This window comes from Lingula anatina, chromosome 5 (genome assembly GCF_051362555.1).
Source record: "Lingula anatina isolate TDL-2025a chromosome 5, LinAna3.0, whole genome shotgun sequence".
Classification (NCBI taxonomy): Eukaryota; Metazoa; Brachiopoda; class Lingulata; order Lingulida; family Lingulidae; genus Lingula; species Lingula anatina.
This window is the reverse complement of record NC_141771.1, coordinates 8,171,151-8,276,745: the sequence shown is the minus strand read 5'-3', so window position 1 is coordinate 8,276,745 and position 105,595 is coordinate 8,171,151. Positions and strand designations below refer to the sequence as shown.

Sequence of the window (105,595 nt, the reverse complement as noted above, 5' to 3'; positions counted from 1 at the left end):
TAATTATTTCGAAATTAGGTAGGCATGTTGGTTTACATAGTCCTCCATGGAGCTGATTTTGACAAGAGAACTGTACACGATGGCTGTTTAAGGAAAAGTAAAACTTACTCCAGACCAACCTTGCATTTTAAGGAATCCTCAGCCGATATTATAGGAAATCTTTGAGCAAAGACAGATTCTAGAAATGACCGATTCCTTTGCTAAGGAAGATTGTTAAGTGATTCCTTTCAAGTGAGATAAAGAAAGGTCTTGGAATACAAATTTCGTATAAGGTCGACTTTAAGGCTTCGTTCACATGCAAAGTCTATTTTCTAAATTTTATTTTCTATTCGCGGTATGTCTTATGATCACGGTCTGTGCCCTGAATATCCCGCGGCGTAATTACTGGCAGCGCGAGCCAGTTACTATAAGTTACTTTAAGTAACTGGCTCGCGCTGCCAATAATTACGCCGCGGGATATTCAGGGCACAGACCGTGATCATAAGATACAGCGAATAGAAAATAGATTTTTAGAAAATAGACTTTCCATGTGAACGAAGCCTAAGTCTCCCTTAACGCTAAAGGGAGATTCTGGAATAGGTGCCTTAGTCTTTTTCATGCCCACCCTTCTTGGGCCCCTGCTTATTAAGACTATTCATATGATCATACAGTGCCTGGGGCAACTCCACAGTCGACTTTTCAAATGGCATAGATTATTGAAAACTTAAACCGCTATTAAAGTATGAACCGCATTGGCTCTCATCGTGCTCTATAACTAAAATCTCAGTAATCTCTCAGTTATTTCAGTGTAAAACAAAATGAAGGTAAAATTATCTGAAGTCATCTAACTAGGAACCTTCCGGGCGGACTTTTGGGTGCCTTGGGACCTGTGAAAGGGAGTAGCCCCTCCCCTTGGACGAATAACCTGTTAGAACCCGGTTAAATGGCACGGCAAACAGTGGCGGAATTAGTTGGGTGTCAGGGGGTTCTGACCACCTTCGATTTCTGAAAAAATCACACCAAAGCCACCCTCTTGAAATCAGAATTTTGATTTTGCCTAGCTGAATCTTAGTTATAAACCGTACCAAATGCCCTCTAAAATACCAAAATTTTCTGGTCCCTTCGGCGGGCCCCGGGCCCCACGCCAAGGGCGGGGGGGGGGGGCGGCTTCGCTACCGCGGACCCCTCAACCCCATCAAATAATCCCCATCATATAATCCATATATAATGCTTATTTAGAAATCAGGCCTGTCAGGTATTCTCTTGACATCGACGTACATGTCAGTTCATTTGATATCACCCCAGTCCATTTTAATAAGATTTAAGCCTGATGTATAGCATCTATTTTATGGCAATTTGAGGGTGCGAGTGGGACCTAGATTATGACACCCGACTTTCATGATAACCATATAGGCCCTATTCAAATAGTTTTGCAATCTTTGTAAGCATATTGATTTGCTCATTTGTTTGTTTGTTTGTTGTTGTTTTTTTTTTTTTTTTTTGTGTGTGATTTTTGTGCTGTGAAAAAAATATCTGAAATATTAACATGGGGAAAGGCCATTGTCATGTCGTGTTGAAAAATTGACTAGCAAAGAATAAGTTTCATTGCATTTGACATTTTAACCATGTACCGGTAGAGATTGGTTTCAAATTACCATTGCTTTCATTTCGAAAATAACACCAAATTTATGCAGCAATACAGGTATATTGTAAAAAATTTAATCAGTAAAGTGTTGTTATTGTTCTCTTAGAAGTTTATAAATGTTTTCTTCTAATATTTCATTTTTTAATTCTATCTATCCATAGTTTGCGGTTTAGGCATAAATCGGGACAAGGTGTTCACAATTAAACTTTGCAGTATTTGGAGAAAAAAAAAAGGGCATTACTTTTAACAGAACTTTTGAAGTTATATAATAGTTCTATCATGGGGCATCAGATGTTTTGACACCCCCCCAAAAACACACACACACGTGCGCGCGCACACACACACACACACACACTAAATAAAAACACCTACTCCCCTTTTAACAAATGGGAGTTCCCCAGTTAGCACTGTTACAAGTAGTGACGTGGAACCAACGAGAGCGAACGCGTCACAGTATAAAAGCTGATCTCTCTGCGTTGATCTTCAATCGTCTTGGACAGCTGGACGGAAGCCGGACCAAATCGGAGAGTGAAGAACACGAGAGAGAGAAGACACGCCCTACCAGCAAGGTAAATGGGACTTTTCCTCACTAAGACAATGCTGAATATATATTTTTTATTTAGTCCCTAATAATTATGTTGATACGTTTACTTATCTTAGAAAATTGCCATTTTTGTGCCCTAAGTAAGATGGCATTTATAAGTATACCAAACGCTATGTCTGCCTTGAATAAGGGTCGGGACGCCATGCCTCATTGGTAGGAAAACGTAGTCTCTTTAAATCCACTTTATTGTATTTATTTCTCTATTAGGCGTCATATATAGGTGTTTTTATTAATATCTTTACAGGCCTTTTTTTAACATATTAGATATCCCGCACTGAAAAATGATGGTTCAATTTTTTTCATTTTACACTAGGTTCAACATGAAGTTGGTATTGCTCGTTCTGTCTTGTGCACTGGCACTGTCATCAGTTAAGGGTAAGATAAACAGCTCTTTTCTGATATTCAAGTGTTTAAGTTATAAAAATATCCAGTATTTTTTTTCTCCCAGTGTATATTTGCAAAGTTACATTGCAAAGTAAATATTTGAAAATGATCTGGCGCAGAAAGAGGCGATGACTAAAATCAAAAAAGACTTGCTGATGTTGACACCAGAGATTCCACTTGTCTACATTTTTTAAAAACTCGATGATTGTACTCTTGATTTTCCTTTGAAATATAGACTACAAGACACATTTCAACTCATGTTTGACATCATTTCCAGGTCATTTTTGGAGCCCTTGGTACGACCGGGATAACCCTTCAGGCCTTGGAGATTATGAAAACTTGCATGCGCAGAAGGTAAGAAATAATTGCACTGAGATTTGAAGAGTCAGAATGTGATAATGGTACATAATACGAACATAAGATAATATAGATATTATACAAGGGCTGTAAGTACAAAAATATCCTAATGAAAATGAGTGGTTAACAATAACGTTTGATATCATTTTTCTTAGAAACGAGGCTACGTGTGTGGCGGATGTAAACCTATAGCAGCACAGTGTCGCGTGAAGGGGACAACTAATGTGTTTACACGCTGGTCTGGTACGGCTCCCAATAAGTTAGCGATTCACTGTTCACCCACCAAAGGACTGGCGTGCGTTAACTCCCAGCAGAGCGGAGGATCCTGCAAAGACTATGAGATAAGATACTTGTGCCCTACTACAAGTAAGTACTCCTCACAGCTCTTTGGGTCACAAATCTGGTTAAATTGTTTCATTAAATAGACTACTACCAATATGTTGTCTGTCAAAATGTTCTAAAACTTTATATCAATTTAAAGCTTTTTTTTTTTTTGTAACAAAAGTGCCAACGCCTTTATATACATTGTGTTAGTTGTGCACGTTTCACTGGGTGAGCTTGCGCTGTCTCATGATTGGTTCGGGGCAGTGAATCAAATGATGTACAGTCGAAAGAAAGGGTAAATATATACCTTTAATTTGAACGTTTTCTTTCAAAGATCCGGTTAATGTAATTTACTGGTGAGCTTATCTTTTCTTTTCCGGAGTGAAACAGCACAATTTATCCGTCGAATTTAATTTCATCTCCCTTTGTTTGTCAATATATGCATTTTAATGGTCGCTCCATTTGTGTACAGGTGGGTCTTGGACATCCTTCCTGGACAGAGATGACCCTAGTGGTACGGGTGACTGGGAGAGCACACGCGCCTTTCGGGTAAGCGTCCCCATGTGGTTATTACGTAATATTCATACCGTTGGTCTTTCCTTAAATTATTTATTGTATAGCTTTAAATGAATAGCGGTTGCATTAAAGGTACATACGAAACGAGCATCAGTTGAGCGTGGATTCCCAGTAACACATGTAAACCACTTCCACTAGTTTCTTATAAGACTCAAATAAATTAGACATGCCAAGGGGTAAACTGAATAGATCACTCGATCAGCCATAAAAGAGCTTTAGACTGTTCCTTTCTTTGAAATTTTGGTCGGAAATTTAACCTACTTTCGTGACCCACTTTTCTGCCCCATTGACATACAGCATAGAAGGCTAGCATAAAAATTCGTTCAAACATCATTTTCGGGTAAAATTAAACAATGCCTTTTGGTAATTCTTAGTTATACTACTTCAAACTATATGCAGGCATTTGGTCGGTTTTTGTGACAAAAATGACTTTGTATGCATCTTTAAGGTATGTGTTATTAAAATTGATGCAAGGTTTTAAAACAAAGATAACAATTATAATTGAAGGCTACTTTTATATTGAGGATCATTTAAAAAACGTAAGAGAAGGAAAATAAGACCATGGGATTATAGAATATTTGATGTCATTTAAAGATAGGCAAGTCCATCTTTGACTTACATACGGTTTGTTCACATTTTTAGCGTTGTTCTCTACTTTATTTTTCCAGAGGTATACCAAAAATAACCTTTGCGGTGGTCGTCGCACAATGTGCTCCCAATGTCGTGCTAAAGGCTCCCACTACCCTTATTATAAAACAGGTGACAGGTACAACGCTTACCACGACTGCAACTGGGAGAATGGGTTGGTCTGCACTACATCGGTCAACAAGAAGATCTGCAAGGACTACGAGGTCAGGTTCAAGTGCCCTACAATAGGTGAGTGGTGGTTGGGCAGATTCAGGGAATCGGACATTAAACATTGATAGGCCAACTTGGCATCTGTTGTTTCCACAGGCAGTCAGCAGTATGTCTGTGTACGGTATGTCTCTGTACGAGCAAATTATTTAAAAAAATATGCAATTCTATCAAGGAACCGTGTATGTTCATTTGACAATGTACATGCAGACACGAGAGAATGTGCCTCACCTTATATAATGGGACCAAAGGCATTAAAGCCAATATTTTGCGTGTGAAACGTATCAGGAATGGAAAACTACGTAAAAATGTCACCAATATGCAAATACTGTACGTGCATATATTGTATTAGTCAATATGGCGAAACATATTTGTGATATCTGGCACTAATTTCCAACATCTTTTAGATATTTAGGAATGGAAAATGTTAAATTTGCCTTGCATATGTTCATATTTCTCGAAGTCATGCATATATATCAAAATGCCTTACAGCTGCAGGTAACAGTAACTGTAGCCGGTGCGCCAAGTGGACGTCCTGGAGGGACAGGGACAACGGTAGCGGTAGTGGAGACTTTGAATACGTGGGGAAACGAGGACATAACCCGGTACGTACTGGTGCCATATACATGTACCGAGACTTAATTTTAAATAATTAGTGTATGTATATTTACTACTGTAGTATATTACATCGCCCCTTTTTTTGCATTAAATTTTGGTCACATATTCGTCAACTAGTTAACCTCAAGACAGTTAAGGTGCATATTTGCCGAGGCTAAGCACTTATTTAATTTCGGTTAAATATATTGCTAAAGCGTTTAACTCTACTATGAATCCAGTCTTGGTCGTCTCTTTGGTAAGTGAATGGAGGCAATACCGACGCTGGTTTTTTCTTATCTAGCCCACTGCGACATATTATGATACCCTTTTTTAATCCGCTGTGACGAATATTGCTGATTTTATTTTAGTGCTCCGGTCGTGAACCACTTGATATCCAATGTCGCGTCAAAGCAACCAAGCAGTGGTGGTATACGGCGGGCCAGAAGATCAGAGCCAAGTGCACGCCCTCTGGCGGGCTGGTTTGCTTGAACAGAGATCAACCAAATAGGCAATTGTGCAAAGACTACGAAGTCCGATTTCTGTGTCCCTGACTCGATCTTGTTTAGGTCAGTAGCCTTACTTCAATGTGGGGGATGTATTGATTGCAGATGTCATATGGGTGTTAAGTCTTTACAGCTGAAATAAAGTAAAATTTGTCATATTATTGTGCTGATACCGGAGTAACAATGCAGTATTAAGTCTCTACAACTGTTTGTATCAAAAAGAATGTGGCTTTTAAAGACCTGCATTTCAAAGCATTTACATTTAATTAAAACCACCATGTTATAGAAGGAACAGTAAAAAGGTCGAAATGAAATAATCATATATTCTCCATCAGGGTAAAAGAAGTATTTTTTGATTATGGTTATTGATGTGCTAAGTTTTGTTTCTCTTAACGTCGTAACGTCGTGAAGATTATTAATATACTGTTAAAATGTAACAGTAGATGAAATGTGTTATTGAAACTGCCCTTATACGGTTACGAGAACTTTTGTATATCTTGTTTTTGTTACCCAAATAAATTACTTTTCCAGCAGATGTTGATTAAACCGTATGTTTTGACAACAGGTAATAATAATAATAATAATAATAATAATAATATATATATATATATATATATATATATATATATATATATATATATATATATATATATTAAAATTATTTAGAACGTCTATTTTTTCATTTATGTAAAGTTGGGCGAAGTTTCGGCGAAATCTCCAAAAGCACGAATTGAAAAATCTTTTCATGTAGACTTAACATACAGTGTGTGAATACTTTAAAAAAGCACCTTATAACCCGTTACAGTATCTCTTTAAAGCCCTCGCTGTTTCACTAGATTGAAACCATTCTGTTCTCGCCTGGATCAGAGTAGTCTAAACCACGACGTCTTCGATCTTTTCAAGCTTATAAAAAGGTTGACTTATTGATTTGTGAACAGCACCTATGAAACAAACCAAAAACATTCCCAGTGGGTCTATTTGGCGTGGAAATCCAATCCTAATGGAAACTTTGGATCGACGCACCTTTTTCGCAGCTAGACTACCTACAATTACCTAAATTAACTTGAATTCCCCACATGTACTGCATCTGAAAAATGGGAAAGTCGATTTAAGAGCCATTATCTCCTCACGAGTAGCATGTTTCAAGGAAATCGGTCGTCGGTTTAACTTCAAATCAATATCTCTGCGGTTATTAATCACCAGTTTTAATGCAGTAGTTTGATTTTTTCTTTGCAATCAATAGCTCAAATACTTGTCCTCTTTTGACTTACAGGTAGTTTACAAAGACACCGTTAAAGAGCATATGGATTTAAAGTTTTGGTTTACAGAGAAATGAAGGTCATAATTAATATCTTAAACAGACCTATTAAGAAACTAGAAAAGCACTCCGAGAGCGCAGACCTCCGCCAAGGCAGCGATTTATTATTATTATTGATTAATGATTGATTATTGATCCGGATCCCCACCAAAAACTAATCATCTCCTTTTTGACCCACTTCTGACAGTTCCTGAAAATTTGATCAAAATTGGTTCATAACTGTTTGAGTTATGTTGATGACAAACAAACAAACAGACAAACAGGGGTGAAAACATAACCTCCTTGGCGGAGGTAATTAAAAATGAAGCCTACTACAAATGCCATAACTTCTCTCATAACGTAATGCAAAAATGCTACAAATTTAAGCTATTCGCGAAGCTACAGTTTATTATCATTATAAACGGGTCAAGTTGGCAAGAGAGGAAGTGAAATAATAATGTTGTTGGTATTGGCCTGCCGTTTTCATAGGTGAAAATGCGTGGACTGGCGCCTACTCGTCCAACCCCATCCCTCTCCATAAAGACCAAGTGCAGATTATTTCTTGAAAGACTCTAATTACCATATAGTTTTCAAACTTTCTTGCTACTGCAAGTGAAGGGGGGGGGAATTATAGTGTCTTGCTGAATCATCTAGTGGCTGTGCAATTTTTTATTTCTCTTTTTCTGATATTCATTTTCTATTTCACTTCGATATTCTCTTCATTTTTGTTCTTGATCGAAGCTTAATTTGTTCTTTGATATAGCACTTGAAATTAGCATCATAGGACGCCAGTCGCTTGTTTCCTGCTGATATTTGTCTTCAGAACCCAACGAACGGATGCTCATCTAACCTTGGCCTTACCGCTGTTTAAAACTGTGCACATTGAAAAAATAAATCACTTTAAAAGAGATGTAGATCAAGCAGAGTTTACATGTTTATGTCAGAGTTGATGTCTGTACTGAATCACCACAGTGTCGTCTAGTTATCATTTAACGGGTGTATGGTGGGAGTTATAGAGCAAATTGCTGGGAATGCACTGAAATTAAGTTCGGAAGTTGCGTCTTATACAGTACCTCGCGTAGACTGCTGCATTTTCACTTGCTAACGTAGGCATCATCTACATGTACGTATATGTAGTCAGCTGGAGTACATGCAACAGCGATTCTACGGTACTTCACCGACGAAGGCATATTTTGTTCATGTTCTCTTAGAATTTCCCCTGACTCTCCAGATAGCTGAACGTGTTTGTGACTGAAGTGCAGCACAGGGCATTTTTTCACTTCGTTCAATGCGGCGGAGGGTTTCCTGTTCCTATGTGTGTCACTAGTGTACGTGTTCCCTTTGAGTTCACAACCACTTGAGGTACTCTGCACAACTCTGGACTTCAGCATCGATCTATCACGCTTCCCCTATTTTTCTCGGCGACTTACTCCAGCACAGAACAGTCAACGGGCACACTGACAATGGCATGGTGCTGTCTCACAGTCGTCTCCTGCGTTCTTATCGGTTTACTCCTGCTGAACTGGATCGCACGGAAGCTCACCATCGGGGCCAAAGTCTGCAGGGAGAAATACATTGCCATTACTGGGTGTGATTCAGGTTTTGGGTGTCTTGCGGCAAAGAGGCTGCATCGAATGGGGTTTAACGTGTTCGCTGCATGCCTTACAGAGAGTGGAGCCGAAGCACTGCGGAATGAAGTGAGTGGTACAAGGCATTGCTAAGTGTTACTTATACAAACCTCTGATTGAACGCGATTTATTTAAGTCGGGGAATAAGTCTTAACTTTGATTTGAGTCAGCGAGATAACATTTACGTTTGTTGGCACAATGCTTGCTTTTTAAACCTCCAATTGCCAGTGTTTATGCTTGAAAGCTAGTGGCTCCAATGCAAACTAAATACTTTTCTTGAACTATTTGAGTAAACTTAAAATATCGTTGATTAGATGGGCGCGTGGCCATGGCACCAACACAAAGATTCAACACTACTCGAAAATACTTGCACATTCTGTATTTAGTGCGGCAAATAATTGCCTATCCTGTACGTCCTCTTTAAAATGAAAGGAGGGGACTGCAATATTATTGAGCTACTTGGATTTTTTTTCATTCATTAAGAACTGATGTGAGGTATTTTTTAAAAAGTTTTTCAGTGATGTAAGACGAATGCTCTGTTTTCCCATTCATTCTTCATATCATACTGTTCATTGCTCATTGCACGTAATGTGAGAACGCAGAAGAGATATTATGTGTCTTTGCAGGAAGCTCATGGGCCATTTATCAAGCCATTCATCATGGACATTGCTAGTTCTGAAAGCATAAAGAACGGTTTCGAGTTCGTGAAGGCCCACGTTCCCGGGGATATAGGTAATACGCGTATATTTATTCTTAAAAGACAGTTTATATCACTGAGACAAGCATAACGAAGTAGTGCATAGACTTGGTGGATCTCTACACACAACCAGTATAATGTTCAGTAAATGCATTCAATTCAACCAGCATGTAGAGCCATCATGAATTTATAGATCGCTTATTTACATTGCGTTGGCCTTTATGTTTTAAGCTGAATAAGTGTGACATTTTAATTGTGTTCTGGGGACGGTGCTTGTATTGCTTTCTAGGCATATATGCGACGTGTGTGCCTGTAAAATGCACTAGTGTGATCACGTTATTGTATCGTATTTATTGCAGTATTAATGTCAAATACAATATAGATATTAATGATTATTTAATAAAGCATTGACAATAAAGATATACCGATATTTATGGTGTACATTCTTTGCAAAGTAGGTCTGCTCATATTGATAATTCTGTATTATTCACTCACATCAGGTCTGTGGGGATTGATAAATAATGCTGGAATAGAGGGCAAGTATGGCCCCCTGGAGTGGCTGACCAGAGATGACTATCGCCATTGCATGGAAATCAACTTTCTAGGGATGGCAGAAGTTAGTATAACACCCGTAAGCCCTAACTGAACGATTTGTCAACGTGTTTTGTACTAAACGTACTATTTACCACGTTCATAATGTCTTATGGGACATAATTGTCAGTTATTTGCCGTTCAGATAACTATTGCAAAATATTTAACCGGAAATAAATCAATCACCACTAAAGTAATGTGTATGTAAAGTAATCCGAATTTTATTGGAGAAATTTGTTGTATAACCTATCACCTAGGTAACTACAGTGTTCCTGCCCTTGCTGAAGAAAGGTCAAGGTCGATTAGTAAACACCAGCAGTCAGCTGGCTCGTCTACCTATTGGAGACTTCCCGTGCTACGTCGCCTCCAAGTGTGCAGTCGAGGGTTTCTCTGACGCTGCCAGGTCAGTTTACACGTAGGCCTACGCATGAACGAAGACACCAAAGGTCGATAAGTTAACGCAAACAGAAATTGTGCTGGCAATGCCAAATGAGGCATGTGCTTGCTAATCAATGCATTGCAAATTGAAGCTAGGAACAAGAATGGATGAGATGCATATAAATGATACAGCAGGTAGAGTTAAGTCAATTTTCAAATCCCACGGCTGTATAGGCCCAGATAATTGATGGTAATACAGTCCCACCAGTGGTTGCATGATGTTTGGGTAAATCATCCCGGATATTAAAGGTATAATGTAGGCGTCTAAAATTTCCCCAAACCCGTATTTTCTAAGTCTACATATTCTGCAACACTAGCTGTCTAAAAACTACCTTAAAATTTATTAAACCCCTCAAATAAAAGTATGTTTACCCAACGCCGATACTTTCTTCTGAAATGTACCAGAAGATAAACATCGAATTCAAGAGCAGGGCCGGTACGTGAATGGAATGGATGTCCTAGGAATGGAAGTCCGGGCTCTCATATCAGGGGTGCATCCAGGATTATTTGAAGGAGGGGGTGTCTGCAGTGGCGAAGCCGACCCTCCCCCCACCCCCACTTGGCGTGGGGTTGGTGTTCCGCTGAAGGGCCCCGAAAAAATGGTATTATAGAGGGCGAATTACGGTGCCATTTGGTACGGTTTAGAACTATGATTCAGCTAGTCAAAATTCTAATTTCAAGAGGGGTCTAGAAATCGAAGGGGGAGGGGGGGGGATCAGGGCCCCTTGACCCCCCCCCTCTAAATCCACCACTTCATATGACTAATACAGGTTAGGGTTAGTTGGAGTATTGGGGTTAGTATATGAGACGAATGTCTCCTGTACAAAGTAATGGGAAGTGGACAAGGGATCCAAGGGGTCTTTCCTTCCTGTTATAACGTGTTGTCAATAATTCGTATGTATGTAAGCAGGTCAAAAATTGCTGTTTCATTAGGAAAATACATTATGGCGGGTAAATCCCGTATGTAGTCCCTACATGTACAAAGAAACGCCGGGGGAAGGGGCAATACGCTTTTGAATAACCCCTTGCAAAATTCTAGGATGAGTTGTGTTATACATGTTTTTTCTTATTTTTACTTTTCAGACAACAGCTGAAGTGCTCGAACATCAGCGTTCATTTGGTGGAACCTGGTTGGTTTAAGACTAATATCACCAGTGAGGAGAACTACTCCCACTTCATCCAGGCCGCCTTTGATGGAGCACCGCCAGAGGCGCAACAGGAATATAATAAAGATTTCATGCAGGACGGTAGGCATTTCGGACCGAGCTTGTGTCACTTAACTTTTGTCAGTACTTGTAAAAAAACTCTCTCTCTCTCTCTCTCTCTCTCACACACACACACACTAGTAACCCATTTTTGTCTTTGGCATGTAAGTTGTTGCGTTTACTAGTGCTTGTTATTATAAATACATCCATATGCACAATTACTGATATCGAATTGCTTTGCAGCAACTGCTCTCATACCCAAGATTAATCAAAACTAAAAAGAATTATAAAATGCGCTGTATGTACTGTAAATTGACGTTTAATATGCGTCTATGATTTTATTTTTTAGTGAAAACCCGTCTGTTCGAAGCGAGAGACGCCCATGCCTGCATTAACGTCGACTGGGTTGTCAACGACTACATTCACGCAATGACGTCATGGTATCCCTACGCACGATACGGACCGAATGGTGCTTTTGCTACTGCGGTGTCCTATCTTCCTGCACCCCTGTCAGATTATATCGTAATAAACACAATGAACCCAGCTATCATTCACGCCAAAATGGATATGATTAGGAAACGCAACCTACCAAAGGAGTCTGAGAATGAAAAGAAGGAGGAGTGAAGTATACGGATATGACTTGCAGCGTTCCATGATGTACGCAGCATTTGTATTCAAAAGAATTGATGCGCTTGTAACATAGACGTAGTTCATACTTGCAATTCCACCTGTACAATTTTATTAATATTGAATTTTGGAAGAAAACAAGATAAGGCTAAAATAGAAAGATTTAATTTGGAAAAGGTATGCATCCATAAAGATGAATTGCACAATTTATCTTCCATTCCGTTTATCGCCTCGCTTCCCCTTCATCCCAAACGTATTTTATCTCTAGGCAGTTTTACATTGCAGTAGAGCGATTTTGCTTCACCATAATACATTTATTCACCAGAATCAAAATGCGTTGAAAGAGTGATTATGAGGTACTTCCATAATTCTGGAGGTGGAAAAAACCGCGGGGAGGGGTGTGTGTGTGAAATAAAAGAATGGAAGTGAGGAGACAATTGAAGGGAATAATAGATTTATTTTTAATCCATGATGAAATCCGTTTTTGCGTTGTCGTTTGCAATACATATATTTAAGAGAGTTATCATGAATGAGATATGATAACCTGTATAGAAGTAGTGCATGCAGTACATTTCTTTTATTGGTGTACATATATATGTGTATGCATTTACTATAAAATAACGAGCACAGCAGTGGGATATTCTTTATATGAAACAAAAATTTACAATTTACCTGCAAAATATTAAACTGATTCACTTTTCTCAAAACATTTTATATTTATCCACAAACGTCGACTGAAGTTTCTGAAAATAAGCCCCTGGCTGTAGTTTCTACAATATCAGGATGGTCATAGAGGGTGAATGATACGTATGACAAAGGATGGCAGTCCTTCATTTTCATGGTTTTCATCAGCTAACAATGTAAAGGTTCTCCTTGTTTCTTTAAAACAAAAATGACAACAATAAATCAGCTTTTTGTACCATAAGTTTCCCATTTCTCTCATTTTACACACACACACACACACACACACATATTTGCATATATCTGGATCGGTTTTGCCAGTTTCATGTTTTAAGAACTTGAACAATTGGATGTTATATAAATCCCCATACTTATACGTACAGGATCAATAGCCACTGTCTTGAACGCAAATGCATGTACATGTACTATTAAGTCGGAATGTATATGCGGAATTGGCAATTAAAAGAATTATAAATACGCCCTGTGTAAAAAAAATTGCTGATATACTGATTGACTCTACTATAAATCTAAAATCCCTTATAAACCTTTTAACTTTCCCGGAATAAGCTAATATCAGCAGCTCAATTCGCAGCTGAGTTGACGAAGCGTCACAATATTAATCCCCTCATTTTTGTTTGCAGTCACTACACCACGATACCAGTGATTTAAAATCCTCATTTAACATCAATTATTCAACCTGAAAAAATATATGAAGAAAAGCACGCCAAATCATGACGTTGCAAAGGTTTCATTTGTAGAGCATGTGAGAGATGTATTTATGTAAACAGCTGCTAGGAAATCAATTAAATAAAGACTCAAGCACTACTATTTACTGTTTAAAGCATGAGTACACCGTAGAAACAGAACAACTCTAGTAGTCAATACAGGTGTCATGGTGTGAGGCAACACACAAAGAAATAAATAATGCCGGAGCCGTAACATGAAGAGTTGGGGAAATAATAACTATATAATCGTATTTGCTCCTTACACAGAGCATTTTCCGTGACTGGCTGGCGCAGTGAATGACTTGTTAGAAACGGAAGGTAAGGGGCATTTTCACTAATGATGTAGTAACTTGTTGATTTTAGTGATATTCACACGCTTATAGACTTTTTTCAATTGACTTGATGATAATGATGTGATCGCTCGTATACAGCACATACTTTGCGGAGATGTGGCTCGTTTGTGAACTTGGTGGGAAAATGCGTACCAGTTCTAGAAAAAAATGAAAAAAGAAAAAAAACATAATGGGTTGAAATTTTGTCTGAGAAACAAAACTTTTCCTCCTATAATTTGTGGATAGCCTGTAGTATTAACATCATTCTTACATTTGCCTGTTACATATATTCCATTCGTATTGTATACATCGACCATGTAAGAGGTGTATTTTCTTACACTTAATACATATTTGCACGTTGGACTTCACAGATCGCCACTGTTAGACCTACGGTAAGATAATTAATGCTGTGAATAACCTCCGTTTGAAAACAATATTGCTTGCAAAAAGAAATGTACTCTTAGTTCTTTTAGATTCATTATGAAGTACTTATTCATAGAATTAAAGGTTAATTGCTATGGACCGGAACCTGTGGCGTATAGTTCTGTGTTTAGAACCATTATTTTGTTGTGCATTGTGTTTTGTTTCATTAAAACCTATTTTATAACTTACATTTAATTGTTCTTTTACGATACTAAAGACTGGATTGTGAGTGGTTAATATACAAGTATGCTAACGGATTTCAATGAGGTATATTATACAAAGCGGTATTTCTGTATAACATTTCTAAATCAGCGTAACCAACAACATTTATATATATTTATTTTATCAGCGTCTCACCTCTCAAGTGCATTTAAACATACAGTATATGCACTGAAAGTGAGTTAAGAGAGGTATTCTAAAAAGTAAATTACAATACGCATATACCATATTTTAAAAAAAATATTTCCAAAGGAAAAAATAACTAGACATTGATATATACGTCTAGGCTGCATAAAAAACAGTTGATGATCTGACATAATGTAAAAATTTTGCACTTCAGTTAATGAATTAAAGTTTTTTCATCCTTATCCAATGGTTTTTTCCTTCGAACAATAAGAAGACTACATGAACCTCCGCCAAGGAGGCTACGGAATTTGATGAATTTTTCAAAAACTGTCGGGCCAAGTAGCAATCGAGTATATTTTGGTGGTGTGCCAATGATCAATTAAGTAGTAATAAGACTGCATCTGACTAGTTGAAGGTCTGCTTTCTTTAAGTGCTTTACTACATGTAGTTGTACCTGCATTTCACTTACGAGAGGTTTCAATTCAATTCAAGTGAAATGCAAGTGCAGTTGTCCTTTGTTCGAAGCGCCAGTCGTGGGATTAGTCAGTTACAAGCATTTGCCATCGTCCACTGTATGAGATCGTTTTGTATGTCGCATACAATGAAGGAGTGCTGTGACTGGAGTTAATGACAGATTATATGAACAAGTGTCTTTCCTCACTATTTGTACACCGTCTATGTTACAAAAGACTGTCATTACCTAGTGCTTTAATACATTCCCTTTACCTGTCTTCTATTTGTTAGTTAAACTCCAGTATTTTGAACGTCTTTCCATATTTTCTTCTCACCAAGACGTACATGTACCACCACAGCTGAGCATTTCACGAAGAGACTACTTCGTGGAACTCTGCCCCTCTTATGTAAGCTTTTGTTCTGTGAAAAAGTTTTGTTGCACCGACATTACATTTTCCACAAACGCATTTTTCTTTTTATAGAATCTTTTAAACTTATGTTGGCTTTCCTCCCTTCTGTTGAGCATTCTGCCACTTACCGAGGTACACCTATACACGGCTGGGCTCCTTTTCTACCCTGCCACTGCTCAAATGTCTTCATTTTCAACTGGTGTGTTTAAAATCCGCTGTTCAATGCATCCTTTATTTTACTTGACAAATTATAATTCTTAGATTTAGACGTGGTGTTAATCAGCCTATTAGTATTGGATATCATATTAGAAGGTGTGTGTGTGTGTGCGTGTGTGTGTGTGTGTGTCTGTGTGTGTGTGTGTGCGTGTGTGTGTGTGTGTCTGTGTGTGTGTGTCTGTCTGTGTGTGTGTGTGTGTGTGTGTGTGTGTGTGTGTGTCTGTGTGTGTGTGTGTGTGTGTGCCTGTCTGTGTGTGTGTGTGTGTGTGTGTGTGTGTGTCTGTGTGTCTGTGTGTGTGTGTGTGTCTGTGTGTGTGTGTGTGTGTGTGTGTGTCTGTGTGTGTGTGTGTGTGTGTGTGTGTCTGTGTGTGTGTGTGTGTCTGTGTGTGTGTGTGTGTGTCTGTGTGTGTGTGTGTCTGTCTGTGTGTGTGTGTGTCTGTGTGTGTGTGTGTCTGTCTGTGTGTGTGTGTGTGTGTGTGTGTGTGTCTGTGTGTGTGTGTGTGTGGAAATGACATTTGACTTGTCAAACATATACTTTGGTCCCACTTTCTCCAATTATTATTACCGGGTGTACAATGTATGAGGTGTGACAGGGGGCATGAATGTATACTACTTTATCTATTTTTTTCTTTTACTTTAATTTTCTGGATACAAAATTCAAAGGAGTTAAGTAGAGTTTATAGAGTTAGTTTAAGGAGTTTATACAATCATTGAAAATAAATACGAAAAAATCAGTACAAGTTAAACTAACCATTTAATTACACTGACTACACTTCTTTGAGGCTGGCATGTGTATATAAGGCGTGTGCAAAACCTATATAACCGATTGTTCAAACAGAAATTAATAGAGTTAAAAAGTGTCATTCCGAATAATAAATGATATCCACAGCTTTTGTTGCATGCTTGATTTCACATGCCAAATTTCAGGGTATACTGTAGATACGTGCTGATATTTAAACACCGCAGCTGTATTTGACTTACAAAAATCTGCAAAAACATACATAAGGAATATGGAACAATTGTGCGCTGTTAAATAGGCAAACATGCTCTGTCCGTGAATTGGATTATATTTATGGATGTAAGTAAATGAGAGTAAGCACCCTATAGTGTTTAAATGTATGCTGTACAAAAAAATCACTTTTTAGTACAAAATACACCAAATCATACCAACATGGTAACTATAATCATCTATTTTATATGCCTCTCACCGTAAAATATTTAGTAATATTCCAGCGCCATGAAAAAGGTCGACGACCCAGACGAGAAAAGGGTCTCCCTTGGAGAATTTGCCACTTCCACCAGCGCTCATGGGTTTGCCCGTGTTGCACAGAGTCGCCACCTGGTGATGAAGGCACTGTGGATAATCTTAATAGTGGCAGGCTTCGTCGTCGCTACTATACAGATTGAAATGAGATTTTCGGCTTTTATTCGCCGAGACACGGTAACCAAAACGTCAATGGTATTCAACACTTCCCTCAGCTTTCCCGCTGTTACAATTTGTAATTATAACAGGTACGTTATTGGCGATATGTCTATAGACTGCTTGTCTTATACTGTACATGTACCTGTATGTTTATAAAATCGCTATTTATATAAAGTCATTTCCACAACATTTCAATCAATCCTACTTTTATGCGTATTATACAAATTACGCTAATGTTATATGCTAGATTTTAGTTCTATTCACAATGCGGGGAAGAACCACAGAGTTGATTAAGAGCGAAAGCAACCAAGGAACCATTAGCACTACCAAATGTCTAACATGAACCACATTTAGCTAACACTATAATGAGATGACTTGTCTGCGGTCCTTCCAGACGTAGTAATACAAAACCGTATGTTAAGTTTAACATGTAAATTGAACTTCTCGTGCACTAAGTGTTTTACACAGATTTGGTGGTTTATAGTTAAATAACGGCAGTAGAAACAACATTTGATTCAGAACGCAAAATGGAATACCAGTCCTATGAATTAAGGGACAGGCAAATACCAATCCAGTACTAAATCAAGATCTTTCATTTACAGCTATCAGTGAATAGATTCGATTAAAACCTTGAATATTTCCAGATATGTAGGCAGACGACTGAACACTATGGACAGATTGTATTTAAATGGCGCTACACTGTATCTCGCTGCTCTATCCAGCAAGAACTCCAGGGCATACGCACATATTAACCTGGATAACATAAAGAATCTGAATATGACCGCATGGTACGGCAGTGGGTACACCTTTGCTAACTTCACCAAAGACAAAGGGTGGCTTCTTAATGAAAGAAACGCGCGGTGCACATTTAGAGGTGAAGATTGCAATATTACTGCGGTATGTATGCCTGCTGTGTAATGTTCTTATTTACGGCGTCGTAACTTAATTTGCAACGTACGTGTGTAGTTTCGCCGTGCGTCGCTTGGTGACTGAGATGTTTGATTGCACGCTCGACGAAACATCGTTATTTTGAATAATTATTAAACAAAAAAATAAGCTAGGGCAAATAATATCTTCAAATGTTAATGGATAATGCACCCACCAATGTATTAATATGGGAGCGACGAGTAAAACACAATGCTTACGCATTTCAGGACTTCAAACACGTATTTACCGAATTTGGAAACTGCTACACATTTAATAGTGGTGATGATCCATCGAGAAACTTGTTCCAGGACCAAGCAGGTATTGGCAATGGCCTCCGAATAGAAATTAACATACAGCAGGTGGGTTATATGTTTTCTACTCAAGTATTTAATTTATTTGTTTATTTATTTTACTTTTCTGGGCAATCACACACCCACACACACACACACACACACACACATATCTTCCTCATGGAAGAAGGACGAGATAATACTAGCAAAAAGGCTTGTTTCCAGTGCTCTTAATCAGTACTATAACATAAGACGGGTTGTTAGTTAACATTCAGACTATTAAAACAAAGGTTTCAGAAATGGATTTACTTATAATGGTTTACATTTTAAGTGATTCATTAATTGATTTTTCGTATGAAGAATGCATGGAGACATATTCTATCGAGAACACGATATACGAAGGTATACAGTACAGTTCATTTATTCAATTGCTTTTATCCCCAGGAACAATACACAAACTTAATACTGAGAGGAGACGCCCCTGATGCTGGAATATTGTTCCATGTTCACAACCAATCAGAGCCAGCGTCCGTAGAGACAGACGGTAGAGCCGTCGGGCCAGGGTTGCACGCATATGCTGGTCTGACCCGATCTGACGTAAGTACCTGTGAATGTAGAATGGCACTTTTTATTTAGGGTTTACATTTATTGCCATCTGGACATTTATATTATTTTGGATATATTTTATAGCTACCACCAACATCATCGTTTCTTTTTTTCAAAATAATGCTGTGATTCAATGTCCATGATGTTACTTTAGGGATCTGTAGAAAAATCAACTTGCGTCAACATGCATGTAAAACCGTTGTACGTTGTTTGTGATACGAAAAAGAGTACGTAAAATTGAAAAAAAAAGTTTTTATCTGGCTTAAGTGGTTCTTTGAAAAACGGAATTCTTATCTGTTATCATAGTTTGCGACATTACACCCACCGTATGGACAATGTAACGAGACAGCTTCCCTGGAGTTCTACCCTGTCTATACTATGTCTGGCTGTGTCGTGGAGTGCAAGCGGAAGCATATTCTGCGGCACTGTAACTGTAGGCTGATGGAACATCCGGGTAAGTTTCTTCCTTCCTGCATTCCCACAGATTTAGATCGATCCATATGGATCGACCTAACCCCTGGGGGTTCACGCTAAATTGCTGTCAGCTCAAGAGGCTTAAATATCTGTCACGCCTACCGAATTGGCTAGGGTAAAGGTAATTACCCCTAGCTTTAATAGGCGTGACAGACATTTAAGCCGCCAGGTTTACAGCAATTTAGTGAGACTCCCCAGGGGGATAAATCTAAATATCTGTGGGAATGGTATCTTATTCTGTCCGATTTATTACAAAGCAGTATAAATGTGTTACTGTTATGTTTAGTTTAAAAATAAACAAAACTAAACAATATATTTGCCACTTAATCTTTTTGTTACCAATATTTCTAAAGCAAAGGGCATTTATTGGAATCCGACATGCTGAAAACATGAAAAATCTTTCGGACGATATAGCAATTTTTGTTCATAATGTAGTGTTCAGGCCTGATATAAATGGAATCACTGTTTTAATGTACTGAAAGTCGTTCAGTAGTATTTGTTATATGCTTTAAACTGAACTGTACATTATAAATAGATAAATGAAATGTCACCAGCAAGATTCAGTATTATAACTGAACTTGAAATTTGCAGGTTATGAACCTGTTTGCGGGTTGATACGTATACTGACATGCGTCAAGCCTCTATTGGGTAACGTACAGACCTTTTTTTTGTTTGAATAAGCTGCTTAACGTTTTCACTGTAAAGAGGAATGGTTAACAAATACTTCTCGAAATAAACAAATACGCATCACTAATTATGACGTTTTATAATACGCATCACTAATTATAAAAAAAAAAAAAAAACATCTGTGTTTTGTGCCATCAAACCTTACATCGTTTGTCAACCAAATTTTGCATTTACATGTTTATAGTCAACAGTTGTGAGATATATATATGACAGCTAGGCCTTTGCAATGTTGCGTTAGACCTTTTATTTAAATACATAGCCTAATAGTAATCCAAGCCATCTAAGCGATTTCCCATCATCACCACACTATGAATTAACTAACACTGCTGAAAAAAAAAAGATTTACAAGCCTGTTTTGTGTTTTAGACTTTTACTTCTCTTCATCACAGGCAAACACCAGTATAGAATAAATCTATGAAACTTAAAACTCTTATGCGTTATCTAATAAGCGCGACTTTGGGCAATGTATTGAAAGTGATAGGCCTATCCATGTACACTGGTTTTGATATTCCCAGGGGATCAAACGTTAACCATATACAGTTCTTATGATGCTGTGCTTTTGTCCTATAGGCCTAACGCTATTTAATGCTGTGTCTTTATTTGTACCTCCTGTTAAAACTATCCAGTCAACCTGACACAAGACTTCACTGGTATGTGCAGTTGTTCTGTGCCGTGTAGCAGCGTGGTATACCAGACTGCGCTCTCGTATTCCCTCGTTCCCAGCGAGAGCACAAAAGTGGAGGCCTCAAACACGCTCGGGGTGGCGGTAGATGATGCAAGGTATGTTCAGTTTAGGCTGATGTCCAAAATATTTGAAAATATTTACTTTATTATACAAATGATAGATGGTGGCATGGTGATACATCCTAGGCGTCACCTAGTAACGTCACTCATACAGTAATAAGATTTTAAACCCGTTACCTGTAGCGTGTATCTGCAAAATTACCAAATGCTACCGGTAGTACCAAATTGATATTCCCATTGGCAACTTACACTGACACGCTATATAGAGGTTATAAGAACTTTTTTTTTCCAGGAAGAATCATATCATCTTAGACGTGTATTTCCAAAGTTTGAATTATCAACAAAGCGAACAACTTCCAGCAGTGGAGTGGACCGCACTTATTAGTAAGTGTTTAACAAATACACCGTATGAAAGAAAATTTACGCTATTTATAAGGTTAAGTATATTTTACGTGGACAGGAGACAGTTCTCAAGTGTAAATCCAAGTGTTCCAAAATTGAGGGTCCGGGTAACAGGAAGACCGCCCTCCATTTGATTTTAACATCCCCCAGAAATGCACTGCGTGACGTCACGCCTAGCCCACTGCGCATGAGTGCATTTTTAATGAGTTGCTTGATTGCCATAGGAAAATGAATGGGTTCGTGATTCGTGGGTAATTCGTGATAATTGACAAACTAACGGCCTGATGACAGCAACGCTGTGCTATGCTTCAAGCAACTCCAGACCAAATATCGCTAGGGTTTTTAAAAAAATTCTGTTGTACACACGTACTAAGAAGTTTGCCGTGCCTTGCCTAGCCTAGCCTAGCCTCAGCAAAACGCAAATTGTTTAGAAATAGTGATTTTAGACGGTAGATTCACTCAGAAACAAAGGCAAACTAATTCGTTGTCGATAGCACCAGCAGATGGCAGCACCATACAGAGTCTGATCAAAAAATCTTCATGGCACTTGAAGAACTTTTACCACTGTACAATGCAGTCCAAAAAAGGCACTTGGCACAAATGTAAAACTGCCCGGTGCAAGGCCAAGAATTCATTCAGTATTTTCAATCATATTATCAGATTCTACATAAATTGACTGACAATATCACTATTTAGCTAATCTCTTAATCCAAAATTCCTATCATCATTTAGTAAAAATGCAAAATTCCTCTTTCAGATTGCTATTTATTTAAATTCAGGACGTTCGAAAGAAGCGCCCTTTTTGTTAGGGAAAGGTCCATTTTGGGTAAATTTTTATCTAGGTACACATAGGCTTCATTGTAAAAGGTCCAATTTTTCAGAAAAAGAACCCCCCTTTTGAATTTGCTGGCTACGGGCCTGACTTGACAATGGGATTAGCACTTATGACAGAGTCTGTGTGCGATGCCACTGTTGTGCTGTGATTGACCAGTTGAGTCACGTGAAGCCCTACTGTAGCGCCCTCGCGTATCGCGTGAATGCTGCGCATTTCTGGCCTTGATGGTTAAGGGTTATCCTGACCCAAGTGGGTCAAAATCCAGGTCTGCATGTTCAAATGAATGGAAAGCGGACTCTCTATCATGGTAAACTCCCATTCACAATACACCGGCATGTGATGAGTACCGGTACATGCAGGTCACATTAAGATGGTAACTTCATATTCCGTAAATGTGTATTTATATATAGTTTAATTCATAGGATATTACTATTCCAGGTGATATCGGAGGGCAGTTCGGTCTCTTTATGGGGTTCAGCTTGCTCACTGTTGTTGAATTTATAGAATTCGCGATAATGAGCGTTGTGACTTTGACTGCTGCAAAAAGGTCACAGAACAAGGTCAAAGGTCACGACACGATTCATAGAAAGGGAGACAAAGTGACAAAGTCTTCCAAAACAGGACGTATTAGTATGCAAGGAGATTTTGTTCAAGTGCATGAAATATTCTAAAACTACTACAGTGGCACTGCGTAATCTTATCAAAATAGCTTGCGTTGTGATGGTTTCCAGATGTACATGTATATAATTTCGAAGCTTGTAGATATTGTGTATAGCAATTTAAGGTTCTTTTTATTATAAATAGACAAATAGCCTTATGTGTAGCTTCACATACATACACCATTGAGAAGGTGTTATTTATACAAATTCCAGTTTGCCATCATAAAACTCAATGTCAAGGTCAAGGTCAATTAATTATTTTAGTACTGGACGAATCAAACAACACATTTGTGTTTTGTTCAAGAGGTAGACTGCTAAATGCCGTGAGATTTAATTAGACTATCGTGTTTCACATAATTTATTTTACTAATAACGTCAACAATATAACAGCAATTATGGTATCTCAATCCTATGTGTATAATTGCAATGTGACACTCAGACGAGCCTTATACCTGTAGTCGGGACCTAAATTTAATTGGCCATGGATAATAAATGTTATAGTGAGGAATGACGACAAAAGTCTGGAGCTTTCGAACGTTTATTCACCGACTCTCTTTTTCGCACAATATCACCAGTATTTTATAATCTATTTTCCATTCTCATGTTACAAAACGCTATTCAATATTTCCTTAATAGGTAATTTCAGAAAGACTTGTTTTTAATTTAAAATATTTTCCGAAATACTCAAGCTTGGACCTTGTCCATCTCGAGTTTGCATGAGTTTCACACGTGTTAGTAATGTGCAAATCTATTGAAAAATTATCAATCAAATACAACTATATGTGACTTTGAAATGTTCCATCCTTTCTTGCTTCGAGAACAATCTCTACACTTGTTGACACTTAAAGAAATTTAATTTGCACTCAATAACTTCCTACACATTTGATTCTGTTTTGATTGTTTTGTAACTATCTTCTGCTTTACAACACACTCCCCTTCTTCAAAAGAATTCGTCCCCGAATTATAAAACTTTACAACATAAAGCATAAAAATCGATTTAGTCATTTATGCATAATGGCACAGTTTCACTTATTTGGCTTCTCAAAAAATTACATGTCGACTTCTCTTATTTAAATATACAGCATATCGCCTAGTCAAATATAACGGAAATATGCAAGTGCAAGTCATGAGAAAGAATGATTGGGCCAATCCTCATTGAAATTACATCTCATGCAAGTTGAAAAACGTCGAATGACGGTGACAACTTTGATTTTACCGGGAAAATATCAAACGGATTTAAGTTAATTTGGTGGTAAGAGGGACTGTACATGTCTACAGTCACATTTTTGAAACAGGCGTACGCTTCAGAACACCCGTTGTACACCCGTTGCTTACATTTACAATCATAAACATTGTTCTGATAAAAAAACCCGTGCAAGCTGGAGTAATTTAAAGTATGTAAAACGTGAGTAAAGAGACATAACGGAATTTACCCCCCCCCCCTTTATTTGGTCACGGTAAATTGTGACAACGTTATTTTCACTAAAAAAGAATTAAAAGAAAATTATCTGTTATTTTTATCCCACGAAGTGACATAGACTGACTGCTCAGCCTGACCTACTCACCTTTTCCCTGTATTTGCATTAAATGTCGTTTGGATAAGCCTCTCCATCACCAGCATAAGTGACATAAGTTTCTTTGTTAAATCTTGAGCAATGTTAATCACTGTATCTGTAAGCGTAACGGTACGCCTTGCTTGGGATATTTATCCCCCATGCTTCATCTACGTTTCAAGCCAGTAGGTTTTGTCTAAATTGCATGGTTATTTAACATAATTCCCTTATGTGTACAATACAATGCAATTATGTATTTTAATAATTATAATTAGTAATACAATTACGGTTGTAAGCTCCGAGCACATCTTATTTGTACCTGTTAGCGCGTAACATTTTTTTTCTTTCCGGTTGGGGAAAATAATAAAAGTGTGTAAATGACGAGTGCCCATAATTAAGGTGCATTTGTGTGGTTTATTAACTTCTATGCAAATTTCAGGAACTTTGGCGCCAATAATTCTACAATTAACCAATCGAGTACACGTAACGGGGTAGCTTGGTTTATTTCATTCCTCATTTCATGCAATAAAATATCATTAGAAGCTGCATACACACTTGTGGACTTCCGTCACAGCACCAGAAATGTTATGTGACGTCAGTCTTTATAATGTTGATAGTTCAATTACAGATGACAGTTTGAAGATAACTGAACTTAAAAGAACACGCACCCGCTTTCTTTCTCTCTTCAACAGTTTGAATTTTTAAATAATGGCGTTTATGATCACGAAGCAACCTATCGGATTTGGACAAGAACCTAGCTAATTACCCATCGTGCCACTATGTGGTCCCATTACTTTACATATATACATTATTCTGATTTTTTAATGAGGAAGAAGGAAGATGCTGAATAGCTAATACGAGGAAAACATTTTCAAAGAATAACAGTCATTTACTTAAATGAATTGAATGAACATAAACGGCGTACCATAAAAATGGGACCGATTACACATACATAATAAAAAATGTAACATATGAAGGCAAAAACAAAACAGAAGAAGAAGAAAAAGTATTTTCGTATCATTAAATAACTAAGCCTTCATTGTTCATATTATTAAATAACTAAGCCTTCATTGTTCATATTATTAAATAACTAAGCCTTCATTGTTCATATTATTAAATAACTAAGCCTTCAGTAACAGGGACGGGTCCCGCAAACAACTCAACCGTTTCGTACGTATTGAATAAAACCTACATTGATGATGTGGCTAGACCACACATGAGGAACCTCTGTCATTTTCTTCCCTGTACGCTTATCAAGAAATAGTTTATTGTGAGGTATAACAAGACCATTAATCACCAAGTGTAAAGTTTGGGTTGTCTGTCTTTGTCGTTTCACCACATTCTGGCTCCATTTTATTCGTGGTTCGCAGTGTGATGTCGTTCGCACATGCAGTGTTGTCAATATATTTTGCGGGTTAAATTGTCTAGGGAAACCATTTTCAAAGGAGATATTAATGACACGAATTCCAATGAATTTCACTACAAGGTAAACGAGGAAATACATTATCTAATTAAAATAAAATTTGGTTTTCTAATGTGAAAACATTTCTTTGTGATCTGTATAAAAAGAGTGGAGGTAGCAGAGGAGCAGTAATTACTGACGCCCTGGAAAAAGGAAAACAAAGTCTGGAGTTGGTAAGTGGATTACGCCATACTGATGGCTTACATTTTTTATGATTATTATTATTATTATAATTATTGTTCTTGTTGTTGCAGTTGTTGGACGCCATTCTGGATTTTTAAATGTCTTTTATAAATACATTTCACGACATCGTATAATAGGAGACGTTATTTAAACCGAGTTTTTTTTTTTTTTTTTTGTTATATTTTTAAAAAAAGAAATGTCGAATTTTGGCACCAAAATAGCCTAAGTTCCAGTTTTTTGAAAACAAAATATTTGGTTGTAAGTTCGGCATTTCACATTTTCTGCAGTTTATTTTTTTCCTGTCAAACATGATATATAACGAAATAAAAAAAGCCGTTTCACTACTCGCATTGGTGCTATATTCGAAAAAGATAAATTAATGTTCTTTAAACTACTTCAAACGTCAAGTTAAAGTATATTTTCGTGTTAGCCTGTACTCTCTAATGTCTTTAATGTATAATTAAACGAAAGTTATAAAACACGTTTCACAACATTTTAAGGTAAACGTGCAAAATATCAATGTTTGTGTCTTATGTTGTCTTCAAATTTATCCCATACAATCATAGAAGTAGAGAAATGTAGCCTGATGTAACTAATATTTTATTGCAGTTATTTCTACCACCTCGCCAACTTAGCAAGATTCGTGTGTCAAGAAATGAAGTTTTATGTTATTTACCTGTGCCTCGTTGTTGCTTTGGTGCGGCCTACCTTATGCAAGGACGAGAAGGACTACGTGTCGAAAGATTCGTCCACACTGCCTAAGGCTGATTTACATGTAAGAGCACTTAATTTAATGAATAACACTTTATCCCGTGAACTAATCTTTTTTTCATTTCATTTTACATTAAAACAATTACTGGTATTTGTTACTTTTGAGCGAGCTTGGCCAACACAATTTTAGGTTTTGAACGTAGCTTGTAAACTTTTTGATAACACGCAATGTACATTGTATGATACAGATGTAGATATTCCTCGAAATTATACTCCCATATCTATATGTATCATATCTATATATATTCATTTTTCAATATTAACAATGGTATCAGGGAGTATGATAGTTTATTCTCTTTATTCCATTCCGGGGACATATTTCTAACGCAGCTGATGTCCTCTATTCAAATCCCCAGCCATCCCGGGATGTGGTGTACCCCAGTGAAGCGAATAATGTATTTTTCCTATTCAAGCTACCCACATCCCCACACCTCAATCGTCTTTTAAATCTTTATTACAACAATGAAAAATAATAAGAAAACCCACTGATTAAAATCCATGATGCGTTCCTAGGGTACAGCCCGTACGCGTCTTCACTACTATGCAGTAACTTTGCGCCTGCTGTCTTCAACACAGTTATCTCAATAATATTATCTTCCCAAGAAGCGTGTTAATGAAGGAGATGCGGTTATATGTTCGTTTTTTTGCTTCTATGTCGCTATTGCGCAGGCTACCTTACGTGTACGTTTCCCTGGTGCATTTCCGTCATTGTTTAAATGTTCTTCATCGAAAGTATATACTGGATTTTTTTCAGTCATACCTGTTTTGATTATATGTAATATTATCCGTAAAATCGTGTTTGTTTTTCTACCAATACCTGGGCCGAATCTGGGCAAACAATTTACAATCACGCTGCCCCTGCCGTCAATGGATTTGTAATGCCTCTGGGATGGTATGAAAGTAAAGCAAGTATATTTTTTTCATGCCTCTCCCCCCACATCCCATCATCATTGGTTTCAACTACATGTATCGTCTTCAAATACTGATCGCTGTTGAAAAGAGAGAGAGAGAGAAAGAGAGGGAGAGAGAGAGAGGAAATGATGGGAAGTTTATAATTTCGTTTCGATGCGGTTTCAGGGAACAACTCTCCATTACCACTATGAAAGCGAGGCCAAGCTGTTTGGTCCGGCAGAGGAAACATTTCACATCTCAGCTGATGTAGATGTGGAGTATATTGGAGGTATTTGGTACCATTTATCAAGATTATAATTTTTTTATTATGCACATGTACTTATAATCAATATATGTACGTGTCGTAACATGGGCTATTTAGTTGTTTCTCTACTCCTCCGGGCATTGTTACATTATTTGATAAAAATACGAATACTAACGCTGACACTTTTCAGACTGTAATTGTTTAAAAATATTCTGTATTATTTAATATATGTTTCCTTTTAAATGTTCTTTTTTGGAAATCTGCTTATAGATTTAATTGTATGAAGGACTACAGTTATACGTTAAAATTAATTTATCTCATTTACGTGCAAGATATTTGAATACAATTACTCAAGAAAAGTATTGTGCAATGTTTTAGGCACGTACGTAATGTTGATGCACTGCTTGTTTTCCAGATGGCTTTGGAAACTACCTTGATAACAACGCATCGTCCTTCCTCATGTTTATGCGCAATGTGTTTGTGCAAGTGATTAAGGGAAATGGGTGAGGCCCTGTTACCTAACTTAAAACTTACTTAATATTGCTAAATATTCTAAGCACTTTTGCAAAAAGTACCTACGAACATGAATAAACTTATCTACAGAACGAATTTTTTTTTTTTTTTTTTGGAATACATACTCTCAAAAATGTTTTTTCTTAACCATTTTAAGTCTGGACAAATCTTGATATCAATAGCATAATAGAATGGTGAAATAGCTACATATTGATGAAGGAGAACTTCATTTATTTCGTCGGTATAGATGTTTTTTTATCATTTTTGGTCCTCACATCATTTTATTTCTTTTCGTGTCCATCCCAATAGCACGACCTCCGAGTCCGAGGCTCCCCTGTCTGCTGACGATCTGTATGACCAGCCTACCTGGTTTGTTCAACTAGGGAACGGAACTATTGCCGAGGCTAGGTTTACCAAGAAAGATTTAGGTAAGGTGTGGTTGGGTTAAGAACTTTCCATGCGCCAAGTATTTCAACATCGATAAAACCACTCTAAGTTAAATATACAGCATGCCTTGGGAGATTTGGATGCCTCTCCAGCCCTTAAAAATCCTAAACCTGACAGAAGTTAGAAGAGGATGTAAGATTATTTGAATCAAACGATGTAGGTATCTATTCCATATGTGCAGCTTTTTTTCAATTGTTACTTATACATTGCTTGTCACATTTATTTTAGGAAATACAGATGTCATGAATTTCAAGCGCTCCATTTTATCAGCACTTCAAACAAATTTGGTTCGTGACAAAGAAAATGTCAAAGAGACAGACGTCATGGGGACACACAATTCACGCTATAGGTAAGTTAACTGGTTTTATGTGCCATTTATGTGCAAATTGCATGATGCAGGCAAAAAATAGAAATGGAAATGAAAAAATAAAGCGAGGAAGCAGAGAGCTGAAAAAATTACCCAAGAAAAAAAGCAGAACGCATGATCCGTCTCAACATTTTTGAAAATTATTTGTTCTTCTCTATTTATATATCTGTATATTTATTTGTTTTTGGCATGCGGTTTTCATCGTTTGTATCTGTACTTAACATACATGTATAATATGATATGTGTCATCCCACTATGTCTTTTTATATCATTATATTTTCATTTTTTTCTTTCTTTTACTTAAACTAAATGTGCAGTGTTGTTGATGTCATCAATTTCATTATCTATTCATAATGTAACCATTGCATAATTAATGTCAATCCTTCGACCTTAGTTTAACAGAGCTGCAGTTTGGAGAAATAGAAGTCAAGAAGCACGTTTCCTCCAAGGACATCTACGTCGACAATAATACTGACTTGGACACCGACGAAGTGGACATCGAGACTGATGAAGTCCAGCGTGTTAGTGGAGGTATACTGACCAGCGTCTCCGGACACGTGCAGGTGTTTCAAAAACCCGTAGAACAGGTGCGTATAATTTAATATATCAGCGCAATAACTTAAAGTAATGTAAAATGAATATTACGTGAAACATATCCTGCTGCTACTGGGCCATGCTGCTCTGTCAAATTCTGTACATCCTTTATCTACTAGACAAACTACATTTAAAGCCATGTTGATAACTGTTTGCCTTAGGAACGCTAGTCAGGTGAAAAAAATAAGTGGAAATTTATCATATAATTATCATATTATTATTAAACAATAATTGAATATCTAACAGAGTCTAGTGTTTTGAACTTTGCAGCTAGATGATATAGCACAAAATTGAATGCCCTCAGAATTTATTATACAGTGTATGAGATAAAATAATGCATAGCGTTGATGTACTTATTTCTTCAGGATGACACTACTGCCAACCCTGAGGAAGGGGGTAATATTGACCTTGGGGTATATTTGACCTCTAACGTGACCTTTACCTTGACCTTGCGTAAGCACGTTAAGCGTTCCGTTGAAGGCGTTCAAAGAATGGAAGCAGTGGCCAACGCACAATTCCAGAAACGGTCCTTGGTTGGACAGTATGACCAGGGTAAGTGCAGTAGATGTACAAAATGTCCTAGTTACATTGCTTCCTATCGTAACATATTCTTTTTGGGGAGGGAGGGAGAGAGAGACAAGTAGAAGACTGGAGCTAAAGGGGGACACATAAGGTCCTGTTTCCTTGACCTAAAATACCGTTGCTCAACGTTTTACTTCAGAGAAGATACCAAGCACACTTTCTGATTTTTGCATGCACCATTAATAAGTGTGTCTATTGAAAGTTTTTTCCTATATATCTTGATAACGAAATTATGTATCTACTTTATTTTACATACTGTCGTGTGCTACATTGTGTGATCCCTATTTCAGTGTCTGGTGTGTACCAAAGATGGACTATTCTGAGGAAAAAGTTCGATGAAGAAGATAAGCTAAGTCAAGATGTGACAAACTTTATGAAAGATCCAACAGATCCGTCAAAATGTATGTAATTTTGCGTTATTTTATTATTTAATTAAGAGACGTGCAGTTATACAGTTACCAACATTATTAAAAGGCTCAATATTTGTGGTTAAAAATCATAATCTTAGACATACTATACATCAATGAATATTTTAATATAGTAGATAACTATTATTTATTGTCGCACGTACATATTGGGAACACGGTTGAAAATGATTTTTGTTACAGTGTACGAAGTGAACGAAATCCTTTCTCTGGAAAATGAACTCGGGATGCCACACAACACTGCAACCTCTGCAGCCGCCAACACACCAGCCCTGGTTAAGCAACTGATACAAGTTACAAAAGAGGTTTGTCTTTAATAACACTTTATGAAATGTGTTAGTTTTGGTTTTCATTTGACACAGTAGTGATAGCCAGATAAAAACACCACTTTGTTGTATTCAATACCTAGGAAACTGACAAGATTGTTTCCGATTATTCATGAGATTATTATTATTATTATTATTGTTATTATTATTATTATTACTTTAATAGCTTAATTATTAAAAAGACTTTACTAATCTTTCTATTTTTAAATACATGTTTGAATACTTGCAAAAACAACATTTTTATGCTTTTCTACATATATTCTTTTCAGAATGGGTGGGTTTTTGTATAACGTTTTCTTAATGCAAAAATGTATACAGCAAATGGTTTCTTATAGGCGATATATGACTTGTACGTTTTAGGTGGTTTCCAAGTGTTCGGAAAATTGGGAAATTTGCAAAGAAATTTTGGATCTTCACATCACTGCAGGCGGCAAAGATGTCGAAAAGGTAACGTTTAGAATCAGCAAAGTATTATTTATTGCTATAACTTTGGAATAACTAGTAAACTATTTTCTCTTCTACTCTAGTTGACTGTTATCTTGCACATGTTTAATTAAATCTCTGAAAATGCACAAACGTATATAATGATCATTTACCTAAATATCAAACATGCCTTACATTTGTGGCTTGAAAAAGGATGACAGACGTTAAACTGTGTAGAATTTTAGACTAAAACTTATATAACGCGTAGCACAGACACATACCTTGTCTTTTCTAGATTCTGTCGGATCTGGTCCTGTCTCACCCACTATCAACCGAGCAAAAGCAGGAACTGGTTCAGAAGTTGTCCTTTATTGCCAAACCCACAAACCACATCTTAACCACAGTCAAGACACTCTGGAACACGCTGTCCTCTCAAGGCGATCCATCCCAAAGTCACGCCATACTTACCCTCGGCTCCCTCGCCTCCAAGGAAACTACCAGCAAGGATTTCCGTTCAGAATTGGTGGATCTTCTTCGAAGACATCTTCAATCAGGCGACAAAAATAACAACACAGAACAAATCAGTGACGCTCTTGAGGCTATAGGTAACTTTGGCGACAATAGACTTACACAAGATGTATTAGCAATTGCCAAAAAAGAAGGACAAGTGGAAGAGATAGAGATAGGCTGTATCCACGCTCTGAGAAGAAACTTCCACGTTGAGTCGGTTCAGCAATGGCTAGTAGATCTGCTGACTCGTCCGACATCCACCTGTGAATTACGCGAAGCTGCTGTTATGACCATCAAAGGCGAACTTGCCTACAGAAAGGCCCTGGATACCAAAAATAAGGCATGGCCCAATTCAGGCCTCACAGACATAGACACTATTCTTCTCAATGCACTTTTTATGGCAGATGCTAAATATGAATGCGCATTTTCAGACATTAAGGAGTATCTGCAACTTAAAGGTGTATCAATTGGTACTCATACTGAAACTTACGAGATGGTGAATTCCACACGCACCAAGAGAGGAGTTGACCATACTAGCTGCAGTTCTTGGAGTACCCACGGTTCACGGTATTCAGATTTATTAAGTTCAGGGCAGTTCTCGAGTGATAATTCCCTGTACCCAGACAATAAGCACTGCCTTTCCCACATCAGTTACGGTCCTTCGAAAGCTCATGTCTATGTCAAGTCCGGCGTCTTTGCTGGTATAGATAAAAGACGAGGACACTGTAAAGTGTACGGCAAGTCTGTAGCTAAAATCAAAGTCTTCTCTAAAACCCTCACACTCGCAACCGCTGAAGTCTATCGTTATAAGGCTAGCAGCAGTAGGACAAAGGTCTATCTCCACGTCTATGGGAAGACTGTGGTGAACATATATCAGTCCGGCCCACTATACAAAAACTACCCCATTTACAGACCATCACCAAAAACCATCACCGTGTTCCGGTTTTATATCTATGTGGCCAAAATCTCCGTCACCATTACCTTGGCTCCAACTGTGGACTTCAGTGTCAGGGCAGGGTTCTGTTCTCGTTCAACAGATCCCTGCTCCCATTGTCTGACGATGACGCTCAAAGCAGGTGTCCGTATTTCTGGTGGTGCATCTGCTAGTTTGGCTGTAAGTCTCTCTCTCTCTCTCTCTCTCTCTCTCTCTCTCTATATATATATATATATATATAATTTGTTTGAAACGAAAACCAGAGGGTTTCTATTTAAAGGTATATCTGTTACTATCAAGGCAGTATTTACTGTATATGTTTGGTGGAATAAACACCAAAATAAGGTATGCTAGTTCAATTAATTTAAGGTATTACAAAATTATTATAAACAATTTTTGTAGTGTAAAATCGGTTTTAACCTCTGAACAAAGCTCTGGCTGTAGCATTAATACTTGATATCATCGTCTGGATACTATGTAGATTAAGGTGAGATTATTCCAATACAGACAATTCGCGCATTCGTTCCAGGCACTGGTTCGCGGCGGGATTGACGTCGGTGTCACCCTCAATTACCTAATTGAAGGAGAGGGGAAGCTCTACCCTGGCATTTGTTTCTCGATCTACCACGGTCACGACCCCATGAAGATTAACATACAAGCTTGGTATCAGATACGTTCTAAGTTTAAGATTAGAGGCTGGCGATTTTGGGTGAGTTTTCAAGTGGTTTAATTTAAAGTTCAGTTCAATTTAATTTGATTCGGCACGGCTTAAATCGTTTTAAATAACTTAAGGTTTTTATAAGATTTGTCATGTTTATTATTTGTTTTATTATTGTTCTGATTTCGTTTAATCATTAATTCTATTATGACTCATTTCATATTAGAAGTGGAGATGGACCTGGGGAAACAGAAAGACGTGGAGACCATCGTCGCTGTCTTGGAGCCTGGGAAAATCTAGTAGAAGACTCATCGCTAGAGCGGGCAGATGCTAGGCAAGTTTGTTATATGAATTACACAAAGTTCTGGACTTAGTCTCAAGATATTATTATGTGTCTAATAGACGTTTTCGCACATGCATGTACGTGTACATGTGTGTTTGTGTGTGTACATGGGCGTGCATCACGGGTTTGCGTTAATCACATAGATATCTAGATCACAGAACAGACGCGGGCTGTTTCTGTTAATCTTAGCTTTTTAGTAATGTTTTTGAAACTAAGCAAATAACTTTTGTAGTTCATTCAGGCCCTGAAGGATACTGTCGGAATGATTTGTTTTTCATGCATACCACTTATTTCTTTTATTATATGGAAATATTTTGTATAGAATCCTTCGTTTTTAATGATAGGTCGCTTGATTTGTTTCTTATTATTTAACAACTGATGTTACGAATGCTAAATACAACAATACTTTAACTTGGTAGGCAATGGATCAATATTTTATTTGGTCGTTAATTAATCATTCTTCATTTATTTTTTAGTTATTTTCATATACAAGTGTCATTTGAGCATGCTTAAAATATCATTCATAAAGGGAAAAAATTGGATCAAGAGTTACAGATTTTACAATCGTGAATCTGTTTTATTTGATTTACATAATCATTCAGAATACTCTCTGTAGAAATTTAGTAAACGTTAACAATACTGATTTAGTGGGATTCGGTGAGTAATTGCATACCCAGGTAGAAGCCAGTACGACACCTATGGCCCCATTCTTAGATGAAGGACCCTTTTAATAAATAAGATATTGGGGTGGCTAAAAGTTTGAATTTTAAATATTCTATGAAGAATCTATTTTCTAACTTTTAGAGGAGTCAATTAGCAGATCATCATCTGCTCATTGTGTAATGTAGAATATCGTGAAGTGTTGGGTGAATGTATAGACACAGTGGAACAGTCAAATGGATTAACTATTTGATAAAATTATTTTAAAAATATATATTGGCAAGTATAAAAGATTAAGGCAAATTCATGAATTGCAAAACATTTTGTTGGTAAAAAGCGACACCTGGTGAGCGATTTCGGAGTTTACCAGGTTGTTAGGACTATCTAAAGATATGTCACGATCACATGACTTAAAGACAAATTCCCAATATACACTTTAACATGTGATGTGTATAGTACCAATATGTAGAATTTCAACACTGTATATCTATATCTATCTATGCATTTACACGTACTGATAGTTTCTCGTCGTCAATATTTTTATTTTATATATTCCGATTTAATTGATTTTATCTCTTGTCTAAATGAAACCATGCTATGGTTCACGTATAAATGTAATTAGGAGTGAATACAATAAATCCCCTTGCATCTGATACTTTTTTCTTATAATTTATTTTTCTCTAAACAGTCGGGTAACCAGCCGTACAGGATTTACTGCTAGCAGGGAGGAAGCATTGCCAAAAATATTTTACGAAAAACAGAAGTGATTTAAACTAAGCACGTTTATCTGTAAAAATTGAAGAAAACGGCTTTTGATTCCCTATGTTATGCCACTGTAAACTGAGATTATCTAAACAGAAATTCCAAAAATTAACACATAACAAGTAATTTATTGTGAAGGCCGATTTCCAACGCAGCATCAGAAATATGACATGACATCAGTCAAAAGTAGCAGTAAGTTCCGTGTTATTTTAGGTGACGTCAGTACAGATGGCTGGACTACAAAGAATCTCTCTCTCTCTCTCTCTCTCACAATTTAAATTTTTTAACATTCATAAAGCAGCCTATTGAATATTAAAGAGAAACTAGTTAATTGTCCATCAGATCATTCTGTGGTTTTTAATTTACATATATACATTGCTTTGGTTTACTAATGAGGAAGAAAGGAAACTAAAATAGCAAATACAAGGAAAACATTTTCGAAAAATACATAAATGAATATAAATTACTTCGAATGTTTAAAAACCCGATCAAAAGGAAAACATTATCTGATTATTTTACTTTATTCTCATTATTTATTCAGACTGAACGTTTTCCATTCAACCTTTTTTCTTTTAACCCTTCGTGTTTATTTGAACGTGCACATTGGACCCGTGTGTTGGATTTTATACTTGCTTCACCACGTCAGTGATTAAGCTTTACATATGAAAAACACCTTCATGATGTGCAGTTAAAATTGTATATCTTTCATATTGATTTTGGTTGAAGGATGTTTTGTCAAATTTGCTTATAGAATTTTTCCCCTTCAACGTGTCTATTCTGATCACATTGATTTTTTTTTTGTCTTTTTATATATATTCATTTGTCTATTTGTTTTTAAATTTTAAAAAGTCAACTCAAATGGTCAAGGAGTATAAGAATGGAAAAAGCCACACACACATAACAGATCAAGAAGGAGCCTTGAAGGAAAAACAATGAAGCATTTATAAGTAACAAAATATGATGTTTATAGTAAAAATAACAAAGCCTTTTTTTGCATGGGATCTTACCCGGAAATAACTTTCACGATCATTCACTGAGATAAATTGACAGTTAAGATGTTTTCGTTGTATTAGCACAGAGCTGGTTGTATGTGTTTTATTCATGGAGCGCCTCGTGCCTGTACAGTGTAGATCTCAAATGGGATGTTGTCTTAACACGTCTTTGCACGTCCCTGTGGGTTAATCTGTCCAAGGAAATCATTTTCACAGATAGCATTAATGAAGTGAATTACAATTAATATTGGTACAGGTAAACAAGGAAATGCATTGTCTAATTAAAATAAATTAGGCCTCTGTTAAATGAGTAAGTTTCTTAGTGAAGTGTATAAAAAGAGCGGGCACAGGAGCACACTAGATATTGAGGCCCTGCGGGAAAGAAGGCAGAATCTGGAGCTGGTAAGTGGTTATGGTTCCTTTTGTTCATTCATTCTTTCTTCCTTTATTCATTAATATTATAATCATTGTCGTTGCTGTTGTTGTTGCCCATATTTTCATCTGCCAGATTTTTCTTATTTAATAAATGTGTCATATCATTAGAGCCGTTTTCCTACTCGACTCTGTAAATATCTTCATTTGAGCATGTACTTTCAATTACGTAATCAACGAAAATCCATAAAACACTTTTTAAAAACATTTCGGGGACAGGTATGAATTTGGTTATTTTTTTCATCGTTTATATGATGCACGTTTTTAAATTATTTAGTATTTTAGTATTTTTTGCAGTCATTATTCCACATCGTTTACTTTCGAGTCACGTGTTAATCAAGAAGATGAGGTTATATGTTCTTTACCTGTACCTCGTTGTTGCTCTGGCGCGGCCTACCTTAAGCAAGAACCAGGAGGACTACGTGTCGAAGGATTCGTCTGCGCAGCATAAGGCTGGTTTGCAAGTAAGTGTACTTAGTCTTGTGAGGTTTATATCTTTTTTTTTTTTTTTTTTTTTTTTTTTTTTTTGCAATTTTCTGAAATACTTGTTAATTGTTTTTAGGCGAGTTTGAGTTTCACAACTTAAAGTTTAAAAAATATTTAATAACATGTAACCTATAATATTTTCATTTCTCAAAACTATACTCGGATGTTTTCTATTTTCGCTACTTTCTTCATTTTTCAATAATGTTTATATTAAATAATTATACGTAATACTTTTGTTAGCGGTCCTTGAACAATTTTAGAGACATTATTCTATCACAGTCCCTCCTTTAAAGTCTCCGGCTCCTCTGGGATGCATGGAGAAATGATAAATAAACTGTATAGAGTGAAGCGAATATATATTATATTATTTATTTATTTATTTATTTATTATTATTATTATTATTAATATTATTATTATTATTATGTATTCCGGGCTACCCGCTTCCTTTATGACATATTTAAATCGTCGTTAATTCTTAATTTTACAGCCTGGAAAAAATATGAGTGAATCCACAGACAGAAAAAAATAACGCGCATTTTCTTGGTTTTTCAGGGAACAACTCTCCATTACTACTATGAAAGCGAGGCAAAACTGTTTGGCCCGGCAGAGGAAATATTTCACATCTCGGCTGATGTAGATGTGGAGTATATTGGAGGTAACCGTAACACTTTATATGGATAATTAACTCACTCCGCATGTGCTTTATCTCTTAAACACTCCCCATTGAATTGATGTTTATTTAAAAAATACTACTGCGTTTACGTTCTGCATAATGTTTTTACTTTTTGTACTTTTTACCATTTGATTTCTTGTGTTATAATTAACATATTTTACTATACATTTATAACAGAAGATTTATTTTACTCATTTTAGTAACAGTTTAATAACTTATTCATTGAATGTACCAGCAAAGTATCTAAGTACATGTATATTATTGCTTTACGAACGGTAATATTAATGGGCATTTCTGGCAGCATTACCTACATGTACACAGTGTTGGGGTAATATGTTTTAAAATGCATTCCATGATTTCCAGGTGGCTTTGGAAACTACATAGACGGAAATGCTTCGTCCTTCCTTATGTTTATGCATAATGTTTTTGTGCAAGTGATTAAGGGAAATGGGTAAGGACCATATCACCAGCTTAATTACATCTCAGTTAATGTTGCAACACTTAACGTACTTAAGCATACGTGACATTTTTGTAGCTTAAGACGTTCTTTTAGTAGGGCATCTGTTCATCACAAAGTTGTTTCTTTTTCAATTTTGGGTTTGGATGTTGTGACGTGGCCTATCAGAATGGTAAAATAATTAATCAAAACCAAGCTCATGTAAATACTTAGTCGTATGCGTGGGATAATATTTTGGCACTGATTTCAAAAATACTCATTTCAGCACGACCTCCCAGTCCGAGGCTCCCCTGTCTGCTGACGACCTATATGACCAGCCTACCTGGTTTGTTCAACTGGGGAACGGAACTATTGCCGAGGCTAGGTTTACCAAGAAAGATTTAGGTTAGGCGTTTCGATCAGATGTTTCCACACGTTACACATATCTCTTTCTGGATATAACCTGTCTTTCCCCCTTCCTCGTAACATGCACTAAAATCTGGATCGAACAGTAATTACATGAATGCGTCACGTTCTTTAAAGTGGGTATCTGTTCTGTATATTTACATTTTAATCTGCTCTTAACAGAACTTCTTGCTATAACCTTTTACATTTGTTTCAGGGAAAATAAATGTCATGAATTTCAAGCGCTCCATTTTATCGGCACTTCAAACGAATTTGGTCCGTGACAAAGAAAATGTCATAGAGACAGACGTCATGGGGACACACAATTCGCGTTATAGGTAAGTTAACTGGGTTTTATGTGCCATTAATGTGCAAATTACATGATGAAGGGAAAACAAAAATTATAAGTAAGACAGAAAAAGATGAAAAACTACAGAAATTACGTACCGAAACAGACAAAAAAATGATAGTCTTTCAGAACGTTTAAGTTAAGCAATTGGATATAGTTTTTAGCAGTAAATAATTAATACATTTTAGTAAGTTACTCCGATATCAAATATTTATTATTATTATAATTATAAGTAGTAGTAGTAGTAGTAGTAGTAGTAGTAGTAGTAGTAGTAGTAGTACATGTAGTAGTAGTAGTAGTAGTAGTAGTTGTATCATTATCATTATTATTATTATTATTATTATTATTATTATTATTATTGTTATTATTATTACATGTATAAGACTTCAGTGTTTGTTTGTTTACTATACATATAGTATCGGTTGTCTTATTAAATTAATTTATGTGTCTTTTATTATCCCCAACAAAGAAATGACATGTATGTTTTCGTCTGCGATCTACTGTCCGCTTGCGTGCATTTCAGTGTCTGTCTGTCTGTCTGTCTCTCCGTTAATTTGCTTATTACCAGCCTATCTCAGAAGTGGTTTGATAAAATTTTCAACAGAAAAAGGAAAACATGTGTTAACTTCAGAGTGATCATACACTATTTAAGAATAAATGGTCAATACCTAGCTGTAAAAGTGACTGTCTGTCTGCCCGTCCGTCCATCCGTCTGTCTGTCTGTCTGTCCATCCGTACGTCTGTCTGGTTTTCCGTCCGTGCGTCCGTCTGGCTGTCTGTCAGCAACATTATGTAAAACTTTATGGAGAGACTGATGGAAATTTCAGGAAAGGTCAGGAATTGGCTATATTTTGGCAGTGATTAATTGAAAATTAATTCATTAATCAGTAATGAATTGTTAATAATAATGAGAAGTGGGCTGCATTGGCGGGAGTTTTATGCGCTCTAGTTTATCAGTGCTGTTGGTCTAATGAAGTTCATAACGTATCGAAATTCTAACCATTAAATTACCATTATCAATCCTAGGACAACGGAGCTGCAATTTGGCGAAATACAAATTAAGAAACACTTTTCATCCAAGGACATCTATGTAGACGATAATACTGACATGGACACCGACGAAGTGGACATCGAGACAGATGAAGTCCAGCGTGTTAGTGGAGGTATACTGACCAGCGTCTCCGGACACGTGCAAGTGTTTGACAAACCCGAGGTCCAGGTAGATATGATTTGATATAGCAGCACAGTATGTATAACGAGGTATGCTTCATTAATTAATTAATGTGAAGTGTGAGGGGAAACAGTTCCTGTAGCTATTGGTAGTTCTGCAGTTCCGTCACTTTTTGGAAACCCATCAAGATATGTTCTTGTACCGCATGTGACTACGTGTAAAACTGAACTTACACTCGATTGATTTTTTATCTGCCTAAATAACGGTAGCAAAATAAAGTAGAGATAAATAAAACTGATTTAATAAGAAAAAAATGAAGAGTCTGCCATCCATATGGCACAAATTTTATCGCAAAAGATGCATGGTTATAATTTTGCGTGTATTAAAATATAACAGCTTTAATATTTTTCTCCAGGATGACACTGGTATCAACCCTGGGGAAGGTGGCAATATTGATCTTGGGGCATATTTGACCTCTAACGTGACCTTCGCGTTGACCTTGCGTAGGCACGTAAAGCGTTCCGTTGAGGGCGTTCAAAGAATGGAAGCGGCTGCCAGCGCTCGATTTCAGAAAAGATCCTTGGTAGGACAGTACGACAAGGGTAAGTGTAGTACATGTAGCTTAAATATGCAAATTAAAATTAAAAAAAAAAATACTGCAAATGATTGATTGGATATTGCGTTAAGTTGCTATGAAGGTTGATTGAAAACAGCTTAAACATATTTGTATTAATTTTAATTACAAATGATTTAACTGGGTGTGGCGTACTGTTCTTTATTGCTCCTATTTTAGTGTCTGGTGTGTACCAAAGATGGACTGTTTTGAGGAAAAAGTTCGACGAAGAGGATAAGTTAAGTCAAGACGTGACAGCCTTCACAAAGGATCCAACAGATGCCTCGAAATGTACGCATTAATTCAAACAGTCGATCTCTTAGAACGATGGTTACTATCTAAACACAGTTGAAATATCTGTAAACTCTTTGACATTTGGTATAGCGACAACTTTGGATGAAAAGGATACTCAGAATCATAATACGTGCCCTTGCGTATTCAAATGTCGTACATGAGAATACTGCTTATTTATTTATTAAACATTTATGCTTATTTATCATTATGCATATATGTAAGGCGTATCAGTGAAAATGGATTTTAACTCATTTTGCTTGCTGTATGTTTCTGTTTGAATGACAACGTGGGGCTAGGAAGCTTTCTCTGGGGCTAATGCTCGAACTATCAATGTCAAACTTACAGAACCTCATAAATTGACCAGATTTTTGTTGCAGTATACGAAGTGAACGAAATCCTTTCTCTGGAAAATGAACTCGGGATGCCACACAACACCGCAACCTCTGCAGCCGCCAACAAACCGGCCTTGGTTAAGCAACTGATACCAGCTACAAAAGAGGTTACCGTTTTATAATATTTTTAACCAGCAATTAGTAGTTTCAATTTACATAGCAGTTAAAGCCCGATTTTCTGGGTGTCGTCATTAATATCAGGAAATCTTCTTAACATACATGTAGACGATTGCATTTTACAGTACCGATAAACTGATGTGATCTTTATTCGTAAATTATATTTTTCATAAAAACAGTAATGTTAGTCAGCTCTGGTTTAGCGTATTTACATTCCTTTTACTTTTTGGCAATATTTAAATATGTATGAAAGACAATTTATATATATTTAGATACGATGCTCTCAGGAACGAAATTATTAAACTTAGACTTTAAATGGGTTTTACATGGAAGTTTTGTCAATACACCTAAGGTAAACCACTTAACAAATACACCCATGTACATTTTAGATGGTTTCCAAGTGTTCAGCAAACTGGGAAATTTGCAAAGAAATTTTAGATCTTTACATCACCGCTGGTGGCAAGGAAGTCGAGCAGGTAACATGATATATACGCAAATATCACTTTTGTTATAAGTTTGGAGTGACTTTTAAACTTGATTTAAATTTAATATTTTCGTCTTCAGTGGTATCGGGTAAAAATGTTAACCATACTGTACAAAAGAGACATTGTGTGGCCGCACACAACGTGAAAAATGAAGGTGCAAATGAAGGTGAACATGTTTTAGTTTAAAAAAGGATGACAAACGTACCATTGGAGCCGTTAACGTATAATCATAGATTATAGATTTTTCATAACAACTATCACAAAGTCACACTTTTTTTCTAGACTTTGTCGGATCTGGTATTGTCTCACCCACTTTCAGCCGATCAAAAACAGGAACTGGTTCAGAAGTTGTCCTTTATTGCCAAACCCACAAAACACATCTTAACCACAGTCAAGACACTCTGGAACACGCTATTCTCTCAAGGCGATCCATCCCAAAGTCACGTCATACTTACCCTCGGCTCCCTCGCCTCGAAGGAAACTACCAGTACTGGTTTCCGGTCAGAATTAGTTGATCTTCTTCGACGCCATCTTCAATCAGGCGACAAAAATAACGACACGGAGCAAATCAGTGACGCTCTTGAGGCTATAGGTAATTTTGGAGACAACAGACTAATACCGGATGTTTTGGCAATCGCTAAAAAGGGAAAGCAGTCGGAAGAGATAGAGATAGGCTGTATCCACGCTCTAAGAAGAAACTTCCACGTTAAGTCGGTTCAGCAATGGCTAGTAGACCTACTGACTCGTCCAACATCTACCTGTGAATTACGTGAAGCTGCCGTGGTTACTATCAAACGCGAACTTGCCTACAGAAAGGCACTGGATACCAAAAATAAGGCATGGCCCAATTCAGGCGTCACAGACGTAGATGCAATTCTTCTCAATGCACTTGTTATGGCAGATGTCAAATATGAATGCGCATTGTCAGATATTAAGGACTATTTCCAACTAAAAGGTGTACCAGTTGGCAATACTTTTAAAACTTACTACACCACTAATTCGACGCGCACCAAGAGAAGAGTTGACCATCGTGATTGCAGTTCTTGGAGCACCCACGGTTCACGTTATTCAGAACTGTTAAGTTTATGGCAGTTCTCAAGCGATAATTATCTTTACCCGGACAACAAGCACTGCCTTTCCCACATAAGTTACGGCCCATCAAAAGCCCATGTTTATATCAAGTCCGGTGTCTTTGCTGGCACAAATAAACAACGAGGGTATTGTAAACTGTACGGCAAGTCAATCGCTAAACTCAAAGTCTTCTCCAAGTCGCTGACACTCGCCAGTGCAGAAGCTTATCGTTTGAAGGTTGGCAGCAGTAGGACAAGGGTCTATCTCAATGTCTACGGGAAGACTGTGGTGAATATATATCATTCTGGGCCACTGTATAAAACTTTTCCTGTTTACAAGCCATCACCAATAACCATCACCTTGTATAGGATTCATATCTATGTCGGTTATATCTCTTTCACCGTTACCTTGGCCCCAAGTCTGGACCTTAGTGTCAGGATAGGGAATTGTCCTCGTACAATTAATCCCTGTTCTCAATGCCTGAAGATGACCCTCACAGCAAGTGCACGCATCTCTGGCGGTGCTACAGCTAATTTGGCTGTAAGTATATAAACATATACATTACAGAGAGAGAGGTGGTGGGAATATGTTCAGACAACGCATTATATAACTTTGTAAAAATAGAGAGAGAGAGAACCGATATTTAAAAAAAAACAATTAACAATTGATTTTACTAGCTGTAACAACAAAATATCAAAAGAGCAACATAGTACTTTTAAATATACCGATATATTGTAGTTATTTGAAGAAATAGATGTTATTTCAGGTTTGCTTAATCAATTTAAATTACTAGAAAATCCTGGAAGAACATTTTCTACGGCAATAAAGAATTTGCTTAATGCTGTTTACCTCTGACGGCTAACTTGGTCATATCAGTAATGATTTATATCGATAACAAGAACTTTTAAAATTACAATTTACACCACCACATATGCGCCTTACATTCATTCCAGGCACTGGTTCGTGGTGGGATTTCCATCGTCGTTGCCGTCAATTACCTAGTTGAAGGAGATGGGAGGCTTTACCCTCGAGCTGGTTTATCGTTCTACCACGGCCACAACCCCATGACAATTAACATCCAAGCTTGGTATCAAATCAGATCTAAGATCAAGATTAGTAGCTGGAGGTTCTGGGTAAGTTGTGAATTACTGTACCTCGACCTCAGCTGTTTTGGTTTCTAGTTTAGTTTAATTTGATTTGGTTCAGCCTAATTATGATGTTTTATTTTAATTTCATTTATTTATTATTTTGATAACTGTAATTTGTATTCTTCGCGTTCTATTTCGTATTGCACTTTCATTTATCTCTAAGTCATTTATGTGGAATTCAAATCCTTACCTCACATTTCACATTGGTATGATTTTTTGTTCATTTCAGGAGTGGAGATGGACCTGGGGAAGCAGGAAGACCTGGAGTCCGTCATCGCTGTCTTGGAGCTTGGGGAGCTCCCCAAGGAAACTAATCGCTAGAGTTTGATAAATGAATTACAACTTTTCTCTGCTTTGATTAATAATTGCACATGTGTGTACGCGTACATGTGTGCACGTCGGCACGACTACATATGTTTTTACATAAAATTCTACATAACAGAATTACCGCATAATTTAACTTTTGCATAGCAATATATTCGGCAATACAAACATGAACTGTGTCGGACACGCAGGCCCCTATGAACACTGACGCGTATTTATGTTTTCCTTGGTATGAAAGACAAACAGCGTACTAGACATTTACATATCTATTTGAACAATGGTTTTCCAGGAAACTTCGTCTAATTTACCAAAATCACCAAGGTATACCCTATTCAAATGACCCGTTGGGAAAATAAAAATCACTTAGACCGTTTTTAAGTCTTTTGTTTTCATTTTGGGTTTCGTAAAGTAAGTCATATATGGAGTACTGTGCAGCTGAACCCCGGATGTTACTATAAGCTGTAGGGAGCACTGGTGTCTTGATCCATAATTATATCTGTAATCATGGTAAAATACAAAAAACCTCTGTGTTGTAAAACATGTATTTTTCAAACAATCGGGTTACTAATTACCCAGAAGCTGTATTTGGCTACAAATATCTATACGAGAAAAAAGGAGGAGCTGCAATGCATGTGGCTGCTTGAGATGTTTCTTGGATGAAAAAAATGCATAGTTTATAATGTTTGTATAACAAAATATCCCTTTACATTGTGGTTATAATACAGGTGTTTCCTGTCATTTGGGAATGTTTTATCAATACTTCGAGTGGTTATGACAAATAAAAGGAGATGTATCTCTACCACCCTAATACAGACTTGACATTTAATATGGAATATTTTTTTCGAAATAATTTTTTATCAGTTTTTTCCCATTTTGCTGACTGATAAATGAAAATAAGGATTAAAATCGTGTTTTAATAACTTTAAATTATCTCTTTGATGTCATTGTGACACCAGTTCATTAATGGAATTCGTCAGAGAAGCAAACAAAAACACATTGCCTATTCTATGTCATACGACTTCCATTAAAAGAGATATTTTGGATCTCCATATTTTTCAAATTATCGTCTGTAAAAGGGTAATACGCTCCACAAAAGACCCTCATGTCAGTTGCTAGTCACAGTAATGGTCGCTGTTACGCCTGGCCTCTTCGTTGCTGTTGCCAGCGCTCTTAAGCGTCAAGGCATTCCTTGGGGATAGGTTTTTAGAGTTCAATCTGGAATAGCATTCCAGGCATCGGTCTAAAATTGTCCAATCTGGTCCAGTTTTGTTGTAGGACATGTAGGCAGTTGATTGGCGAGTAATGGTCTACCGAAATATTGTCTATGTGCTTCAAATGTGGCGATTTTGATGACCAGGGTAGCTGCTCATTCCCTTGGTTCTGTAAGTTATCTGCTATTAAAAGAGCTCTATGTGAATCTGCAACCTCATCGTGCAACCTAGAATTGTTCCTAAGGTGCCCCCTATCAAAAGATAGTCAAGTGGTTCCGACATTATTCCTTAATTTGATCTGGTTCAGGTTTTCGTCTATGACTACCATTGGTGTTTTGGTACCAATGTGGTATCTACTCCAAATACTGATGCTGTCAATTGCCCTTGTCACTTTAGACCCGGCATATGCTTCGTCGTAGGCCTCTTCTGGATATCTGTAAACTCTGTTTTGACTAATTGGGCGGTACAGGTGAAATCTGACCTCAATAAAGAAAGCCACGCAGTTTCAGTGTTCTACCCAGAAACGGTCATGGCCCCCAATTCATTAGAGAAACAGACGACGATGCTTTGCTGTATACAGTGGGTGCCTCGGAGGTCGTTTGGTGTTCTTACCTGCTAAAACCAGTTTGGTGTTCGCTAAGGGCTTTGAAAAACGCATTTTATTGGCAATTTACCCCTCGTTCTGAACGGACTAAGTGTTTTTTGTTTAGTTGCAGCAGCGTATCCCGAAAGACAGTGGGTCCTGTACCATGTAGGTAAGATTTTGATAAATTGGGGGTGACCTCTGTGTAGGTACATCAGTCTGGGCATTACTCTATTAAACTGTGGGGACCGTTCCATTTGGCGCTATGATCTGTCTTGTTATGCCTGTCTTTTTCGCGCCATTCTGCCTTAGATTAACAAATTTGTAATGCAATACTTGACTCATCTTACGCACTGCAAAACTGACCGCTTGCATGCAAAATTTCAAATTCTTCTATGCAATGGTTGCCGAAATATGGATACTTTTTTGACAGAACCAAGCTTTGCCTAAGCCAAGCTTTGATCAGCCCAAAGGAACACTACCCAATTAAATCACTGCAAATTACATAATGTAGCAGCACAACAGACATGAAAGTCAGTTAATTGGTAGTGACACACCTGACTACACACTTTTACATTCACAAATCTGATATGAGATCGGAGTTTTTTGAAAAAAGAACATATTTTTACCTAGGTATACCTTCGAAACTGAAATATTCCATATTAAATGTCAAGTCTGTATATAAGGCTTAAACTGCCACGGAATACATATAACCTAGAAGGCAAAAAATGAAACCGGATTTTTTTTCTAATTTTTTTCAAAAGAATACAACCTAAGAAGCCAGTGTTTTAATCCGTATGGAATACATGCGTCAGGCTTAAAATACTGCCACGGTCGAGGGATCTTGTGCTCAATAAGTACAAAACACGTGAAACAAAGGAAAAGAATGTTCATGGATATCATCAAGTCACTGCATAAACAAAAAAAGCTCTTTTATATATTAAAAAAAAAAAAAAAAAAAAAAAAAAAAAAAAAAAAAAAAAAAAAAAAACATGAAAACAAGTTAAAATGATGATTTGGTTGTTTTAATCGGGTTATCACGTCACTAATTTGTTTTCTTCATGTTATCCGTCTTAGTAATGTGCAAGTTACATGGGTACATGCAACATGGAAAGTAAGCCTGATGTCAACAGAGGTTTAATTTCATTCATTGGAAAGTTTTAATTTTAAATACCCATTTAGATGTTTTTACGGTTATATCACATAACTCATTGTGTTTTATCCAGGGTCCCTGACATATCAGTTTACATGTCTAAAATAAAAGTCCAAATAAGCATTTATACTTGAAACATTTTTAAATACACGAGAGAAAACTCTCTTTCTTCATAACCATCTAAGGATACGTAGGTAGAGACGAAACTAATTACTTTAATGTTTTTCTATGAAAAACCCACACTATAGGTTATTTAAAATGTAAAAATGTTTTTCACGTTTACCATGAATAGCTCATATTTAAAAACTACACAACGTTTGAAATATTTGCACCAACGCTTTTATTGCGAATAAAGGGATTTGATAATTTGAACATACCTTTTCTTTGTTACACGCTTTTGGTGTTTTTTGAATTCAGGACTGAATCGTGATATTTTGTGTGTATTAATTAAATAATAAGTCACGATCATAAACGCCCACCAGGCGCTTGTATTCAAGCTGATTTTGTTTTATGAATTCAAGTCTGAATCGTGATATTATGTGTGTATTAATTAAATAATAAGTCACGATCATCAACGCCCACCAGACGCTTGCGTTCAAACAGGCTTTGAAACAACATACTTTGAGGCCTATATGTTTCTGCATAATTTGTTTTACGCATTTTCGTTTTACACTTGACGTGTTTTTTTTTTCTTGAAACACATGAGAGGAAACTATATTACTTGATAAACCGCAGGACATGTAGGTAGAGAGAAACTAATTATTTTTAAGTATTTAGCTGAATCTAAATATTTTTGATATGTGAAAACACAGTGTCGAACAATTTTAAAAAGCAAAACCATCCCAGTTACGTTTCACTTTTGTCTTCTGTCAGGCTCAGTTATCATCATGATATTTATTTATTTATTTATTTATTTATTTATTTATTTATTTATTTATTTATTTATTTTTTTTGAAATTATGCATGAATCTTAGATTTTTTTAAAATAATTAGTTTCCTCTCTACCTACGTGTTCTTAGACGTTTATCAGGTAATAGAGATTCCTCTCACGTGTTTCAAGAAAAAAAAAACAAGAAAAAAAAACACGTCGAGTGTAAATCGAAAATGCGTAAAACAAATTACGCAGAAACGTATATGCTTCAATAGATCATTTATCAAAGTCGGTTTGAATACAAGCGTCAGGTGGGAGTTTATGATCATGTCTCATTATTCAATTTATACACACAAAATATCACGATTCAGTCTTGAATTAAAAAAAAAAGTCAGTTTGAATACTAGCGTCAGGTGGGCGTTTATGATCGTGTCTTATTATTTAATTAAAACACACATATATCGCGATTCAGTCCTAAATTAAAAAAAACATTTAAAGTGTGTAACAAAGAAAGGGAAGGTTGAAGTCATCAAATCCCGTCATGCCCAATAAAAGCGTTGGCGGAAACATTTCAAACGTTGTATATTTTTTAATATGAGCTATTCATGTTTAACGTGAGAAAATATCTTTTATTATCACACTAAATAATCTGTAGTGTGGATTTTTCGTGGAAAAATACTTATGTAATTAATTTCGCCTCTACCTATGTATCCTTAGTCTGTTATGAAGAAAAAGAGTTTTCTCTTTTGTATTTAAAAATGTTTCAAGTTTAAATGCTTATTTGGACTTTTCACGGTGCTATCACATCACTAACTGTTAAGACGGTTATGAAGAAAGTGAGTTTTCTCGTATGTATTTAATAACACGTTCCAAATTTAAATGCTTATTGAATGTTTTCACAGTGCTATCACATCACTGACTGTTTAATCAAGAGAACCCGTCATAACAATATGTAGTTGTATACCTTCCCTGAATAAAAACATATCTCTTCATGTTTGCACTGTCCAGTGATTTAAGCAGTACAATGGAATATTAATAGAATTCAGCTGGATATGAATAAAATTAATTCGAAGAAATTAAGTTTTCTCTTTTGTATTTCAAGAACAGGTTTCAATTTTATATGCTTATTTAGATGTTTCCACAATAATATCACTTCACTCAATGTGTTTTATCCAGGGTTCCCGTAATAACAATTTACATTACTGTGGCCTTCTTTGAATAGAAAGATATCGATTCATATTTGCACAGTCCTTTGAGTTATAAACAAACAAAGGAATATTGAAAGTATTTAGCTGAATTTGAATACTCTTTGATATATGAAGATGCAGTGTCGAACAATTTCAAAAGCAAAAACATCCCAGTTACCTTTCAATTTTGTTTTATTTTAGGCTCTTTAAGTTTTAATCATTATATTTATTTATTTGCTTGTTTGTTCATTTATTTATTTATTTTTTGTAAGCATGTATGAATCTAAGAAAATTATGAAAATAATTAGTTTCCTCTCTACCTACATGTCCTGCGGTTAACAAGTAATAAAGTTTCCTCTCATGTGTTTCAAGAAAAAAACACGTCAAGTGAAATCGAAAATGCGTAAAACAAGTTATGCAGAAACATACAGGCCTAAAAGTATGATGTTTCATGGCCAGTTTGAATGCAAGCGTCAGGTGGGTGTTTAAATTATGATCGTGACTTATTATTTAATTAATACACACAAAATATCACGATTCAGACATGAATTAAAAAACAAAGTCAGTTTGAATACAAGCGTCTGCTGGGCGTTTATGATCGTGACTTATTATTTAATTAATACACACAAAATATCACGATTCAGACATGAATTTAAAACAAAGTCAGTTTGAATACAAGTGGCTGGTGGGCGTTTATGATCGTGACTTATTATTTAATTAATACATACAAAATATCACGATTCAGATTCAAAAAACAAAATCAGTTTGAATACAAGCGTCTGGTGGGCGTCTATGATCGTGACGTATTATTTAATTAATTTACACAAAATATCACGATTCAGACTTGAATTCAAAAAACACCAAAAGCGTGTAGCAAAGAAAAGGAATCATCAAATCATCAAATCCCTTTATTCACAATAAAAGCGTTGGCGCAAATATTTCAAACGTTGTGTAGTTTTGAATATACACGGTAGGCTATTCATGGTAAACGTGAAAAAACATTTTTATAATTATACTAAATAACCTATAGTGTAGGCTTTTCATAGAAAAATATTAAAGTTATTAATTTCTCCTCTACCTACGTATCCTAAGACGGTTATGAAGAAAAAGAGTTTTCTCATATGTATTTAAAAATGTTTCAAGTTTAAATGCTTATTTGGACTTTTCACGGTGCTATCACATCACTGACTTTTAAGACGGTTATGAAGAAAGAGAGTTTTGTATGTATTTAATAAAACGTTTCAAGTTTAAATGCTTATTTGAATGTTTCCACAGTGTTATCACATAACTGACTGTTTAATCAGTGAAACCCGTCATAACAATATGTAGTTGTATGGCTTCCCTGAATAAAAACATATCTCTTCATGTTTGCACTGTCCAGTGATTTAAGCAATATATATATATACAAGGGAATATTAGAAGAATTCAGCTGGATATAAATAAATTTAATTCAAAGAAATTGAGTTTTCTCGTATGTATTTCAAGAAAGAGTTTCAATGCTTATTTAGATGTTTTCACAATAATATCCCATCACTTAATGTGTTTTATCCAGGGTCCCCGTAATAACAATTTACATTTCTGTGGCCTTCTTTGAATGAACTTTCATATATGAAAATGCAATGTCGAACAATTTTAAAAGCAAAAATATCCCAGTTACGTTTTAATTTTGTCTTCTTTCAGGCTCTTTAGGTTTTAATCATGATATTTATTTGTTTGTTCGTTTATTTATTTATTTATTTATTTATTTATTTATTTATTTATTGTGTAATCATGTATGAATCTTAGAAAAATATTTTAAAAAATAGTTGTTTTCCTCTTTACCTACGTGCCCTGTGGTTTATCAGGTAATATAGTTTTCCCTCACTTGTTTCAAGAAAGAAAAAGACGTTAACTGTAAATCGAAAATGCGTAAAACAAATTATTCAGCAAACATATAGACCTCAAAGGATCATTTTTATAAGTCAGTTTGAATGCAAGCGTCAGATGGGCGTTTATGATAATGTCTTATCATTCAATTCATGCACACAAAATGCACACAAAACTCGTGTAACAAAGAAAAGGAATGACAATATCATCAAACCTCTTCATTCGCAATAAAATCGTTGGCGCAAAATTTTCGTTGTGTAGTATTGAATATGAGCTATTCATGGCGACGTAAGAAAAACCTTTTATAATTCTAAATAGCCTATAGGGTGGGTTTTTCATAGAAGAATATTAAAGTAATTAGTTTCGCCTCTTCCTACAGCTATGAAAAAAATTTTTTTCTAATGTATTTTTAAGAAGAAAAATGCTTCAAGATTAAATTAAAATGCTTACTTGGATTTTTTAACAAAGATTTCACATCACCGATTTCGAGGGTGTAATGTATTATTACAATTACTTTTTCGATGTGCGCATGCATATATATAATACACGTGCTGGAGAGCTTTTGTCACTCAGACCTTGGAAGTAAGAAGAGTTAGTTTGGAGCAGGTGAGTGAAATGGCTTCATATGTTTTCATTTATAGTTTGGTATCGATTAATAAGTATATCTATTTTATTTATATATCCATTTATTTATGTCTGTCAGTTTTATTTTTTGCTTTAATTGTTTGTTTTCTCTTAATAATAACTTAAAGCACCTGCTAGAAGACAAAAGTGAAACAGTGATACTTTTCTTCTCTCTTTTTTTTCTTTTTTCTTGAAAAGTTGCTCTGCAGTGCATTTTGATAAAATTGTTTGAAATTAACATTTATAAGCTTAACGTTAGGTTGTTTTAAAAGTGAAACAAATAGGTATCGACCTCATACTTTTTAATCTCATATACTTTAATATCAGACGGCATATACTACAAAACGATGTATTATAAGAGTCGATTCCCCACTCTAAAACTTTTGTCCCAGTGCAAAATAAAAATTCTCCTTCATAGAACGTTTAGAATGAAGTCGTTATAGACGAATCGTTTCAACAGAATACAACACGGGTATTAAATTGGCAGACAGCGAATGTACTTTTTAAGGAAATTGAAAGCTTTTACCAGGGATGTATCTATTTTAACAAACTTTTATAGGTGTGTTTTAGAAAGTGTTTTAACTTATGCAGTAACTTTTATATGGACGTGCAACTGTAGAGGATAAACCCCAACTAGAAAAGATTGTTGAAACTGCAGGTAATGTAATTGCAAAGGATCTTATCCCATTCACTCCATTTATCTCGATAGTGTTTTTAATAAAACAGCTCCCATCATGACTGATATTACTCATCCAGCTCAAAACCTTTTCATATTTTTACCCAGTAACTCTTGGCTTTTAGTTTTTAAGGGTACAGTAAGCGATTTTTATCTAGCTTTTATCCTTCAGCAGTAACTCTTTTAAACATTTAAACGCAATTTCATTTTAGTACATTTAAATAGTTTTATTCAACAATGGCGCTATTACAGGGCAAATGATTCCGGATTTTATTCATTTGTTATTTATTGGTTTAGTTAAATATTATCTTATCTTATCTATAGACCGAGGAGGAGTGGGATCATAGTTGTTGAGATAAAAATAGAATGGTGTCTAAAAATGTTTAATTGGAATAGTCATCACCATTAGATGTGTATATTATTATTTTATTATTAGAAAAATATCAAATAATTACTTTTGACCCACCTACGGATCCCAGACGGTTATGAAGAAATGTATTTCAAGAAAAAAAAAGCATTTCAATTTAAAGGCTTATTTGGTTGGTTTAACCGTGATATCACAACACGTATTGACCTTAATTCTTTCAACATACTTATTGGTTAATAAAAATAATCTAATTATATTTACATATAAAGATGGCAAACCGATTTAAGTGTTCTATTCTCATCTTTAAATAACCCAAATATATAACCTGTTATCTAACATTTATCTAATGATGAAGGAGAAAAGGAAAAAATGTTTTATAATGATAATTGCTGTAATTAGTACATTACAGGGGAGGTTGGAGGGTCTGGCGAATTGGAGGACAGTTCTGGGAAGGGGTAGGCAGGGATCAACCGGAGGGCAGTCGAGTGGCTATAGTTAAATGTCTGAATTTACATTGTTGATGAGGAACGTTGCCACAGTCTCGAAATTTCTGTCATTCTGACTTGAAGTTAATGTTCTGTGGCCATGAAGTGAAAGGTTAATCTTGTCTTGCTGTGTTCTAAAGTCTATTAGTCACCTCCGAGTGTACAAGTACTTTATAAAAGTTACGGTATTTCAACCTTTTCCGCATGAACAGTTGGGGGCATTTAATGATAGCCAGTTGTGCTTATATAGTTGAGATTTGAATTACAGGTCTACTCGATCCCGACTAAGCTGTTTTTCTTGCGTCCTAAAGAGTTTTAACGTGGAAGTAGATTGAGATCCAGCTAAAAGTTCAGATTTAAGAGAATACTTGAGTATTGCAACACTTAGGCCGTTCTTCCGTTCTAAGTCGAAGCTGTTTCGTGAAGACATAAGGAAGTATTCCACGTCTTTATAAGTTAATTTTGTGGGAATTATACAGTATCTAAAGGATGATTGTCTACACTGTAAAACAGATGGACTCCTAAAGAGCAAGATTATGAGGGATTGAGTACATCACTTTTTTGTATGTATTATCCTTCGGTTTTTCAGTGTTGTCCATTTCAGTTCTCTTAGTACCTTGGATGTACATGTATCAGAACCAGGACCACCCTTTTACTCCTCCATGAGTCTTTTTTACTGGACATTAAAACCCACATTTCTATATTAAAATGCGATGATTCCGTCAGATCTAGATGCTATAACTACATGTAGGTGTAAACAATCAGAAAAGTCACTAAATTATTTTTAAGAACCTCTTTATGACTTTTTTAACTTTTTTATATTTGACCTTTGAAACAAATAGTTGTGCTTATGTAAATCATTAACCTACGTCCTTTCTTTGAATAAACGAGTTCGTGGTAACCCTCGATACCAAATTTGCTAGTCAATTCTTGCCCAGAGATGTTTCCCGCTTCACAAAGGCCGATTATATTCATTATTAACTGTTTAAAACAAAGGGATAGGGATTTTAGTCTTGAGAAATTATAGGCATCCAGATTTCTTATATTAGAAAACCATATTTTCAAGCCGCGCTCGAGTATCGATACGGGTCCAGGGTTCGGATAAACGCCCCCTACGAGCAGCTTTATGCCTGGTAAAAGAGCAATGCAGATAGGAAAGAAGGAAAGTGCGGAGGATTTTATGGAAGTTAATTTCCAATAAGATTCTTTTTCTTGGAAAACAGTTTGAAACAAAAATAACAGCCACCCCCCCCCCCCCCCAACACACACACACACGATGGATCAGGCTAATCCCCATTCACATGACAGCCCCCCCCCCCCCAACCCCCCACAGCAACTCCCGTATGCTAGGCTTCTCCGCAGTCACGCTATGAAGCACACGTGGGGTCATTTTGGACGAAGTAGTGAATATGCAAAGACGCACAGGGTATAAGAAAATATTTTATCATAAATCCGGCTAAAAAAGGCCCAGAGGTAGGTATGCTTGAATTACTATAAATGGCCCTCGTAAAGTTAACATTATCAACTAATCTATAAATGTATACGCCTTACTAACTTTATGAATGACAGTATGCTTCATGGATCTACCGGCAAATATAGCGTCTCTGTGTTCAATAATACCGCAACGGCGCACCGCATTGTGCTAAGGATTTTTCGCCTACGGGGAGTAACTATAATTACATAAAAATGCATGTTGTCATATCCTGGCACACTGATAAAGCAGAAAGAAATATTATCTGTATGTCATGTTATATGATAATGTCGTCTCATTCAAATATATTAGGGCGATGTTTACTCGAGCTGATATATATGCAACAGCAGAACACACAAGCTCGTATCATCGGTCGACACTAGCAAACTGCATACTAATATAAAAAATAGACAATTAATGTATATGAAAATAGGTACAAACTGGCCACTGATAAGGTTAAATGCATGTTCTCTAGACAACCAGCCTATGGAACTGCATAAGAATTTAAGAAAATTGACCATCTCGGACACACCTTATAATATTATAACATCAGTTGATTGGATGATAACTCAAAATAACGGATCACACATACGCTGTACAACTTTTTTCAATTCATTCAGTGTTTAGTTCACGGAGAAGTAGTGATCACATAAGCTAGCATGGGTTACCCCTAGTATATGTAGTTAATCATTTGCCGTCAATTGCATACTACATGTATAACCTTAAGAGCAAGGCTTGGAGTCCCTAGAAATTTAAACAGGGCTTTTTCCCATTCCTTTTATTACGAATCAAGATCCCTCCTGAAGACGTTTTTGTATAAAACTAGTACGACTTATGGAGTTAAGGGGCTGTATTACTCTGCTGAGAGATGTCCTGCCCATTGAGAATATATCAAGAGGGACGGCTCGCCTCTCTCTCCCATAAGTGTTATTACAAAATTGTCTGTAACTTGAAAGATCCGAGTCAGACCATTTTTCGTTTTGCCGAGTATTTTCCCTTTAAGTGACCAGCAGCTCGTTATTGATCCATTTCCTCCAACCTTTGCAATAGGACTCTGTTTATTTGACTTTGGTCTTCGTACACCCTGTATCCCATACCCTTGAGAAGGGATCTGTTTCCAACTAAGGCGTCTCTGAAAGACTTGGATCTAAATCTTACAATGGTTGGCTGGAATATAGACACACATTTACACCTTTGGGACCTGGGGGGAGGGTGTGTGTGGACAGTTTCAGTAGCATCAACGCCCAACCTAGGGTTATTGGTGTTTTAGACATTGAATCCACTTAACTACCTATACACTGCTCTATTTTGTATGGTTCACTTTTCAATACATTGCCTCTTATTTGGAGCCTTCTGAGAGTTCTGGTTATCAATCAACGATACCTGATATAGTTCGCCCCTCATTTTTTTTTTAATTTTCGACACTAAGCATTTCAATTTCCTCAAGCATTTATTGCTAATGAACATCAGATCAGTTTTCAGGTCTGATGAGGACTATCATTGTTGATATGGCCCCGTCAAACGCCATTCTTATTTACATTCTTCGCAATCATGGAGATGCTGCTCAAAGTCAATCACCATGATTTTCATTCTTAGCTCGTACACTGGCTGAAGAAAGTCAGAAATTGAGGATCTGAAAAAATGTTATCTGGTGTGTCACAGGTCAGGCTGTTGTTATCGGGTGTGTTTGGCCTACCTCGCTTGGTACTGGGTTGACGTATATGACTTGACTGGTCAACTTCTAACTGACGTCCATCTTGAGTTGAGCTAGTACTAGTACCTTTCAAAAATTTAGTGATTGCTGATTGTGCCATCGTGTACTGACGGTTAATTCACTGCTATAGCTGCTTAGTGAGTTTATCTACTGAACGTGCACTTTTACAAGTACGATCTCATGCTACCCTGCCAGGTTTAAGAAATAGTGCTGAGCTGCCCCCGTCCCCTGGCTAATAGCTACTGCATGACGCTACTACGTGTGCTTTATCTAGGGTTTCTGTCATAACAATTTACAGCTCTATGCCTGCTAGATCAGAAAGTTATTTATTCATGTTTGCACGGTCCAGTGAATTGTAAACCGTACAAGGGGGTATCAAAAATATTAAGCCGAATTTAATGAACTTTGGCATGTAAAAATGCAGTGTCGAATTTTAAAATAACATCCCGGTTTCATTTTTGTTTTCTGCCAGGCTCTATGTTATCATCATATATGTGTGTGAGTGTGTTTAATATTGACCGTGGTAAACTTGAAGCTTGCTGGTTAATTTAAAAGGAAAACAATTTGACTCTACACTTTTGAATATAATATTTTCTTGCAGTTATTAATTCACCACATTTGTATCTTCCCCAGATACGCCTTCAAGAAAATGCAGTTATACTGGCGTATTCTTGACCTGTGTTTTTTTTTCGCTATGGTGCGGCCTGCCTTGTGCAAAGACGAGGGCTACGTGTCGAAAAATTCGTCCGCCTTACCTAACGCCAATTTGCATGTAAGCATACACTTAGATGTGTGGATTTTGTAACAATTTTATCTCAATTAATCATTATCGCTGTCATTATAATGATAATTCATTTCAGTTCCTCTCAATAGCTAAAGTGAATCAAGCAGTTCAGTTTGCTGCATCGTTGTCATTTCCTGCTAATTATCTGGTTCCCCCAAAATATACATACAGAGTTAAGAAAATGAATTACGCCTCCTCCCTTCGGCAAGGGTTTAAAATATTCTTGTCTTCCCGAAATTCGCTGTTGGTAGAAAGAGCAGGCGAGAAAGGGAGAAAGGCAGAGTGAAGTACGAATATTTAAACTTCCGTTCTGTGCATTTTAAGGGTAAAACCCTCCACTACCGCTATGAAAGCGAGGCCAAACTGTTCGGACTGGCAGAGGAAACATTTCACATCTCCGCTGATGTAGATGTGGAGTATATTGGAGGTATTTGGTACAATTTATCGGGATTTATTTTTTTACATATCCTTTGTTAATAACAAGAAGTATCTGTAATTTTACCCACTGCTTCATTCAGTGAAACTTAATTAAATGGCTACATGTACATTGGCGTTTTATTTTGTAATTTTAACTTGACAATTTGTTTGCATAATTATTTGGTGAAATTTTGTATATAAAAGAGAAATGAAAGAACTTATAACCTTATGCAATTATTGACATTATATGTTATTTCGTTGCTCATTTCCAGATGGGTTTGGAAACTACGTAGATGAAAGCGCTTCATCTTTTCTAATGTTTATGCGTAATGTTATTATGCAAGTGATTAAAGGAAATGGGTGAGAACCATGATATTTTACCTAATTAAATCTTAGTCATTTGTTTTAGCCCAGCCATTGCACCATGGACATCCAGTATGCATGTATCACGTGGCATTTAACACTTGCTCACATAAGATATAAATGAAAGTTAAGCTCATTTACCTCAATGATTTGCAACTGTGAATTTTTATTTATTGGTTTTGGGTCCTTATTTTACACATTCTCGTGTCCATTCCAATAGCACGACCTCGCAGTCCGAGGCTCCCCTGTCTGCTGACGACCTGTATGACCAGCCTACCTGTTTTGTTCAACTGGGAAACGGAACTATTGCCGAGGCTAGGTTTACCAAGAAAGATTCAGGTATGATAAAGTTTTAATATTTCTCCACGAGCTATATATCTTCTGGATAATGCCAAATTAATCTCAAATTAAAATCGTAACATTTGTCAAGTGGGAGGGCAAGATTCTCTCCCTTTTGATATCCCTTTCCACATACACAAACAAGCGCCTAAATCTTACAGTCAAAAGATGAACATATCATATTGTCTTTTTGCCGCTCAATTGAAAATAAACAAAGAAGGTATGGTCTCCACATAAATCTCAGACGTTGTTTTTTATGATATTTTTATGATTAATTCTTCCACGTTTATTTTAGGAAATACAGATGTCATGAATTTTAAGCGCTCCATTTTATCGGCACTTCAAACGAATTTGGTCCGTGACAAAGAAAATGTCATAGAGACAGACGTCATGGGGAAACACAATTCACGCTACAGGTGAGCGCATGGATCTTCCCTCTCACCTCACCACTTATTAATTTTTTTTTAAATCTTTATCTATTTATTATTATTATAATTATCATTATTATTATTATTATTATTATTATTATTATTATTATTATTATTATTATCTAATGTACTAGAGCAACAGAATACTGAGGCGCACTGTTACATATTAGCAATGGGTAGGACATCTTTCAGCAGAGTAACACAACCCCCTTTTCCGTAAGGCGTACTACTTTTATACAAGAAATTTCAGCGTCTTGCGGAGGGATCTTGATTTGCATTTTATGAAATGGTTATGAGCACTAACTAGTTTTTTCAACATCTTTTGTTACAAAGGGATATTTTTATCTAACATTTCTTCATAGATATAAGGAAAAATGGTGCAGAAATATCATCCTCTATGATATCGATACTGTTATGTTATTCAAGAATTTAATGTACATACGTCTCACTCTAAGCCAAAAACATCAGAAATAAGATCAGAGTTGCTTGTTTTATCATTAATACAATTATTCCTTTTTACTTAAAACAGACATGTGTGCCAATTATTTTAATTAAAAAAATAATATCTTTATAAAATTAATTTCTAATTAATTTTCATCTTAAAATATTGTTGTTCTTAATAAAATATAAAACAATTAATCGTGACAAAGATGACATTTGGGATTCTGAGAAAATTAGCTGTTATTTTTTAATGACCATATTTCAATTACGTATTGTTTGACGTTATTTTTACATCGTAACTTCAGTGTATACATGTGTATATACCAGCACGTTAAATGGTTTCTCTCGACCTATCTTACCCAGCGACATGTATGTTTTTATTTATCATATTTTTTCTTCCTTTCACTTCAATAATTTTAAATGGGTAGTGCTTTTGGCCTCATTACGTCCATTGCTTACTCAGAATTTAGTCATAATGTTATCAGTATCAATCCTTCAAACCTAGGACTACGGAGCTGGAATTTGGAAAGATTGAAGTTAAGAAGCACTTTTCCTCCAAGGACATCTACACGGCGAATAATACTGACTTGGACACCGACGAAGTGGACATCGAGACAGATGAAGTCCAGCGTGTTAGTGGAAATATACTGACCAGTGTCGCTGGACATGTGCAGGTGTTTGGCAAACCCGAGGAACAGGTAGACATAATTTAATATATATTTCAACGTACAACGTTGCTGTTGGTTGAAGGACATCACTTTTCTCTTTATTCTCGGTTTTGTTTCTCTGCATGGGGTTGGACATGGCTTGATATCTTTCTCTCAGTGACAAAGTTGTCACTACATGTATTAATGTCGCAGTTGAACCTCATCTCACTATCTGGAGCATCTCCAGGCCAGGACAGCTTGAAGTCCCATATCGGAAGCAACAGACGGCAGTCTATCTGCAGTGTAGCTATTTTTATACAAGCAGCCAATAATTGGTATTTTGGCTCCAGAAGCAATTCGGTTTTGTAAATCAATGGTCAATTCGCTGCAAATCAAGTGGGCAAATTCATGAGGTATGGAGAAAAGAACATTTTGATAAATTTGATATCTGATGATTTTTAGAAGATAATATATAGTTATCGATCATAAGTTACCAATTTAAGAGCAATTACTTTTGCAGGTCGCCTTAACGCTTGTTGAGTTTCCTAGGACAAAGATTGTACTTGCTTTCATTCTTTAAACTAAAACGTAATTTTCGTCAAATATTATTATAGCGCGCGAGGGCTATAAAGTCAAAGAAAAGTCCTAGAAAATTGGCATAAGTCGTTCACTGAATAACATTTTATTTCAAGCCGGAATACTTTTTCAAATGTAAATATGTGCAGCAGAAAGTTTACAATATATTTCTACTGACAACAATGCATTTAACTCACCATTTATGCCTATCTTTGAAATACAAAATTGTAAGTCACTATCTTGAATTTACAAAAGAACAAAAATTTGAAGTATGTCTTTCTCCTACGAATTCTCCGGATGGAGTGGTATGAAATGGCCAAACTAATGGTGGTATCCCTGAACCTAAAAGTTATCACTTATTGCAAATGAACGTTGCATCAGATAAGACGGAACACCCGGCACCTCAAGCACAATAAAGAAAAGCAATATAAACCTTACAATTGCAACATGTACACCCACTGAATATATTAATTGACTCCCAAGCAATGTCAAGTAACGCTAGTCTAAAACATATAGATCATAAAATATACTGAATATGATAAATGGAAGATGCACTATGAATTACATACTCGAAACATACTCGAATTGTGCATTGCATTTCCCAGAAAGCTACAAAGGAAATTACAAAAACCAAATACAAATAATACAAGTAATTATTACTTATGGATTCATTATTGCATAGCACTGATGCATTTATTTCTTCAGGATGACACCGTCAACTCTGCGGAAGGAGGTAAAATTGATCTTGGGGCATTTTTAACTTCTGACGTGACCTTCAACCTTACATTACGTAAGCACGTAAAGCGTTCCGTTGAAGGCGTTCAAAGAATGGAAGCGGCAGCCAATACTCAATTCCTGAAAAGATCCTTGGTCGGACAGTATGACAAAAGTAAGTGTGCTAGGTTGGAGCAATTAATGATTTCACAATAAAAAGATAAAATGATAATTCTATTTTTATCAAAGTTAATCTATTAAAGTATTTGTCGTTACCAAAATGAAGAAAAGATTCGGTAGTTTCTGTTATTTATATTATATAGTTTTTAGGAAGTTTTAATTTCCTAAACTGAAAGTACTGTTTACCTATGGTGAGAAAAACTGTTACCGTAACTAAATTTCCTGAACTTAAAATACGGTTGAAAGAAGAAAAAACAAGGTCTGCTATTTTTACTTCTTTGTGATGAGGTTATTTTGAACATATGTTTGTTTGTTTTTTAATTGCAAAATGTCAGTTTTATTATACAAATGGTTATGTACTGCACTATTACAGTGTCTGGTGTATACCTAAGATGGACTGTTTTGAGGAAAAAGTTCGACGAAGAGGATAGGTTGAATCAAGTTGTGGCGAACTTTATTAAGGATCCTACAGATCCGTCACATTGTACGTATTGTACCGTTATATATCATTTATGAAGGATAGTTTCTAACGAAACACAGTTTGAATTCCTGTCTATTAACTTAATTATATCACTTATTCTGGCTGAGAAAAACAGACTCATTTTATCCTACTGTATACTGCCCCGTGCTTATATGTATAATAGTTACCGTCCTCGACACTTTACTGCTAAAATCTATGTAGAAAATATGTGTGGGAAGTCGTCTATATTTCTCTTTTTGCTTGCTGTAAAGCATTGTTCAAAACGGGTGTCCCACCTCAAATTTCCTGCAATTTTATCAACAGATGATCAACTTACATGCTCAGTCAGGTTAATATCAGTACTCAATGATTGTTGCCCCATCCTCTGAAGATTATGATTTTGCAGATCAATCATTCAACGAGAATTGTGAGCAAGTGTGCTGTCATGATGAAGCCTGGATTGACCCACGTCGTCACCTCTTAAAGATGGGGTGAAACATCGGGTCTGAGGGGGAGGAGGTCATTAATTTGAATTTATGATATAAAATATTGATATCTTTACTGCCATTTTGTATTTTTTGTAACACTCATCATGTGAGATGTGATATCTGGAATTAAAAGCACTGTTAAACTACGTGAAAATGGAGGTGGGCGAGACCATCTTTTTGACCAATGCTGTATGTTTTTGCTGGAGGGTCAAGGGTGAGAAAAAGCTTCCTCCGAAAATATGTACATGTAAATGTTCTAACTAACAATGTCTTAATTATGGCCCCTGGTTTTTGTTACAGTATACGAAGTGAACGAAATTCTGTCACTGGAAAATGAACTGGGGATGCCACACAACAACGCAACCTCTGCAGCCGCCAACACACCGGCCTTGGTTAAGCAACTGATGCAAGCTACAAAAGAGGTTTGCATTTAAGAAATCTTTTCTAATCCTTTTTTTTTCAAAATTTAAGTTTTAGTTATCAATTGACATAGTTTTGAAAATCAGGTCAAATTTTTAATTTACCTTGCATTATGTTCAGAAAACTGCCTTACGCCAAGGATGTGATATTCATTAAGATACGACTTTTTTTAATGTATAAAATTTTCATCATAACGGTTCCAATGGCAAATGTATGATTATTAACTGTATAGTTAGTCAGGCTTTGTAGTGTCTTCACTTTCTTTTTTTATTACTTAAAAAGGTTTAAGTGTGAATAAAATTAAAAATCCATTAACGTGTTTTTTTAGTCTTTGTTTCAATTTACCTAAACCCTTAGCTGATGTTTATTTCTAGATTGTTTCCAATTGTTCGAAATATTGGGAAAAATGCAAAGAAATTCTGGACCTTTATATCACCGCCGGAGGAAAAGACGTTGAAAAGGTACCGTTTATTCAGAATATTACAGTTGGCTATAACTTTGTTCATGAATTTTTAACCTGATTTGTAGATGCGTTAATATTGACTTGTCTACAGTCATCTTCAACATATATTAAAAAAATCTCTGAACTACTAAGACAATCGTACCTGTAATTTGACTTTACAGTAATGCACAAAATGGTCAAATGATTTTACTCAAAGAGATTGTTTCATGTATTGCATTTTCTTATTTGAAAGGGGAAACATATGTAACGTATTTTTATAATAATGATCATTATATTTAATGCATTGTCGCACTTTAATTTTTTTTTAGACACTGTCCAGTTTGGTCCAGTCTAGCCCCCTTTCTGCCAATCAAAAGCAGGAACTAGTTCAGAAGTTGTCCTTTATTGCTAAACCCACAAAACACATCTTAACCACAGTCAAGACACTCTGGAACACGCTGTCCTCTCAAGGCGATCCTTCCCAAAGTCACGTCATACTTACCCTCGGCTCCCTTGCCTCGAAGGAAACTACCAGAAAGGATTTCCGGTCAGAATTGGTGGATCTTCTTCGACGCCATCTAAAAAAAGGTTACACAAATAACAACACAGAGCAAATCAATGACGCTCTTGAGGCTATAGGTAACTTTGGAGACAACAGACTAACGCCGGATGTATTGGCAATGGCTAAAAAAGAAGGACAGACGGAAGAGATAGAGATAGGCTGCATCCACGCTCTGAGAAGAAACTTCCACGTTGGGTCGGTTCAGAAATGGCTAGTAGATCTGCTGACTCGTCCAACATCTGACTGTGAATTACGTGAAGCTGCTGTTATGACCATCAAAGGCGAACTTGTCTACAGAAAGGTGTTGGATACCAAAAACAAGGCATGGCCCAATTCAGGTCAAACAGAGGTGGACAGAATCCTTCTCAATGCACTTCTTATGGAAGATGAAAGATATGAGTGCGCATTTTCAGACATTAAGGAGTATCTTCAACTTAAAGGTGTATCAGTTGGTACTCATAATGGCACTTACAAAATGGTGAATTCCACACGCACAAAAAGAGGAGTTGATCATGTTAGTTGCAGTTCTTGGGGCACCTACGGCTCACGCTATTCAGAATTGTTAAGGTCATGGCAGTTCTCAAGCGACAATTCTCTATACCCAGACAACAAGCACTGCCTTTCCCACATCAGTTACGGTCCTTCGAAAGCAAATATCTATATCAAGTCTGGTGTCTTTGCTGGTAAAAATGCAAGACAAGGATACTGTAAAGTGTACGGCAAGTCAATAGCCAAACTCAAAGTCTTCTCCCAACGTATTACTCTTGCTACCGCAGAAGCCTATCGTTTGAAAAGAGGCAGCAGTAGGATTAAGGTCTATCTCAATGTCTACGGGAAGACTGTGGTGAACATATATCAGTCCGGGCCACTGTACAAGAACTACCCCGTTTACAGACCATCCCCAAGAACCATCACCGTTTTCCGGGTTTATATCTATGTCGCCCAGATCTCCGTTAGCGCTACCTTGGCACCGAGGGTGGAGTTTAGTGTCAGGGCAGGGTTTTGTCCTCGTACAAATAACCCCTGTTCTCACTGTTTGACGATGACCCTCAAAGCAAGTGTCCGCATTTCTGGTGGTGCTTCAGCTAATTTGGCAGTAAGTTTATATGCATATTTATCCAGAGAGAGAGAGAGAGAGAGAGAGAGAGTAACTTTGATGCATTGTCATTTTGTGAGAGGAATTGATCAAGTGTTTTTTTGTTGTTTTTTTTTACAGTTAATACTACAGAATAATCAAACTGTACGCGTTGTAGATTTTTATAAATAGTTTAAAGTATTAGGCATATCAACATAATTGTGTATAAAATCGGGCGCTTATGTTTTTAACTCGGGTTGTATCAATAACTATTTCGTCAAAGTCATGAAACGTACTCTAAATATATTAGCAAGTTTCTTACAATGCACGCTTCCATAAATTTGACATACATTGTTTTCAGTCACTGGCTCGCGGTGGAATTGACATCGGCGTCACTCTCAATTACCTGGTTGAAGGAGAGGGGAAGCTCTATCCGGGGCTTTGTTTCTCGTTCTACCACGGACACGACCCCATGAAGGTCAACATAAGAGCTTGGTATCAAATACGATCTAAGATTAAGATTAAAGGCTGGCGATTCTGGGTGAGTTTTTTAGTGGTGTTTGATAATATCAGTTCAATTTTATTTTATTCAACTTGGCTGAAACTTGAGGTTATTCCAGGTTTGTCACAATTTATAATAATAATAATAATAATAATAATAATAAATTACGGAATAAATCTGAAAGTAAATATTTCCTTATGACCTTTATCATATTAGAAGTGGAGATGGACCTGGGGAAGCAGGAAGACTTGGAGGCCATCGTCGCTGTCTTGGAGCCTGGGAAGATCTGGAAGAAAACTCATTGGAAGAGCGGGCAGATGCTAGGCATGTTCGTTAAATGGATTACAAAAAGAAAAATTGATTTAATATGAATATATACGTTTGTATGTATTTGCACATGCATGTGCCTGTACATGTGGACATGTCTGTATGTGTTCAAATGCGTACATGACTAATAACATGACTTTTGTAGTCCATGCCCCCTTGTGAATACTGTACGTCCGAGTAACGTTTTCCGCTTTATTAAATACAGATTACTTCATTTTATTTGGTTATTTGGGTTTAATAGATTTATTCGAATCCATCATTACAAGTTTGTTTATTTACCATAATCATATTTTGCCTACTTTAATTATGATTCAGTGTGTTTCCTTCTTCCCTTCTCTAATCAATTTTAATGCGTTGATTTGGTTATTTACTGAGTTATGATTTGTTAATATTGTTTATTTTCATTCCTATTGCTTCTTTTGTTCTTTATTTAAACAGAAGCTTTCAAGCACACACTTTTACGGGAGACGAGGTACATAAGAAAATTATTCAGAATTAAGTATTAGTTTCTTAATCGTTTGCAATATTGACTTATTAAAGAGGTAAAGTTTATAAGCTCAACTGAAGAAGTATTGACCGGAGGAGCCCTTACAAGTACATCGCCCGATAAAGGTGCCTCTCGAGATATACTTATATTGGAGTATCACTAACTTGATTTAAGCCATTGTTCGACTAATCTATAATTGTTACCTTCAAAAGTTACTTTTAAGATACACTTCGTAGATTATAATTTTTAGTATAAGGTAACCTGGCGACCCATGAAGAGTTTGATAACTATATAACATAATGACACAGTCAACTAAATTTACAATCAATACATTTAAAATTATTGACAGGTACTAGCAATCAGTTGCAAGATGAAATTTGATTATTATTATTATTATTATTATTATTATTATTATTATTATTATTATTATTATTATATTTTTTGGCCTTTAACATGTACTATCGACATGTGCTTCAAAATCAAATACGGCATATCGTTCCACCTCCGTGAGTCTTATCTACCTACCTACCTATCTACCGTGTATCTATCTATCTAGTAAAAACAGGACGTTATAATTTCGTTAATATAACCAAAACATGTTATGGTAACGTTATAAAAACACCCTGTTTTCTGGGTATGCATGTTTATACCAGTGCAAAGATAATATCAATTCAAAGTTTTACTTATTCAGATTTTATTGACTTTCTCTTTCACCTGAATGAAACGGTGCTTCGTTTATTTGAGTGAAACTAATTAATTAAAAGATAATACATTTTTATATATTCAGATTGTATTGATTTTCCCCTTTTTCCTTAATGAAGCAACATTTTCAGAATCTGTAGCATAGGCAGAATAAAATGAATGATTTTACATCTGAAACGTCTTTGTTTTGTCTTTCTTAATAATTCAGATTCTACATCGCTTAGAATTTATTACAGGCAGGAAGGGTTCTTTCGTAAAAAATGTTAGAGTAGAGAGAAACCTATAATGCAAGCACGTCCACATCTGTTGAAATCTATTCAAACATTGTGCCATTCCATGAACGAATGCATTCCCACCTTGGAATGTTGTTATAACTGCTGATTTTTTGTTCATAGGACACTTACCAATAAACGGTTAAGCCACCCTTTCTTCGAACCCGCAACAGATAAACATGCATTTGTAAATGCATGTCTCATAAAATAATTTGACAAAGATGAATAAGCAATATGTCGTTTATGCAGTTATACAACAACAATGGTATCCTTTGTAAACATATTGATTGATCGTGGCTTTTGGCTGTGGACTATAAACCTGGACAGATTCCAGTTTTTTTTTTTTTTTTTTTGGGGGGGGGGGGGGGATATATGTGCACTCTTTTCAAAGTCACCACTGCACGATATGATGAAGAACACTCGTGCAAGTTAGACTTTTAAAAAGTATGTAAAGCATGACTGTTGACACATAGTCGCTTTCATTTTCGATAGATTCGACCAAGGTAAACTGTGATAACCTTATTTTGCACTGAAACAGAAAGAAAATATTGACTATTTAAATAATTTTCACCCAATTAACCCTTGACACTGAACATACTGTTTAGAATGGTAAAAGCAAGTTATCTGGATATGTATACGTTAACTCTTATCTAAACATTTCCCTTATTACCAACGGAAGTAACTACGGCCATATCTGGAGCTATATATGTCGATACATTTAAGTGTAATCGTTGGGCGTGTGTGTATATGGCTTATTCACCGCAAGATCTCATTGGCCGTACATGTTTTTAGCCCTTGCCAAAATGACATGTTGACATACCTTTCTTGATTTTGTTTAAAGTCCTCTGTTGTTGAACGTTTGGAACGCATTTTGTTTGAAATACTAAATAAAGACGGAGTTTGTACATCATGTTTACCCATGATCTTTAAGGTGCATTTCTGGTATTTGAAAATGCTTATTAATTTGAGGAAAACTTTATAAATACTGATGCGATTATAACTCTGTATCAAGTCACTTGGTTTATTTCCTTCTTTATTTCATACAATAAAATGTTAATTGTTAATTGATGCACGTGTTCTTGCGAGACTTTCGTTACAGTACCAGAAACGTGGTGTTAGGGACCATTCATCATGAGAAGAGCCGAGTGCTACCTAGGTCACAACCTAAATATGGTGGACCTACATGAAAGTAAGATCGCTTAATCCTGTAATGGAAAAAATGAGAAAATTAAAAATGTGCACATAATGAAAATCTGACTCCCCCATGAAAATTTGACTACCCTTCCACAAAACTTCATAAATCTTATTTTATTTTGAGGATGTGACTGTGATCTTGTAGTATGTGAAATGGAGGATACATTGGCGCTTTTTTGTAATTTGCAGGTGAAAATTTTCATGAAAAAATAAGAAAATTAAAAATGTCCACTTAATCGCCTATTGTCTCCCCTATGAAAAAGTTATTTAATATTTGATGATCATTTCAACACCTTTTCTTTTAGGATACTTTATGAAAAATATATTGGAAATATTTAAAGGTTTGATGATAAAATAGTGAAAGCATGAAAAAGAAATCATGAAAATCTTTATTTTTACACCCACGAGATTTGGACTCCCATGGAGAAAAGGACCTATTTTATATTCAGTCACCATACCACTGGGGGAGTCAGATTTTCATTATGTGCACATTTTTAATTTTCTCATTTTTTCATTAAAATTTTCACTGCAAACTACAAAAAATGTGCAAATGTATCAACCATTTTACATAATACAAGATCACAGTCATATACTCAAAATAAAATAAGATTTATGAAGTTTTGTGGAGGGGGAGTCAAATTTTCATGGGGGAGTCAGATTTTCATTATGTGCACATTTCTAATTTTCTTATTTGTTCATTAAAATTCTCACTGCAAACTACAAAAAATGTGCCAATGTATCAACCATTTTACATGCTACAGGATCACAGTCATATACTCAAAATAAAATAAGATTTATGAAGTTTTGTGGAGGGGGAGTCAAATTTTCATAGGGGAACCACATTTTCATTATGTGCACATTTTTAATTTTTCTTTTTTTTATGAAGATTTTCACCTGCAAACTATAAAAAAGGTGCCAATGTATCATCCATTATGCATACTACAAAATCATAGTCATTTACTCAAATAAAATGAGATTAATGAATGTTTTTTTTGGGGGGAGTCAAAATTTCATGGGGGAGTCAGATTTTCATTATGAAAATCTGACTGGGGAGTCAGATTTTCATAATGAAAATCTGACTGGGGAGTCACATTTTAGGGGAGTCAGATTTTCATGGTACACCTGTAAATGAATTGGCTACAAATATGTAATTTTTATGGTTCTGTGGAAATTAATTGTATATTAATTTATACATTTTATTGCTTTTATTGCTTTTATGAAATGAAAAAGCCTGACAGAAAACAAAAGTAAAACTGGTTTATGATTATTATTTTTGAATTGCTCTTTTGCATTTTGATATACAGGTTTAAACTGACCGTTTTTTGTAACACTTATAGGTATTGGTCCTACACCTTTGAAAGTCATAGAGAACTACCAAACGACATTTTATAGGAGAAGATTACCCAGGTATTAAGCCTGATAAATAATGTATGGTTTCATTCTTTTCACATCAAATATCACTTAGTCGCTACAATTCTTCTCTTAAGATTTTAATCAGGGTGTTTATAATTAATTAAATAATCAAAAACGGGCAAACCCACTTGTGAAGAAAACAGGCATCAAATGACATTTTTTGTGCTATGCAGGTTAAATGCATGCGTAAAAAAAATACTTGTTCCGCATTTAAGCGTTGGCGCAAACATTTCAACCGTTGTGTAGTTTTGAATATGAACTACTCATGGCAAACGAAAGAAAAACATCTGTATTATCAACTAAATAACCTGTAGTGTTGGTTTGTCTTAGAAAAATATTAAAATGATTAGTTTTACCTCCACGTACGTATCCCTAGACTGTTATGAAGAAAAAGAGTATTGTCTAATGGACTTCAATGAAGAAAAACATTTCAAGTTTAAAAGCTTATTGGGATGTTTTCACAATGATAACACAACACTGATTGTGTTTTTTTCCAGGGTCCACGTGATAACAATGTGCAGTTGTGTACCTTCCACGAATAAAAACACATCTATCCATGTTTGCACGATCCAGCTGCAGTGAGTTTAGCCATAGAAGGGAATATCAAATAAATTAAGCTGAACTTGAATAAATTAAATTCGAAGAAAACACAATGATGTTATGTATACTTATTTCCGATGCACATGCAAATATATAAAAACGTGCAGGAGAGTTTTAATCAGAGAGACTTCGGAAGTACATGTAAGAAGTGTTCTTTTGCAGCTGGTAAGTGAAATGTTTGTATTGATTATTCTGTATATCTACATTTTATTAATCCATGTATTTACGTTTCTTAGCTGCACTTTTGCTTTAATTGTTTGCCTTTAATAAAAGATTCAAATCTAATCACCGTATAGATTTTAAATAAATAAATAAATAAATATAATGATGCATCTATGAATATCTACTACTGTATAAAGATGTAAAATCTAATTCAAGCTTTCGGCACCTTTGCCTTCTTAAGGGGTTTGAAAAAAAAATGGTAATAACAAACTTTTAGGATCGTGACGTCGGTGACGCGATGTCACAAAAGCGTGCATGATGTAAACGTTTTCAACATTACGTAACAAAAATTAATATTCATTTAGGAAACATTTGTTCAAATTCAGGCTGTTTTTAAACTGTCTAATATTCTTATTAAATTTTTTGTTCAGCGATCCATCTTTGCCTTCTGTCGTTTAAGTTTCCTTTTTAACACATCACTGACGTCATGTAGCCTAGGTGATTGTATGTTAACATTTTTTTTTTCAATCCATGAAGACGTCCTATGGGTTGAAAAGGGGTTGAACGCTTGTATTATATATTTAATCTTTATAATAATTTTTATAGACCCTACTCTTATTAGTAGCTGAAATCACCTGCCAGAATTAGGCAATAGTGAAGCCGCGATATTTTCCTTTTCTATTTATTTATTTGTTGCGATTCTTCTTCTTATTATTATTGTTGTTGTTGTTGTTGTTGTTTTGCTTAAAAAAGTGCTGTGCAGTTTGATAAGTTGACCATTACTTGCTTACCGCTCCGTTGTTTCAAAAGTGAAGGGAACGGGCATTGGCCGCACACTTTTAATGTAATATAGTCTGATCTGATGAATCGATGTAATATAGTCAGACGGCATATTTTACGAAGGTTTTTACCACAAGAGCCACTCTTAAACCATTTGTACCATTTCAAGATCAAAAGGTGTCATTTATAGCATGTTCCTTGTAAAATGAAGACCTTGTATACATGTAGATGATTGTTTCAACAGAATGTAACGTGGATGTTATAAACTTAGCTGATACACATACCTACAATTGCATTCTCTTATACCTGTACAGCATTTCATCCGCAAAAAGTGTTGACACAAATGTTTTAAGCGTTATTTATTTTTGATATGAGCTGCTCATGTTAAACGTAAAAAACATGTTTGTTGTTATACTAAATAACCTATATTGTGTGTTTGTCTTAGAAAAATACTAATTTGTTCCGCCTCTACGTACGAATCCCTAGATGGTTATGAAGAAATAGAGTTTTCTCTAATGTATTTCAAGAAAAAAAATGTTTTAAATTTAAAAGCTCATTTGGACGGTTTTACCGTGATATCATAAGACGTATTGTGCTTTATCCAGAGTCCCCGTCATAACGATTAACAGTCCTATGCCTTCTTTGAATAGAAAGATATTTATTCATATTTAACCCTCAAGTGACCGAGTGGGGTCATTTACGACCCCAGCCATATGATTTAATGTGCCATCTCTTTATTTTTTATTCGAATTTTCTTTCCTTGCATGAGTTTGTCAGTCTACTAATCCTACACACTTTCACAGTTTTTTGTAGGGATCAACCAATTAGTGTGGCGTATACATTAAAAACTCTTGTGGGGTCATTTATGACCCCAAAGAGAAGCATTGGTTTTTACATATTGATTTTTAAATTTTATTCAAATGTTTTGCCCAAGCAACACTGACAGGAAAATGTCACATGCATGTGCTTCATGCAACCAGCCAGTGTGCCCAAAACATAGGCACAAATAAGTGGTTTGTGAAGATTGTGCTTGAAGTGTTACTTATAGTGCATCGCTGAATCTAATTCCAGTAGCTTTGTTGGAACTTGTTCTCATAACTGGGTCTCTCATGTTGACGGTTACAATTTTCGGGTATTTCTGAAATCTAAATAATTCTGTCGATATCATATTATACATATATTAACAAATTGTTTGTGTGGATTTTGTTTTATACACAGCTGTGGTAGTAACATACATGTAGGTTGATTGAATGTGTTCTGAGTAGTATGACTTCCTTACCAGCATTAGGGTATTCCCTACTCAGCAAGTCAACTAATTATTCTTATTGAAGTTAGCAGGATGCTATCTCAACAGAAATCAAAATATTTTTACTCAAAGTAATTTTGTAATGTACTTTTTTCATTTAGTGTGGCAAATAAAAAGAGAAATATTTCTGCAAGTGGAAACTGACAATGACTGTCTAAATACCGGTTTTTCTTAAAATCTGTACTTGGTTATTTCATGCAATAAAAGTATTATTACCAAATACTTATTACATTAGATCATTATAAAATACTTGTCTTAAATCCTGGGAGTAGTATGGGTGTTATAAAGCCTCAACAGCCTTTTATAATAAGGATCCCTGTACAGAGCACAATGGGGTCATAGATGACCCCACTTGGTCATTTCAGTCAGTAAAATAGCTTGGTCTCTTGAGGGTTAATGTAATTTCTATAGCGTTTCCTCAAATGTGTAATGTTAGTAATTGACAGCCACAAGTGAATAAGGAGTCTTTTGTTGAGTAACTTGAGTTGATTGACACATGACCCCTTCGTGCTTAAGCGCAGAATGTAATGTAAACGAAGAGAGCGATGTGGGAGGTTGAAGGGAGAGGAAGAAAATGCACTAACGTAGTAAGGAAGTAACAAAAGAATATGAAGGAATATGAAAGTTGCTTAGTTCTTACCTCGCGTAATCAGTAAGACAAAGTCAATACCGTCGTCACAAATGTATTTCAAGAAAAAACGTCTTAAGTTTAAATGCTCATTTGGATGTTTTAAAAGTGATATTATAGCACAGATTGTATTTTATCCAGACTTTGTCGGGGCACTGGTCTAGGCGCTGCGCTCGTTGTAATGCACCCTTGTCCAAAATGTGCTTAATTAGATGCTACATATTTCCCAAACCGAAAGAATTATGGCATAAATAACTATGTGTCTGACCAAAGTCGTTTATAGAGTTTTCACATAAAAAATGCACTTTGATTCGATCTGTGACTTTCATTACCAGGTCAAACAGGCTAAAAATCTGTAAAGATTCTTTTTTTTTTTTTTTTTTTTGCAATTTGTTTTATTTTAGCCAATTTTCATTCACTACACAGAACTTACCTATAATATTATGGACAGGTGTTACGTCTTCGTAGGTTTGGGGTCAATTGGTGCATTACCACGGGAAAAGCAGCCATTAGATGCCGAAACTGGAAACTCTAATTCTGGAACTGTATTTGATGGAGACCTCTTGCTTGTTGTATTTTTTTTTAGAACTCATCAAGCGCAATACCGTGGGTGGTGTCCGTTTTTTTTTCCACACGGTTTAGGAGTTGCACTATGTCAAAAAAAAGTCACAATATTCAGTGTCGAAAATATAATGTGAAAATTCCAAATTTAGCACAGATACGCCCATAGTTGCTATTGAATTTGTATTTCATTTCACCGCACGTTTAACTTTCCCAGATACGCCTTCAAGAAAATGCAGTTATACTGGCATATTCTAGACCTGTGTCTCTTTGCCGCTCTGGTGTGGCCTGCCTTGTGCAAAGACGAGGGCTACGTATCGAAAAATTCGTCCGCCTTACCTAACGCCAATTTGCGTGTAAGTATACACTTAGATTCGTAGACATTGTATCAATTCTGGCCTTCATTAAAAACTGTCAATGTCTTTCGTATATTTGGGTGAAATAAATTATTCCATTTCCTCTCAATAGTTACAGCGAATCAAGATGTACTGTTTGCTACATCGTTGTCATCCCTCCCAATTATCTGGATCTCCCTGATTATACATACAAAAAAGAACATATTTTATTCACCTCCTCCCTTCATCTTGGTTTGATATATTCTTGTGGTTCCGAAAAAGCTGTTAGTAGAGAGGGCGGGAGAGAAAGGGAGATCAGGATTAAAAATTAAAAATTAAACATTTTGTTATGTGCATTTTTAGGGTAAAACCCTCCACTACCGATATGAAAGCGAAGCCAATCTGTTCGGTCCGGCAGAGGAAACTTTTCACATCTCCGCTGATGTAGATGTGGAGTATATTGGAGGTATTTAGTAAAATTTATCGGAATTTATATTTATTCTACATACCCTTTGTTTATAAGACGAGGTATCTGATATTTAACCCACTGCTTCATTCATTGTAACTTAATTAAATAACTGCATTGTCGTTTTCTTTTGTTATTTTAACTTGACGATTTGACTAAACCAACCATATTGTTAACCTATTATTTGGTGAAATTTTGTGTCTGAAGCATTATATTAGACATGGTGAATTTTGAAAATTATACAATTGTTGACATAATGTGTTATTTCGTTGCTTATTTCCAGATGGCTTTGGGAGCTACATAGATGAAAGCGCTTCATCCTTCCTTATGTTTATGCGTAATGTTCTTGCTCAAGTGGTCAAAGAAAATGGGTGAGAGCCATATTATCTTAATTAATTTACTTTTAGTCCAACCATTGCACTATATCCACATGTCCAGTGTACACATATCATGTGACACTAAACAGTCGCTCAATTAAAATATTAATGGAGCTTAATAGGTTCATTTACCTCAAATATTTGCAATAATGGATTTGTATTTTTTTTTTTTTTTTTTTTTGGTGTTGGGTCCTTATTTCACACATTTGCTTTTCCATTTCAATAGCACGACCTCCCAACCCGAGGCTCCCCTGTCTGCTGACGACCTGTATGACCAGCCTACCTGGTTTGTTCAACTGGGGAACGGAACTATTGCCGAGGCTAGGTTTACCAAGAAAGATTTAGGTAAAGTAATTTTTTTTCTCCACACGCTACATATCTTATGGATAATGTCGATCTTAAATCAAAATCGTAGCACTTGCCAAAGGGGTGAGGCGCGTTCCTCTCCCTTTTGAAATCGCTTTCCTCATACGCAAACAAGTGCTTAAAACTGACAGTTATCAGACGAACATATATACTCGTCTATTTGCCGCTCAATTAAAAATAAACAAAGCAGGCATGTCATCCATATAAAACTCAGAACTTGTTCTCTAAAATATTTTGTGCTTAACTCTTTCGCATTTATTTTTAGGAAATACAGACGTCATGAATTTCAAACGTTCTATTCTATCGGCACTTCAAACTAATTTAGTGCGTGGCAAAGAAAATGTCAAAGAGACAGACGTCATGGGGACACACGACTCACACTACAGGTAAGCGCATGGTTCTACCTTTTCATTTTTTTTTCTTTTGTGAATGTACAACAACATCAGAATACTTTTGGAAGATAGAGGCAGACTGACACTACTGATACACATTTGCAATGAGTAGGATATCTTCCAGCAGAGCAATACAACCCCTTAATTCCATAAGTCGCACTATTTTTAAATACTAGACTTATTTAAAAGCTTCAGCGTCATTAGGGTCTTGACTTTTATTTTATTATTGAATATGGGTGCTTACTAGTTTTTCCAACATTTTTTTCCAGCAGTTTTACCTAGGATTAAAAAAATAAGGAAAACGGTTCAAATAATTCAAACATATTTATCAAATTACGCGTATCTCATTTAAACCATAAATACAATAATTCTTTTTACTAAAAACAGGCATGGCTGCCAATAATTTTAATAATGACTTTTATATATTTATAAAATAAATTTCTTTTTAATTCCATCTATAAATCAAATATTAAACAGGAAATTGTGCTAAAAATGGGTTATGAGAAATATAGCTGTTATTTTCTAAATCACCCATAAATCACGTTTGCATTGTTTTTTACATACTGTAGTTACTTCATTGTATACATGTGTACAGGTGCGTATATGTTAAATGATATCTCTCGACTTATCTTACCTATCAATTTTATTTATTATATTTTTTCATTCTTTCACTTTCCTTACTCGAAATGGGCGGTGCTGTTGCATTATGTTGCATTATGTTCATTGCCTTTCTAGGTCTACGGAGCTGCAATTTGGAGAGATTGAAGTTAAGAAGCACTTTTCCTCCAAGGACATCTACGCAGAGAATAATACTGACTCTGACACCGACGAAGTGGACATCGAGACAGATGAAGTCCAGCGTGTTAGTGGAGGTATCCTGACCAGCGTCTCCGGACACGTGCAGGTGTTTGACAAACCCGAGGAACAGGTAAATATGGTTTTTATGTCTCCTCCATCCCAGTGTACCACAAACTTTAATAGTTTCATTCGCTGCAAGAAAGAAGACAACGATATATCACTCTCTAGCTTATTTGTACTTCTTAGCCAAGCAATAAAAACATATTTGCTTACATCTGTTTCTAATATTGTAATTTTAAATGTTTAAAAATTATAAAAACGCAGATTTAGGGAAGGACAACTAGGGTAACCGTTATCATGCGGAATATGCCTCCTCTTCCAGTTTCATGTGTTTCTATCATTCTATTAATGAAAAAAAAATAGTGTAGTTTATCATTATGTCTGTTTTATAAACTGGGTGCCTGATTAGATAAGATTCACAGTACCTGTTTTGTTACGATATAATATCAGAACTAGGGCTGGTATAACGTGTACGATCCCAACCGGTAGGAATGTGTTAACTATACTGGTATGATTATTGTTAAGGGACAATCTCACTAGTAAGATTTCGAACCGCAGAGACCGTTACCGTTACAGCCGAACAGTTACCTTCGCTTCTTATGTGTGTCTAATTTAAGTCACCAGATATCAGCTTATAAAGCGCCCAAAATATAATAAATATGATAAATTGAAGATTCACCATGAATTACATACTCGAAACAAACTCAAACGGTGCATTGCATTTTCCAGGAAACTACAGAGAAAATTTCAAAAACCAAATACAAATAATACTGGTTATAAGTATTATTCAATATTGCATTCATTTAGGATGACGCTGTCAACTCTGAGGAAGGAAGTGATATTGATCTTGGGGTATTATTGACATCTGACGTGACCTTCAACCTTACCTTACGCAAGCACGTAAAGCGTTCCGTTGAAGGCGTTCAAAGAATGGCAGCGGCAGCTAACACTCAATTCCAGAAAAGATCATTGGTCGGGCAGTATGACAAGAGTAAGTGTACTAGCCTGGAGTAATTAATGATTATCACAATAAAAAGATAAAATGATAATTTTATTTTTATCAAAGTTTATCTATTAAAATATTTGTCATTACCAAAATGAAGATAAGATTAGTTTCTGTTACATACTTAGTTTTTAGTCTACTAGATACACAGTTTTTAAGAATGAAGTTTTGATCTCCTGAACTGGAAATACTGTTCAGTGTGAAAAGCTATTATTGTATCTTAACTTCTTGCACAATACGTTGCTTATTTCTGTTATATCTTCTTTTTTCTCTTCGGTGAGCTGGTTATTTTGAAACAGTTTTTTTTTTGTTTATCGCCAGCGGGTCGGTTTTATTCTATAAATGGTATGGCACTTCTTGGTCACTATTACAGTGTCTGGTGTATACCGAAGATGGACTGTTTTGAGGAAGATGTTCGACGAAGAGGATAGGTTGAATCAAGTTGTGGCAAACTTCATTAAGGATCCAACAGATCCGTCACAGTGTACGTATTAAAGCTTTATATATCCTTTAAGAAGGATAAGAATGAAACATTTTTTTTTTCTTAAATCAACAGCTTAATATTGAAATAGGTTACCTCCAATATTCCGATGTCTAACAGGACACATTCACCAGGGAATGGGCTATCCAGGTGAATAGCCTCATTCCCTAAGGAAATGTGAACAAGTGCTATGTCATGTAGAGCCCTGGATTTACCTCTAAACTCACTTCTTGCATATAGTGTGAAACATCGTTTCTGAGGAGACAAGGTTATAAATTTGAATTAATGGTATGAAATACGAATATGTTTATTGTCATTTTGGTATTTTTTTATTTTTTATTTATTATTATTATTATTCTATTTATTTATTTATTTTTTTTTGTACCACTAATCATGGTTGATGTGATATCTGGAATAAAATGCACTGTTTATGAAAATGTTCGCCTGTGAGGTGATCATTTGTAAATAAAAGTTCATGGAAATACATGTAGATATGGGACCACCATTTTTACCAGTACTGTATGTTTTGACTGAAGGGTCAAAGACGAGAAAAGGCTTAATTCCGCCGAAGATACGTATATTTAAAGGGATAATAACTCTTCGTTTTGGCCAAATATTGATTTCTCCTTGAGTAAACAACAACTCAGGATAGGAAACAATGGAAAAAGCATGCTGAGGCCTTTGTCCAACAGTGGAACACTATAAGCTCTAAATGATGATGATGATGATGATGATGAAACAACAATTTCCCTATACTTACCAATGGTTAATGAATCCATTTTACATTCAAAGTTAGTCCCTATTTTATTTTCTTAAATGTTTTTTTTTTTTTTTTTTGTTATCATCTCTTAAGAGATTATAACAGAGTATAGCCATCAATGGAGGTCACGTGGTCTAATGACAATCTCAAGCAGATATCAGAATAATAGCTACAACTACTATATTATATTTCTATGAGTTGTTCTCAAGGTTTTTATTGTGAAATATTTATCTCATACGAATAGTCATTATCCTTTTAAGTGTTCTAAATATCAATGTCTAAATGTTTGTACTTGTTTTTATAGTGCAGGAAGTGAACGAAATTCTTTCACTGGAAAATGAACTCGGGATCCCACACAACACAGCAACTTTTGCAGCGGCCAACAAACCAGCTCTGGTTAAGCAACTGATGAAAGCAACAAAAGAGGTGTGCATACAAGAAAACTTTTATAGCATTTTTTTCAGAATTTAACAGTTTTAGTAATCACTTGATATAGTTTTGAAGGCCAGGTCAAACATTTAATGCAATATGCATAATGACCAAAAAAACTGTGTAACAGGGGTATACACCAAAGCTGTAATATTCATCAATATACGACCAAAGTTTGATATTTTAACATATTGTTATAGTTATACTTTGTGGCATCTTCACTTTCCTTTTTATTTCTTGAAAGGTTTGAATATACATGTACATAAGGCAGCATTTAAACATTTTTTAATGTTTTGGGGATTGATGGTTACGTTTTTGCTTGACGTAAAATTAATAACTAAAAATCAATTAATGCTTTTTTTCTTTTAACTTAGCTAAACCTCAACCCGTTGTTTATTTCTAGATTGTTTCCAAATGTTCGACAAATTGGGGAATATGTAAAGCAATTTTGGATCTTTACATCACCGCTGGCGGAAAAGATGTTGAAAAGGTGCAGTTTATACTGAGTAACTTACGATAGCTGGCTATAGTTTTGTAAACTTGATATGTAGATGCATTCATACTCAATTGGTTCTGGTCATCTTCAATATGTGTTTTAAAAACATCTGAACTATCAACCACAAAATGGTCAAATTATTTTTACTCTAGAAGATTGTTTGTCACTCTTTTTAGAAAGGGGAGACAAAAAAACGAAACATATTTTTATAATAACGATGAGCATGAGTGATACTTTGTCAAAAGTTAATTTAATTATTTTTTTAAGACTCTGTCAGATCTGGTCCAGCGTCACCCCCTTGCTGCCGATCAAAAGCAGGAACTAGTTCAGAAGTTGTCCTTTATTGCCAAACCCACAAACCACATCTTTACCACAGTCAAGACACTCTGGAACGCGCTGTCCTCCCAAGGCGATCCATCTCAAAGTCACGTTATACTTACCCTCGGCTCCCTCGCCTCGAAGGAAACTACCAGCACTGCTTTCCAGTCAGAATTGGTGGACTTTCTTCGACGCCATCTTCAATCAGGCGACAAAAATAATAACACAGAACAAATTAGTGACGCTCTTGAGGCTATAGGTAACTTTGGAGACAACAGACTAACACCGGACGTATTAACAATTGCTAAAAAGGAAGAACAAGTGGAAGAGATAAGTATAGGCTGCATCCACGCTCTGAGAAGAAACTTCCACGTTGAGTCGGTTCAGCAATGGCTAGTAGATTTGCTGACTCATCCAACGTCTAGCTGTGAATTACGCGAAGCTGCCGTGGCCACCATCAAAAACGAACTTGCTTACAGAAAGGTATTGGATACTAAAAACAAGGCATGGCCCAATTCAGGTCAAACAGAGGTGGACAGAATCCTTCTCAATGCACTTCTTATGGCAGATGTAAGATATGAGTGCGCATTTTCAGACATTAAGGAATACATTCTTCTTAAAGGTGTACCTTTTGGCAATCTTGGTGAAAAGGCGGTGAATTCCACACGCGCCAAAAGAGGAGTCGACCATGTAAGTTGCAGTTCTTGGGGCACCTACGGATCACGGTATTCAGAATTGTTAAGTTCATCGCAGTTCTCAAGCGACAACTCTCTATACCCGGACAACAAGCACTGCCTTTCCCACATCAGTTACGGTCCTTCAAAAGCGAATGTCTACATCAAGTCCGGTGTGTTTGCTGGTAAAAATGTACAACAAGGATACTGTAAAGTGTACGGCAAGGCAATAGCCAAACTCAAAATCTTCTCCCAACGCATTACTCTTGCTACCGCAGAAGCCTATCGTCTTAAACAAGGCAGCAGTCGCACAAGGATCTATCTCAATGTGTACGGGAAGACTGTGGTGTACAGATATCAGTCCGGTCCACTTGAAAAGACTTTTCCCGTTTACAATCCATCCCCAATAACCATCACCTTGTACCGGATTTGGATATATGTCGGCCATATCTCCTTCACCGTTTCCTTGGCCCCAAGTTTGGACTTTAGTGTCAGAGCAGGGTTTTGTCCTCGTACAAACAATCCTTGTTCTCACTGTTTGACGATGACCCTTAAAGCAAGTGTCCGCATTTCTGGTGGTGCTTCAGCTAATTTGGCTGTAAGTATACATGTTATACGAACACAGCGAAAGAGAGAAAGAGAAAAAAGATTAAAGTTAATTTACTGAACTGTCTGTTAGAGAGAGAGAAATATATCACTGAAACATTTACAAATATTAAAACTGTACCCTTTGTAGATTTGTAAAGTAATTTATATATTGGGGATACCAATTAACAATTGTGTGTTGTTCTGTATACAATTGATCGCTGGTTGCTGTATTTTGTTAATTCTGGTTGTATCAATAACGATTTTGTCAAAGCCATGATATGTACTCTAAATATAGCAACCATAAATGTGAAACATAATTTTCAGTCACTGGTTCGTGGTGGAATTGACATCGGCATCACCCTCAATTACCTGGTTGAAGGAGAGGGGAAGCTCTATCCTGGGATTTGTTTCTCGTTTTACCACGGTCATGACCCCATGAGGATTGACATACAAGCTTGGTATCAAATACGATCGTTCGTGGTTAGTGGCTGGAGATCCTGGGTAAGTTGTGAATCGGCGTATTTTAATATGACATTTGATTCAATTAGACTTAAATTAATATAAATGCTTTTAGCTAATGTCAGGTTCATCATGCTTTATTTTTTGATAATAATAATAATAATAATAATAATAATAATAATAATAATAATAATAATCTGTTATAAATATTAAAATGTTTATTGCATTATGACGTTTTTCATATCAGGGGTGGGCCTGGGGAAACAGGAATACGTGGAGTCCGTCGTCGCTGTCTTGGAGCCTTGGAAGCTCTAGAAGACACCTTATTGGTAAAGCGGGCAGTTGCTAGGCATGTTTGTTAAATGATTACAGAAAAACTATCGACTTGATCTGAATATATAAGTGTGCACTTATTTGTACAAGCGTGTACACGTACATGTGGGTATGTTTGTATGTGTTGAACCTAGTGCATCACAGATACAGGGTATGCTTAATCCAAATGAAAAAGTTCCTGTTACAACAACTACAGGTTGCATATATTGTTCTTACATTATTGTCACATTATAGGAAAATTACATTAGTATTCCATGTAGGCCCCTGGGGATACTGACTGAGTAATGCGATTTTTGTCTTGTTAAATACAACTGATTTCATTTTATTTGGTCGCTTTATTAGATTTATTCGAATCCGTCAATACACTGAATGAGTTCATTTGTTTATCTTCATCATTGTTTATCTTCTTTATAGTACGTGTTTTCTTCTTTTTTTTCTAATCTTAAAAATTTGAATGTGTTTATTTGGTTATCAATTGGTTAATGATTTATCAGTATTGATTATTTTCATTCCTATTGCTTCTTTTGTGCATGCTTTATTTAAACACGAGCATATAACTTAATTTTTCAAAAGTGAGCTATCTGTATAGATTTCTTCAAATTTAACTATATTGATTGCTGTCAAAGTTTTTTTACATATTTAGATTTTATTGACTTACTCTTTTTCCTGAATGAAACGGCGCTTTCTCTATTTGCGTGAATCTAATTGATTAAAACAGAACACATTAGATGCTATCTCCAGTTCAGAGAATAGAGACCTATTTGTAGTACCAGTACGTATATCAATATATCTATTAGTATACTAAAATTGTATTAAGAATATCTCACGATCAATATTTTTTTAATTATTTTTATAGATTAAGAGTTTATTGATTTTCACATTTGCCTGAATAAAACAACATTGTCAGGATGTGCGTGTAACTGTAGCTAAGGCAGAATACAATGAATGCTTTTGCATCTGACTCGTCTTTGTTATAATTTGTCTTTTCTTGATAAAATCGTCCAGAATTTACTAATAGCAGGAAGAGTTCTTAAGTAAAAAATGAATAAAAAAGAAGCAAAAACATATCATAAAAGCACCCCTTAACTGTTAGAATATTTTTTAATCATTTTGATATTCCATTCCGTCAAATGAATGCACGAATCCTAAACTTGACATATGTAGAAGTGTTAGGACTGCCTATTTTTTCAAAAGACACCTATCAATATACGCTTAAGCTACTATTTATTCAAACCTACAACAGATATACATTTACATGCGTGTCTCATAAAATAATTTGAACGAGGGCGAATAAGCATTTTGTCGCTTATGAAGTGTCATAACGGCAAAAATATTCTCTGTAAACATATAAATTGATTGTGACTATTGACTATGACTTGATTGTTTTTAGGAAAATATGGTACTAAAAAAGACGGACTTTGTGAATTATGTTAACCCATGATCTTTAAGGTGCATTTCTGGTATCTGAAAATACTAATTATCAAGTCACTTGGTTTACTTCCTTCTTCATTTCATACAATTAAATGTTAATTGTTGCACGTGTTCTTGCGACTTTCGTCACAGTACCAGAAACTTGATGTTACATCCCTCATTAGTACAAGAGACTTGAAATTTAATTTGGAATATTTTTCCATATCATTTGCTTTGATCTTTTCTTACTGTTCCAACGTATAAATGAAATCAATGGCTTAAATATTGTTTTAATAACTTTTTATAATCTATTCGCTGAAATTGTGACATCAACTATTCAATTGAAATTATCTAATTAAGCAAAAAATAATAATAAAATAAAAAAATAAAAACATGACTGATTTTAAGTCATACAACAGCCATTAATAACATTATTTCAAGATCATATTTTAACATTATCTCTTGGAAAGAGTTTTAAGCTTCACAAAGGAGGCTCATACAGTGTAGCAGTGTCTGTAGTCACAGCAACGGTCAGTGGTGCGTGTTGCCTCATCTGCTATTACTAAAGCAGCAAGGTATTGCTTTATCCCGACAGGTTTCTTGGAGTTGGAACTAGAATAATATTTTAGGCATCGATCAAAGCTTGTTCAATTTGGACAAGTATTGCTGTAGGAACAGTAAGCCTTTGCTTCGGCATGTACTGCCCACTCACATATCGGATATATTATAGTCTAGCTATTTTGATTGCCGCGGTTCCTGCTCAGACCCTTTGTTCCACAAGTAATCTGTAAATACAGGTACTCTGCGTTGACGGATATTTTATCTTGTGAAATGAAATTGACTGTCACAGAGGGTCCCTCAGAGGGCGCCTGGTATATATATATATATATATATATATATATATATATATATATATATATATATATATATATATATATATTATTATTATTATTATTATTATTATTATTATTATTTATTTTATTTTTTTTGCTTAAACCAGTCTTAATATATATATATATATATATATATATATATATATATATATATATATATATTTGCTTATTTGTAGCAGCTAAACCGTAAATACATCTATATCCCGGTGGTAAGTTCTGGGTGCCTTGGGCGTATAGCCTCTATATAGGCACACCAGTCTGGGTGTACCTCTGTAAGACTGTGTGGAGCGTTCCCTGCGACACAATGATTGATATGGCGCATATCAACAATGCTGAAACACACTGTTTCGTTCAGTTTACGCCAAGTAGCATCCATTACTTGCATGCAACATTTCAAATTAATCTGTGCAGCCTTCATGTATCTATTTTCATAATTCACATAAGATGTGTTTTGTAGAAATAAATGACACATTTTTACCTAGACATGACTTTGAAATTGAAATATTATTATAAAATGTCTAGTCTGTAGTAAGTACGGCATTACAGGTGACTCCATGTATAACGGATGACTGCAGCTTTCAAAGCCCCCATCTCTCTCCCTCTCGCTGACAATTTGAAATTTTAAATGTTGGTGAATAATCTTCATGAGGCAGTGTATTGCATATTACAATGAAGCTAGAAAAGCATTCATGTGGTCTCTGATAAACATCAATTTACACATTTACATTTACTTGATTTTCTAATGAGGGAGAAGAAAAACTAAAATAGCTATTTCAGGGAAAACATTTACGAAGAACACATTAATAAACCTGGATGAATTACAATAAATTCAGCTGTTTATTTTCATCCTTTAAATTTGATATCGGTTGCATTATTGAATTATTATCGATTACTGATTATTTTACTTGCTCTTAGCCCCGAAAAATAAGATGTTTGATTAGATTTTATCATTCTATTACCACGCCAGTAGTGACGTTGTGACTATGAGAATGTATACTATAAAGTTCATATTAAATTTGGTTGAAGGTAGTACTAGTATTATTTGCCTTTAAACATTTCCATGCAGCGATTGATTACTCATGTTATGTTTAAAATCTTTCATAAAGAAATCCAATTTGTCATGGTGAATAAGAATAGAAAGAATCACGCATACACAAACAAATAATAACAAAACATAGCTTTGAAGTAAAAAAAAACATGTAGTGAAGAAACTTTATGTAAATTGCAAATAACTCAGCACCACACATATCTGTTCAGTAAGTATTAAATTAAGCCAACGTTGATGATGTGAATAAATCACCCAAGAGGAAATTTTGTATTTTAAGTACCTCAACAAGAAATGGTATTTTAGTGAGAAATATTTGGACATTCTCCATCTAACAAGTTTAAAACAGACTTTGGATGCTTTTCTGTGTAAACATGCAACTGGTTGTGTTTTATTCATGGTCCGCTGCGTTCCTTTTGCCTCGATATGGGAGGTTGCCCTTTCATTCTGCGGGTTAATCTGTCCATGAGAAACATTTTCAAAGAAAGCATTAATGTACTGAATTTAAATGAATTTCAGCTCAAGTAAACAAGGAAACTAATTTTGCAATTAAAATGGAAGTTGGCTCCGTTACATGAATACATTTCTTTGTGAAGTGTATAAAACGAATGGATAGCAAAGTGCACTAGTTATTGAAGCCGTTGGGGCAAGAAGACGCCTGGGATGGGTAAGTGGACAACGCTGTATTTTATTGATTTGTTTTTATTCTTTATTATCACTGTTATAAGATTTTAAAAAATATTTTCACAAGAATGGTGGTCTGAACGGTTGCTTGTTTGCTTGTTTCTTTTACATGTCTTATTTCAAAGACAAAACATAAAAAGCTTGCAACGTCGTACTGTTAGTTGTATATTTTAGGTGGAAAGTCGTTTGGTCGGTGATAGGGACCACAATTTTAGATATTTCATTAAATCCGATTAATTTTAATTAGGATCATAGTTTGGTCTATCTACATATTAAATGAGGGAAAACCAATTTATATGTTTAATTCTGTATTTTTTTAAATGTAAATATCATATTGCTCGAACTGATACAAGGTTCCAGCCAGTTGCAACCCGGATTGACAGAGATTCGTTTCTTATCGGTGTATGAAATATGGTTGTTTTTTAGGTAGTTTAAGCAATATGAGTTATTTCAATTCTGTTATACATCGCAGGTCTTTGCTCCATCGGCATTTAACCATGATTATTTTATTGTCGTTGGTTGCTTCTGTTGCCGTTGTTAAAAGTTAAAAGGTTACACCTCACTGTTTTGTCACTGTAACCTAGCTGTAATCAAATACAAATAAATAAAGATACAGTAAGTTAATGAGCACAGGTTAAATATCCTTAAAAATGGACGTGTGAATTTTTTTGCAAGAATGAAAACTGTCAGGGTCAAGGTCTCGGTTGATTCTTTAATTCTACAATAAAAGAGCACTCTCGCGTGACGTGGATAACAGATTCGAATTCTACTTCAGGAAGTTTTAAAGTATGCTGTAATAGAAATAATATGTTTAATATTTAATTGTAAAAGACGTAAGCACGTTCTCCAGAGATTTCGTAGCAAGGAAATATTGAATAGGCGATTGACAAAATAGAATGGAAGATTTTTATGATCACCCAAAGGGAGTTGCAAAGAATATAAGTAAATATGCAGGTAAGAGATACAGTATAAATAAAGTAGTGTTAAGTTGGTGAATAGAGCCACTGTCATTAAATTATTTTAGTAATGATTAATTTTATTATTAATAAAATCGGGTGTAATTCTGGACATTGAAATTGATAATTAATAATTTACAAAATATGATACCCCATAAAATACACAATTATCAGCACAATTTCTGCAAGCTTTTTAATGTTTTGTCTTTGAAATAAGCGATGTAAAATTTTGTGACCCAATCAATAATAGTTCAGAACCTGGTTATTTGTTTAAAAAACAAAATGTAAGTTTTCTTTTAGGTACTTAGTTATTAAGGTATTTCACTATCAAACGTAATGTATTATAACATTAGAGCTGCTTTTTTGTTAGTATTTGTTTCACTAGATGTATATTAGATAAGGACAAACAAACGTCCTTATACGACTACATGCCTAAAGATGCGTCTTCACCTTAATGGACGCTATCTAACGACTTTAATTAAATGCACAATATAACAAAAATTCGCAAAACACATTTCAAAACATTATAGGACAATGATAAGTAATAACTTTTGTGCGTTTTATACTGTCTTCGTGTTAATGTCGTACAATATTTTCTGATATATGTCGCATTTCCTTTCAGTTATCATCCCACCTTGTTAAGTTCCCAAGATACGTGTTTATCAAGAAAATGAGGTTTATTGTTATTAACCTGTGCCTTGTTGTCGCTCTGGTGCTGTCAACCTTATGCAAGGGCGAGGAGGACTACGTGTCGAAAGATTCGTCCACACTGCCTCAGGCTGATTTACATGTAAGAGTACTAATAGTCCCGTGAACAACATACTATTATTTATTTATTTATTTATTTATTTATTTATTTATTTATTTATTTGCCTGTCTGTTTGTTTGTTTATTTGATTGTTTTTATTAATTCTTGTTAAGTCAGTTGTCTCTTTTGGATGAGCTTGGCTAACACAACTTTTAACATGCCGGGATGACAAAACCATTAAGTAACATTCCTTGTATCATATATATATATATTTATACTCTTATACATGTCGCTGGTATATATTCGTTTATCAGTAATAGTAGATGTTATCAATCATTCAGAATCAATACCAGTAAGATATTCCTAACACAACTAGATCCTACATTCAAGTCTATGCACCATCTGAACCTTAGTGAGTAACGTTTTACCCCTCCTTACCACAGGTTTCAATCATCTTTAGACTTTATAGAAATTTAAACCCTAGACAGTGTAATAAGTAAACCAACATGCAAAAAATAAGTAACGCTAACGTTGCTGCGTTTCCAGGGAACAACTCTACACTACCGATATGAAAGTGATGCAAAACTGTTTGGTCCGGCAGAGGAGACTTTTCACATCTCCGCTGATGTAGATATCGAGTATATTGGAGGTATATATGTGTTTCAATTTGTTGTTTTTTATCTGTATTTGTTTTTCTTATTCAACTAGTTCTTTATCGATAATGTTTTTTACCACTCCCTCAGTCTTTGTAACATTGTTTGATAAAACGATCTTCGAGTTGATGCATGTACATGGTTTCTTACCTCATGCACAGGTAAACTAATCACATACATTTGTTTAAGGTCAATGTTATTGGAAGACATTCCATGCAGTAGCACGTGAAAGTAAAATTGGTTTTGTATGTTGATGCACTACTTGTTTTCCAGATGGCTTTGGAAACTACCTTGATAACAATGCATCGTCCTTTCTCATGTTTATGCGCAATGTGTTTGTGCAGGTGATTAAGGGAAATGGGTGAGGACCATTTTACTGTACGTGACGTGGTGTATTACAGTAATTAAAATAATATGTAAATTACAACGCTCCTCATTTATTTCGCTGTATGCGTGGGAATATATATATATATATATATATATATATATATATATATATATATATATATATCTTCTTGTATCCATTCCAATAGCACGACCTCCCAGTCCGAGGCTCCTCTGTCTGCTGACGACCTGTATGACCAGCCTACCTGGTTTGTTCAACTGGGGAACGGAACTATTGCCGAGGCTAGGTTTACCAAGAAAGATTTAGGTAAGACGACAAACGGGGACAATTTTTTCTTAGCTTTTCCATGCGACGCATACCTCAACCTAAATAAAACTTGTCTTCAAATTTTAAAAATATTGGGGTGGGTGCGCGTGCCTTTGCTCTCTGATAGACGTTTTCTCCATAATCACATTCTCACAAAAATATAGCATGCGCTGTAAATCTTATAGTAATTGGATGACCATGTCACATCGTTTAAAAGCATCGTTTAAAGGTTAAAAGCAAGTCAATTTACCTTTATTTATACATCTGGTACATCTAAACCTGCACTGAACTCCCCTAATTTGTTTTAGGAAATACAAATGTCATGAATTTTAAGCGCTCCATTTTATCGGTACTTCAAACGAATTTGGTGCGTGACAAAGAAAATGTCATAGAGACGGACGTCATGGGGAAACACAACTCACGCTACATGTGAGTGAATTACATGTATTTAGTTGTCCTAAGTGCACAATGTGCATGATGAAGGAAAAGCAAATAAAAACAAAGAAACTGACAAGAAAAAAGTTAATATTTAATGACATCTTTATAAGTTTATTTACCTTATGTTTATTAGTTAATATATTTATTTATTTTTTTTATTATTAATTTTTTGCGATGTTCTATTCAGCCTTTTTTAATAACCAAATATAAAATATGACTGCCTTTCAAATTCATATATATTATTTCGGCTTATCACACTTTGTTTTCTTTGTGTTGTTGATGTCATTCAGTTTATAACATATTGTAATTATGACCATCACATTACCATTATTAATCCTTTCATCCTAGGTCAACAGAGCTGCAGTTTGGGGAAATAGAAATTAAGAAGCATTTTTCCTCCAAGGACATCTATGAGGAGGATAATACTGACTTGGACACCGACGAAGTGGACATCGAGACAGATGAAGTCCAGCGTGTTAGTGGAAATATACTGACCAGTGTCTCCGGACATGTACAGGTGTTTGACAAACCCGAAGATCAGGTAGATATGCTTTGATTAATAGCCGCACAATAGGTATAACGAAGTATGACATATTTGATTTAAAGTTATATGTGAAGTGACAAGTGAGAAAAATCCGCTTACTACATCAACTGGTACTTCCGCCATTTTTGAAGCCTTTCATATCAATTATATGATAATCTGAATTCCGGGACAATCGATTACCGATTGGTTTATTATAAGAACGCCCGCCAAGTAGAATGGAGATCATGGAAAATAATTTAATACATTGTATGAAAAATTGAATATTTATCATGCATAGCAAGGTGGATATGTGCGCTTTATTAGCGGACTGCATAAAATTGTAATAAATATACGGAATGATACAAAACGGAATACAAACAATATCGGCTGTAAAAGCCTATAAGTATACATTGATTATAATACTTTATAGCATTCTTGTATTTATTCCTCCAGGATGAGTCTATCAGCCCTGAGGAAGGGGGCAATATTGATCTTGGGGCATATTTGACATCTAACGTTACCTTCACGTTGACCTTGCGTAAGCACGTTAAGCGTTCCGTTGAAGGAGTCCAAAGAATGGAAGCGGCAGTCAGCGCTCGATTTCATAAAAGATCCCTGGTCGGACAGTATGACAAGGGTGAGTGTAGTAGCTTGTGGTAATGTGCTCATCAAAAAAATAATAAATGGTTGATTAGATAATTCAATACTAATGAAGATTATTTGTCATATTTTGATATAATGAAAAGTTAAGTTCGCCAAAAGACAAATAATCGATTTTAAAAATCGTGTGTTACATTCGGTATCTATGAGGGTATATTCACAATAACAGCTTAGATTTTACATGGGCGAATCCAGGAGTTTGTAAACGTAGGTAAAATGATAAAAGAAACAGCACCACATCGTTCTGTAGATATTAGATAGTAGGCAAGCACCTTAAGCCTCGGTCACAACCGGCCGCAAGGGCCCTTCTCTCTTTTTCCTCCTCCCTTTTTTCTGCTCTCTAAGCTTCTTTCCCTTGCCTTTTGGAGGCATATTAGAAGCTAAATTTAGCAAAGTTCGAAATTTGTGAAATGTTGTACACGAGGCACAAGCGACGTTATTTGTCGAGACACGAGCGTGCATTGTAAACACGCCTTTTATACTCCTGGCGTGGGGGCGACGCACTTCCGCCGTACTTTCAACTATGTTCGTTGGATGTGAGGGCGTGCGTCGTACTCAACACTTAAAGGCCACTTGCTCTTTCATTGTTTACGACGTGCGTCCTGGACCACGCACGACTGCGACTGGAGCAAGTTACGTTTGCGAGCTAGTTGTTCACAGATCATTCATAGAATCTTTTGGACATTTCCAACATCCTCCGTACATGCTTACGGGCTGTCTGCAAACTCTAAATTTCGCAAGAAGGACTTGCGCGGCACGTGAGAGTCTGCGCAAAATGTGGACGCTAACAGGCCGTAAGATCCCATACGGCCGGTTGTGACCGAGGCTCAAGATGTGTACAATTAACATTTTATAGCCTCTCTACTTTAACAGTATATATATATATATATATATATATATATATATATATATATATATATTTGATTACACAGAATACATAGTTAACAAAACGGGCATGAGAAATAACGTACCGGATTTGTGAATTGGTTCCTAATTAATAGGTTATTAGAGACATTATTTCTTATATTTTAACAACACCTGTATCATCCTTTTGTCTCAAATTGCCGTGTACTGCAGTTTTTATTACCTATTTCAGTGTCTGCTGTGTACCAAAGATGGACCATTCTGAGGAGAAAGTTCGATGAGGAGGATAAGCTAGGTCAAGCTGTGACGAACTTTATGAAGGATCCAACAGATCCGTCAAAATGTATGTATTATTGTGTTAATTTATCCTTGTGGAGAGATTGTTTCTGAATAGAATTAATTAAAATGACCGTAGAAGACTTATATCAATAATTCTGATTATCATGTACTTTTGCTGATCGAGAGTAAGTGTTTCTTTGAGGCAGACAAAAAAAAATCGGACAGGGGGGAGCGAAGTCCACTTATCGCCACTCTCAAACTTATGGACGTTCACATACTGACCGGCTTTTTTTTTTTCAGTACACGAAGTGAATGAAATTCTGTCGCTGGAAAATGAACTTGGGATGCCACACAACAACGCAACCTCTGCAGCCGCCAACAAACCTGCCCTGGTTAAGCAACTGATACAAGCTACAAAAGAGGTTTGCCTTCAGTAATATTTTAAAATCTTTATGTAGCATGTTTAGTTATCACTTGGCATACATAGTTATAGCCTGATCAAAATATCAGACTATTGTCTTCAATATCAAGAAACCTGCTCAACAGAGATCATTTTTACACCACTGATGGTATTTTAATTAAGACTCAATTATTATTTAAATTAGCGTCAGTGGTCTAATAAAGAGACTACTTGTCATGGGTGCGTTTTACCGAACCATCAGAACATGAAGCTGATCCCTTGGTCAGCAATTTTTTGTGTCATCATTTTCCTTTCTGTTTCTGAAAACGTTTAAAAGCTGTGAAACATGTATATATATTTTTGATAAATTGCTTTCAGGATTGATGATTTGACTAGCGCGGAATGTATTTTATAACTAAAAAAGTCATTAATGGGTTAGGTATATAGACATTCTGCATGTACCTGCGCTGATTGTAAAACCGGCTAACAAATACATCTCTCCATTTCAGATGGTTGCCAGGTGTTCAACAAATTGGGAAATTTGCAAAGAAATTTTGGACCTTTACATCACCGCTGGCGGCAAAGAAGCCGAAAAGGTAATGCATAGAATACTAATTATTGATGTAAATGTATTACTTTGGAATGGCTTTTATACTTGTTTTAACTATCCTCCATCGTCAAAGGTCTGCTTTTACCTTTTATGGAAATTTACCTTAAAAAACATCACAAAGTCACAAGTCTTTATTTTAGACACTATCCAGTTTGGTCCAGTATCACCCCCTTTCTGCCGACCAAAAGCAGGAACTGGTTCAGAAGTTGTCCTTTATTGCCAAACCCACAAACCACATCTTAACCACAGTCAAGACACTATGGAACACGCTGTCCTCTCAAGGCGATCCATCCCAGAGTCACGTCATACTTACTCTCGGCTCCCTCGCCTCGAAGGAAACTACCAGCTCTGGTTTCCGGTCAGAATTGGTGGATCTTCTTCGACGCCATCTTCAATCAGGCGACAAAAATAACAACACGGAGCAAATCAGTGACGCTCTTGAGGCTATTGGTAACTTTGGAGACAACAGACTAACGCCGGTTGTATTGGCAGTTGCTAAAAAAGGACAGACGGAAGAGATAGAGATAGGCTGTATCCACGCTCTGAGAAGAAACTTCCACGTTGAGTCGGTTCAGCAATGGCTAGTAAATCTGTTGACTCGTCCAACATCTAGCTGTGAATTACGTGAAGCTGCTGTGGTCACCATCAAAGGCGAACTTGCTTACAGAAAGGTACTGGACACCAAAAACAAGGCATGGCCCAATTCAGGTCGAACAGAGGTAGACAGAATCCTTCTCAATGCACTTCTTATGGCAGATGTAAGATATGAGTGTGCATTTTCAGATATTAGGGAGTATCTTCAACTTAAAGGTGTGCCCTTTGGTAATCTTATTGAGACTTATGAGGTGGTGAATTCCACGCGCACTAAAAGAGGAGTTAACCATGTAAGTTGCAGTTCCTGGGGTACCTACGGCTCACGGTATTCAGAATTGTTAAGTTCATCGAAGTTCTCAAGCGATAACAACAAATACCCAGAAAACAAGCACTGTCTATCCCACATCAGTTACGGCCCATCGAAAGCAAATATCTACATCAAGTCTGGTGTCTTTGCTGGTAGAAATAGAAGACGAAGATACTGTAAAGTGTACGGCAAATCATTTGCCAAACTCAAAGTTTTCTCCAAACGGTTTACACTTGCAACCGCAATAGCCTATCGTTATAAAACTAGCAAAACTAGAACAAGGGTCTATCTCAAAGTCTACGGAAAGACTGTGGTGAACGTAGACACATCTGGCTCAGTGAACAGAAACTACCCAGTTTACAAACCGTCACCTAAATCCATCAACGTGTTCAGCTTTTTCATCTATGTCGCTAAAATCTCCGTTACCATTACCTTGGCTCCTAGGGTGGACTTTCGTATCAAGGCAGGCTTTTGTGATCGGTCATATGATCCCTGCTCTCACTGTCTGACGATGACTCTGAAAGCAAGTGCCCGAATTTCTGGTGGAGGCTCAGCTAATTTGCTTGTAAGTATATGCAACATGTATATGTATATGTGTAAATGATAAAATAATTGAGATTTCGATTATGATTATTATGGTTTATGATGAATAAGACTTCGAAAAGTGATATTTGTTCATTTTACAGATGCATTAAAATTTTAAAGAGGCCAATACAGTTATTTCTCCAAACATCTGCAATATTGTAGATGTTTGGGGAAATAAACGTGCAAGTAAAGATTGCTCAATCATTTTAATTGACTAGAATTATAAAAACAGGCGAATCGTGTAGCATGACATCGACCGCTGGTTGTTGTTGAAATCTGAGCAAAACGTTGATTGTAAAGTCGTGATATTCTAAATCTACAAGTGTATTTTTTCCAATATTTGATTCCAAAAAGTTGATTCCAGGCACTGGCCCGTGGTGGGATTGACATCGGCGTCACCCTCAATTACCTGGTTGAAGGAGAGGGGAAGCTCTATCCGGGGCTTTGTTTCTCGTTCTACCACGGCTACGACCCCATGAAGATTAACGTTGAAGCTTGGTATCAACTTAGAACTAAGTTTAAGATTAAAAGTTGGAGATTCTGGGTAAGTTGTGAATTGATGTATATGTACTTTGATTTTATTTCATACATGTGAGATTCAAATCCAATTCCACTCACATTGGCTTTACCTTGGTTTACATCAATCTGATAACTTAAAGAGATAACAACTATTCATATGAGATTCAAATGTCCACAATGAATACAATGTAAACAACACACAGAAATATATGAAATTTTAATTCCATTTGACCATCAAAAAGGCGGTCATTGCAGTATGTCTGAAATCTGTGCTGGCCATCGGACGACATGAACCTTAAGATGTACCTGTCCTCCTTAATAGTATGACTAAAGGGATTTTTACAAACACACACACACACATACACACACACACACTAAAAACAATCGACCAAATTTGAATTTCAGAACGGATTTATTGACCATTTGAAAGTATGGGAAAATCGATGTCTATCTCAGAAAAATCTGATCCCCCCCCCCCCCCCAAAAAAAAAAAAATGAAGAGTTTCTAATCCTTGTCTTGATTCATTTTGTATAATTTTATTACATTTTCATTTAACTTTGAGTCATTTCGCATTCCAATCTGATTTATTTCATATCAGAAGTGGAGATGGACCTGGGGGAAAAGAAGGACATGGAGTCCGTCGTCTCTGTCTTGGAAGCTTGGAAGCTCTAAAAGAAAACGCATTGCTAGAACGGGCAGTTGCTAAACACGTTTGCTTAAAGGTGTACCTTTAAGCAATATACCAGAACTACTAAATGTGAACTTTTACTAGCGTGTAAGTGAACAATTTCGCATGTTTACACTTGTGCATATGCGTGCATCACATTCTTTTTCGCATCAAACACAAGATATAATTACAACTGCAGGTAGCTTTTACATAGTGCATGTAATATTTTGGGAGCTTAATCATGAATTTTGTCATTTATGTAGTTTCATATGATTGGTGCCCATGGTATATTTTTCCACAACTTATTTCATTTTATTTAATTAATTGGTTTTCATCATTCATTAATTAATGTATTATTATTATTACTATCTTAAGTTAAATACAATGTGTTTTCTTTTTACCTTATCTAATTAAGCATGAATCTATTTATTTTTAGTTGGGTAACTAATGTTTGTTTTATTATTGGTTATTTTCAATTGATTATCTTTTATTTTATTTATTTATTTATTTATTTATTTATTTTACATTTAAACATTTCGTGCATGATAAATAAGCACGTTCGTCCACTAAGAAAAGACAAATGGACCACATGGTACAGTTATTTGTCAAATTTACTTTTAAATGATTATTCAGAGTGATGTCGGTATAAATTTCTTTAACGTTATTGGCTTATAAAAGTGGGGTAGGTTTTAATAATCTCTTTAGTAGCGAATCTGTATGGAGAGTATCTTTCCATAAGTAATTTTCATTTGTATTTATTCAGATTTTATTGATTTTGCTCTCTAATTTGCTTGAAATTGTTATTATGAAAGAATACAATAAATGCTCTAGCTTGCATAAGAAATCGTTGTGTTGTAACTCGTGTCTTTTAAATGATTTGAACTACCAGTTGCAAAGAACTTGGAGCTTCGAGACTAGGAGAAAAACAGAGATGTTAAATAATATAGGCAGTGGGCTCAACTATTAGAAACAAACAAAATACAAATCATAGTATACAATTCAGTCGAAAGAGGAGACAAGGGCATTCCCAAACTGCATGCTTCCTTCACGCAATATACGCTAGACACGTGTCTTATACTTTCATTCAAACAAAGTTTGTTTTTCATCCACCAATGGCCTTTAATTTCTCGAAGTATTCCCTCACAGCATCACTAGCATTACACCACTGCCTTATATGCGATGACCGCCAGAATGACTCCAACGCTACAAGCACTATTATCTCACCAATCATGCAGTAGAACTGCTGTCATAGCCGAGTTAGAAAAATGGTCTTAAACGCACTGCGTAAAGTCAGAGCAGAAATACACAGAAAGTTTTGACCCGCAGATCAAGTTAATCCGGATGCCTTTTTTACAAATAAACCATATCACAGTGGGTTATAAGAGTACACCTCTCGTACCTATTGCTGCATGAATCTTCGCTAACACAATTTAGGTTTCAGAGCAGTTGCGGATATAATTATGATGTAACAATATAATGCAATGGCGGTTATAACCCCCTTTTGCATAAAACATATCTAGTATGAATGCTGGCTTTGGGCCGGTGAATCGTTTTAGTATATACAGAAAAATGCTACTGTGACTGTCTATCTGCCTTCAAGTCCACGGGACTTCTCAGGACTACAGTTTTCCGCAGATAGCAGTGCTTAAAACGTGAACTTAATATAACATAGACAACTTTCATACCTTAATATAAACACCATTTTTTAAAGTCTTCTCTTTTGATGCTTACTAAGTTTTTTCGTACAATAAATAATTGAAAAGCGTAAAACGCAGCCGTTAAGAGACGTGAATGGAGTTAAAACATCAGAATTTAATAACAGTAGCTAGCTGGGAGAGGAAACACATCTTTAGTATTACGTACATTTCAAGGTCTGTACGTGTGCTGAAAGACCGTCTTAAATACTCCACTGCAAAAGATATTACAAATCCGTGCATGTCCGGTACATTTCATCTCATTCTATACTGAATTGTTTTGAAACTGCCAAAGAAAAATAAGTAGGACATTGGTACTTCCCCCTCGTGTGTGCATATTAAATCATCATTTGCGAACCGCACAATTAAGTGCATTCAAAATAACATGTACGAATGAATATTAAACTTTAATCAGATAAATGATTTGCTAGTGTGCCGCCAGGTAGATTTAAAGATAAATGCGGTGGCCTCACTTACAAAGATACAACCTTGAAACCCTATAATTCAAAGCGAGGACACTACGAGGAGCCTGTCTCAGTGTCACACGGCATTGGAACATAAAAGACGTTGTTTTTTCAGTCAAGTGACACTAAGGATTACATGAAACCACAGTGAAGGAAATAAAAAGGAAATAAGTTAACGTAAGCCTAATGATTTATAGTTTTGGGGGTCAAAGTCACCTTGATTTACAAGACAAGTGATTTCGACACAAATCCGCTCGTGATTCCTGGAGGGTGTGTCACCATTATTAGGTAAAGTGAAACCGTATACAATTCTCTCTCTCTCTCTCTCTCTCGAAGCATACAGGTGTTCTCATACAGGAAGTTTTACATTGGCGCTTTCTCTTAATTTAATACGATATATAAGTAAGACAAAAATGTGTAGAGACCATGGGAGAATGAACAGAATCGCCTTTAAAAACCCTTTTCCACTACTTAGATTTTTCTAGATTTTTAATATGTTTAAATTTGGATATTTAAAGCTTTCTAAAAAAGATCATTACAATTTTTTTGCAATTAGTCCTGGGTTAAGCCATTTTTTTCGCTCAGTTTACTAGTCTAACAATGTAACATCCAGGCAACTGATCACAGTGTAAATGGAGGACGTGAGAAGTGGAGCACTGACCTACCTGGCGTGACCATTGGAATACCCCAACACCAATTACATTTTAATATGAGACTCCTAAGTGAGTGAGATACGTTTTTTTGCCGATCGGTTGACATATATAGGAGGGAGTGTTGATCCGCCAAATTGCCAGAAGGTTTGGTTATTCCATGAGAACCATTTCGAGCGTTGGACAACATTATACCTAAACAGGGAGATGGACAAGATATCCTTTAACGGCCAACCGGAGAACACCACACCCAAGGAAACGGGGGTGTTAACACGCCTTTTATGTATAAAACGTTTCCTGACATTTAAGAACTTGACTGCAACATTAACCAAGAATTCCTTGAATAAAAACATTGGTTTGTGATATGATTTTCTGTGTCACTTTACTCATTGCACTAAGTTTCCAGTAGTCTCAACTTATTTCGTGCGAAGTATAGGCGATATAGTGGTCGCGCAACTTGCTCCTTGTAAATAAATTGGACTGCTTGAATTAACACTAAGGTTGCCAGGAGAAACCCACTTATCACTTTGGTAGACCTGATGAACAGAGCACCGTAGGCTGCAAGAGCTATTTCATGGACCGTACAGTGAAACGCGTCATTTTGTGTTTTTTGATGAGTCCATACTAACCATAAACAACGATGATGAACAACAGAAGTATATGGAGATGATCAGCCACGGCCTGTCTGCCAGACAACTTACTTTTTTTTATAAGGCAAAGAAGAAAAAATATATAACCACCAAAATATTATACATAAATGATCTTGAGTAAAATACGTTGATTACACGTGCGTCTGGTTGCGCAGAGTTGGTAACAACAACGGGCTGATTTGGTTACGCGGTGCCATTACCAGATTACCACGCGACAGAGTAAGAACATCGCCATGATCAACAAGATTTCACTGGCAATAACCAAGGCACGGCTTTTCTTTTGCGCTGGTCGTTTTTCTGGTTTGCGATCACCATCTACCTTGCCGTCATCCTCATCAGCTCGGCGCGGGCAGTGCTCTGTGTCCTGTGAAGTACGGCGCACGCGGAGTCTTCCTTCTGGTAGAGATATTTCTTTGGACTTCAGCTCATCCTCATAGAAAGACCGGATACACGCCAATTCTTTCAAACCCTGCCCATAATCTGCCAGAACTTCGATGAAAGTCACCGGTGTTTTAAGGATAACTGTGACGTTGCCAGTAACCGGGTCGGTCATGATTTCGCACAACTGCAGCGAGGGGTGGGCCACGGTGCCAGAGGGCTTGACCTCGATTTCTCGTCGGAGGGTCTGGCATTGGAAAGGATCGGAGGGCGACCAGCCAAGGGGTTCGAACTCAAGTATCAGTAGGTAGTTTGCTTGGGTGAAGTTGTAGAGAACGGGCTGACAGGTCTGTCCATCCGCCAAGAAGCCAGGCGGACACATCAAACCACTTTCGAAGTCCTGAATTACAAAGACATCGTTATGGGTATTGTTATTTGTTAATGGAGTATATTCGCAAGTCATGGTACTCAAAAATTCCCTAACTACATGTATTAATAACCCTTATTGTTATCTATATGATTCGAAGCACGTTTCACGGCAAGATTCAAACGTGTACAGTGTGAGATTGCACGTTTAGTTCCACTAGTATTCGGCCACATTGAAGTTCAGGCAAAGACGGTACGGTGTAGCCATTCATAAGTCTTGGTTAAATTAACGTATACGCCTGTTGCCTAGAAACAGGCACCTGTTGCCAAGATTCAGGGACCTGCTGCCTAGATACAGGTACCTGTTGCTAAGGTACAGACACTGAGCTTACCTGGGTTCCGTCTGACTCTTGTTTCTCCTCGATAGCGCCAGTGTAAAGGAAGGCGCTGAAAGAAAAGGCGTCAAATGCAAACTGCCCAGTCGGATCTGTTGCCGGATTTTCTGAAATATAGTCAGCACAGTTAACAATCATCTTTATCAAATGGGATAAACTTCACACATATTTTCATATTAAATTGAATGCATGTAACATACTGAAAGGTTGTTTTTTTATGATATTATGTCGGTAACTGAAAGAGCGTTAGTCCACGTGGCTGTGACATTTGAACAGAGCAATGAATGTTTATAAGAAATTATGAGATTGGTAAATATCCATGAATGTTTTAAGTGCAAAATAAAAAAAAAGAATTCTGGCGGCGCACTTATCTATTCCTTGATGGGGAATCGCACAAAAGGAGCCGGAACCGGTGTAACGAAACCGAGGGTCCGTGTAACAGGAAGTCCACCCTCCACATAGTTATAATGGTTAGGGTTAGTCTGACCTAAGTGGGTCAAAAGCTAGAGCGAGGCTCACCTGTACAAATGAGTAGGAAGCGGACTCTCTGCTATGGGGGAATTTCTGTCACGTTACACCGAATCCGATTTTTATACTTGCTTATAGGAAAATACACGTTCAATATGAATAAATTTTTGGGAAAAACGTGAAAAAAAGTGTTGGAACAAGTTGCAAATTTACATAAAAAGCTAAGCTATATTCTAACAATTTCTAGTCATACTTTTAAATTGTAGCCGTTTTGAATGTCAAAAAGTATCTAGTTTAAATATGATTTAGCTTAACATGTTTTTAATAGAAATGATAAAGAACATACAAACGATATCGATGCCTTACCCCTGCACCCAAAATGCTTCAAGCCACTGTAGCACAGCAGGCAGTGGTAGTTCTTATACAAGATTTTGGTTGAAGCAATCTGTACTGGGTTTGTGTAAGCCTTGCAAGCCTTCTGTAGAGGTGTGTCGTGTTTATAGTTGGACCATGTGACGCGGCCTTCAACAATGTCATAGGTACATTCCGGGTATTCACCATCCGTCAAGCCAGGAAAGCATAGCAGCGCTCTGCTGCTAAGATCGGGTTTAAAATGTCCATTGCAGTTGTATTCATTTTCGCGTATTTTCTCGATAGCGCAGTCGAATGACCTGCATTCCAAAAGGTTCAAAACTGATGTATACCGACAAGAAACGTATAATTCCCACTTTTTACCGAGTTCCACCCCGTGGCACAATGCGCAGAATCTGTTTTTATAGGCAATCGAAGTGCTCTCATCAGTCACAGGTTGGTTGATGGCCACATCTCTCTGCGTATTGATATTGGTGTAGGCGGCCGAGCACAGCTCCCTAACGACATCGTCTGTCCACTCGTGTGGACACTGGTCCACCATCCAATAATGTCCAATGTGTAATACAGGACCTTTGGTAACCTCGGGGATGTTATTTATGAACCCCGGTGTGTAGCAGGATAATTTATTCGCAATCGAACTTGCGGTGTCCGCAAGAGATGGCGACTGGGCTTTCTTCTGAGGGAGGCTAATCGACGCCGGTTTCGCATTTAAACTACGAGACGATGCTTGGTTTACATCTGTTCCAACTTCAGTGTTATTCTTTCTGCTGCTTACATTGAAGTCGCCTTCATTATTCACATCGAAGTTGATACTTTTGGAGGCATTTTGCTCTACGTGAGTAGCTGAGATGTTAACTGCGTCACCAGGGGTAGATGTATTGTCGAGCCGCGTTGTCATTTGCAGCGGGGTAGACCTGTCGTCCGTAGAGGTGTTGCACCTGTTAGAGACACCAAGGCAGCAATCATTGAAGACGTGGCATAATGCATCACAATAACAGTACAGCTTGAAGTGAAAGCCGTGCGTTTTACCAGTGGTGGTTATACTGCACTGCCAGCGCAGAGGTGTCATTGCCAGACCGTCCACTGTGCCAAGTGAGAGCAACTCCTCCGAGGGCCACTCGGTCGCCATGTTGGTATTGCTCTCTGATCCCGACGGATCCATCATGCCGTGCGGCGAAACAGCAGCGTAGGGATTGGTTGAGTCCTCCTCTCTAGTCGTCCCTTCCTGGGTTTCGTCATTGGATTCATTTGCGGGTTTTCCTTCCAATGCGCCCCAAGGATACTCTGCCGGGCTCTGGGAATATGGAATGGTTGCCATCTCTGTATTTTTGTCCGTTTGGGTGTTGTTCTGGGAGGTATCGTCGGGGCGATCGACTCCTACCGATTCTGTGGAGTTTGCTGTCGTCATTGCGGTTAATCCAGGGACTGAAATATCGAAACGCTACCTTGTTTATTTCTTCACCTTTGATTACGGTAATTCTTCGATCTTTTCGATAATGCGATCTTTTCGATTTTTTAATTTCTCTGCAAATTGAATTTTTGTAAATCATAAAATTCGATGAATTGCAACTTTTGCACTATTCTAATTTCAAAAAATTCGATAGTTAGTATGGGTTGACTTGCTAAGAAGATCGTTAAAATCTGGAAAGCCAGTGCAACTGTAGCCGTCGACAATAAGAATCTTCGCGCTAATATCGTCAATTAGATGTTATCGCGAGTCATGCAAATCTGCGTACCTGAACAAAGATCACCTCATCTGATACGTGCGGGATTTGTGAAAGCTGATTAATTAACTACTCAATTAACTTGAAACTGGCTACACAGGTAACATTTGAATTCGACAGTGATGGTATGGTGGTTCGTTTTGAAGGTCAAATCAAACATTTGAAATAGATACCAAGGCCCACAGACTTGCGAAAATTGATCAAATAGTTCCCGTAAAAAGCGAAGAGATTAATCAAAAGCTCTATATGTAGTAAAACGCAAATATCTCTACCGGATATCTGCGTTTATGCAGTAATTATACTGAATTTGTAATAAGAAATACATTGCTTCAGTGTAGCTGTCGTAAAAGAAGAGATAATTTATAAAAGTCTGCTGAATAATTGAATTTAAAAATTCCGAATATCCAGGTGTTAGTGTGACATATTTAAAAAAGTGACAATTCTATATTTATATTACCTGGTGAGCACGTTGTGGCCCCTTGAATAGGAATGTCATTGGTTAATATTCCAAACGAGGTTAACTTACCTGGTGACATTGAGCTGGTCGGTAAGATAATTATAGCTGGGGACTTCAGAAATCAAAGTGGTTACACGAAAGATTATGGAAAGATGGATTATATTAAGTCCCTGTGGAAGATTGGAGCTTGATAAAGACAGAAAAGTTGTTGAGTCTGATGAAATACCTGTGAACAGCCTGGTTACTGACATAAGGCAGGATATGCTATTTATATCATTATTGCTTTACCCTTTGTCCTCCCTTGACGTCCTGGTCTGTACACAGTTTAAAAGTCCACTAATTCTAGTGTTTTTTAATGGAAACTTGAGAGAAATTTCCACAGATATTTAATTATTAAAACAACCAAAATTTTATACGCACATTGCGCACACGGTACCCGAAAATGATTAATTTTCGGACATTTAAAAATAAAGCCGAACCATAGTCTCACTCTTTCTCTCTTCTTCTAGTTTGAAAAACTTAAGTAATATTTACAGATCACTTTATTTGATTGATTTTTATTTCTTTATTTTCATGTTTGTGCTAGGAAAAGTCAGGTTTGTAGTCATAATAACGAAACCCTTATGGAAGCATGCAATAACTGGGTTACATATGTAGTAGCATGTAACAGGACAGAAGAGATCGGATTTTCAGAGGAGAACGATTATTTGTTATACCTGGATTTTTAAACAACCATTATTTTGTTCTGTGTACAATCTTTTACTGTTGTATGATCTAACTCAACATATTTTCATTTTTTGTTAAACCAAATTCAATTTAATGTCGGTAGGTAAAACACCAGTAACAACTGGGAAACGTAGGGTCCCAATCGTTCATAATTTGTTTTTTTTTTTTTTTCATCATTTTGTCTGCTTACTTTTATTGTTATTATCTAACAAAAATATTTCCATTTTAATCAATATTCAATACACGGTGTCTATCATCGCACTGTCTGTATGCTGGCTTAATTTGGAGGTTTTTTAAACACTAAATCGAGGACGTATATTGCAGATACAAGAGGTCAATTTTGCATATTTCTTTCATTGAAATAAATGAACATTTATTGATGTTTGAAATAAATGAACATGTTTGCTTAGCATTCGGAACCCTAAAAGGACCGTTTTTGCAAGATGTATGTTCTTGATCAATTTCGCCAACTGATCTTTGTTTTTAATAATTGTTTAAACTCCTTCAACTTCTCTTTGTCAGGTGATTTGAAGATAAGGAAACAAAGTACCTCTCCGCAACATTTGGGATGCTTCCTGGCATATTTCTGTTTTCCAGTGCTATTGATATCCCTCCCATAAAGAAAAAGGAAAAGCATAGCCTGATGATGGTTATCGGAAAATGTCCGAGTGTCTCCTCGCTATTTTCGATGCGAAGGGTCACTGGACGATGTCGCATTTCGATATAATCGATGAAAATGGATTTTCCACCAGGAGAATTATTTTTCCCCATCGAAAAGATCGAAGAATTATCGTTTTATTGGGCAATGTACATGTATTTAGTTTCTAACTTAAGATATAACGATATAACAAAAGTGCAGACCCTGTATGGATACATGTTTAAGTACAGTCGTTCAGGTTGACTCAAATCAATCCATAGTCTCAAAAGTTATGAATTTGAACTTAAATTAGGTT

General features: G+C 36.1%; 8 protein-coding genes across 9 annotated transcripts; all 8 read left to right on the top strand.

The window, feature by feature from the left end:
• The first annotated feature begins 2,125 nt into the window (after nt 1-2,125).
• Nucleotides 2,126-6,357, top strand: LOC106164621 (mucin-5AC-like). The gene is made up of 8 exons (XM_087013443.1): nt 2,126-2,193; nt 2,542-2,603; nt 2,890-2,966; nt 3,125-3,335; nt 3,766-3,842; nt 4,538-4,745; nt 5,217-5,329; nt 5,690-6,357. Exons 2-8 carry the CDS (start codon nt 2,549-2,551, stop codon nt 5,870-5,872), a joined length of 924 nt encoding a protein of 307 aa, XP_086869569.1. The 5' UTR covers nt 2,126-2,193; nt 2,542-2,548; the 3' UTR covers nt 5,873-6,357.
• Nucleotides 6,358-8,400: 2,043 nt separating this feature from the next.
• Nucleotides 8,401-13,232, top strand: LOC106167527 (dehydrogenase/reductase SDR family member 9-like). Its single transcript, XM_013546328.2, has 6 exons — nt 8,401-8,818; nt 9,376-9,481; nt 9,947-10,062; nt 10,295-10,440; nt 11,559-11,722; nt 12,030-13,232. Exons 1-6 carry the CDS (start codon nt 8,585-8,587, stop codon nt 12,302-12,304), a joined length of 1,041 nt encoding a protein of 346 aa, XP_013401782.1. The 5' UTR covers nt 8,401-8,584; the 3' UTR covers nt 12,305-13,232.
• Nucleotides 13,233-13,271: 39 nt separating this feature from the next.
• On the top strand, nt 13,272-24,346 carry LOC106167526 (acid-sensing ion channel 2). Its single transcript, XM_087013442.1, has 10 exons — nt 13,272-14,031; nt 17,126-17,404; nt 17,960-18,212; nt 18,470-18,601; nt 18,977-19,129; nt 19,445-19,592; nt 20,204-20,260; nt 20,926-21,079; nt 21,336-21,427; nt 22,719-24,346. Exons 2-10 carry the CDS (start codon nt 17,130-17,132, stop codon nt 22,949-22,951), a joined length of 1,497 nt encoding a protein of 498 aa, XP_086869568.1. The 5' UTR covers nt 13,272-14,031; nt 17,126-17,129; the 3' UTR covers nt 22,952-24,346.
• Nucleotides 24,347-25,841: 1,495 nt separating this feature from the next.
• On the top strand, nt 25,842-35,499 carry LOC106164620 (uncharacterized). Its single transcript, XM_087013518.1, has 14 exons — nt 25,842-26,127; nt 26,747-26,912; nt 27,986-28,088; nt 28,480-28,567; nt 28,887-29,005; nt 29,253-29,373; nt 29,786-29,978; nt 30,351-30,537; nt 30,858-30,968; nt 31,176-31,297; nt 31,679-31,765; nt 32,037-33,365; nt 33,715-33,894; nt 34,070-35,499. The coding sequence occupies exons 2-14, from the start codon at nt 26,793-26,795 to the stop codon at nt 34,175-34,177; spliced, it is 2,868 nt and encodes a 955-aa protein (XP_086869644.1). The 5' UTR covers nt 25,842-26,127; nt 26,747-26,792; the 3' UTR covers nt 34,178-35,499.
• Nucleotides 35,500-36,876: 1,377 nt separating this feature from the next.
• Nucleotides 36,877-45,444, top strand: LOC106164619 (uncharacterized). The gene is made up of 14 exons (XM_087012369.1): nt 36,877-37,002; nt 37,330-37,496; nt 38,072-38,174; nt 38,556-38,643; nt 38,915-39,033; nt 39,251-39,371; nt 40,409-40,601; nt 40,969-41,155; nt 41,347-41,457; nt 41,838-41,959; nt 42,359-42,445; nt 42,737-44,065; nt 44,479-44,658; nt 44,903-45,444. Exons 2-14 carry the CDS (start codon nt 37,377-37,379, stop codon nt 44,999-45,001), a joined length of 2,859 nt encoding a protein of 952 aa, XP_086868495.1. The 5' UTR covers nt 36,877-37,002; nt 37,330-37,376; the 3' UTR covers nt 45,002-45,444.
• A 17,904-nt stretch (nt 45,445-63,348) lies between these two features.
• On the top strand, nt 63,349-66,506 carry LOC147761585 (uncharacterized). The gene is made up of 5 exons (XM_087013939.1): nt 63,349-63,464; nt 63,837-63,923; nt 64,234-65,562; nt 65,903-66,082; nt 66,260-66,506. Exons 1-5 carry the CDS (start codon nt 63,387-63,389, stop codon nt 66,365-66,367), a joined length of 1,782 nt encoding a protein of 593 aa, XP_086870065.1. The 5' UTR covers nt 63,349-63,386; the 3' UTR covers nt 66,368-66,506.
• A 4,493-nt stretch (nt 66,507-70,999) lies between these two features.
• Nucleotides 71,000-83,765, top strand: LOC106157242 (uncharacterized). Of its 2 annotated transcripts, none has more exons than XM_013532835.2 (14): nt 71,000-71,203; nt 74,693-74,831; nt 75,174-75,276; nt 75,560-75,647; nt 75,880-75,998; nt 76,285-76,405; nt 77,147-77,339; nt 78,077-78,260; nt 78,646-78,756; nt 79,818-79,939; nt 80,346-80,432; nt 80,706-82,028; nt 82,343-82,519; nt 82,725-83,765. In XM_013532835.2, the coding sequence occupies exons 2-14, from the start codon at nt 74,709-74,711 to the stop codon at nt 82,824-82,826; spliced, it is 2,853 nt and encodes a 950-aa protein (XP_013388289.2). In that variant the 5' UTR covers nt 71,000-71,203; nt 74,693-74,708; the 3' UTR covers nt 82,827-83,765. The 2 variants fall into 2 exon arrangements, with proteins under 2 accessions (XP_013388289.2, XP_086869643.1); XM_087013517.1 differs by lacking the exon at nt 71,000-71,203 and adding an exon at nt 73,826-73,873.
• Nucleotides 83,766-88,468: 4,703 nt separating this feature from the next.
• Nucleotides 88,469-96,995, top strand: LOC106164618 (uncharacterized). The gene is made up of 13 exons (XM_087013279.1): nt 88,469-88,588; nt 89,093-89,195; nt 89,473-89,560; nt 89,733-89,851; nt 90,160-90,280; nt 90,638-90,830; nt 91,266-91,449; nt 92,569-92,679; nt 92,916-93,037; nt 93,525-93,611; nt 93,766-95,091; nt 95,476-95,655; nt 96,230-96,995. The coding sequence occupies exons 1-13, from the start codon at nt 88,469-88,471 to the stop codon at nt 96,335-96,337; spliced, it is 2,862 nt and encodes a 953-aa protein (XP_086869405.1). The 3' UTR covers nt 96,338-96,995.
• The last annotated feature ends 8,600 nt before the right edge of the window (nt 96,996-105,595 follow it).

Bases quoted from the DNA above. Each gene is read 5' to 3' on its own strand.
- LOC106164618 (XM_087013279.1), top strand. From the start codon at position 88,469: ATGAGGTTTATTGTTATTAACCTGTGCCTTGTTGTCGCTCTGGTGCTG. The intron at 88,589-89,092 runs GTAAGAGTACTA...CTGCGTTTCCAG, and splicing joins TGCCTCAGGCTGATTTACAT to GGAACAACTCTACACTACCG. The intron at 89,196-89,472 runs GTATATATGTGT...CTTGTTTTCCAG, and splicing joins AGATATCGAGTATATTGGAG to ATGGCTTTGGAAACTACCTT.
- LOC106164620 (XM_087013518.1), top strand. From the start codon at position 26,793: ATGAAGTTTTATGTTATTTACCTGTGCCTCGTTGTTGCTTTGGTGCGG. The intron at 28,568-28,886 runs GTGAGGCCCTGT...CCATCCCAATAG, and splicing joins CAAGTGATTAAGGGAAATGG to CACGACCTCCGAGTCCGAGG. The intron at 33,366-33,714 runs GTAAGTCTCTCT...CATTCGTTCCAG, and splicing joins GTGCATCTGCTAGTTTGGCT to GCACTGGTTCGCGGCGGGAT.
- LOC106164621 (XM_087013443.1), top strand. From the start codon at position 2,549: ATGAAGTTGGTATTGCTCGTTCTGTCTTGTGCACTGGCACTGTCATCA. The intron at 2,604-2,889 runs GTAAGATAAACA...CATCATTTCCAG, and splicing joins GGCACTGTCATCAGTTAAGG to GTCATTTTTGGAGCCCTTGG. The intron at 4,746-5,216 runs GTGAGTGGTGGT...AATGCCTTACAG, and splicing joins GTTCAAGTGCCCTACAATAG to CTGCAGGTAACAGTAACTGT.
- LOC106157242 (XM_013532835.2), top strand. From the start codon at position 74,709: ATGCAGTTATACTGGCATATTCTAGACCTGTGTCTCTTTGCCGCTCTG. The intron at 75,999-76,284 runs GTAAAGTAATTT...ATTTATTTTTAG, and splicing joins GTTTACCAAGAAAGATTTAG to GAAATACAGACGTCATGAAT. The intron at 79,940-80,345 runs GTGTGCATACAA...GTTTATTTCTAG, and splicing joins TGATGAAAGCAACAAAAGAG to ATTGTTTCCAAATGTTCGAC.
- LOC106164619 (XM_087012369.1), top strand. From the start codon at position 37,377: ATGAGGTTATATGTTCTTTACCTGTACCTCGTTGTTGCTCTGGCGCGG. The intron at 38,644-38,914 runs GTAAGGACCATA...TACTCATTTCAG, and splicing joins CAAGTGATTAAGGGAAATGG to CACGACCTCCCAGTCCGAGG. The intron at 39,372-40,408 runs GTAAGTTAACTG...TATCAATCCTAG, and splicing joins ACACACAATTCGCGTTATAG to GACAACGGAGCTGCAATTTG.
- LOC106167526 (XM_087013442.1), top strand. From the start codon at position 17,130: ATGAAAAAGGTCGACGACCCAGACGAGAAAAGGGTCTCCCTTGGAGAA. The intron at 18,213-18,469 runs GTATGTATGCCT...TACGCATTTCAG, and splicing joins AAGATTGCAATATTACTGCG to GACTTCAAACACGTATTTAC. The intron at 18,602-18,976 runs GTGGGTTATATG...TTTTATCCCCAG, and splicing joins TAGAAATTAACATACAGCAG to GAACAATACACAAACTTAAT.
- LOC106167527 (XM_013546328.2), top strand. From the start codon at position 8,585: ATGGCATGGTGCTGTCTCACAGTCGTCTCCTGCGTTCTTATCGGTTTA. The intron at 10,441-11,558 runs GTCAGTTTACAC...TTTACTTTTCAG, and splicing joins GGTTTCTCTGACGCTGCCAG to ACAACAGCTGAAGTGCTCGA. The intron at 11,723-12,029 runs GTAGGCATTTCG...TTTATTTTTTAG, and splicing joins TAAAGATTTCATGCAGGACG to TGAAAACCCGTCTGTTCGAA.
- LOC147761585 (XM_087013939.1), top strand. From the start codon at position 63,387: ATGCCACACAACAACGCAACCTCTGCAGCCGCCAACACACCGGCCTTG. The intron at 65,563-65,902 runs GTAAGTTTATAT...CATTGTTTTCAG, and splicing joins GTGCTTCAGCTAATTTGGCA to TCACTGGCTCGCGGTGGAAT. The intron at 66,083-66,259 runs GTGAGTTTTTTA...TTATCATATTAG, and splicing joins TTAAAGGCTGGCGATTCTGG to AAGTGGAGATGGACCTGGGG.